Raw genomic sequence first — 144,179 nt, 5'->3', positions numbered from 1 at the left:
TACTTTAAAAAATATGTACATGTTAGGTGTGTTTCGGGGATTTATGACAGATAACGGTGTAACAATGTCACTATTGATACATTTAAAATATATATATATTGAAACAGCAATTTCCTACTTGTATTTATAGGCCTATAACTTGCAAAAAAAAGCAATAAAGCATGTAAACACTGGGTGTTTTTAAACTCGGGACAAAATTTTGAATCTATTTAGCAGTTTTTTTCATTAGCTTTTGTAGATAAGTAAAAGATTTTTCAAGTAAAAGTCCAAAAACATGTTTTTTTTTTATTTTTCACCATATTTTAATATTTTTTTTAAATACAATATATGACATAATATATATACTGGTATGTAAAGAAAGCCCTTCTTGTCGTGAAAAAAACAGTATATAACTTGTATGGGAACCGTAAATGAGAGAGCGGAAAATTACAGCTAAACACAAACACCACAAAAGTGTTAAAACTGCTCTGGTCCTTAACGTACAAACATCGCAAAAACAGGCCGGTCCTGAAGGGGTTAAAACGGGCGGCTTCATACAGCGTTTGCCCATTTCTTTATGATTATAGTTGCTCAGGAATATAACCTTTCCAGATATAAGTCTAGTACACACTGGGGCCTATGGAATTATCTAATACTGTTATCATCAATAAAAATCCAATAGGCATTCTTAAATCCAATTCCAAAAACCATGCTCAATTTGAGATTTTTTTTATTCCATTTTTTTTTTTATTTTGTTCTAAAGTTTGGAATTCTCTTTACATTCCAGAATTGAGTGAGTTTCCCTGGCAGTCACATTATTCCAGGACTCCCTGCTGGCAATGTAACACTGATAAACTAACTAGCCAAGGTGACTGGCTGGACATTGGACTCCACAGCAGCTACCAGACAACCATCACTACTGCCATAAACACACAGCTCAGCTGACAAAGCCAGTGTGTGCTCCCTCTACACCAGCAGCTGCCCATGCATGTGTCACTCAGCAAGAACGCAGCCAATAAAAAAGCATGTATTGACTGAGTAGGCGTGGTTTGTACATCGAGATCGAGGCTTGGAACGCACGTTTCCCCCCTTGCATGTTACGTCACTGAGCCGCAGCTTGTCCCTGTAGGAAGCATCATGGCCGCCCTGTCAGTGCTGAAGAGGCTGTGCAGTGTTGTTCTGTTTGTGTCCCAGCTGTACGTGTTCTCCGGCCGCGGTGAGTGCCAGGGCGCCTACCATGTCTCTCAGCAAGGGCTAGCCTTCATTATATTCACTGCCTGACCCTCTCCTGGCAAGCTGCACTGTATGGCAGGAGGACATGGGAGCTCCATCATAGCTGTGTAATGGTTCATATACCTGGGGGTATCCTACATAAAATCCCACCTCCCCTCTGTATCTCCTCTCATATATCTGGACTTCTAACTAGCTCTGTGTTAGGGCAGGGCCACTGCAGCTCACTAGGTTTTGGAGACTACAAATCCCATCATCCCCATAGATACCATTGAAAGTTTGGAAGTGTGTTGTTTACCCCTATGTTTTATTATTAATTTCAGTAATGTGTAAATTGTCTTCATTTTAAAGTGACTTTGCACAGTTTAGGTCAAAAGAGCTGAACTGGAAAAAAAAAATCTCCAAAGTGAGCTGTATTTTCAGTTCCCCACATTCTTGTCAGTACAATATTTAACAAAGGATACAAGCAAAACACATATGGGGTACGGCTGTCGAATCTTAAAAGAACATAGGCAAAACATAGTGTGATACAATTTTAACAATGTGCGCTGTACAAAAATGCACTCACAAGATGTAGACATATTGTGCGCTCAACGGGTGCCTCCCCCGATGTAATTGGTGGGCTATGGATCCCTCTCTGCTTTTCTTATTTCACACTACTCACACGTGATTGTGGTGATAGTATTGTTTTGTTCAATATTTAAATGAAGTGGTCTGGGTGCTAGGTCCCTCAGGTTTTAACCCTTCAGATGCAAACATGGCAGTTTCAGATAAACTGCTGTGTTTACATTGCAGGGTTAAGCCAGCCTTAACCCAGCCACTAGAGGCGCATCTGGAGGCATATTATGCTGGAGGCGCATCTGGAGGCATATTATGCGGATGCGCATTCGGCTCAGCTGACGTCGGAAGAGGGAGCTGAAGTCGGCCGAGGGAGCCCAGCGCTGGAATAAGGTAAGCTGCTGAAGTGGTTTTAACCACATCAGCGTCACGGGAGGGGGACCCTGAGGGTGGGGGCAGCTTCAGGGCACTATAGTGTCATGAAAACCACTTTGTTTTCCTGACTCTCTAGTAATCCTTTAACACAGACTGCATGTTTTTTTATTTTGTAAAAGTACATTCTTCTGTTTATTTAGTGGAATAATGGAGCTAAAAATAAATTGTTTACAGGTCTCTTCTTAAAATATTAATGACAATTGCACACTTTATATTCATGTCTACTAAGCTAACCAATACATAAATTTACTTAAAAGTGATGAAATACAAAACTGCTAAACATTGTAAAAACACAAATGATAAAGGACCACTATAGGCACCCAGACCACTTCAGCTTAATGGATTGGTCTGGGTGCCAGGTCCATCTAGGGTTAACCTGCCTACTGTAAACATAGCAGTTTCATTGACAGCCGCTAGCGGGTTAAGTCTCATTGACAGCCGCTAGCGGCGCTTCCACGCTTCTCACTGTGATTTTCACAGTGAGAAGACGCCAGCGTCCATAGGAAAGCATTGAGAATGCTTTCCTATGAGACTGGCTGAATGTGCGCGCGGCTCTTGCCGCGCATTCAGCCGATGACGGGGAAAGGAGGAGGAGAGTCTCCAGCACCGAGGGAGCCCGTCAAGTGTTTAACCCCTTCCTCTCCATCCAGCCTGGCAGGACTGGGACCCTCAGGGTGGGGGCACCCTCAGGGCACTATAGTGCCAGGAAAATGAGTATGTTTTCCTGGCTCTATAGTGGTCCTTTAATTGTATCTGTCTGGCTTTGCTGTCTTCCCCATGTGAAGATAGTAGAGTACTAGTCATGTTCATTACACAGGTATAATTATTATTATTATTTTTGCAATTTATATAGCGCCAACAGATTCCGTAGCGCTTTACAATATTATGAGAAGGGATTTAACTATAAATAGGACAATTACAAATAAACTTACAGGAACAATGGGTTGAAGAGGACCCTGCTCGATCGAGCTTACATTCTATAATGTAATGTACATACACCATTAGCATTTCACAACTCTCTCTCGTTCATCAAATTTGAGCAGAAGTCTGACTACTTTATTTAGGATATAGATAGAGCTATTTTTCTTTACAAAATTTGTTTCGTAAACATCCCCAGTAGGAAAAGAAATATAATATAGATAATGTTAGACTACCCTTGGTATTTATAATATTTAGAGGTATGTGTTCACTAAACTGGAAATGGGTCATCTGGACAAGATTTGCAAATTATTATATGTTTTAAATGTAAAAACAGCTGCATATGTTTTGTTTGTTTTAGTAATGACTCTATTTTAGCTTATAATCTGCAATTCTTTAGTCAGTTCTTCGCAATTTCTAGTATCTATTCACTTCCAGAGACCATTGTCTAACACCTAAAGTAGTACAGAAGTGCACCATGTTTAATGTAAAACATACATTTTTGGTGTATTTCTGTAGACGTATAAACAATTATTGTTTTGTTTCCTTAAAAACTAATTTGTGTCTTACTTGACTCATTTCTTTCCAGATGGGCAGGGCACATGCCCCATTGGGAGGGACTACATCTTATGTGTTGTAACTTAACTCTTATGTCAGCATCTTAGGATGGCATATTTAGAGTTTCTCCAATTAAAAACAATATTTTAGTAAAACACTGTTGAATGGAGTAACCCTTGCTGGCACTGTCTTGGCCTTAATAAAACAAAACCATAAACTTACCTATGGCTAAAATTGCATATCTGTATGTGCTTTGTTTTTTTACCGTAAAGATGCACACAGACTCCATATCACTGAATGAAATAGTCACGGACTCAAGGTTCTTGGAATAACCTTGAAAAAATTAAATGTACAAAATAGTAGCAGTAAACAGCATTTTGTTTCCTTTTCCAGGGTCCTTGAGTTTGGAGCATTCCCAGCCAGTAGCTCAATTGTTAAAGGACGAGCTCCCGTCTTCCACAGTTCCTCCAACCACCAAAGCAACAGGTAAATGTCAGTATACTTCAATGAAGTGGCCTGGGTCCAGTGCTACTGTCTTTTGAAGCATGCAGTGCTAAATATTCTTGTACTGTAGGAGGGCAATGTTTACATTGCATGGTTAACAAACCTCTGTCAGGAAGACAGCCACTAGAGGCGCTTCCTCTGCAATGATCGGGTAAATATCAGTTATAGATCAAATGCTGCTCCTAGCGCAATAAAAAAAATAAAACAAATTGCAGCATTGCGCTCTACTCAAACTTGATGATCTCACCTATAGAGGTAGAACAGTGTGGCAAGTGCTTAAAGGTTAGTAATACTTACCTTTCAAACCCTGACATAGGGATGGACACCTATATAGGTCTCAGGACTGTGTAGTGCCTGGAATATATGTTTGTATTCTTAACGCTATAGTGTTCCTTTTATTCTTTATGAATCCTTTACTACAAATTGAAGAATAAACACTGTCTCTCCCAAAATTCCAGTTTCTCTTTCACGTTATCTGCAGAAAGCGATTTAACCTTGGACTGATTGACAGCCGATCCTTGCCATTGAAGGCTGAACAGCTCTGGATGTATAATGTGGTCGGGAGATCTCTGCATTGTCTAACAGTAGCAGCAATGGGGCTGGGCTTTGCCGGTCATGATAGTCCTGATCCTTGTCAAACCAATTCAAAAACGCTTGACAGAAAACAAGGGGAGAGGGCACCCAAAGACTATTTGCACCACAACAATAATGCCTAGTGGTTATGGTGCTTAAAGTACCCCCTTTTTATCACCAAAGCGTAGTGGTTATGGTGTAAAGAGTATTTTGTGTTTCTTCCTCTGATATACTGTTCGCGCATTTAACGTGATAGCATATTAATCCTGTTAAAATGTGATTGCATAAAAATCCTACTAATTGCTTGGAAATTGTGTCTTTTGGAAAAATTTTAAATAAAGGAAATGTGATATTTGATCTAGATACAGTTGTAACTTTTTTGTTATTTTTGACCACTGTTATTTTTGAAGTTTCAGAGACACCGTCTTACATGTCAAAATGTCCCAGCAACGGGTTATGCAGTAATCTACCTTCCGCTTGTGTTATCTGCGCTACGAACAACTCTTGTATTTATGGCAAGCCTGTCACTTTTGACTGTGAAGCCAAAGACCAGGTTGTATGTGTTGTAAGTAATGTGTGTTTTTTTTATTACAAACTGCCTTATTACATAACAATTGTCTACATAGTGACATACAAACCTATATAAGCTTTTTAACCCATTTTAGCCTAGCTGTATTTGTTTCATAAACTCTTTGTAGCTCAAGATATCAGCTAACATTATACTCCAAGCACCATAACAACTTATACTGTTTGCAATGGTGATTGTGCAAGTAGGTCTTCTGTTGTCTGATTGTATACAATTGAATAGAACTGCAACTATTACAAAAATCTCTTCTTCCAAATGGTAAAGGAGAAATAAAAGTCCTCCTCCTGCCTTCAGAACACATAGAGATAGAGATAGATAGATATAGATAGATGGATGGATGGATAGATATAGATATCTCGTATACCAGGAGTGAATCTAGGAACCTCTGGGCCTCAATGTAAAAATAAAAGAAGGGTTGCCCTTGTTACTCACCCCTAAGGAATACATCTCAATGGGATTGTGTGTGAGGGGTGGCTGTCTGTGGTTGTGGGTGTAACCTCATTTAAGTATAGTTTTTTTTGGTGTTTTTTTTTTTTTTTTTTTAAACCCCCACCTCCTGTATACCTTTCTGTCTCCTCCTTACCTTCCTGGTGATCCCATCTGGTCCACTGGGACAGTATACATGTGTGGTGGGTGCAGGCAACACAAAGACTCTTCTGGCTCAGCACTCATGCAGTAAGTGTGAACATTGCCACAGTAACACAGCAGCAGTGCAGTGAACCACAATGAAGCACACGCTGCAGTATTTATTTAGTATAGTTCGGAATCTGATCTTATGAATGGAAATGGTATTCAAGATCCTTCATGGTCTGGGTGAAGCTCACTGCTGCCTGTGTGCATGTGCAGTATTTTTTTACTACTATTATAAGATAATGTGTGAAAATAAAGGTCACTTCCAACTTGGAATGTCCCTTTAAAAGGTAAGGTGGACACCAGTTATTATTGCCAACTTTATAGCAAAAAAAATATAGAAGAGATCAAGGTAAGGTAAGTATTATATATAATTTTTTTTTGTATTTTCTTAATAATAAATTAATACTATATAATTGGGGTAAAAAAAAAACAGTTTTACTTTAGCTATTTCAGGAAAGCCTTGTAATGAACAAAACTTTTATTTTTGGGGTCAAGTTTTCCTTTAAGGTAGGTCTAACTGAACAGACTTTGAGTTTGTCTGCTTTAACCCCTTAAGGACACATGACATGTGTGACATGTCATGATTCCCTTTTATTCCAGAAGTTTGGTCCTTAAGGGGTTAAAAAGGTCAATCAATAATATAAAAGTGAATAGTGCTAACAATCTAGGCAGTGGATTATACAGTAAGTTATTACATACATCATCTGACAGACACATACTTAGCAACTCCGAATTGACTCTAGTGCTAATTTAGCATTTCTTCTTATTGTCCTCCATATCGATTTCTGATTTTATTACAGTTTTTGTATACGTTTTTAAAGTTGGCAAAATATGGGTTCATCATCCCTCTATTTATGTTTTTTTTTTTTTTTTTTTTTATATATATATATATATATATATATATATATATATATATGTACAAACAGGATGACAACCATCAGAGGCAAAAAAAATTCACCATCACCATGACCTGCCAGTATTGTTGGCAGCTTCCGCCCTCTGAATACGTGTGCAGTAAATCAACCAACTGTATGACTGTTTCCTGCCCGAGACAGAGGTACAGTGCCAACTGCACGGTATTGGACCACGTGCACTGTCTAGGTTTGTTTTATTCTTTTTATATCTAAATTGTTAATGGTAGGGCATCTCTTGAACTCCTATTTTGTCTTAAACACTTGGGGCCTATGTTTGGGATATTAACATATTTATTTTAACTAGATAATCATAAAACGATTACATCTGCTTGCAGAACTGTGAAATTATGGAATTGCAAATACTGAATGGTAGACCATAACTTTGTTAGTAGCTTGCCATCTGCATTTTTAAAGCCATGTTTCCCTCTATGAAGATCTTAAAGGGGCACTCTGAGCAATATAAGCACTACAGCTTCTTTTAGTGGTGATGTTGTCTAGCGCTTCGTGCCTCCAGCATCTAGTTTAGTGTCAAAACAGACCGTGAGTCTGTCATGGTACTCTCTCCTATTCAGTTGCACAGATAATGTGGAATTTACTCTCCCACATACATTGTGTTAGTTTTGGCCAACCTGATCAGCTTTGATTGGCTGAGAGTACAGGAAGTTAGTCTAGCTTTCTTATCCAGTCACACATTCTAGTTGATGAGGATGACCTTGATAATGTGTAAGTGTCAAATTAGCATTATCGGTGTAGGTGAACAAATTTAGGACTATAGGTGCTGGGAAGACTCAACGTTTATGCTAATCTTCTGCTAAATGACTTCACATTGAACTTGGGATCGTGTGATTATGTTGCTTAGAGATACAAAGGGAACCCTGCTCATTTAAAGGAACCTCAAAACTAAGGGTGTATTTATAATGCTGTTTAACTCTGTTACATGTATGGCTTTTATGATTGGGTGTATTTGATAACTTCACTTTTAACTTGGCTGCCCTCTATTTCGAATGGCTAGGTAAAAACTCCCTGCAAGAAGTGTGCGAAAATGTTGCCCCTTCTTATGTGGTTTTCTCCCCTTTAAGATGACCGTTACGTCCCAGGATATTTAATATTATGTTTATTTATCCCCTTCATTGAACAAATGTGTATTTGTGAGGGAAATAAACTTGCATGTAGCAATCCATATATCTTTAACTTGTAACTGGTCTCCCTATCGCCATTGTTCTCAGCTTTGTACTTTACACCTGGGAACCTTGTAGTCTGCATTGAGAGAAAAGGGGAACTTAAACCATGTTCTATTTCTCCTACTTATCTGCATTTTATGCTTTGGCTGTGCCTAGACTGAACTGGATTATGATGTCGTTTTCTAAATCTTGCACATAAATTTGAAAAAAAATTGAGCATCACAGGTTTAACACAACTTATGTCATATTAAATATTTTATTTAATAATGTCAATTCTAGAGAAATTACAGTTCCTCTTTAAATGGGTGCGGCTCATTTTTGTGGAATTTCTTTATTAATCAACTGGTATAGCATTGAATTACTGAGGTCTAAAGCTGTGTAGGCTTAGCAAAGGCTTCCGAAACGATTAATAGCTATCAGTGTCTTACAAATACCTTAAACTTAAAATATTTGGATTGTATCCTAAAAATCTATTTTTTATTTTTTTTTAAACTTTTTATTTTTCCCAATTTAATTGTGGGGGGTTTCTTGTTTTGTTTTTTTTAACTTTAGGTATTCGTGTTTTTCCAAAGATGCTGTATTGTAACTGGACAGGTGGTTACAAATGGTCTACTGCCCTTATATTAAGGTATCTACGTGGTTCAAGAGTTTTCTAAGCAGAACTCATAGTGTTGTATAATTTTTTTGTGTCAATCAATTTTTATTTAGTTTTCCAAGGTAACAAAAGAGATACAGTAAGTACATTGCATGTTCTGTACAATGGTTAGAATGGCAAACAATTGAACATGAGATTGGCAAACAGTACACAGTAGTGGGGTAAGTCTAATGACGTTAAGGTTCACTTAGTAATTCGTATCTGAAGGTAGGTCGAGCTCTGACAGGCAAGTGCAAGGTACATTGAAGAGTAACCACCCAGACCTGGTTTCAACCCACTTTCCCATGCGTCAGGCTTTGTGTGTGAGCTCGGAGAATAAAAACCGGAGAGGTATATGTGTTCCTATGCAGATGTTTTAGTGAGTGTGTGTGGCGCAATTTTAAGGTAGGATTCTCCTAAAGTAGCTTTTGGTTTAGCTCTGGTAATGGTTTGCTCATACATGTGGACAAGCGCCTGAGATTAATATCCTGTGTTCTGCCCAGTCTCCGTCCCTTTGGTGATTAGTGTAATTTCCACCTCGGTCTGGGTAGTTTGTCTCTTGGTTTATCCGTGTCCGGCGTCTATGGGGGATAGCCTGACATCTATCAGGACCGAGTCTCGACCTCCCTCCCCCGTGGGGCCTTTCGAACCTATCTGTACATTAATTGTCAGGGCCAGTCCTGTCGGTGGGAGGTAGTAGCTTTGGTGTTTCCTGCTGTGGTCGTGTCCATCTCCCTGGTTGGATCCCAACCTGTCGGGGTTGTTCCGTCTCTTGTCTGGTGTGGAGGGGTGTCCAGTAGGAGGTGGTTGTAGAGGGGTAGGGGGTTGGGGGGGAAGGGCAGGTGTCGGTGTGGCCTTGGCCAGCTGCCCAGGTGAGGTCCCCACAGGCGTGCACTAGTCTCATGTTCGGACAGCGTACGGTTGTGGCCACACGTCTGTTCGTACTGGGCCCAGTCCCCCGAGCCCGGCATGCCCCTGTGCCCTTATGCTCTACCCGTAGAAATGTAAAGCCTCCACGGGTACCATTGTAGGGCGCACTTGTCCGAGCGCCCCTGCAGGGAAGCAGTCAGTATTTCCATATCATAAATTGATTCTACTTTATCAACCCATTGGCCCATTCCAGTGCAGGGGGATCAGCGCTTTTGCGGCATTCAGCATATGGATAGTCAGTGAGTGTTTATATTTCTGTGTGGGGACTGATGTGTGGTGTAGGAGCATCATCATAGGTAGTAGGGGAAGGTCGCTTCCAGTGATTTCCCTAATTTTCGAGTTGATCTGCAGCCAGTATGGCGCTATTCGGGGACATGACCACCATATGTGCAAGGTCGTTCCCATAGCCGAGTTGCATCTCCAGCATGAGCCCGTGTTGTTGTCGTCGAAGTGTCTCAGGATATCGGGCGTGCGGTACCAATGGGACAACAATTTATAGCCGGTCTCCTGGAACTTCGAACTAATGGATTATTTATGGGTGAGTAGTACTATCTTGTCCCATTCTTGTTCTGTGAGTTGCGTACCGGTTTCCCGTTCCCATTTGCCTCTGTGTCCTACGGGGCTGTTGTCTATGGTCCCCCGAAGAGTCCTGTATAGGAGTGATACCCCGTGGTCTATGTGCGCTCGGTTTGTGCATAACCGCTCGAAGCTTGTGAGTTGTCTGTGAAGATGGTTCTGACCCGCCAATCTAGCAACATACGTCCGCACCTGATGATAGCGGAACTCGTCTAGCTGTGTGGGTCGTGTTTCTCCCAGTAAGTCGGGCAGTGGTCTGAGTGTTCTCCCTGAGCACCACCGACCCACGTAAATCCAATCGGGTTGCTGGAAGCCCTGGAAAGCCGCTGGGGGTAAACCCCCTGCCAAGTCCGGGTTGTGCGTGATGGGGGTCAGTGGGTTCGGTGAGGTCGTTAATTGCTGAGTGTGGCGGGTTTTGCACCAGGTCTTAAGGGTCGCATCAATCATGGGGTTGTCTGTGCGTAGCTCCGGGAAGGAGGCTCGTCCCAACCACAGTCTAGAGGGAAACTGGCCTTGCGTTTGCTGGAGTTCCATGGCCACCCAGTGTTTTGGGCTGTCACTGACATGCCAGTCCACTATTCTGTGCAGACGTGTGGCTTGGTAGTATGTCTGAGCCGACGGTAGTCCCAGCCCGCCGGCCAACTTAGGACGTTCCATGACTTTCCTACGGATGCGTGAGGCTCTGTGATTCCATACGAACCCGCGAATGGTCGAGTCCGCTTCCTTGAAGAACGAATGTGGTATAGATATCGGCAGGGTGGCGAAGAGGTATAGCAGCCGTGGCATCACATTCATTTTGACCGCGTTAATACGGCCAAACCAAGTGATATAGCTTGTCGTCCATCGCTGAAGGTCTTGCTTTATGCACTTGAGGAGGGGAAGGAAGTTCAGTTGGTAGACCTGCGATAGGTTTTTCGGTAGCCAGGTACCTAGGTAGCGCAGTTTCACAGCGCACCAGGAAAAGGAGAATTGGGCACTAAGTCTGCGGACGTCTTCTTCGTTCCGCATTATTGGCATCGCTTCCGACTTATCCAGGTTGAGTTTCAGGTTGGACACCTGTCCAAACCTGCGGAATGCCTGTAGAAGATTGGGAACGGAGATCAAGGGTTGTTCCAGGAAGAACAGCATATCGTCGGCATATGCCGCCACTCTGTGTTCCACCTTACCTATACGAACCCCCGTTATGCCCCCATCCTGTCTGACCGCCTCCAGGAATGGCTCCAGGGAGAGGGCAAACAGGAGGGGGGACAGGGGACATCCCTGGCGGGTCCCGTTACGTATGGGGAACGGTTGTGACAGGCCTCCGTTCACACATATCCTGGCGGTCGGAGTCGAGTACAGGGCGGAGATCCAGGTGCGCATATGCGTCCCAAAGCCGAAATGTCGTAGTGTTTCATTTAAGTATATCCAGTCTACTCGGTCGAACGCCTTTTCGGCGTCCGTCGAGAGAAGGACAGTGTCCCGGTCTTTGGATCTCGCATAGTGGATAATGTTTAGTACGCGTATAGTATCATCTCTAGCTTCCCGTCCTAGAATGAAGCCGACCTGATCCGGGTGAATTAGGTCCGGCAGAATCCGGGACATCCTCAAGGAGAGAGCCTTTGTGAACAGCTTCAGGTCGGCATTAAGCAGTGAGATCGGCCTGTAGCTGGAGCAGAGTGAGGGGTCCTTCCCTTCCTTGGGGATCACCGTGATAGTCGCCGCCAGGGTGTCTGAGGGGAAGGCTCCGCCGTCTCGTATGGCATTGAGGCTCGTCAGAAGCCTGGGCAGAAGAACCTCCTGGAATGTCCGCAGGTACGTCAGAGGGAGGCCGTCTGGGCCCGGCGCTCGATGCGGTTTTGAGTGTTTCAGGGCTGCCGTAAGTTCTACCAGGGTCAGGGGTCCATCCAACTCCTCTGCGAGGTCCGGCGTGAGTTTACGTGTGACGGTTTGCGATAGGTAGTCCGATACCCTCCGGCGGTGTAGTCTTGCCGTGTCTCCTGTTTGAGCCTGGGACTGGTGGTAAAGGTCCTTGTAGTACTCCCTGAAGGCTTCCATAATTCCCTCCGGCATCCTTGTGGATTGTCCCCGTTGAATGTGGATTTTGTGTATGTGTTGGGATCTCCTCTTCTCCCGAAGCATTTTCGCTAAAAGTCTGCCGCTCTTGTTGGAATGCTCATAGAAAAATCTCGCAGATTTCCGCAGGGTGTGTAGCAGGCCCTGAGACAGGAGGTCCGCCAGTGCCCTGCGGGCTTCTGTGAGTTGTAGGTATACATTGTCATCTGCGGAATTTTTGTGAGTCCTCTAGGCTGGCTATCTTTTTGGTGAGATCAGAGATGTCCCAGTTCCTGTTTTTCCGACGCTGTGAGCCGAGGGCTATGAAATGTCCTCGGATGACACACTTATGTGCCTCCCACAGCGTTAGGGGGGACATGTCCTCCGTGGAGTTCGTGTCGAAGTAGTCGGTGAGTGTCCGGCAGGCTGATGTCCTGGCTTCCAGGTCATCCAGAAGGGTCTCGTTGAGTTTCCAGTGGCGCTCCGCAGGTCTAAACAGCGGGGACTTCATCCGGATCAGGAGAGGCGCATGGTCGGATTGATGCATTATTCCAATCTTTGCGTCTTGAAGGTGGGTCAGTCGTTCTTGAGGCAAAAATACATAATCGATTCTGCTATAGCGCTTGTGGACCGCGGAATATTACGAAAAGTCCTTGTCATCTGGGTGTGCGACTCTCCAGCAATCTTGAAGCCCTGATCTGGCTAAGGTGCGTCGCATTGAGCGCAGGCAGTGCTCTGGGATCGCGCTTGTGCCGGTTGAAGAGTCCAAGCTTGGATCGAGCGGAGCGTTAAGATCACCGGCCATGACCAACAGGCCTTCCCTGAATCTCTCAAGTTTGGCCAGGGTTTTAGCCAGGAAGACGTGCTGCTTACGGTTAGGGCTATATACGCATGCAAAAGTATAGGGGGTGTCAGCAATGGTACCCTTAAGGAAGATATAGCGACCACCTGGGTCCTTGCATGTTTCTTTGAGATTAAACGGTGTCGTGTGAGCGAATAAAATCGCCACCCCTGTCTTTCGTGCGTCTGGGTGATTTGCAAAGTAGCCCTGTGAAAAGCGTCTGTTTGTCAGGGTCGGCGCATCTCTCTCTCTGAAGTGCGTCTCCCGCAGAAACGCAATGGACACTCTCTCTGCCCAGAGCCTACGGAGGAGTTGCGCGCGCTTCTCGGGTATGTTGAGCCCACGAACATTGTGCGACCACAGTGTAAGCTACGCCGGTCGAAACTGTGCCATGCCCGCTTGATGCAGGGCCCTCACTCAGGTGTAGCGTAGGCCGGGGGGGGGGGGGGTTAGTCTGGGAAAGTGTAGACGTCCGGGGTTGGGTAGTCCGTGAACGTGGTAATAGCAATGTCGAACCTCGGTCAGGTGAGGTTGTTCGGGGGCCGTCTTTGGGTCGTCTCTCCGAAATCTGGACGGTATTTACAAAGTAGGTCAGTTGCGTGGGGTGTGTGGAAGACTCCCTACGGGGTATGTCGTCCCTCTGTGTAGGTTGTGTAGTCAGCAGCCTCCATCGGCTCCCTCCCCGCCGGTAGTATCAGCTGTATGGTAAAAAAATTTCTTTCCCGTGGGCCCCTCCGTCTCGGGTCGCCCAACCCAGACCCCTCTCGCGTAGTGCGCTAAAGTCAGTAGTCGTCTACTTTGTGGGGTTCTCCAACTCATCTGGCCTAGTTCTTTGTAGTCGTGTTATCTGTCTAGGCCTTCAGTCAGCTGATAGTGTGTCGGACCTCTCTCCAGCTCCCTCCCTTCCGGTGGCCCGTATAGAAGCATAGCTAACGAGGGTCATAACTTCCTCCGTTTCCCTCCGTGTGGTGTCCCATACATAGGGCACGTAATGTGCGTTGCTAGGTAAAATGATAGCATAACAAATAAACAGCTCCTATTCGGTACAACGTTAACAATACAGGAACATATTATACAGTGTCATTCCGTGAGCCCCCCAGAAATGCCGTCACCCCGCGCCTTGCCCAGCCAGGTTGCCGCAGACTGTTGGTAGGTGGCAGAGGCTGGGTTGGGCAACCGGGGCGGGGTGGGTGCATGTCCTTCCCCCATAAACCTCCTTCCCCGACTGCAGCCCTCCCCCTCCCTGTCCCCGTGCGATTTCCATGGTGGCCTTTTTTTCTCAGGTAGGACAATCAAGCCTCTATGCAAGCATGGGGAACCTGCCGTCCCCACTCCGGAAAGTCCCAGGGATTTGTGATAGACAGCAGTCCGCAAGCACTTAGTTCTTTCAAAGGACTGTCTCATAAACACCAATCCTCAGGGGTATTCCTTCCCAAGTCCCAGTCCCCCACTCAAACCTCTCTATCCTCCCGGGGGTAGAGATAAGACCCGAGGTGCGTGATGCCTGGGTGACCTGGCTTGTGCTGCTTATTCCCCTACTTTACCCCTCCCAATCCTTCTAACGATACCCTCGGGGCTTTGGGGAAGCAATGGCCTGGTGAGGTGGGGGGGGTGGTACATACCCTGGCGGGATTGTCTCTGCGTCCCTTGGCCGCCGTGTGTCCTTCGGGTTCATGGGGGGGGGGGTCGCCTGGGTCCTTCATACTGATCCTCCGGTAAGGCGTCAAAAATAGGTCAGCGCTGCGGGGTTCCTACGTCCCCGGGGGGGGTCTTGCTCCATTTACTCTTCCGGTGTCACCGTGCCGCCTCTGCGTTGGATCGGCCTCGAAGTTGCCCCTTCTCGGAGGATATCTGCTGGTGTAATCGGGCCTGTGGGTCTAGCTGGTGGGTAGTCCAGGATCCAGTTTGGCACGGGTATATCAGGCAGGTCCAGGGCCCGCAGGAAACGTGGGATCTCATTCGGCCACCTCAAGACATGTCAGCGGTTCCCCACCCTGGCCTGAAGACTGAACGGGAATCCCCATTTATATGGGATCCTCTTCTCTTGCAGTATGGAGGTGATTGGCTTCAGGGCTCACCTAGCATCTAAGGTGAGAGTGGATAGGTCGTGGTACAGTGCTATTTGTGAGTCCAAGTATCGGAGTGAGCGTTGTGTCCGAGCCACTCTCATGATAGTCTCCTTCAGTTGGAATGACCGGAGACAACAAATCAGGTCTCTGGGCTGGCCATCAGGGCGCGGAGCTCTGAGCGCCCGGTGGGCCCTTTCAATGCCAAAGTCAGGCGGTGCCTCGGCGCCAAGGATTTGGGCGAACAGGCCCTCCAGCAGTTCCTTAGGTGTCTCACCTTCCGACTCCGGAACTCCCCTGACCCGGATATTGCAGCGACGGCTTCTGTTCTCCAGGTCCTCAACCTGGCGCCTCAGGTCCAGTAATATGTTGCCCTGTCTTGTGGCTGCTAGTTCCGCTGTCCGCTGGTGTTGGCTGGCTTGTAATTGGTGCACCTCCAGGGTGTCCACTCTTTCTTCCAGCAGAGTGAGGTCTTGCCTGACCGCGGTGATTTCTTCTCGGATGGCGGTTCGGAGTTCTGCCACGAGTTCCGTTTTGTCCCTGCGTGTCAGCATGTTAGCAGCTATCGCGGGCAGATCAGCGGAGAGCTGTGTAAGAGCATCTTCGGGGGATCCACGGGTCGAGGATCCTCGTGCAGAGCCCGCGTAGCTGCTTGTGCCTGGGGAAGCGGGCGCCATCTTGCCTGGGCCGCGTGTTACTGCCAGCGGAATCGGTGTGGACAGATATTCATCCATTGGACCCGCGGGAGGTCCCGTAGAAGGGTTCGCCGGACCGGAGGTGGCCCCACGCTTAGTTTTCCCCATCTGTGTGGGGGGAGATAAGGCTTATTTTATGTCCTTCGGAGGGTCGGGGCCTAGGAGCTCAGTGTGTCTGCGTCCTACTTCATGCTCAGCCGAGCCACGCCCCCCTCAGTGTTGTATAATTTATCTATTTTTAGACAAATAATATTCACTAAATGCCAGATTTGCTATTGTAAATGTGGGCACTTTTGTTTGGCTCAGTTCTTCGAAATTCTACAGATAACATTTCTCAAGTTAATTTTAATTCCTATAAAATGAAATTGCAATGAGCTGCGTTGGCCAGTGCCGTTTGCAAATGGGTCTCATTGCACCATGGGATTTATTTTAAAATGGCTTAACTGAATTGTAACCTAATGCCAGCTGAATTTCCCTGGGAAAACAAATGCCAGAATAGAGTTATGGGGGGTTTAATGTTATGGGAATCATGGGGTTAAGATGGGTTAGGAATAGGCTTGGGATGATATAATGGGGGAGTTATGGGTGCAGTGCTCCTGGTCTGTGTCAGTAGAATTGGATCAAATCAGTTTAAAGGGACACTATAGTCACCTGAACAACTTTAGCTTAATTAAGCAGTTTTGGTGTATAGAACATGCCCCTGCAGCCTCACTGCTCAGTCCTCTGCCATTTAGGAGTTAAATCCCTTTGTTTATGAACCCTAGTCACACCTCCCTGCATGTGACTTGCACAGCCTTCCATAAACACTTCCTGTAAAGAGAGCCCTATTTAGGCTTTCTTTATTGCAAGTTCTGTTTAATTAAGATTTTCTTATCCCCTGCTATATTAATAGCTTGCTAGACCCTGCAAGAGCCTCCTGTATGTGATTAAAGTTCAATTTAGAGATTGAGATACAATTATTTAAAGGGAAACTCCAGTGCCAGGAAAACGATCCGTTTTCCTGGCACTGGAGGGTCCCTCTCCCTCCCACCCCCCAATCCCCGGTTACTGAAGGGGTGAAAACCCCTTCAGTCACTTACCAGGGGCAGCGACAGGTCCCACGTCGCTGCTTCCTCCTCCCCCGCCGCTCCTCCTTCTGGTTACGTCGGTTGGTGGGCGAGACTGATCTCGCCCGCCGGCCGAGGAGACCTAATGCGCATGCGCGGCAATGCCGCGCATGCGCATTAGCGCACCCCATAGGAAAGCATTGAAAATGAATTTCAATGCTTCCCTATGGGGAATAGAGCGACGCTGGAGGTCCTCACACAGCGTGAGGACGTCCAGCGACGCTCTAGCACAGAAAACCTGTGCTATGAAGCAGGAAGTGTCCTCTAGTGGCTGTCTAATAGACAGCCACTAGGGGAGGACTTAACCCTGCAAGGTAATTATTGCAGTTTAAAAAAAACTGCAATAATTACACTTGCAGGGTTAAGGGTAGTGGGAGTTGGCACCCAGACCACTCCAATGAGTCGAAGTGGTCTGGGTGCCTGGAGTGTCCCTTTAAGGTAAATTACATCTGTTTGAAAGTGAAACCAGTTTTTTTTTCATGCAGGCTCTGTCAATCATAGCCAGGGGAGGTGTGGCTAGGGCTGCATAAACAGAAACAAAGTGATTTAACTCCTAAATGTCAGTGAATTGAGCAGTGAAATTGCAGGGGAATGATCTATTCACTAAAACTTATTTAGCTAAAGTAATTTAGGTGACTATAGTGTTCCTTTAACTTATTAAACATACAGAGATTTGGCTGACTTGTAGTTACTGAATAGTTTCATACAACTTTTGCCATTTTTACAGGTATTTCCAACACTATAGTGCTGGAGTACCATTTTCATTGCCTAGTCCTCTCAGATTGCAGCTATAAGGTAGTATCTCCATTGCCACGCTGGTCTCGCCGTGGCTGGACCCGTGTTCATAGCTGAAAAACACATTGGAAGGCTATTGCGATCGCGCATCAAAACGCTGCACTGCTCCAATCAGCATTTCCTCATGGAGATGCATTGAATCAATGCATCTTTATAGGGAGCGTTCACATCTCTATGCAGAGCACGGAGACGCTGAATGCAGGTGCTGCACACAGTAGAGCACTGAAATAGGAAGCTTCTCTAGTGGTTACTAGTGTTACTAGGCAGCAATGTAAGCAGCAGTTTCATTGCTGAGCCAGTATGGACATATTATAGATTACATTAATCTGTAGTGGCCCTTTAAGATGTTCTAGACAGGTGTGCAGAAATTCTAGATAGTAAGAATGCTTTAAAAATTAGAAATATTAATAGTTTATTTTTATTAATGCAAAGTGAGTGTCTATTCGGGTGTGGTGTGTAGAACCCTTGGAACTTGGGAAAACCCTGAAAAAAGAGAAGGCCTGCCTGGACAATAGAAGGAAGGATTAATTGATGGTAGGAGTAGAGGGTGGAGCAACAGATACTCAGAGACAAACCTAAGAGGGGTAAGGGTATAGATTAAATAGCCAGACAGCTCGTCTTACAACGCCAGACTGCTGTTTTCTCATTTGTGGTCAGAGGCAAGGGCTGTAACCTTCAAGAGGACAGTCGGCTGTGGTGTGCTGAAACAGATGCTCAAATAAGATAAAAAAAAAAGTCAAAAAGGAATTAAGTGTACTAATTATTACAAAATACAAGGAAATTAGAAGGCTTTACATTTCTATTGTTGTTTGTGGTATATATCAGTAGTAAGCATATTTACTATGTATGTATGTATATATATGTATGTATGTATGTGTGTAAATAGTGTGTGTGTATATTATTTTTTTTACTTCTTATTGGTGAATTGTGTTAACGCTAACCTCTTTCTCTGCTATCTCTAGCATCACACTTGGTGGATTTGGTGCAGATCGGTTTTATTTAGGACAGTGGCGAGAAGGACTTGGAAAACTATTCAGCTTTGGAGGCCTGGGAATATGGACTTTGATTGATGTCTTCTTAATTAGCGTTGGATATGTTGGCCCTGCTGATGGCTCTTTGTATATCTAACTATACGACTCTAGAGAAGGCCTAATCTATTGGCTCTCTGTATACTTAACAACTCCAGAGAAGGACAATCAGCCCTAATCTATTGAAACATTACATTTAATTTGTTATGTTTATATATTTATTTTAATGTACAGTATCTGTACTGGATCTACCTTTTCATTGAGGGGAACTATGATCAATTTTCTTTAACATGTTTTCCTTTGTTGAATGTATTTCAATGTCTGTCATCCTTATTTTCTAGGAAAGTCATGATCTTATGGGTTTAGTTTATGGAACGTTGTGCATATGTTTTCCTATGACATTGTAAGACTTTAAAGGGTTACGCCAAACACCAAGATCACTTTAGTGATTGGAAGTGGTCATGGTGCTTTAAGTGTCTATACAGCATTGTTAAAGCACTTTGCATGCCAGAGGTGTAACTCAACCTCCAGCAGCATATATAGCCAGCCTGGCTAATGTGTGTATTTTTGCTGTTTGTCATCAGCACACATAGCACGCTGGCGACCTAAGACTAATGGTGGCACGCCACCCCTATGTGGCCAAAGTACTCCACTAAGCATGTCCTGTGTGAAGATCCCTTCCACTGCAGTAAGCCGGAGGATCAAACTGCAGAGAGAACTTGGCCTCAGCTGACAATTTTTATTAAGATTTTCCTTTTGTATATATATTTTTTTCTTTTAGTGGGGACCAGGCCAGCAAGGGTTATTCCATCCCAAAACAGTTTTATATTAAAATATTGTTTTTTGGTTGTAGTAAACCATCAGAAGAATACACAGCTTAACACTGTGGCAATAAAATGTGTTATTAGAAGACAGCTACCTGTTGACATCAGTGAGATTTTAGAATGTCAAAGGGAAACATTTAATGCTTTATGGAGCTAAAACATTACAAATATCTAAAAAAAAAAATATATATATATATATATAAATATATAGCTGCACAGCTTATCCGCCCCCCCCCCCTCCCCCCCTTTAAAAGAGTTGCTATCCCATTCTTCTGACAGATTCCCTAGTAAAAATATATACGCCTGTAAAAATTTGTACGCTCTCTGATGTTATAACCCAGATTTTTTTTTTTGGTGCCTATGCTGATGACTGTGAGTGTCTGTATGGAAAAAAAGACAAACTCCTCTTTTACCAAACACAGGAACCTCCAGTCACAAGCTTCTATTTTTGCTCATCTTGTCCAACAGGCGTTTGATGTATCCCCCTGCTGCAGAATTATTTATCAGAGAATGAATATGGCTGCATGATACACTAATAGCAGGTATACTTGTGCTATTAGTTTATATACAGCCCAGTTAACTGCTTTGAGCTAGTCTTTCCTAGCGGTGTGTGCGGTATGGCACACTTACTACATGCACAAGTATGGCAAAATTTACAAGGCACTTGAGGAAGTGGAAAGTCTTCCTTTGTTATGTCTGAGTCAGGGGGTGGGCTTATAGCTGCAGCAATATTTATAAATCACTGTAGTTAAAAATCTTTTCAGCCAGAAATATGGGTACAGAGTGTGCTCTGAAACATTAGCTTTCAACTTATGCAAATTATTATGGGGCTTAGAGTGACCTTTTTATACTATGCATACACAATCTAGAATACGCACAATGCAGAATATAGTTAACAAAGGCCACTAGTTAAACCCTTAATACGTTTATTGAAGAGCAGCAGATACAAACATTTCAGGACACATTCCTTTTCTTAATTTAAAATGCCCACTGAGAAAGGGGCTGGAGTCATGAAATATTTGTATCAAATTGTGCTTTTTCAATGTTTTGAATGATAATGTACATTGTTGAATGAACCACAGCTGCTTTGCAAATTTGCTGCACTAGTATGAATCTAATTTGCCTTTTGGCACTGCAGTGGCAGCATTCCGTGTTTTATTTGTATTTTTTACACCCTATGCATTCACTGTTCAAGGTGAAATTGTAGCACATATGGCAGTTCTTGAGAGCCACCTACGAAGTATATAGGTATTAAACAGCAGTTTATGTACTTCTCTTGATCAACAATGTTCCTATTGTTCTGAAATGCAATAAAACTGACGAAGCAGCCTTTAACAAAGGTCTAACTCTTACTGCAGTTATGTACATATTTACATACAGGACTATACTGTGTTTAGCAGTTCTAGAGCAGGGTATTGCATTATACAGCTGCCAACGTCTAGTATCAATAAAATAAATACTCTATAAATTCTGTAACATTTTACCTGCTATAATACTCCTACTGCTTTCTATGATGTTCCTAGAGTAGAATGTTATGTGCTCAAATGTCTTTTAATAGACAATTAAGTCTCCCTGACAATTTAGCATGAAGAAATGGAATAATGGAAGTTAGGAAAACTACTTTATTTTAGAGGTACCTAAAAGGTAGATCCCCAGATGTTTTAAAACTGCAGCTTCCATGATGCTTTGTCATTTTAAAGGCATGCAAAGCATCATGGGAGTTGTAGTTCTACAGTATCTGGGGATCTACCTTTTGGGCACCCATGCTTTAAATCATGAGATCCCCAGTGAGTGCCGTAAAGGAATTATTTTCACCCTGTTGTAATGTGAAAAAAGTGAAAGTAGTGGGGCGGAGCCAAGCTGAGCGGTCACAACACCCGCAAGCTCCGTACAGCCAAAGCAATAATTACTGTTTTAGGAGGCCGATATCCCGACCTGATTGTCCCGACCGGCACCCTAAGCAGTGAGGGAACGTGATGGGTCATCAGACCAAAAAACTGAAGCCAGACAAGCTGCGTTTATGTCTTCAGGCAAGCACATGATGCAACAGGATTCAATATGGCTGAGTACTCTGAGGCCTGTTCAGAATACTCTGATGCTTTATACACCGAGAAGATGAAGGAGACACCAGTGCCACCAACACACCAACCAGCCCCCTGTAACCCTGAACCCGAGCCAGTGACTAATGCCGTGCTAAAAGCACTCCTGGCTGACCTCCAGGCTAACTTACAGACAGACTTAGCTGTGACCCGCACAAACATCAGGGGTCTGACAGGCCGGATGGGGGTCCTGGAGATTACAACAGGAGCTCACTCCACGCAACTGGCCTCGCTGCAACCTATGGTGGAGCTGCAACAGCAGGCAAAGCTCCATACCGAACGATTCGCAGCTATGGAGGATTCCAGGCGCAGGAAGAACATGAAGGTCAGAGGCATTAGGGAGGATATCCCCGAAGCCGAACTACCACATGTCCTTAGGCAGTTACTGGCAGACATCCTACCCCAAAAGTAAGGGAAGGGGTTAGGACTTGGGCCCCCGCAGATGCACCCAGAGACATTGTGATCCAGTTCCAGAACATGAAAGACAGGGTTGCAGTGCTGGAGGCTAAAAGAATAAACCATCCTGCCTCTTCGAATCCATGACACTAACCTTTAATGCTGACCTATCTGGAGGTACGCCAGCATGGAGAAGATCGATGGCACCCTTTACATCCCTGCGCAGAAAGCACAATATCCAATACTGCTGGCGGCAGGCACGCACACACACCTAGTCTCCCAAGGGAAAGAACGACATGTGATCTGGGACATCACTGAAGCAAATGCCTTGCTGGTTGTCATATATCTCCCACAGAACTCTCTAGACTCTGTGGGGGCGCAATGCGGAAGACATGTAACCTCATAGGTTAAACCCAGCAACGACGCGTTTATCCCTAAGCGGTCTGCTCCGAACCTGTACGCTGCTGTCACGACTTGACTCACTATATCCAATTCTATATCTCAAACAGCCTTCACAAGTTTATATAAATTTTTTTTTTTTTATTTGTAGTTTTGGAGTGGTACACAGTACAACATATACATATTTGACATTCCATTATGTGTCTACATATATTATTTCGTACATTCAGTTACTTATCATGAGTAGTGCGTACATTCAGTTACTTATCATGGGTAAATACATACAGGTTCGTCAAACAAATCCAACATTGTAACTGACCTTGGTATCTGACTTAGTTTAGTCCTACAACGTGTAGGATGACAGTCGTTTATATCTGTGTACCTTTTGGATATATATAACATAAAACAAAAATAAGGGATAAGAGGGAGGGAAGTGGGGGGGGGGATTTCAAGGTATGCAGTACTCATAGCTTATACTTGGTCACCTCCTCTGTGCTTAGCGCTATTCGGGGTTGACTCCTGTTTGGCGCCGTTTGGAGATACATCGAATGTGTGTGCATCCCACATCTCCCAGGCTTCAACCCAGAATTTGTGTCCGGGCTTCGCCTTCCTGGCCATTGTCTCATATTTTTTAGATAATTCTATTGTTTGAATGCATGCTGACAATTGAGGGGTGTGCATCGATAACCAATTCCTACCTATCGTTTGCAGTGCCACTATTAGTATATGATACGTGAGATATTTAACAGATTTTTTTATATTTTGTGGGAATAGTTGTAGTAGGTATAGGTCGGGTTGAGGCGGCATGACCACATTTGTGGTGGTTTTTATTAATCGCGAGATTTGTGTCCAGAACAGTATAATTTTCAGACATGACCACCAGATGTGGTACGTGGTGCCCGGTTGGTCCCTGAATATCCAGCATTCACTTGTAGATCGGGGGTTGATATGCTTTAGTTTGGTTGGGACAAGCGATATAGCATCTTTCTGGACATTTCTACATGTGAGGCACACAATGTTACATTTTTATTTGCTGAGAATATGCGGAGCCACTGGGTTTCGGTTAGTTGCATATTTAGGTCACCGATACTCTCTTGCAAGATATGAGGCAAAGGAGACAAAGTAATTTGGCCGATAATTGGCGTAGGGAGAGATCCGGATTCGGAGGCCAGGCGAGGAGGAAGGACAAAACAGTGGAAACATCCCAAGTGGAGGAGTAGCGGGGCCTGGATGGTCGGGAAAGTCTGGAGCCCCTTAGGAGTCTGCACACTAGTGGGTGTTGACCGGCTGGGTTTCCGTCCAAGCCTTGATGTGTCGAGGAAATAGCCGATCTGTATAAATTGATAGTTCGGTATGCCTTCCCTTCCTCGAAGAGGGATGTGAGGAAATCCAGAATGAGTGTCACAGAGGCTGAAACGGGATCCACGTTCCTAGCCATGCACCAGCTAGCCCAATTTCTCCAGGCTGACCCATATGCTCGTCGAGTGCCCGGAGCCCATGCATCCGCCAAGAGTCGTCGAGTAGAGTCTGAAACACCTCGGATTTCCCAGGGTCCCCTGAAATGCACCAGGCCAGTAGGCTGAGAGAGGCATTCACCAGGAGGGGGTGACAATCCCCTGACGGGTTCCTGAGAAGGTCCTGGAAGGTTGGCAGCAATCTGGGGAGATTAGCTGTGGGAACCATGATTCCCAGAAAGGGGTGACGAGGACTAGTTCGACCCGCTGGCAGCGGGTCTGGATGAGGGTGCGGGGGATCATCGAGAATGGGGGAAACGCATATAGTGGTGTTTCTTGCCATTTCTGCAGGAAGGCGTCCACGGCTTCTGCCGATCGGTCTAGTCTCCAGCTGAAGGAACGCGGGAGCTGGGCGTTGAGTCGGGATGCGAAAAGGTCTATAGCAAAAGGACCCACAGAGATGATATAGTGGAGAACACCTCCACATCCAATTTCCAGTCGCTGGCGTTCGAGAGATAGCGAGAACTCCAGTCCGCCTGGACATTGTGTAACCCTGGCAAATATTCTGCTTGAACCATCAGGTTCCGTTCCAGACACAACTCCCAGAAGTCTTTCGCTAATCCGGCTAGGAGCACCGAATGGGTGATGTACCGCACTGCTGAGACATTGTCCATGCGGAGGCTTATACATCCATGTGCCTGATCTTTCACGAAGCTGCGGACCGCAAAGGAGCCCGCCAGGAGTTCCAAGGCATTGATGGGTAACCGGACTTCGGTTTCCGACCAGCAGCCTCCTGTAGACACGCCTGCGTAGTGAATCCACCAGCGGATTTCGTCTCTTGTCTCTCTGTCCAGAGTCACCAGGTCCGCGTAGGACGCGCCTTCCCGTAGGTGCGCAATCTTGAGTCGTTGTAGGGCTCTGTAATGTAGAGGGGCGGGAAATACCGCCTGAATGGAGGATGTTAAGAGGCCGATCAAGCAAGCTAATTGTCGCAACGTGAGTTGCGGTCGGAGGAGTGCCCTGCGCAGCTCCTTGCGGATCGCACAAACCTTGCTCGTGGGTAGGCTCATGGATTCTTGAAGTGAGTCCACCATAAATCCTAGGAATTCTATCCGTGTAGTAGGGGTCAGACAGGATTTCTCCCAGTTGATGATGAACCCTAGACGGGAAAGGAGATCTATTGCCAGTTTGATGTGTCGTAAGAGGACCTGGTGAGCTTGAGCCATGAGTAGGATGTCGTCTAGCGTAGCCAGGCCATCGCCGGGCGGAGGAGCTTGGTGAAGCACCAAGGGGCCGATGAGAGGCCAAAGGGGAGGCAGGTAAAACGCCAGGTCTTGTTGCGCCAATGGAAGCGTAAGAGGTCCCGAGATGTTTCTGCCACCGGGACTGTAAGGTAGGCATCCTTGAGGTCTAGTTTCGCCAACAAATCTCCGTGCTGGAGTAGGTCTCTCAGGAGGTGTATACCCTCCATCTTGAAATGACGATACTTTACCAAGTTGTTGAGGGGGCGCAGGTTTATAACTGGGCGCATAAGGCCACCTTTTTTCTCCATGAGAAATACATTGCTCAGGACAAATACATTGCGTTGCCTATGGGTGCCTGTTCTATCGCCCTCTTGTCTAGGAGGTCGAGCAGTTCCTCGTTGATCAACATGCGATCGTGCCGAGAGAGGCAAAGTGGTCTGGGGGAGGGGATACTTACCGGATCCCCCACTAGCTCTATATGAAACCCCCGTATTGTGTTGAGCACCCAGGTGTCGGACGTCAGGCCCGAGCATGCTGGGAAAAAATGTTGGAGTCTGCCCCCTACACAAACATGAGAAAAACATAGATGTGTGCACAGAGTGTGATAATTGTAAAGACTCACCGTAAGGTCGTCTTGAGCCGGTGTATCCACGGAAACCTCTTGAGCGCCATTGCCGGCCACGGGACGGGAAGAATGGAGATCGGCCCCTTGTGTCGTGATAGGTGGGGCGTTGAGTAACGGAGCCTCGTCCTGCACTTCAGGACTGGAAATAATTCTGGCCGGCCAGACGGCTCCTAGATCTGCCGTCCCTGGTAGAGACCCGTCCCTGGAAAACCTTTCTCATAGAGGTTTGTGCTTTATCAAGGGCAGTGAACGTGCCCACGTAACGCCCCAAATCTTTGATAAATGAGTCTCCAAACAGAAGGCCCTGGGCATCTTTGCCGGCTTCCGTGAGGGCCAAGTTGGCTAATTTGGGGTCAATTTTAAAAAGTATGGTTTTATGCCGTTCATTTGATAGGGAGGTATTCACACTCCTGGCAATGCATATTGCTCTTTGGACCCAGCCACGAAGGTCATCGGGGTCAACCATGCGGTGTTCCCCTTTGGCGCCTTCCGCCAGGTCAAACAGTTTGGCCAAGGGGCCAAATATGTCTACGTGCTTGTCTTGGCAGGCACGCAGGGCTGAGTCTAAACCCTTGCGTGGGTTTCAGCCCAGTTTGGTTAGGTACTGGGTCATTTTTGGGTTCACTTCTGGGGTGTCACACACTTTATTGGGGACTATTGGTCTGGGGCATTCTGCCCTAAGCTTGTTTCTTGCAGCCTTACTGAGTGGGCGCCGTACCCAGGCTTCTAGGTAGCCTGCAACGTGGTCCGCTGGGAGCCATTCCGCGGACCTTGGGTGGTGAAGCTCGTCCGGGTCTCTCTGTATCTGAGTCGGTCTCTGACTTGATCTTGGCCTCCTCCTCTGACCCGATTTCCTAGTCGGAGTCGCTCTCAATTTGTGCTCTCGCACATTTCCAAAGCCGCGCCCATTCTACCTGGCGCGGAAAGGCTAGTTTGCGTGCTTGGGTCACGCTTTCAGGGGCGACCAATGGTGCGCCAGTCTTGGTGTTTCTGGAGGCAGGGAGAGAAATATGTTTGGCTTTGTGCGTAGCCTTTCTATGTGCCTGGTCACCAGGCTGTCCCATAGGGTGCGTAAGGGGTTGCGCCTAAATCACTGGGATCTGCGTCCATAGGCCGTGCCAAAAGGGCTTGGGCAATGGACTGAGAGAGGGCTGATGACATAGATCCCATTGCTGCCATAATGGCGTCGAACATAGAGTGCTGAAGCGCCGTGAATTGGGGTCCCTCTGAAACAGTGGCGTCTCTAGGATTCATTTTTAGGGGGGGCACATGGTGGGCCAGGGACAAAAGTAGGGGGGCACATTTAACCCCGCCCTCGCTGCAGTTTGACCCCGCCCCCGACACAATGTGTTTTTTTTTTTTTTTATAATCCCTGGTGGAGGATTCATTATTTTCCACTAGGGATTATTAAAAAAACTAACATTTCCCTTGATATAGTGCCATAGTTGCCAACATTTGAGAAATTGGGACATTCAACGCTCCCTGTACAGTGCTGCTCTCTGTATAATACATGGCTGTGTGTATAATATCCTGGGACAGTCAGTGCTCCCTGTATAGTGTTGCTCTCTGTATAATACATGGCTGTGTGTATAATATCCAGGGACAGTCAGTGCTCCCTGTATAGTGCTGCTCTCTGTAAATACAGATCTGTTTGTGTATAATATCCCAAGACAGAGAGCAGCACTATACAGGGAACAATGATTGTCCCAGGATATTATACAGACACAGACCTGTATTCTACAGAGAACAGCACTATAGTATTATACAGATAGCTGAGCATATACCCCATGTCCCAATCTCTAGACTACAAGTACCTGTCAACAGCAGCTCCCAGATGCGTGTAACAGGGCTAAAGTGTGCGGCAGCTCACACAGATGATTCAGCCGTAAAGCGCACTTGCTGGCAGAGCCAAACAGGAAAGCAGCTCTGGAAAAAAAATGTATGCCATTCCTACAGGTCAATATATATATAGATATATATATAGATAGATATATAGATATAGTACAGTGAGCACACAAGCTCACTGACATGCGCAAATAGGCTCACTGACAGACAAAAAACTCTCTGACTCGCACACAGGCTTACTACAGACAAACTCACTTGTATAAACACAAGGCTCACTACAAAGAAGTTCAGAGACACACACATGCTCAATAAATAGAAGCTCACTGACACACACAAGCAGTACCATCTTAACAGTGTTAAGGGCCCCCGGGCAAAGCAGTGCACTGGGGCCCTTCCTACACAACAACTCACAGGAATAAAAATTGTAATTATTGATAGACTGCTGAGTACATACACACAGTACACAAATACGAACACCGAGAAACTTCTAAATACACACACACAGACGTTGCTGAATGCACACAGGCTGATTATTACACTTACACACAGACTGCTGAATCCAACACACACACAGCTGAGTCCATACACACACACAGACATACATACAGACTGCTGAGTCCATATACATACAGACTGCTGAGTCCATATACACACAGACAGACACACAGACTTCTGAGTCCATACACACACACACACACACACAGAGTGCTGAGTCCATACACACATACAGATTGCTGAGTCCATACACACACACACACACACACACACACACACTGCTGAGTCCATACACACACACACACAAACACAGACTGCTGAATCCATACACACACACACAAACACAAACTGCTGAATCCATACACACACACAGACTGCTGAGTCCATACACACATACAGACTGCTGAGTCAATACACACACAAACACACAGACTGCTGAGTCCATACACACACACACACACACACAGACAGACTGCTGAGTCCATACACACACATATACACACAGACTGCCGAGTCCATACACACACACAAACACACAGACTGCCGAGTCCATACACACACAGAGACTGCTGAGTCCATACACACACACAGACACAAAGACATACACACAGACACACAGACTTCTGAGTCCATACACACACACACACACAGAGTGCTGAGTCCATACACACATACAGATTGCTGAGTCCATACACACACACACACTGCTGAGTCCATACACACACAAACACACACACTGCTGAGTCCATACACACACACACAAACACAGACTGCTGAATCCATACACACACACACAAACACAGACTGCTGAATCCATACACACACAGACTGCTGAATCCATACACACACACACAGACTGCTGAGTCCATACACACATACAGACTGCTGAGTCCATACACACACACACACACAAACACACAGACTGCTGAGTCCATACACACACACACACAAACACACACAGACAGACTGCTGAGTCCATACACACACATGCACACAGACTGCCGAGTCCATACACACACACACAGAGTGCTGAGTCCATACACACACACACACACACACTGCTGAGTCCATACACACACACACACACACACACAAACACAGACTGCTGAATCCATACACACACACACAAACACAAACTGCTGAATCCATACACACAAACAGACTGCTGAGTCCATACACACATACAGACTGCTGAGTCCATACACACACACAAACACACAGACTGCTGAGTCCATACACACACACACAAACACACAGACTGCTGAGTCCATACACACACACACACACACACACACAGACTGCTGAGTCCATACACACACATATACACACAGACTGCCGAGTCCATACACACACACAAACACACAGACTGCCCGAGTCCATACACACACAGAGACTGCTGAGTCCATATACACACACAGACACAAAGACATACACACAGACACACAGACTTCTGAGTCCATACACACACACACACACACAGTGCTGAGTCCATACACACATACAGATTGCTGAGTCCATACACACACACACACACACACACACACACTGCTGAGTCCATACACACACACAAACACACACACTGCTGAGTCCATACACACACACAAACACACACACTGCTGAGTCCATACACACACACAAACACAGACTGCTGAATCCATACACACACACACAAACACAGACTGCTGAATCCATACACACACACAGACTGCTGAATCCATACACACACACAGACTGCTGAGTCCATACACACACACAGACTGCTGAGTCCATACACACACACAGACTGCTGAGTCCATACACACACACAGACTGCTGAGTCCATACACACACACAGACTGCTGAGTCCATACACACACACAGAGTGCTGAGTCCATACACACACACACAAACACACAGACTGCTGAGTCCATACACACACACACACACACACACAGACAGACTGCTGAGTCCATACACACACATACACACAGACTGCCGAGTCCATACACACACACACACACAGAGTGCTGAGTCCATACACACACACACAAACACAGACTGCTGAATCCATACCCACACACACACAGACTGCTGAGTCCATACACACATACAGACTGCTAAGTCCATACACACACACAAACACACAGACTGCTGAGTCCATATACACACACACAAACACAGACTGCTGAGTCCATACACACACACACAAACACAGACTGCTGAATCCATACACACACACACACACACACAGACTGCTGAGTCCATACACACATACAGACTGCTGAGTCCATACACACACAGACACAAAGACATACACACAGACACAGACTGCTGAGTCCATACACACACACAGACTGCTGAGTCCATACACACACAGAGACTGCTGAGTCCATACACACACACAGACACAAAGACATACACACAGACACACAGACTGCTGAGTCCATACACACACACACAGACTGCTGAGCAGGGCTGCCATCAGAAATTTTAGGGCCCCTGACACAGCTCAAGATCTGGGCCTCCAGGGCCAGCCCTGAGCTGCCCACACGGATGAAGGGTGTGTGTGTATAGTGGATGTAGAATGTGTGTCATGGATGCAGTGTGTATAGTGGATGTAGAATGTGTGTAGTGGATGCGGTATGTGTGTCATGGATGCAGTGTGTATAGTGGATGCAGATTGTACGTTTTGTGTAATGTATGTATGCATGCATTAGATGCAAAGTGTGTGTAGTGAATGTAGGTGTGTATAGTGAATGCAGAGTTTGTGTTTTTGTAGTGGGTGTAGTGTGCATAGTAAATGTAGTGTGTATAGAGCATGTAGTGTGTTTGTAGTGAGTGCAACGTGTGTAAAGTGAATGCAGTGTGTGTGTGTGTGGTGCAAAGTGTGTTTAGTGAATGTAGTGTGTGTGTGTGTGTGTGTGTGTGTAGTGCAGTGTGTGTTTAGTAAATGTAGTGTGTAGTGAGTGCAACATGTGTATAGTGAATGTAGTGTGTGTGTGTAGTGCAAAGTGTGTTTAGTGAATGTAGTGTGTGTGTGTAGTGCAGAGTGTGTTTAGTGAATGTAGTGTGTGTGTGTGTGTAGTGCAGAGTGTGTTTAGTGAATGTAGTGTGTGTGTGTTTGTGTATGTGTAGTGCAAAGTGTGTATAGCAGCGGTTCCCAAAGTGTGGGTTCGCGACCCACTGGTGGGTCGCAGGGCGATTCCCAGTGGGTCGCGCTGACCCACACATCCAGGGCCGCCGGGCAGTCAGGCAGACTGACACCAGGAGGGAGCCCGGCGGCTTGCCCTGTATGCCACCGGGCTCCCTCCAATCAGTCTGCCCAGCAGCTCCGGTCTGCAGTTCCGCTGGGTGCAGAGCTGCAGACCGTGTGATAGAAGTCTCGCGAGCTCCCAGAGCGTTACCATGGCAACACTCAGGGAGCTCGCGAGACTTTTATTACATGGTCTGCAGCTCTGCACCCGGCGGAGCTGCAGACCGGAGAGTTACCCCACCGGACCACCAGGGAGACACTGGACCACCAGGGAATTCAAGGAAGGTAGGACACAGCCCCCAGACGTCACCCTCCCCCATGTAACCACTTCACCTCCTGCTCTCCCCCCATGTAACCCCTTCACCCCCTGCCCTCCCCATGTAACCCCTTCACCCTCTGCCCTCCCCCAATGTAACCCCTATACTCCCTGCCCCCCAATGTAACCCCTTCACTCCCTGCTCTCCCCCATGTAACCCCTTCACCCCCTGCCCTCCCCCATGTAACCCCTTCACCCACTAGCCCCCCCATGCAACCCCTTCACCCCCTGTCCCCCCATGTAACCCCTTCACCCCCTGCAACCCCTTCACCCCCTGCCCTTCCCATGTAACCCCTTCACCCCATGCTCTCCCCATGTAACCCCTTCACTCCCTGCCCTCCCCAATGTAACCCCTTCACTCCCTGCTCTCCCCCATGTAACCCCTTCACCCCCTGCCCTCCCCATGTAACCCCTTCACTCCCTGCTCTCCCCCATGTAACCCCTTCACCCCCTGCCCTCCCCATGTAACCCCTTCACTCCCTACCCTCCCCCCAATGTAACCCCTTCACTCCCTGCCCTCCCCCAATATAACCCCTTCACTCCTGCCCTCCACTCATGTAACCCCTTCACTCCCTGCCCTCCCCACACTGTAACCCCTTCACTCCCTGCCCTCCCCAATGTAACCCCTTCACTCCCTGCCCTCCCCCAATGTAACCTCTTCACTCCCTGCCCTCCCCCAATGTAACCCCTTCACTCCCTGCCCTCCCCAATGTAACCCCTTCACTCCCTGCCCTCCCCAATGTAACCCCTTCACTCCCTGCCCTCCCCACACTAACCCCTTCACTCCCTGCCCTCCCCACACTAACCCCTTCACTCCCTGCCCTCCCCCATGTAACCCCTTTACTCCCTGCCCTCCCCCATGTAACCCCTTCACTCCCTGCCCTCCCCCATGTAACCCCTTCACTCCCTGCCCTCCCCAATGTAACCCCTTCACTCCCTGCCCTCCCCCCATGTAACCCCCTTCACTCCCAGCCCTCCCCATGTAACCCCCTTCACTCCCAGCCCTCCCCATGTAACCCCTTCACTCCCTGCCCTCCCCATGTAACCCCTTCACTCCCTGCCCCCGGGCCCCTCCCCACACTGTAATCCCTTCACTCCCTGCCCTCCCCAATGTAACCTCTTTACTCCCTGCCCTCTCCAATGTAACCCCTTTACTCCCTGCCCTCCCACATGTAATCCCTTTACTCCCTGCCCTCCCCACATTAACCCCTTCACTCCCGGCCCTCCCCACATTAACCCCTTCACTCCCTGCTCTCCCCCCATGTAACCCCTTCAGTCCCTGCCCTCCCCCCACACTGTAACCCCTTCACTCCCTGCCCCCCTCCCCACACTGTAACCCCTTCACTCCCGGCCCCCCTCCCCACACTGTAACCCATTCACTCCCGCCCCCCCCCCCCACTGTAGCCTTTTCTCCCCCTGCCCCCCCACTGTAGCCTTTCCTTTCCCTGCCCCCCACACTGTAACCCTTTGCCCCCCTGCCTGCCCACCCCTTCTCCCCCTGCCTGCCCACCCCTTCTCCCCCTGCCGCCCACTGTAACCCTTTCTCACTTTGCCCTCACACTGCCCCCCACACTGTTACCAGCACACACACTCCCTTCCACACTGTCCCCATTACCTCTCCCACTCACTGTCACCCTCACATTCCTGTCTCTGCGTGTATGTGTATCTGTGTGTCCTTTTGTGTCAGTGTGTGTGTGTGTATTTGTATGTCTGTGTGTTTTGTGTGTCAGTATGTATCTGTGTACGAGTGTCTGTTTATCTATGTGTGGGAAACTAGGTGTCATTGTGTGTCATGGTGTGTATTTGTGTGTCTGTGTGTGTCTCTGTATGTGTGTGTAAATGTGTATACACTTCACACATGCTCCATACAAGAAAACATGCTTAAAATTCAAACACATATTGTGTATATGTATATTTTATAAATACAATACACACCCTGCATCCACTACACACACACGATACACACTGCATCCACTACACACGTACTGCAAACGCAAACATTACATACAAACACACCCCGGCATTAAAACACTAAAATTATCTACAAACACCCCTTCATTCAAACGCCAACAAATTGCACACCTGCATTTCAAGTCCGACACTACATACAAACACCCATGCTTTCAGACACAAACATTACAAACAAGTACACCACTACATTCCAATGGCAACAGTACATACAAATACACCCATACATGCACACATATACTTAATACAAAAACATGCTTACATTCAAACGCTCAAACACGGCTCACAAATATAACCCTGCAATGATAAGAAAATGGTAGATCCCCATCTGGTATAGCATTGTTGAAGTTTTCCGACAGATGGAGATCTACCTTTTGGCCACACTTGCACTATAGGGGGGCCCAGAAAACATATTTGCACCAGGGCACTCTCTACATTAGTTCCACCACTGGGATAATCAATGTAAGGTGCATGGATGAAAGAGCAGGACACAGCACTTCTGATTCTGAGTCTGTGAGTTAGCAGTTCTATGTCTCTAAAACTGATTGTCATGATGTGCAAAGTTTCTGCCTCTAAAACTGCCATGATATCCCAGAATTATGCCTCTAAAACTGCCATGTTATGCCAATTTTATGCATTTAAAACTGATTGCCATGGTGTGCCAATTTTATGCTTTTAAAACTGATTGCCATGGTGTGCCAATTTTATGCATCTGACTGTTTGCCATGGTATGCCAATTGTATGCCTCTGAAGCTGATTGCCATGATGTGCCAAGTTTATGCATCTAAAGCTTATTGCCAAGCTGTGCCACGTTTATGTATTTAAAGCTGCCATGATGTTCCAATTTTATGCCTCTAAAACTGATTGCCACGATTTTCTGAATTTATGCCTCTAAAGCTGGTTGCCATGGTGTGCCAATTGTAAGCCTCTAAAACTGATTGCTATGGTGTGCCAATTGTATGCACCTAAAGTTGCCATGATGTGCCAAGTTTATACATCTACAACTGATTGCCATGATGTACCAATTTTATGCATCTAAAGCTGATTGCCATGGTATACCAATTGTATGCATCTAAAGCGGATTGCTATAGTGTGCCAATTTTATGCATCTAAAGCTGACATAATGTTCCAATTGTATGCATCTAAAGCGGATAGTGTTCCAATTGTATGCATCTAAAGTGGATAGTGTGCCAATTGTATGCCTCTAAAGCGGTTTGCCATGGTGTGCCAGTTTTATGCCTCTAAAAGTAATGGTCATGGTGTGACAATTGTGTGCATCTAAAGCGGATTGATATGGTGTGCCAATTGTATGCATCTAAAGCTGATTGCCATGGTGTTCACTTTTTAAAATATGCATTAAAAGCAAGTGGGTCTCGAAAAATTACCGTTTTGAAAAGTGGGTCTCGGCCCATAAAAGTTTGGGAAGCCCTGGTGTATAGTGAATGTAGTGTGTGTGTGTGTGTGTGTAGAGCAAAGTGTGTTTAGTGAATGTAGTGTGTGCGTGTGTGTAGTGCAGAGTGTGTTTAGTGAATGTAGTGTGTGTGTGTGTGTGTGTAGTGCAGTGTGTTTAGTGAATGTAGTGTGTGTAGTGCAGAGTGTGTACTTCTTAAGGATGCAGTGTGTGTGTAAAATAGGGGGGAGGGGAGTATTTTTATTTATTTATTTGTGTATATTTCAATTCCCCCCCCCTCTCCCTGGTTCTTACTGTGCCAGGGAGGGGGGAGATCGCATTCCCTGGTGGTCCGGTGTCATGGTGGAGCGAGCCAGCCGCGTTACATTGAAGAGGGGGCCCAGCAGCACACACTGTCTTCCTTTCCAGCTCCTCTCTGACTAAGTTAGACAGAGAGAAGCTGGAAAGGAGGACAGAGTGTGCTGCTGGGCCCCCACTTCAATGTACAGGTAGCAGGGGTCCCTCTGTGCACATATATATAGCAAAAATTATATATAAGTGCACATAAGGAATGTGGGGCTCGGACTGCCAGAGTAGTTCGGGCCCCCCAGGACCGCCGGGCCCATGACAACCGTTATGGTTGTTATGCCCTGATGGCGGTCCTGCTGCTGAGTCCATACACTCACACATAGACTGCTGAGTCCATACACACACACAGACACACAGACTGCTGAGTCCATACACACACACAGACACACAGACTGCTGAGTCCATACACACACAGACACACAGACTGCTGAGTCCATACACACACAGACACACAGACTGCTGAGTCCATACACACACAGACACACAGACTGCTGAGTCCATACACACACAGACACGCAGGCTGCTGAGTCCATACACACACAGACACGCAGGCTGCTGAGTCCATACACACACAGACACACAGGCTGCTGAGTCCATACACACACAGACACACAGACTGCTGAGTCCATACACACAGACACAGACACAGACTGCTGAGTCCATACACACAGACACAGACACAGACTGCTGAGTCCATACACACACATACACACAGACGCAGACTGCTGAGTCCATACACACACACAGACACAGACGCAGACTGCTGAGTCCATACACACACAGACACACAGACTGCTGAGTCCATACACACACAGACTGCTGAGTCCATACACACACAGACTGCTGAGTCCATACACACACAGACTGCTGAGTCCATACACACACAGACTGCTGAGTCCATACACACACAGACTGCTGAGTCCATACACACACAGACTGCTGAGTCCATACACACACAGACTGCTGAGTCCATACACACACAGACTGCTGAGTCCATACACACACACAGACTGCTGAGTCCATACACACACACAGACACAAAGACATACACACAGACACAGACTGCTGAGTCCATACACACAGACACAGACTGCTGAGTCCATACACACACACAGACTGCTGAGTCCATACACACACACAGACTGCTGAGTCCATACACACACACAGACTGCTGAGTCCATACACACACACAGACTGCTGAGTCCATACACACACAGACTGCTGAGTCCATACACAGACACAGACACAGACTGCTGAGTCCATACACACACAGACTGCTGAGCAGAGGCGGCTCTAGACTTTATGAGGCCTTAGGCGTAACTCTAACATGAGGCCCCACTAACAAAAAAGTGTCACATATACACATTGATGCACAGTTTACCTGTGTATGTGCCTGAGAGTGTGTCTGACAGAGAGTATCCTTGTGTGTGAGAATGTATGTCTCTGTGAGCATGTTTGCGTTTTTGTCTGAGACTGAAGTGTGTTGTGTGTATGGCGGGTGATGGTGTGAGGGGGGTGATGGTGAGAGGGAAAGGGGGGTGATGGTGAGAGCGGGGTGATGTGAGAAGGAGGGGGGGTGATGTGAGAAGGAGGGGGGGTGATGTGAGAAGGAGGGGGGGGTGATGTGAGAAGGAGGGGGGGTGATGTGAGAAGGAGGGGGGGTGATGTGAGAAGGAGGGGGGGGTGATGTGAGAAGGAGGGGGGGGTGATGTGAGAAGGAGGGGGGGGGTGATGTGAGAAGGAGGGGGGGGGTGATGTGAGAAGGAGGGGGGGGTGATGTGAGAAGGAGGGGGGGGTGATGTGAGAAGGAGGGGGGGGTGATGTGAGAAGGAGGGGGGGGTGATGTGAGAAGGAGGGGGGGGTGATGTGAGAAGGAGGGGGGGGTGATGTGAGAAGGAGGGGGGGTGATGTGAGAAGGAGGGGGGGGTGATGTGAGAAGGAGGGGGGGTGATGTGAGAAGGAGGGGGGGGTGATGTGAGAAGGAGGGGGGGTGATGTGAGAAGGAGGGGGGGTGATGTGAGAAGGAGGGGGGGGTGATGTGAGAAGGAGGGGGGGGTGATGTGAGAAGGAGGGGGGGTGATGTGAGAAGGAGGGGGGGTGATGTGAGAAGGAGGGGGGGTGATGTGAGAAGGAGGGGGGGGTGATGTGAGAAGGAGGGGGGGTGATGTGAGAAGGAGGGGGGGTGATGTGAGAAGGAGGGGGGGTGATGTGAGAAGGAGGGGGGTGATGTGAGAAGGAGGGGGGGTGATGTGAGAAGGAGGGGGGGTGATGTGAGATGGAGGGGGGGTGATGTGAGATGGAGGGGGGGTGATGTGAGAAGGAGGGGGGGTGATATGAGAAGGAGGGGGGGTTGATATGAGAAGGAGGGGGGGTTGATATGAGAAGGAGGGGGGGTTGATGTGAGAGTGAGGGGGGGTTGATGTGAGAGTGAGGGGGGTGATGTGAGAGTGAGGGGGGTGATGTGATGTGAGAAGGAGGGGTGGTGAGGGGGTGAGGCTGAGGGGGGTGAGGCTGAGGGGGGTGAGGCTGAGGGGGGTGAGGCTGAGGATGGTGAGGGGGTGATGCTGCGGGTGGTTGGGGTGATGCTGAGGGGGGTTATGCTGAGGATGGTGAGGGAGGGCAATGCTGATGATGGTGAGGGAGGGTGATGCTGAGGGTGCTGAGGCTTAGGGTGGTGGGGGGTGCTGAGTCTGAGGGTGGTGGGGGTGCTGAGTCTGAGGGTGGTGGGGGTGCTGAGGCTGGTGGGGTGGTGAGGCTGAGGGTGGTGAGGGGGTGAGGCTGAGGGTATTGGGGAGGGTGGGGAGGCTGAGGTTATTGGGGAGGGTGGGGAGGCTGAGGGTGGTGCTGAGGCTGGTGGGGTGGTGAGGCTGAGGGTATTGGGGAGGGTGGGGAGGCTGAGGTTATTGGGGAGGGTGCTGAGGCTGAGGGTGGTGGGGGGTGCTGAGGCTGAGGGTTGTGGGGTGGTGGGGGTGGTGAGGCTGAGGGTGGTGGGGAAGGTGGGGAGGCTGAAGTTGGTAGGGCGGCTGAGGGTGGTGAGGCTGAGGGTGGTAGGGAGGGTGGCAGGGAGGCTGAGTCCATACATACAGACACACAAACTCCCTCACTAGCAGACAGACACACACACACACACACACGCACATTAAGCCTACCTGTCCCTGGAGGCTGTTGCTGGGGGTCAGGCAGCCATCTTCCATGCTTTTCAGCAGCAGCAGCATGGGCTGCTGCTTAACGGCGGGGTCGGGGCTTGTGTGCGGGAGGCGGGGCTTCATTTGGGGGCGGGGCCTGTGCCGGGGAGCCTGTCAGTGCTCCCTCCAGCCCCAGACAGCCCCCAGCACAGTTCCAGCTCCTCTCTCCTGCATTCCCTCGGGCTGTAACAGGCTGTTACAGCCCAAGGAAATATAATTTAAACACATAGCCAGTAGGTTGCTGGCATTTGGGGGGGGCACAGCATGATGTAGGGGGGGCCATGGCCCCCTCTGGCCCCCCCCAGCGACGCCACTGCTCTGAAATATGGGGGTTATCGACCTGAAGAGAGCGGGTTTGACATGGTGGCCGAGGTCTCCCCTAATGGGGTGGTGTTGTCCCCATCCGTATGGGCGGGGGAGACAGGCATATTGGGTTTAGGCATAGTAATAACAATGCTAGGGATAAAGTCAGTGAGAGTAATTCAACCAAAGTGACTGTTAAAGTAATAGTAGAATTGCAATATTCAAAACCAGATAGGAGAAAGGTATTTAAAAAATGCTGACAGACAGAAGACAGAGACTCTCATCAGGGCCCAGACCGTTGGTATGAGGAAGGCAGGTCCCAAAAGGGGGGAGGAGAAACAGGAGGGTCACTGAGCTGACCAGAAAAGAGCGAGAAAAGAAAAAAACGAATTCATGTACTGAATAGATAGAAGGGTTTAAGTAAAGTGAATAAAAAGGTTAACAGTCGTTCGTCTAAAAAATTAGAATGAAAAATTCATCTAAAATGAGAAGTACCCAGGGAGAAAATGGCGCTAAAGCGCTGAACAGAGACCAGAAAACAGGTATAAAGTCTAGTGAGAGAAGGAGGTCAGGATTTCTCACAAGGAATAAAGGTGGGGGGCCCCTAGTGAGTATGAGGGCACCCCACACGGTCTGGGAACCTGGGAGTACAACGAAGAACTAATATTCAGTCACATAAAATACATAAAGCAGGATGTAAGGAAAAGATTAATAAAATTATAAACGTATAGTAATGAGAAAATTAAGTATTATCAGAGTATAATAAAAAGGTACTTATCTGACGTGGTAGCAGCAAAGAAAGCGGGAAATGGGAAGGCGGACTAGGGTATTATACTTGACATAAGGGGGCGTGGCCTGTGTTCTTTTCAATTCTGTTAATGTTCTTTGCTGCTATTGTGGACAGTAAAGAAAGGGATATGCAAATACAAGCCTCCGTGTCTTGTAATAAAATCCATTTAACCTCCCATGTCTGAAGCATTTGCTTGAGCAGCAGTGATAAACTGAGAGCGTTGATTGACACTTTCAGCCTATTGCGCATTGCCTACAGTGAGTAATTATGCACAATAGTACATCGTTTCCCATACTTACAAGAAAGCAAAGGAGAGGAGGCAGGAAAGACACCCGAGGGACTCCTCTTAATTGTTAAACCATTCAAAAACAAAAAGGGTTTTCGGTGCCCAAAATGGCTCTTAAGGGGGACGGCGCCTGACCTGCAAACTGAACGGCCGCATGGTGGAGGAGCTCCCGCCATGAAGGCTGTTTATAGGGAGACACTCGCAGATCTAATGCCTCAAACGGTACCGGGGTATGATTCCCATGATGGGGGTACCCAGGTGAATCGCCAGATACCAGACCCGAGCGTATCCCACACTCGTGAACCCAAGGTAGCAGGCCGAGGCCTGTGGTGGACGGAGCTGGGGGGAGACGGCCGCTCTCCTCGCCCCTACGCCGGAGGTACTGAGCCACTGCTTACCCGCTCCCCCCCCTCAGGACCGGCGGGGGTGATCCCGGTCCAACTTATTAAGGCAACAGGGCCACGACAAGCACTGGCAGCGGAGCATCACAGGCAACCCCTTGCGACACAGGCCTTCACAAAGGCGGACGCCACGCGTGGCCACAGCTACCAGACTCTGACGAAACTGGACGCCATATTCAATGCCTTCTGGGCGAAATTGGCCAGCAGAGAACGGCAGCCCGAAGCACAGGTACACTCATCCAGCAAAAAGTCCACACGTACCTGCTACAGCCGCGATGACTCCCACCCGACAGGGGCTAAAAGATGACGGCGGAGACCTCTCCCGCGTGCGCATAAACATACAAGACTGCGCCGCACAGCGATTCCTGACCGAGGAGACCTACAGGCTCCCCCCAGACCCTGCATGACACAGAGAACCGCAACGCAACCAAAAGCAGGCAAGCTCCCCTCACAGCACCGAGCCCAGACAATGACATGGAGAGCCCCAAAGTCACAATCATGGACACCATCTACCTGCAACGTCAACGCAGGCCCCCACAGTGACTGGTGGAAGAGACAGCCACTGGGACCAGCAAAGCAGCGTCTTGCTATGCCTCAGCAGGACCTTAACACACCCCTGACACCCTTCCCTACGCTGGGTATAGGATGAAAGGGATCCCATGTGCTGAGAAACACAGAGGTCCAGGCCTGGAGCCTCTGATACAATGGACACTATCTATGACCATACTGTAGCCTCCTAAACCGGGACTTAATAACATAGCACTCTAACGTAAAATTCACTGCTTTACCGTTTTTCTTTGTTTATGTTCTTTATCCATGCTCTATACTGAGGTTCTGTTTAGTACTCTTATAATAACCTTATAATAACTGTACAAGGCCTTAACAAACGGATCAGTTAAGCTCCTAGATTGCCTGTCACCTGCCAATTTAAAAACGACAAGCCTGCCTGCCTGGCACTATGTATGCTTATTTCACCTGTTGTATACTCGAGACACATAGACACAGAGGCGTAGCGTGGGGGGGTGCAGGGGGGGCGCGCTCGCGCCCTCCCCCCCCATCCTCAAATGAGACCTGGCAGCTTCACCTCCTCTCTGCCTCTGCGTGATGGGAGAGGTGGGACAGGAAGTGACATCACTTCCTGTTAGAGCCCGATCAGCAGGGGAAGGAGCAGCAGCCTGGGAGAGAAGAGGAAGGTAGGCACTAATCACCCCCCCTCCCACTGTGTCCCTAATAACCCTCCCCCCTGTCACTACTCACCCCCCCCTGTCACTAGTCACCCCCCTGTGTCACTAGTCACCCCTCCCTGTCACTAGTCACCCCTCCCTGTCACTAGTCACCCCCCCTGTCACTAGTCACCCCCACTGTGTCACTAGTCACCCCCACTGTGTCACTAGTCACCCCCACTGTGTCACTAGTCACCCCCCCGTGTCACTAGTCACCCCCCTGTCACTAGTCACCCCCCCTGTCACTAGTCACCCCCCGTGTCACTAGTCACCCCCCTGTGTCTCTACTCAACCCCCTTTTTCACTAGTCACCCCCCCTGTGTCACTAGTCACCCCCCCTGTGTTACTAGTCACCCTCCGTGTCACTAGTCACCCCCCTGTCACTAGTCACCCCCCATCACTAGTCACCCCCCATCACTAGTCACCCCCCATCACTAGTCACCCCCCATCACTAGTCACCCCCCATCACTAGTCACCCCCCATCACTAGTCACCCCCCTGTGTCACTAGTCACCCCCCTGTGTCACTAGTCACCCCCCTGTGTCACTAGTCACCCCTCCCTGTCACTTGTCACCCCCCTGTCACTTGTCACCCCCCTGTCACTTGTCACCCCCCTGTGTCACTACTCACCCCCCTGTGTCACTACTCACCCCCTGTGTCACTACTCACCCCCTGTGTCACTACTCACCCCCTGTCACTAGTCACCCCCCCTGTGTCACTAGTCACCCCACCTGTCACTACTCAGCCCCCGTGTCACTAGTCAACCCCCGTGTCACTAGTCACCCCCCCTTTTCACTAGTCCCCCCCTGTTTCACTAGTCACCCCCCCTACTAGTCACCCCCCTGTGTCATCCCTCCCTGTCACTAGTCAACCCCCCTGTCACTAGTCACCCCCCCGTGTCACTAGTCACCCCCCCGTGTCACTAGTCACCCCCCCGTGTCACTAGTCACCCCCCCCGTGTCACTAGTCACCCCCCCGTGTCACTAGTCACCCCCCGTGTCACTAGTCACCTCCTGTCACTAGTCACCCCCCTGTGTCACTACTCACCCCCCTGTGTCACTACTCACCCCCCTGTCACTAGTCACCCCCCCTGTGTCACCACCCCTGTGTCACTAGTCACCCCCCCGTGTCACTAGTCACCCCCGTCACTACTCACCCAACGTGTCACTAGTCAACCCCCCTGTGTCACTACTCACCCCCCTCTGTCACTAGTCACCCCCCCTACTAGTCACCCCCCTGTGTCACTAATCACCCCCGTCACTACTCACCCAACGTGTCACTAGTCAACCCCCCTGTGTCACTACTCACCCCCCCTCTGTCACTAGTCACCCCCCTCTGTCACTAGTCACCCCCCGTCACTACTCACTCCCCCTGTGTCACTAGACACCCCCTGTGTCACTACTCACCCCCCTGTGTCACTACTCACCCCCCTGTCACTAGTCACCCCCCCTGTGTCACTAGTCACCCCCCCTACTAGTCACCCCCGTCACTACTCACCCAACGTGTCACTAGTCAACCCCCCTGTGTCACTACTCACCCCCCCCGTCACTAGTCACCCCCCTCTGTCACTAGTCACCCCCCGTCACTACTCACTCCCCCTGTGTCACTAGACACCCCCCTGTGTCACTACTCACCCCCGTGTCACTACTCACCCCCTGTCACTAGTCACCCCCCTGTGTCACCACCCCTGTGTCACTAGTCACCCCCCCTACTAGTCACCCCCCTGTGTCACTAGTCACCCCCGTCACTACTCACCCAACGTGTCACTAGTCAACCCCCCTGTGTCACTAGTCACCCCCCTCTGTCACTAGTCACCCCCCTGTGTCACTAGTCACCCCCGTCACTACTCACCCAACGTGTCACTAGTCAACCCCCCTGTGTCACTACTCTCCCCCTGTGTCACTAGTCACCCCCCCGTGTCACTAGTCATCCCTCCCTGTCACTAGTCACCCCCCCGTGTCACTAGTCACCCCCCCGTGTCACTAGTCACCCCCCCTGTCACTAGTCACCCCCTCATTGTGTCACTAGTCACCCCCTCACTGTGTCACTAGTCACCCCCTTCACTTTCACTAGTCACCCCCCACTGTGTCACTAGTCACCCCCTCACTCTGTGTCACTTGTCACCTCAGTCACTAGTCACCCTCCCTCTGTCACTAGTCACCCCCTCCCTCACTCTGTCACTAGTCACCCCTCCCTCTGTCACTAGTTACTCCCTCCCTAACTGTCACCCCCCTCCCTCTGTCACTGTCACCCCCACCCGCCCTCTGTCACTAGTCACCCCTTCCTCCCTCTGTCACTGTGTCACCCCCACCCTCTGTCACTAGTCACGTCCTCCCTCTGTCACCATGTCACCCCCTCCCTCACTCTGTCACTGTGTCACCCCCTCCCTCACTCTGTCACTGTGTCACCCCCTCCCTCACTCTGTCACTGTGTCACCCCCTCCCTCACTCTGTCACTGTGTCACCCCCTCCCTCACTCTGTCACTGTGTCACCCCCTCCCTCACTCTGTCACTGTGTCACCCCCTCCCTCACTCTGTCACTGTGTCACCCCCTCCCTCACTGTCACTAGTCACCCACTCCCTCCCTTACTCTGTCACTAGTCATCCCCTCCCTCACTCTGTCACTAGTCACCCCCTCCCTCACTCTGTCACTAGTCACCCCCTCCCTCACTCTGTCACTAGTCATCCCCTCCCTCACTCTGTCACTAGTCACCCACTCACTCTAGTGACAGAGTGAGGGAGGGGATGACTAGTGACAGAGTTAAGGAGGGAGTGACTAGTGACAGGGAGGGAGGGGGTGACTATTGACAGAGTAAGGGAGGGAAGGGGTGACTAGCGTGAGGGACACAGAGTGAGGGAGGGAATGGGTGACACAGTGGCAGAGAGAGGGGGTGACTAGTGACAGAGTGAGGGGGTGACTAGTGACATAGGGAGGGATGGGGTGACTAGTGACAGTCACCACCTCCCTCACTCTGTCACTAGTCACCATCTCCCTCACTCTGTCACTGTGTCACCCCCTCCCTCTGTCACTAGTTACCCACTGCCGCACTCTGTCACTAGTCACCCCCTCCCTCTGTAACTGTGTCACCCATTCCCTCCCTCACTCTGTCACTAATCACCCCCTCACTCCACGGGTTAGGGGGCGCAAATTACTTGCCTTGCCCCGGGTGCTGACAACCCGCGCTACGCCACTGCATAGACATGTATTATATCTAAGCTCGCATATAACTGCACATATCGACCACTTGCCAGTGTAATTAAACATATGAGATATGCATGATTAACCTGAGCCCAAGCTACCTTAATCATAATGTGTGTGGCTGCCTCAAATGTATATTAATCTTACTATAAAAATGTGCTGACTCAGCTAAATGAAACACGGCAATTGCTTTAAATGTTCAAACTTTCATGTAACATGTTTCATTGTGGATTATGCAAGTTCCTGCTTCTGTTATTGTGACAAGGCAGGACGATCTGTTAAATTGTGATAAATTGCAATAAAAATAAAGAATTAAAGGACCACTCTAGTGCCAGGAAAGCATACTCTTTTTCCTGGCACTAGAGTGCCCTGAGGGTGCCCCCACCCTCAGGGACCCCCTCCCGCCCGGCTCTGGAAAGGGGAAAGGGGTAAAAACTTACCTTTTTCCAGCGCTGGGCGGAGAGATCTCCTCCTCCGATCCTCCTCTTCTCCTCCCCGTCGGCTGAATGCGCACGCGCGGCAAGAGCTGCGCGCGCAATCAGCCGGTCACATAGGAAAGCATTCACAATGCTTTCCTATGGACGCTGGCGTGCTCTCACTGTGAAAATCACAGTGAGAAGCACGCAAGCGCCTCTAGCGGCTGTCAATGAGACAGCCACTAGAGGACATAGGGGGAAGGCTTAACCCATTCATAAACATAACAGTTTCTCTGAAACTGCTATGTTTCTGAAAAAATGGGTTAACCCTAGAAGGACCTGGCACCCAGACCACTTCATTAAGCTGAAGTGGTCTGGGTGCCTAGAGTGGTCCTTTAAAGAAAAAAAAAGGCTCTTAAATGCATCAAAGCAAATTACAGCCCATAGACAAAGGACTATTTTGGCATCGCTGGTCTAGTGTGTATGGTATCAATTTCAGGGTTGTTTATTAAAGTGAGAAATGATGGGCATTAAAAATGAATTTCAAATTTAAAGTACAAACTTATATTTCCAGTTCAACTATTCTGGTCTAAAATGTGAAATTTTGTCAAATTATTTGTATTGGAAATTTGAACAATTTTGCAAATAACAATGATAATAATAGAAATTTGTCTTCCCACATAGCTCATTTGTGTCTCAGTATATCAACCATCACCAATGGTGGTCTGAATTCCAACTCATATGTTTTATAATTGAATAACATGTATAACATTTATTTTATTGATGGTATTTCAGGATCTTTCGAGTAACGAGGAATACTAGAGGAAGCTCCTATTAGAAAACGACCTAGAACTATTTTGGTAGGATTATCTAAAGTTATTAGGGAATTTTTTAAACAGGCATAGTTCAGATGACAATGTAGTTATGGACCCATCCATCGTTTTATCTAAATTATGACTAGCATCCCAAAATGTTCTAATCTTTGGACATGACCAGAAAATATGGTACAGAGAACCAGTTTGGCCACAACCTTTCAAACATGTAGTAGGTTCTTCTTAAATAATCAAGGTGGGGTTAGGTACCTTCTGTAGAAGATTGTATTATGGTTTTGCAGGTGCAGGAGTGACGCATGAAAATTTTAAATTCACTATGACTTTTTTTTTTAATTCCCAAAAATTCTTACTTTGGTAAATAACCCTGTAAGTCTCTTTCACCCATTATTGAAGAAATATAGAAATAAACTCTAAAATACAGTGTGCGTGGAGTCAGCATCATTCCAAACAAAAACATGAACTAAAAGTAACCTCACTTTAGTCACTACGAGTTTTGGCTTTTTAATTAGCAACATTAGTTCAGTTTGGATTAGATATAGTGTTATTAGAATGATAGACATTATCGCCAGCTCACATAATTACTTTTGAGTTCAAACCAATTATCAACGTTTCTTGCACTGGTTGATGTAAATCTTATGGGGTACAAAAGTAATATAGTTTTTAAAATTAGTACTGATCTCTATGAAGGATTTTTAAAATTAAATAATGTTATTGTTGTGTATAAGGATGGTACAACTGTACATATCAGTGTGTTTGTCACATCTAATAACATCACCATGTAAAACAAACTGTTTATATATATATATATATATATTTATTTTTTCTTATTAATATTTTTTTTAGATTAGACTAATTACAACATAAAGATAACTTTATAAAAAGTGAATAAGGAGATCATTGGAATCTAATTCTAAATACCTTGGATATCAGAGACATTATAACTCTTATCTGTACCATGAACACCTAATTCTTAGTTAAAGGACCACTCTAGGCACCCAGACCACTTCAGCTTAATGAGGTGGTCTGGGTGCCAGGTCCCTCTAGGATTAACCCTTTTTTTTTTTTATAAACATAGCAGTTTCAGAGAAACTGATACCGGAGAAACTGACGGAAGCCAAGCACAGAGAGATGGACACAGGTTTCTTCAGGAAGGAAGAGATTCTTTATTGGATCACCGATCGGGACTCAGAGGGACTAGTGTCACCAAAATACAGCAAGTTCTGAGCCCCGGACAATAGTGCAGGCTCCTTATATAGGCACATAACTCCTCCCATATTAAGCTCCACCCGCACATTCTCTTGACCAATCAATACAAATAAGAATTAACTTCCTGCTTGACCGCATGGCTTGTCCAGCACAATGGAGGAGGGGAATACTATATCCTGTATTCTTGCACATGCTCCGTACACTACTGATCGTATCTTGCCTCGTGCAACCAACTGATCGATACGTCAGCATATGCACGTACACATGCCACGTGGTAATCTCGGCCTACTAAATTTATTTTTACCGAGATTCCACCACATTCCCCCCTTTGATGCCTCTTGATATTTCACAATTACTTGAGGCATCACTTAACCTTGGTTTGCATACACCGCAAGTTACCTTGAACCAGACCAGACTTATCTTATGATGTGAATCTTCAACACTCATCTTCCTGCATTGGTTCTCCCTGATCTAGAGCCTTATATTTATATATGGCCATTATCTGTGCAGCAGCCTTTCTCTCTGCTATATTTTCTATCAGGCTTTGCACAGACCTAACTACTAAGGGTATAAGACACGGCAGGAGTAGACACATTAAAATCAGTAGGACTCCACCTACACCTGCCTTAAGCCCTCCAAACCACTCGTACCAGCTACCAAACCAACTACTTGGATTGTACCCTTTCCATACCTGAGTAGGCACATGCGCTAGTTTAACCATATGGCTAGTAAGCTCAGCTATTGCTTGCCCTTCGTCATCTATTTGAAGACAGCAATTGCTCAGGTTAAACTTCCCACATACACCTCCCTCTACTGCCAAAAGGTAATCCAAGGCTAATCTATTTTGGTATACTGCTGTCCTCATCCTGGTATTATGCTTCGCTAGAAGATTAAGCGCTTGTGATGTCTCGTTAGTAATGATCTCAACCACTGCCTGTAATCTTATAATACGGTTGAGCATATAAATTGGGGTTCTATAACCAAAGGTACCATCCTCTGCCCATGTGGCTGGCCCATAGTAATCTATAATACGCTGGGGAGGCCATTCATTATCTTCCCAGGTGCCTATCTCTATGGGTCCCCTTTTCTTCCTATGATTCACATCATACACTTTAACACCTAAAGTCTCACCTGTTTCAATGGGTAACAAGAAGAAGGATGGTTTGAGCATACCCAACACACATGCCCCTTCCCAGTCCTGTGGCAACTCCGAATAGGCTTTCTTACCACAGATCCAGTACAAATTTGCTGGGGCTCTCCAGTTAGATGTGATGGATAAATCAAACCACACATCCTTTAAATTGGCGTATCTAGCAAACGGGTTAGATGGTTCTGAGACATTTGAAGCCGACCACCAAGTTGTATTCTTTGTATCATCATCATAAGCTTTTTGCCCTAGACAAGTTAATTCTCCTACAGAAGTATTATACATCATTCCTTTCCTCGCTATGCAAACATAACCTATGATGGAGGTCTTTAATCTCCACTCAGATTTACCTCTAATACTCATATGATAATCGGCTTATGTAGATATTAATTGGTCAACTGCCTCAGAACCGGACATTACCTCCTTTGCTTCCCAAGGCCATTGGTCTCCCATGTTAGTACCTCCACACACATAGCAGTTGGTAACATTAAGACTACCGGCAATACTTTCGGCTAAATCAATAAACAGGTTTTTAGCATTATGGGGGATCTTATTATCTATGCTCACCTCTTCATAAAAGGAATGGTATACTTGATGAGTTTGGGAGGATACCGTATCAGTCTCTATCCCTATAAACAATACTGTCCCAGGGTCTAGACCCGTCCCGTATATTTGAAACCCAAATAAATTACCATATTTATCTAAGAACTTGTCGGGGTTATTTATAAGTATATGGACTGGATTGCATTCCATAGACTTACAATATGGACTGGTAGGCAACTTAGTCACAATCATGTCCTTGTCTACTGTCTGTCCCCAAGTTGCCCACCCCACACAAGACCAATATGGGCAAAAGTTATAATCTCTATTTGGGCATCTAGGACTCACATACTTATTTTTACTACTGGGACAAATATATTTATCGTTAGACCCATACGTCCTCTCCCATCTAAGATCCCCACATACATTCCACGGCTTTCTACCACTTGATATCGCTTTACACGCATCAAATAGCAGAACACCAGAAGAATATACAGATTCTAATACTGTTTTATTAATTAGGGTCCCCTGAGGATCTCCATTCCTGAGAGTCAACCAAATTGTACGGGGTTGATACTCTGGACTGAAGCACTTAGGTTCTCCTACTCCTAAATGGCACACACTATATTCTATATTTAAGTATCTACATCTTGATACATCTCCTTTACACTCGTATTGCGAATGCCAAATTAGGGTCTGGGAAATATGGTTACCTGTTCTTGTAGTCTTAATGCATACCTCACAGCTAGGAGTGTCGGTACCTCTACCTTCCTGAATATAAAAATACACATATAAAAACATTATCAGAAACACATCTTTCGTCGTCATCCTCAGTCTTCGTTTGTGCGAAGGCACCTCAGCTTCCAGGATGTAAGGGCTGCAGGGAATGGAGTTCTGCTCGTCTTCACAGGGGTCCCTTCGAGACTTTTCCTGACTTATACACTCGTTGGTGAGCGGACAGGCTTTATTATGGCCTTCTCACTCACCAAATCTCTGAAACAATAAAATTTGTAATCCACAAGGTTCCTCGTCACTCCGACTGAGTCGTGCGCTTTAACCGGATCTTGCAGGGATTCTCTGGATCTGCTGTAGCTTGCCAAGAATCGACTGCTGCTGGTTTAACCCTGGAGTGATGTATTCACGGAGTCACTTCGGCTACTTTTATCGCTGTAGGGGTAGACAAAAGAACAACATAAGGACCTCTCCACTTGGGCCCTAACGGTACATTATTCCACTCTTTAATCCACACTTGGTCTCCTGGGTGGTAACTATGAACTGGGGGATAAATATTCACAGGTAATCTATCTTGTACCCATTTCTGTACCTCCTCCATAGTCTTACCCAACTCTACAACCTGCTGCCGGGTAATTCCTTCTCCCAACTGACTCAAATCCCCCCTTAAGTTACCAAGTACGGGAGGTGGTCGCCCATACATGATTTCAAAAGGAGAGAGGCCCATCCTTCTGGTAGGTGTACTGCGGATTCGCAATAGAGCTATGGGCAAGAGATCGTTCCACTTAAGTTGGGTTTCCTGACACATTTTAGCCAACTGATTCTTAATAGTTCTATTCATTCTCTCTACCTTACCAGAACTCTGGGGTCTATATGCCGTATGAAGCCTCCACTTTATACCAAGCATATGAGTCAGTTGTTGTAGGCACTGATGAACAAAAGCTGGACCATTGTCCGATCCTATAGAGCAGGGTAGTCCATATCGGGGTATTATTTCTCGTAGCAGGAATCTCACAACTTCTCCTGCTTTCTCTGTACGAGTAGGACATGCTTCTACCCAGCCTAAATAGGTGCACACAACTACCAGTAGGTAGCGATGTCCACCAGATTTAGGCATTACTGTATAGTCAATTTGTAAATCGGACATGGGGAGTCCCCCCATAAACTGGACTCCTGGTGGCTTTACTGGTCCTTGCCTTGCATTATTTTTAGCACACGTTACACATCTTCGTACAATGGCCTGAGTCAAGTTGGACAACCTTGGTATATAGAAATGTTTTCTGAGAGATTCTTCTGTACTATCTCTCCCAGAATGTGTCCCGTTGTGATGGTTTTGGACAATTTCTACCGCTAGTGATGCTGGAATGACTATTCTTCCATCTTCTAACTGATACCATTTGTTCTCCAAATACTTTCCAGGTTCAGTCTTTAACCACTCCTCTTCTTGAGCTGTATAAACTGGAGTCCATTGAGACAGTGGAGTTGGTATAAGAGCAGCTATATGCCCCACATACTCCTGTCTTCCCGATTCAGCGGCACGCTTAGCTGCACTATCTGCCATCCGATTTCCTTTGGTTACATCACCATCTCTTCTCAGATGCGCTCGACAATGTATAATACCGACTTCTTTCGGCTCCCACACTGCTTCCAATAGTTGTAGGATTTCAGCTGCGTACTTGATTTCTTTGCCTTCTGAATTCAATAGTCCTCTTTCTTTATACAAAGCTCCGTGGGCATGAGTGGTTAAAAACGCATACTTGGAGTCCGTGTAGATGTTCACTCTTAAACCTTCAGCCAATTGTAACGCTCGTGTCAGTGCTATCAATTCTGCCTTTTGTGCTGATGTTCCTTTTGCCAGTGGCCGAGCTTCTATCACCTTGTCTATCGTTGTTACTGCATATCCTGCATAGCGAATCCCTTCTTTCACATAACTACTGCCGTCGGTGTAATATTGAACATCGGGGTTCTGGATGGGAAAATCACGAAGATCTGGTCTACTTGAAAATACTTCATCCATCACTTCCAAACAATCATGTTGACTTTCAGTAGGTTGTGGCAAAAGGGTAGCTGGATTTAAGGTATTTACAGTCTCTAAATGCACTCTTGGGTTTTCACACAACATTGCTTGATACTTGGTCATACGGCTGTTACTAAACCAATGATTTCCTTTGTAATCCAACAACGTCTGTAGTGCATGTGGGACTCGTACATAAAGTTCTTGACCCAGAGTGAGTTTATCGGCTTCAGCTACTAGCAGGGCGGCTGCAGCTACGGCTCTTAGACAAGGTGGAAGTCCGCTGGTCACTGCATCCAGTTGCTTAGACATGTAGGCAACAGGTCTTTGCCACGATCCCAAGTACTGTGTCAATACTCCCACAGCCATTCTTCTTTGCTCATGTACATACAGGTAGAATGGTCGTGTGTGATCAGGTAGACCTACTGCTGGGGCACTCATCAAAGCCTTCTTCACATCTTCAAATGCCGTTTGCTGTTCTTGAGTCCATAAGAAGGGGTCGTGCTCTGTACCTTTGATAGCTGCATACAGAGGTTTTGCCAGTATCGCGTAGCTGGGAATCCATATCCTACAGAAGCCTGCTGCCCCCAAGAATTCTCGCACTTGTCTTCTATTCTTAGGTATCAGTATTTGACATACAGCTTCTTTTCTCTCTGGCCCCATAATTCTTTGACCTTCAGAGATATGGAATCCCAGATATTTGACAGTTGGCAAACACAACTGAGCCTTCTTTCTAGACACCTTGTATCCTGCCTTCCAGAGAATGTGTAGTAGATCGTGCGTCGCTTGCTGACATATTTCCTTTGTAACTGCTGCTATCAACAAGTCATCTACATATTGTAACAATACACACTCTCCTGGGATGGACTCGAAATCCAGTAGATCTTGACTTAGAGCTGAACCAAATAGGGTAGGTGAATTTTTAAACCCTTGGGGCAGTCTTGTCCAAGTCATTTGGCGTTTTGAGCCCGTCACAGCGTTTTCCCATTGGAAAGCAAAGATACATTGGCTTTCTGCGGCAATTCGGAGGCAAAAGAAGGCATCTTTGAGGTCTAAAACTGTAACATAAGTAGCCCCGCCAGGAATTAAAGCAAGCAGGTTATATGGATTGGGCACAACTGGATGTATACTAACAACCGCATCATTGACTGCTCTCAAGTCCTGCACAGGTCGATACTCATCTGTACCGGGCTTTTGAACAGGCAGCAATGGGGTGTTCCAGGGGGAAGTACAGAATTTTAGGATACCATACCGTATGAACTTATCCAGATAAGATTGGATGTTCTTCTTAGCCTTCTGCGGGATGTGATATTGTCTTAGGCTCACTGGATAAACCCCAAGTTTTAGTTCGATTTTAATAGGTGGAATATTGCGGGCCAGTCCTGGTGGGTTGTTCTCTGCCCAAACTCCTGGTATGTTGAATAAGGATTCATCACTCCTAGGGTTTTGGCTAGTCAACGCTGTATAAAGTCGCCACTCTTCTTCCTTTGGTATGGATAATGTCATAATACCTGAAGGTCCATTAAACTTTAAGGATAATCTGCGCTTGTAATTTGGATAGCATATCACGTCCCAGCAATTGGACTGGACATTCAGGCATGTAAAGGAATTGATGTTTTACTACGTGGCCTCCCAATGTACAGAGTCGACTTTTAAGAACCGGTTTTGCAGCACTTCTTCCAGTTGCTCCTATTACAGTAATAGTTCTTCCAGATGGAGGAGCAACTAGACTAGTCACCACCGAATGTTCAGCACCAGTGTCGATCATGAACACACTCCTTTTTCCCCCTATTGATACATCGACCATAGGCTCCGCTCGACCAAGGGGGATGGAGCCCGGTCGGTATCAATAGTCCTCCATGACCGTGTCAGCCAATCCTACAAAGTCCCTGCCTTCTCTATCGCGGGACCTTTGCGCTGCTGGATAGTACCTGTCTTCCCTTACACTTCCTCTGTTCCCATTACTTCCTCTATTACCATTGCTCCCTCCGGGGGCCTCCTCTACCTCTCGCTCTGCCTCTAAAATTTCCATAACCTGCCCTGGGTAGGTCTCTCTCGTACTGCTCTCTTTGCGGACACTCGTTTCTCCAATGCCCTTCTTCCTTGCAATATGCGCACTGATTCCTACTCAAAGGCTCCCTATTCCATCTACTATCGCCTCTATCTGGGCTCCGTCTATCTACGCCTGCGATTGCTACCGCTAGCATATCAGCCTTTTTACGCATCTTGCGCTCTTCCTCTTTCTTACTTTCTGTTTCCCTGTTCATGTACACCTTATTTGCTACCTCCATTAGTTGGGTGATAGACATTCCTGCAAACCCTTCTAACTTCTGTAGCTTGCGCTTAATATCTCCGTAAGCTTGGCTGACAAAGGCGGAGTTTACCATTCGGGAATTATCAGCGTCCTCCGGATTAAAGGGGGTATACAAGCGGTATGCCTCCAATAATCGGTCATAAAAGACACTGGGCGCTTCATCACTTTTCTGAATCACCTCAACTGTCTTCGACATATTAATAGCTTTCTTCCCTCCGGCTTTCATGCTAGCAATTATAGCGTCTCTATAGGCTTTTAGTTGAACCATATCTGCGCCATTAACATTCCAGTCGGGATCGGTGTTAGGGTAATGTGTTGCAGCCCATGCTGCCGGATTGGCTTGATTTAAAGCACGGGCTTTATCCTCTAGCGCTTTAATGGCCGCTTGGTTAATCCTTGTCCTTTCCTCATTATTAAATAATGTCATGAATAACTGCTGGCAATCAGCCCATGTCGGATTATGTGTCTGAACTATCGAGGTGAACAGATCGGTCATAGCTTGTGGTTTCTCAGTGTACGAGGAGTTGTGGGTCTTCCAATTCAAGAGATCGGTAGTCGTGAACGGGACATATACGAAGACTGGGTCAGCATATGCCATTTGACCTGCGGCATCGAGATAGGCTGACCCAGGATTCAGACGAAGAGGCATCTGGTAATGTTTGAGTTGTTGGGTACCGGTCAGTTGTCTGGTTAGTATAGGGCTACGTGGAGGGGCGTCAGTTATAGGTTCCAGTCGGGGGGTAATAAGACATGAGGATGTGGGAGCTTGATTTTGGGAAAAGTCGGTAAATAGAACACTCCGAGCCGAGCTAGAAGAAGCTTGACCGGAAGTTTGAAGTGGCGCCAAATCAGGATATTCAGATCTAACGGGGGTTGGTTCTGGTTCCGGAAGGGGAGGTTTAATACGAGGGGGGGTGGATTCTGCACTGGAGGAGGAAGCGGAAGTGGATGGGGGCAATGAGGGAAGGGGTATAGAACTTCCTGCACTCGCGTCACCTCTTCCTATAGGGAAGTAAGGGGGCGGCAAAGGGATCTCGGACTCAGGGGGCGTGTCCAAAATGGGCCTAACCATAGTCCTAGTGGACAAACAAGTCCTGGCCACCATGAGGCGACATTGCTCCTCGTGGCATATCTGAATCCATCTTGGCGAGTCGTTTACGGCCTGTCTCCAACAATCAATATATGGAAACTGTCCGTAAAGTTCAGGCCTACCTGCTACAGCCACGTGTACACGCTGTACCAGAGTTGGATCCAAACTACCACGCGGCGGCCATGCCGCAACCAAAGTAGGCCACTCCCTAGTGCACAAAGTGACCAAATGTATAGGAGACATTTTAACCCCAAAATCACATGTTTTAAATCCCTTTTTAAAATTCTTTACCATACAACCTAAGGGATCCAAAATCGTTGACTCCGACGCGCCCATACTTAGCAATGGAACGTCGTTGACAACGAATACTATGCACGCGTTCTATTCAACAGTCACACCCGTTTCCTCTGGCAACAGCACCACGTGGTACGGTTACCAAGTGAAACGTACACAATAACACAATAAACACTCAAGGAATTCCCGTACACACACAGCTGTTACACCAGTCACTAAATAATCAATATTATGCCCTTTGGCGAAACTATACAGTCACCCACGCTATAATTCTCTATATATGAATTACCCGTCTATAACACACCCCAGTAACATTGTCTTTTACAAATAGCGGTTACAGTACGGTTAGCATAGGTCAAAGCACAATTTAAGGTCACAATACAATTATTAGTGGTTATGGTGTTAAACATGCAATAGACGACAATGATTAGTACTTATATACAGTGTCAGTAAATATACAGGGTTATGGTACCGTGCACTATGATACAGCAACACACTATTAACACTCTCGCTAGACGGCTGAGCTCGCGCTATCTAACAAGATATACACTTTACTAACAATCTTTAACACATATACAATCCCAACTAAACTATTGGCCAGTACCTTGAATGGACTACCTAAAACTATCTACACCCGTTTTGGTTAGCCACACTGCCCAAGCACCACATATAGCGAACTAGAGGGCGGAATTTACAACAGAACCCTCTTAGTCTATTTACTCTATCAAAAATCTAGTGGGTTCCAAATTTACACGCCTTCCCACTTAGCCAAGATAGGTTGAGATCTAGCAAACCGAATTTACACAGGCGCCGCTTAGTCTCCCGGTCCCTCCGACCTAGCGAACAAAATATACACCCTAGAACGCTAGTCTAGACAAGACACCGGTGTCCGGCTAGGGCTATTTACACAGGACCCCGCCTGACTCCAAACCAAATCAAACGGTCTTACTAAAGAGCGTTCGATTGAGCGGTGCGCCTTCGCTCCTTCCCTCCGACAGAGGGGGCAGATTCCATACACAGATTTAAACCCCTTTTGGGCCTACCGCACAATCGGTATACCCCTAGTGGGTCTGCCGTCTAAAACAGCAGTTGTCTTACCTCCTCGTTCCTGAACCTGAGTTCACACTCATCGACGGGGACACCCCAGCACTTCTTACGTAGAGGCCGATGATCTCCTGGACAACAGATCAGTGGCGCCGAGACGAAGGGAGGTCCACGCAGAAGTTCAGGGGTGCAGCCGTAGAGAACGTGGGCAAAGATAGACCGTCTCACGCCTCTGCCTCTCAGCTACCGTTGAACGATGAGCTTCCCGGCCAATGCACCAAATGATACTGGAGAAACTGACGGAAGCCAAGCACAGAGAGATGGACACAGGTTTCTTCAGGAAGGAAGAGATTCTTTATTGGATCACCGATCGGGACTCAGAGGGACTAGTGTCACCAAAATACAGCAAGTTCTGAGCCCCGGACAATAGTGCAGGCTCCTTATATAGGCACATAACTTCTCCCATATTAAGCTCCACCCGCACATTCTCTTGACCAATCAATACAAATAAGAATTAACTTCCTGCTTGACCGCATGGCTTGTCCAGCACAATGGAGGAGGGGAATACTATATCCTGTATTCTTGCACATGCTCCGTACACTACTGATCGTATCTTGCCTCGTGCAACCAACTGATCGATACGTCAGCATATGCACGTACACATGCCATCTCGGCCTACTAAATTTATTTTTACCGAGATTCCACCACAAAACTGCTATGTTTATAAATGGGTTAATCCAGCCTCCAAATCCTCTAGTGGCTGTCTCACAGCCGCTAGAGGCGCTTGCGTGATTCTCACTGTGAAAATCACAGTGAGAGCACGCAAGCGTCCATAGGAAAGCATTGTAAATGCTTTCCTATGAGACCGGCTGAATGCGCGCGCAGCTCTTGCCGTGCATGCGCATTCAGCCGAAAGGGAGGATCGGAGGCGGAGAGGAGGAGGAGAGCTCCCCGCCCGGCGCTGGAATAAAGGTAAGATTTAACCCTTTCCTCTCCCCAGAGCCCGGCGGGAGGGGGTCCCTGAGGGTGGGGGCACCCTCAGGGCACTATAGTGCGAGGAAAACAAGTATGTTTTCCTGGCACTATAGTGGTCCTTTAATGAGCGAGATCCGTTTCACATTACGAGAATTAGCCCAGGATGCGCCATATTCATGGCATTTATTTCATTGAAGATCTTGATGTCCCTGCATTAATGAGTCAAGCTTATCTAGGTGTAACAGACTGCTATATTTTACTGTTTTTACTTTAAGTTTTGTGATATTGAACTTTGCCCTTTGCCCTGTCTTGTGAGGAGGAAGGGCTAGGATGGCAGGAAGAAGAGGACAGGGGAGAAGCTATGTTCTCTGAGTCTGCTATAAAGAAAGTGTGTTCCTACCTGTTTATATGGTCTATTACTACTGGGACAGTGAGATAATAACAGGGGAAGGCTAATGCACTGCAACTACAAGAAGTTGGAGACTGTCTACTGCTCTGCTAGGAGAATTAGAAGACTGTAATTTTATGTTCAACTCCCTGCAGATTATGGAACTTTCTGCAGGAGTGTGAATGAGCTCTTGCATCCTGCCAGCAGAAGGAAGAGAAAGGATTGCCATTGCTGTTCTGCTGTTGTCCTACATTCTGCTGGATCTCTCTGGAAATATCTGCAGTTACAGAAGTCACTCCAAGGTACTGTCTCCAGAGATTGCTTCAGGATTCTCCCTTATAACTGTACCTGGGTAGCGCCACCTACACCTAAGGACCCCTACATTGTGCACATAATTTACCTGCAGGTACCTAGGAGTTTAACTGTTCAGATGTAGTTATTGATGTTATTAAGAGAAGTTTGATGTCTGCATTCCTGCTGCTAAAGACTCTTGTGACTGTATCATTCCTTCATCAGGGACTTAATCATCACTCAGCATTAGCCAGGAACTGCATTGTTATTTCTGCTGTTATATGTGTATCTCATTAACCACAATACAGTGTTTATTTCCATGTCTGTATTTATTTCATGTCTCTGAGTTAAGTGGAGGGTACTCATCTACTCAGTGGGGTGGGTTCCCCATAAATAGAAGTTGCACTGAGTGGAGGCACTGCGTCAGAACAAGATGTCCCGATCTCCCAACTATAGCGGAGGCTCAGGATCCCTGTCAGCCACAGAAGAAGGTGTAACTGCTGCTAGCTACGGCTTGTTGCCAGGAGCAGGGCAAAAAAGGGTTACACAGGCTATGACAGACACAGGAGATACAGTCCATAGCCAAATGACTATTTTGGTATCGCTAAATAGTACTAAGAACTATTTTGGTATCACTGGAATAGTAGGCATGGTATCACTGTCAAGGTTATTTATTAACGTGAGAAATTATTCAAATTAAAAATGAATTTCAAATTTAAGGGCACTTATAGCAGAATTGGCAAGACTCTGCAGCTCAGCTATGCTTCCAGAGCAACTATTCTGGTCTTAAATTTAAAATTCTGTCAAATGATTTGTATTGGAAATTTTAATAAAGGGGATAAAAAAAAAGAAAGAAATATATAAAAAATTAGGGGGGCGAAGCCTGACCGCCAAGCTGTGCGGACACACATAGCACGAGCTCCTGCCTGGCAGGCAGAAACCGGGGTAAAAGCGACGGCTATTTCGCCCAAGGACCACCGAGGGTGCACCACCCATGTCGGGGGTGTGCCACGGACCCAATCGAGACCATGTCGGAACCCTTAAGAGATCTCGCATCACCCAACCACCCCCCCGGACCGGTGGGGGACATCCCGGTCCATACTGGACAATCTGACTGGCACAGATGGCAGCTGAACTGACCACACAGCAGGCAAGGGCACCAAACTGCCAAGACACAGCTAAAATGGCCGCCCAGCGCGGACCTAACGAGCGGAGTACCTGCGCCCAGCCACCCACATACCTCCTGGGGGCCTTAGACCGGTTCTGCGCAAGCTTCTGGGCCACGCTGCACAGCCGCGGAGTGACTCTCCAACTGGCGGTGAAAACTGTAGCATCATGGGTCCGACCTACAACGAGACGCCGCTACTACAGACACCTGTCTCAAGCTCCCAGGACAGCCATCCGACGACGTAGATATCTACGATCCCCACGACGGGAAAAGGCACCACGATACTCCACCTCCCAAATACACATAAGCGGGATAACCTACCAAGCACATCACGCAAGCACCCCACCTCACCTGAAACTCTGCATCAAGCGCTGCACGACCCAGCTCATCATAACCAGCGCTGCACTCCAAGCAATCAAGCGGCTGCACATTCTACAGGTCACTACAAGAGCAGACTCCCAACACAGAAGCACCAAAGACAGGACATATGAAGACGACAAGAGAGACTTCCCTGCTATGGGCATAGGCTGAAGCACTCACAACCATGCCTCACGGCGGGCACACCACTCCAGCATCCTGGGAGCCCCTTCTCAACTACCGCTGTGTAGACAATAAGCACCAAGTATTTACTGATAACACAGATACTAAGCCCTTATGATCCTCAATTACCTGTATAAGCCTGAAGCAGACTAGCTAAGCTGAATGACTGTGTCATGGCCGTTACCTGTAATTCCTGTCTCTTCCGGGTTGACGGACTGTAGCCACACCCCCTCTCTGACGCGGTCTCATTGTGCTACATAATGCGACCGCGCCAGGCAACAGACGCTGGATTAATGAACAGCGTACCGCGGAATTAAACCGGCTGCAACTCTTCTCTACAAACTTACCTGTGTACCGAACCGGACTCGTAATCGACTAACCTCCTTCTCCTTCCTCGACCACGGCTAGCACTTGACTCCTCTCGACCTCTCTCCACGGAACCTCCCCGGAGGGAACTCTGGGACCAACTTCAATTCCTCTGGAAGCTAAGTTAACTCACTGCATTATACGAACTTTCCCCTGACTACTGAGCTCTCAAGCTTCAGCCTGCTCACACATTCTCCTATCGTTATAGGAGTAATTCCTATTCATTAACCTTTCTACCTCCATATGAGATGTTTTCTATCAATTAAGCTAAATCAAATCTCTGCAAGTTAATCTGCATTGCCTTCCTTCATTTTATTGCTGCAATTCAATTGTATAGTAAATCTAAGAATCCACTCAACAATCCTGAACCATTTAAAGATACAGTACCTATGTTTCTTCAATCAATTATATTAAAGACACAGTATCAGTTAACTCCCTGGTGAACTGTCATCTCTTTATTTCATCAACTTCTCACATTCACATCTAATTAATCAGAAATCTGCAGTTGAGCTCCATCAAACTCTATGTGAACGTGACAGACTGACAGGGAGATCCAGCATCAATTTATTTACCTGACCTAGATGTATTCTTGTTAATATGCATAGCTGTCTCGCACTCTTTACACAAGTTCCCCACTGTCAGTTAGATAAGCCTAATTAAGCTCAGGAGCCATGCTGCCGGCACACTGACAACAGCCTAGGCCTGCCTACACTACCGTGCTCCTAGCTTGAGCCACTAAATGACACAAAGCTTTGCCTCAACACTAGACGCACTTGCCCAGCAGAATACAAGCAGGGTAAGTCGGCAGCCAGTGAAACACGAGTCAGGAGCCTAACGCTGCTATTGTAACACCAGGCAGTAGTACCAGTATTCATGTAATGCTATTGAACTAGCAACGTTACACGTATAAAACTTACACATCAGCAACTTGAAACAAGAACGATTTCTTATGTTAAGATAAAATAGTGCAAGTATTACCATGTACCCTACTGTTATAATTGTTATTGAATTGCATGTGGATTGCCGTTGGGGTACCACACTCATGTTGTGACTTATCTATGCTCTGCAAAAATAAAGAATAAAAAAAAAAAAAATTAAAGCAATTATCCAATGACATATGCATGTATGGTACAATTACAAAATAGCATATATAACATAAGTAAAGGTTTCAATAAACAAAAAAAACTTGCATGTTTTGTGCACAGTGAGTAAGCATTGACGTTTTACACATTATGTACAGTCAAGGGGAGGCTATATTTATAAATGATAACTCTCACAGGTACCACAGCTTACTCAAAACACAACTATTTACATTAACGTCAAGACTGTCTAGTGATACCACCTTAAACAGTTGACAAACCTTATCATATTTACTTGGTTTTTCCCTGCAGCATAGCCTATACAAGTTATACCCCGTATAGACAACACCCACAACCCAGTTACTGCTACATAGCAAATCACTTCACAACACCACATCCGCACTAACAAAACTACCCTAGCAATGTTAAACGAGAACAATCTCACTATATGCGAACAATGTTACTGTTTAGCTAAACCTGTTATAATTATATAAAAATGTGCAAACTCTCATGCCACTGTCAAACCTAAACACATCTTCAAACACGCTGTTGTGGCGTATGACGATAACATGTAACCAACTACACAACAAAAATAAAGAATTTTAAAAAAAAAATGAATTTCAAATTGAAGGCACTTATAGCAGAATTGGCAAGACTCTGCAGCTCAGCTATGCTTCCAGATCAACTATTCTGGTCTTAAATTTGAAATTCTGTCAAATTACCGTATATACTCGAGTATAAGCCGACCCGAATATAAGCCGAGGCCCCTAATTTTACCCCAAAAAACTGGGAAAACATATTGACTCGAGTATAAGACTAGGGTGGGAAATGCAGCAGCTACTGGTAAATTTCTAAATAAAATTAGATCCTAAAAAAATTATATTAATTGAATATGTGTTCACAGTGTGTGTATATAATGAATGCAGTGTGTGTGTATGAGTGCAGTGTGTGTGTATGAGTGCAGTGTGTTTGAGTGCAGTGTGTGTATGAGTGCAGTGTGTGTGTATGAATGCAGTGTGTGTGTGTGATGCAGAGCCTTGGTGGGGGGTGGGCATTTTTATTATTTTTTAATTATTATTTCAATATTAATTGTTTTTTTGTTTTATTTTTTTTTTTATTATTATTATTTTTTTAAATATTATTTTTTTAAATATTATTTTATTATTATTTATATTTATTTTCGTCCCCCCTCCCTGCTTGATACATGGCAGGGAGGGGGGCTCTCACTCCCTGGTGGTCCAGTGTCATTGGCTGTTCAGTGGAGGGGGGCTGGCAGAGAGCTGTAACTTACCTCTCCTGCAGCTCCTGTCAGCTCCCTTCTCCTCCGCGCCGGTCCGGTCAGCTCCCTCTGCAAGTCTCAGTGTAAGTCAATGTAAGTTGCCATAATACAGACATTGACTTGAGTATAAGTCGAGTTGGGGTTTTTCAGCACAAAAAAATGTGCCGAAAAACCCGACTTATACTCGAGTATATACGGTATTTGTATTGGAAATTTGAATAATTTTAAAAATTACAATGATAATAATAGAAAGAAAGTGGATAAAACAAACAAAAAAATATATATAAAAATTAAAGCAATCATCCAATGATATATGCATGTATGGTACAATTACAAAATAATATATATAACATAAGTAAAGGTTTCAATAAAAAAAACTTACATGTTTTGTGCACAGTGAGTAAGCATTGAAGCTTTACACATTATGTACAGTCAAGTGGAGACTATATTTATCAATGATAGTCTTATTTTGTCTTCCCACATAGCCCATTGATGCCTCAGTATATCAACCATCACCACTGGTGGTCCGAATGCCAACTCACATCTTTTATTTTTGAATAACAAGTATAAATCTTCTTTTATTAATGGTATTTCAGGGTCTTTCCAGTAACGGAGAATACTAGCGGAAGCTGCTATTAGAAGACGACCTAGAACTATTTTGGTAGGTTTATCTAATGTTATTACGGCATTTTTTAAATAGACATGGTTCAGATGACAATGTAATTATAGACTCATTAATAGTTTTACCTAAATCGTTTTACCTAAATGTTCTAATCTTTGTACATGACCAAAAAATATGTTACGGAGAACCAGTTTGGCCACAACCTTTTCAACATGCACTAGAGCAGGGATTGGCAACCTTCGGCACTTCATGTTGTGGACTACATATCTCATAATGTTCTTACACCCATACTGCTGGCAAAGCATCATGGGAGGTGTAGTCCAAAACATCTGGAGTACCAAAGGTTGCCTATGTCTGCACTAGAGGCTAGTTGGTTCTTCTTAAATAATCTAGATGGGGATAGGCACCATTTACAGAAAATGTAATAATGTTTTTTTTTTCAGGTTGTTTTACATGGTGATTGTATGTAATGTAACAAACACACTGTTAAGTAGAGATGTTTCATCCTTATATATAACAATACAATTATTTATTTAAAAAATCCTTAATAGAGATCAATACTAATTTTAAAAATATATTACTTTTGTACTCCATAAGATTCACATCAACCAGCTCAAAAATACTTTATCTAATCCAAACTGAACTAATGTTGCTAATAAAAAAGCCAAAACTTGTAGTGACTAGTATGAGGTTACTTTTAATTCCTGTTTTTGTATGGAATGATGCTGACTTCATACACACTGGATCTCGGAGTTCATTTCTATCTTTCAATAGTTGGTGAAAGTGACTTACTAAATTAAGTATTTGTTGGGAATTCAAAGCAAAATCATATTGAGTTTTATTTTTAAATGCATCACTCACGTGAAAAAACCCCATTACATTTTCTGTAACTCAAACGTGTTTGGAGGAGGAGGAATGCTTCATATGACCCCAAGAACAGCATCCTCACCATCAAACATGGAGGTGGAAACATTATGTTTTGGGGGTGTTTTTCTGCTAATGGGACAGGACAACTGCACCGCATCAAAGGCATGATGGACAGGGCCCTGTACCGTCAAATGTTGGTTGAGAACCTCCTTCCCTCAGCCAGGGCATTGAAAATGGGTCGTGGATGGGTATTCCATCATGACAATGAACCAAAACACACAGCCATGGCAACAAAGGAATGGCTCAAGAAGAAGCACATTAAGGTCCTGGAGTGGCCTAACCAGTCTCCAGACCTTAATCCCATAGAATATCTGTGGGGGGAGCTGAAGGTTCGAGTTGCCAAATGTCAGCTTCGAAACCTTAATGACTTGGACAGGATCTGCAAAGAGGAGTGAGATTGCTCCTGAGATGTGTACAAACCTGATGGCCAACTACAAGAAACATCTGACCTCTGTGATTGCCAACAAGGGTTTTGCCACCAAGTACCGTATATACTCGAGTATAAGCCGAGTTTTTCAGCACATTTTTTGTGCTGAAAAACCCCAACTCGGCTTATACTCGAGTCAATTGTCTGTATTATGGCAATTTGCATTGCCATAATACAGACTGGGGGCTGTGGGGGCTGCAGAGAGATGTTACTTACCTTTCCTGCAGCTCCTGTCAGCTCTCTCCTCCTCCGCCGGTCCGTTCAGCTCTTCTGTCAGCTCACAGTGTAAATCTCGCGAGAGCCGCGGCTCTCGCGAGATTTACACTGGGAGCTGACCGAGGTGCTGAACGGACCGGCGGAGGAGGAGAGAGCTGACAGGAGCTGCAGGAAAGGTAAGTAACATCTCTCTGCAGCCCCCACAGCCCCCTCCTACACAGTGCCCATCCACTGGACCACCAGGGAAGGAGAGCCCCAGCTAGCAAGCAGGGAGGGGGGACGAAAAAATGTATATATATTAATAATAATAAAAAAAATAAAAATAAAAAAATAATAAAATAAAAATAATAATAAAATAAAAAATAATAATAAAATAACAAAATAATAATAATAAAAAAATGTAATGAAACAAAAAAAAAATTAAAATAAGAATTCAAAAATAAAAATGCCCACCCCCCACCAAGGCTCTGCATCACACTCTGCATTACACACACACATACACACACTGCATTCATACACACACACACTGCACTCATACACACACACACACTGCATTAATGCACACACACTGCATTAATGCACACACACTGCATTCATACACACACACTGCATTCATACACACACACTGCATTCATACACACACACAGCACTTATACACACAGCATTCATACACACACACTGCACTCATACACACACACTGCATTCATACACACACACAGCACTCATACACACAGCATTCTCATACACACACTGCACTCATACACACAGCATTCATACACACACACTGCACTCATACACACACACACACACTGCATTCATACACACACACTGCACTCATACACACAGCATTCTCATACACACACTGCACTCATACACACAGCATTCATACACACACAGCATTCATACACACACACTGCATTCATACACACACACTGCACTCATACACACACTGCACTCATACACACACTGCACTCATAAACAGCATTCTCATACACACACACTGCACTCATACACACAGCATTCTCATGCACACTCACTGCACTCATACACACAGCATTCTCATACACACACACTGCACTCATACACACAGCATTCTCATACACACACACTGCACTCATACACACAGCATTCTCATACACACACACTGCATTCATATACACACACTGCATTCATATACACACTGCACTCATACACACACTGCATTCTCATACACACACTGCACTCATACACACAGCATTCTCATACACACACACTGCACTCATACACACAGCATTCTCATACACACACACTGCATTCATATACACACACTGCATTCATATACACACTGCACTCATATACACACTGCACTCATACACACACTGCATTCTCATACACACACACTGCATTCTCATAGACACACACTGCATTCTCATACACACACTGCATTCATTATATACACACACTGTAAATAAATATTCAATTAATATAATTTTTTAAGGATCTAATTTTATTTAGAAATTTACCAGCAGCTGCTGCATTTCCCACCCTAGTCTTATACTCGAGTCAATAAGTTTTCCCAGTTTTTGGGGGGTAAAATTAGGGGCCTCGGCTTATATTCGGGTCGGCTTATACTCGAGTATATACGGTACTAAGTTGAAATGGTCAAATACTTATTTCACTCATCGATATGCAAATCAATTTATAACTTTTTTGACATACATTTTCTGGATTTTTTATTTTTTCTTTGGTTATTCTTTCTCACTTTTAAAATACAGCTACCATTAAAATTATAGACTAATAATTTCTTTGTCCGTGGGCAAATGTTCAAAATCAGCAGGGTATCAAATACTTTTTTTCCCTTACTGTATATATAAATATATACATATATACTGTATATATATATATATTATACAGCAAAATAATCTAGAAAGAAGGTACGAAAAGCAGAATATTATTTTATTCATTATTTAAGGAGTTACGTGAAAAGTAAATTGTAGGTTGACACTTTAACCAGATTTTTAACCAGATACATATTTAAAGAATAAAAGGAGAAAGAAAATGTCAATGGGGAAATTGTCATATTCTGACAAGGGGGGGGGGGAGTAATCATCTTATAAAAATGCTAAGGAAGCCGGAAAAACATATATAATTCTTAACTGTACCATGAACGCCTAGTACGTAGTTAATAAGCGAGACCTGTTTCACATTACGAGAATTACTCCAATCTGCGCCATTGGCATTTATTTCATTAAATCTCTTGATCACTAACCTAGTTAACATGGCATAGACACACCTAATACATGCCACAGGCACATCTAATCTATGGAATACTTACATAATAATGTTCATAACTTTCTGTGATTGGGAGACACAAGCTTTTTTTTTTATCTTTCTCTAACCATAAGTTCATTATATTTTGTTTAAAACAGGTTTTACAGCAAACAAAAAGATTGAAGGTGATGGCTTTGTGGTAGCTCCTACTGAAAACAAGCGCCGCAAGAATGCAAAATCACTCATCCAAAATGCAAAGAGGATAATTTGAAATTTTTTTAAAAATGTTGTGAAAAAGCTTGAAATTTATGGAACAAAAAGTTTATCTGTTTAGATGAAGACAAGCAAACGGCACAGCAGGTGCCAGAAGAAAACAAGCGATCCCCCGAAAGAATAACCTGCGTCTGGTATAACAACACAGGACTCATGTAGTGCTTTAAAAAAATCAAGGGGCCAGTATTTCCAATACCTTGGAATCAGACACAACAAATCATCTCAGGAGATGTTCTATCCACGCTAAGATACAGAAAGTAAAGAAATCTACGAGCCTCAGAAATCTAAAAAAGGAAATATTACATCAGATTGCTGATAACTACAAAAAATAATAATAAAAAATAATGCATCGACGGCAAGAATCATATCAGCCAATTGTGCCAGAAGAAGTGGGTGAACCAACTGTGCCACAAAAAGTAGATGAGCCAATTGTGCCATCACAAGCAGGTGAACCACCTGTGTTACAAGACCTGCTTGAAGGACAAAGAAAAACAGACATGTGCGTTGTCTTGATAAGAAGCAAGATGGGCAATGGCTGTCATGTCTCAATATCACCCAAGAGCACAAGAATATTATAATTAACGATAAGTGGTTGGATGACACCAAAATTTACGCTGCCCAGAAGCTTCTAAAAATGCAGTTCGATACCGATGGATTGCAGAGTTGTGTGTTGGCACAATTTGGCATGATGCCTGTGACCAGGGAGGCTGTTCAAATTCACTATGATGTGAACCGTCACCACTGGCTCACAACAGCCTTCCAAAAAGGGATTGTTGAGGTTGCAGACAGTTTAGGAACATTACACCTGTCTCCTTCAGCCAGAAGAGAGATTAGCCAATGCTATGCTAATGTCATCAAGAACACACTAAAACTAATTCACATGGTAAAAGTGGACCACCAACCAAACTATAATGATTGTGGTGTATTTGCAATTGCAAATGCTTTTGAGCTGTTGAGTGGTAGGAATGCCACATGCAAATACCAACATCAACAAACGAGAAAACATCTGATCTCTTGCTCGGAAAACGGAAAAATCACTGCGTTCCTAAAAAGATCTTAGGATTTTGAAAATGAATGATACAGGCAGAAACCTCAATATAAGTATCTATAGTTTAAATAATAAATACTGATATTCCTGATTGACCATTACTCTTACACCTCACCCATTTGCCATTCATTACACTGACTTTCTATACTCTTCAGCATCTAATTACAACTGCTAAAACTAACCTACAAAGCGCTCACAAACTCCACTCCAAACTACATTTCCTCTTCTCTCAACAAATGTACCTCTTATAACTCTCATTCCATTGCCCTCATCACTACCCTCACCTCAATAGCCCAGCTCACTCTCTCCCCTGACACTGTTCTTCCAGACACCACTTTTACTAGCTTATTTCTACACAAGCATCTTATCCATCAATCCATACCCCCTCTGACATGCTACTTTTTCTCCTATGTATCTTTACCCTCTCCTTACATATTGTAAGCTTGTTTGAGCAGGGCCTTATTCACTTCTTTGTTATAGTCTGTATGTAAATTACTTGTTGTCAAACATCTATATTTTATAATTGTATATTATTAATAAATATAAAAAACAAAAAATATAAATTTCTGTATAATAAATGTATGGTTCACGTTATTAAACAACAATCTGTTTAATTAGTTTGTTTAGATTAGTGAATTCATAACTTATAATATTTGTATTTATATATTCATTTCCAAGTCCTTAACAAACATCTACCAGTCAGTCTCAACTCCAAGTAATGATCATATCTAGAGTTATATGTACACTGGCATTGAACATGCCTCACTTCATGTCCCTGGTATTTTCCATTACCTAACTACTGACAAAAATCTGGATCTAGTGTATAAACTCACTGCGCAATTGGTGCACTCACAGACTTTCCAAGTGATCCATATTTATATAAAATGGTGAAAGATTTCCATAAACGACAATCAATGTTTAAGCCCCACCTTACCAATTTGCTAGACATATATCTACAATTGTAGTGAGAGGCACAAGTACTAAGTATCTCCATTAATCTCCCTCTCTGGTTTAGCTCAGACGCCTGGTGGTCCTGAGTATACAGAAACCAACCGTTGCAATAGAGTTGCTGTTATGCTTTTTTCTACCATGGAAGAACTAATTTGAGTAGAAAATAAAATACCATTATACACTTTATAGTGTGTTAACATTTTTGAGCTGTTTTCATAATTTAAATCTGAGGGTGGAACTTTAGCTCAAACTTTATTCAAAGAAGAATAAACAAAATAAAATGTACTGCTACACTAATGGCAGTATTACCCAACTATACTACCGGTGGAGGTGTTTACAGTATCTGATAGAAACGGTTTTATCTGCAATTAGACCCTATGTATTTACAGCAGTTAGATAGACAGTATTGATTGACTTACTTGACTGCTAATTTCTTCGATCATCAAATCCAGTTACCCTTCCCAATAAGTAACACAACATCACAGCTTTATTTAAACCAGCACAACCAAATACTGCCAGCTGCTGCTTTTATCCAGCAGACAGCTACACTTTTTTTTTTTCCAGAGCCTCATTCTGAGACTCCCCAAGCCCGTCCAGGCATTATTCATTTACCAAACCTGCTGGCGCAGGAAACCCGCCACTGCAAATCCCACCCCTACTAGAGTGACCTTTTATTGAGGCCAGCCTTAGGCACACCTGTTCAATAATCATGCTGTCTAATCAGCATCTTGATATGCCACACCTGTGAGATGGATGGTTTATCTCGGCAAAAGAGAAGTGCTCACTAACACAGATTTGTGAACAATATTTGAGAGAAATAGGCCTTTTGTGTACATAGAAAAAGTCTTAGATCTTTGAGTTCAGCTCATGAAAAATGGGGGCAAAAACAAAAGTGTTGCGTTTATAATTTTGTTCAGTGTTTATATTTGTATCAAAATACTCTTAGAATGAGTAAGAGATGGACGTAGATTATTAAGAGTTCCGACCCTACAGGCAACATTTCAGCTACTAAGAGCCTCAATTGCCGTTCAATTACCCTTTGAAACTGCCTTACCTACCTCCCGCGACCCCTGCAGCCCTATCCCATGGGCGGTGGCAGAAAAGCAAAGATCAACAGTGGCCCCGATATTCCGCAGCCGCACATAGAAGGGCCCACCTCGTGCTGACGAGCAGCCAGAGTCGGACACAGACTCTGACAGCGAGACAAACCAAGCCAAGACTCGTCCCCAGTCACTAGGAGGGAAATGAAGGGGTTCATAAGTAACATAAAAACGAACATGGCTGAATAACTGGCTAAACACGTTGCCCCCATCAGGGAAGGCCTAGAGGACCTTACCAAGTGCACAAGGGTGGTGGAGGACAAAATGGAGGATATCTGCACAACTACCTCAGCTCATGCCAATGCAATCCTTAAACTACAAGATTAAATGCGAACATTGGAAGACGCACAAGAAGATCTAAACAACAGATCCCGCCGAAACAACATTAGGATTCGAGGCCTTCCTGAATTAGTTACAGCAGAAGCGCTTAACTCGGCACTCCGTGAAACATTTTGCAGCCTACTACCAGAAGCACAAGCGGAGGGAACTTAACATAACATAAGCACTTAGCATAAGCTAAGATATGCTTGGGGACACCCCTTGAAGCTTATGGTTCGCAAAGCCGACCAAACCTATACTTTGCATGATGTTGCAGAAGCACAGGGATTTACCACACATCTGGGGCTTTACCACACATCTGAGGCTCTCCAGCTCTCAAGTGCTTAGGACAGAAGCAGGAGGACTTTGTGGCAGACCGTCACTCCCTGGACCTCACAGTTTGTTCTAATCCCCTCCAACAAGGGCTCTAAAGCCAGAACGTATAACAATGGGGAAAGCGGGCATCCCTGCCTTGTCCCATTTGTAATGTGGAATGGGGAGGAGAGGAACCCCGATTGGAGCACCTGTGCTGTGGGACTAGCATATAGTGCAAATATTTGTTGGCTAACTCGGGGTGGGACTCCGTACCCCTTTAAGGAAGGGCCAGCCAAGGCGGTCGAATGCCTTTTTGGCATCTAGTGCGAGTAGTAGACCTCCTTGTCTGGCCCCCCAAAGCTGCTGGAGGATCACTGATAGTTTGCGGGTGTTATCCAGGCCTTACCTGCCCTTTACAAAGCCAGTTTGGTCATCTTTAATAAGTGAGGGCAGTAGAGGGGCAAATCTGTTTGCTAAAATCTTTGCATACAGTTTAGCATCAGTATTAAGTAGGGAGATGGGGCAGAAGTTTTTACAATTGTCAGTCGGCTTATAGGGCTTTGGTAGGGTCACTATAGTGGCCAGTAGCATTTCCGTCGGCAGTGCTCCCCCCTCTATCGCTTGGTGAAAGGTCTCCAGCAAGTGTGGAGCTAATGTCGAGGCATATTTTTTATAGTATAGATTAAAGAGCCCATCTGCTCCAGGGGATTTGCCGCCAGGTAAGTCCTTGATAGTGTCCTTCACTTCAGTCAGCGTGAGGGGGCGCGTCAGGTCCTCAATTTGGTTTTGCGAAAGCTTTGGCAGTTTAATGCGGTCAAGAAATGTTTTCACTTCTACGTCAGTGGGAGTGTGTGTGTTGGGGTCATCTTTCAGGTTGTATAATTTGGAGTAAAAGTGGGCGAACGTGTCGCTAATCTCTTGTGGCCCCAATTTCTTTGTCCCGTCCTCCCCTAGAATGTATGCTATCCTATTAGTAGAGAGTTTGTCTCGTAACCTTGCCCCCAGTATTTGTTAGCTTTCCCACTGGAATGATAAGTATTAGCTTTTAGTCTAGTCAATAAGTACGCGGTTTTCACCGCATTCAGTGTATGTAATTTGCGGTAAGCTTGCTGGATTTCCGCAGCAAGTTCCTTAGGTGGAGTGGTTTTATTTCTGTCTGACAGTTCAGCAATCTGCTCATGGCACCGGAGAAGCTCTCCCTGTCTTTGCCTTTTTAGGTATGTGGATCGCTTAATGAATAAGCCTCGGACAACCGTCTTATGGGCCAGCCAAACCGAAGATTCTGATACATCTCCCCCGTCATTGAGGCGGAAGTAGTGGTCTAATTCGTCTTTTACAAGGCCGGCAAAGGAATCGTCAGAGAGCAGTGACTCATTAAGTTTCCAATTCCCTTTCCCCCTGAATTGGAAAGTGTCATGCAATGTGATGTAGACTGGGCAATGTTCCGACCAAGCAAATGATCCTATTTTGCAGTCTGCCATTTGGGCTAGGGACATGCTATCGAGCAGGAACGTGTCTATGCAGGAGTAGGTATTGTGCACTGCGAAGTGGAACGTGTAGTTCCTCTCCGTAGGGTGTGTGGTCCTCCAGCCATCGTGGAGACCATGTTTAGAGATGAGGGTAGTGAGATGTTTGCAGGTGTTGGATAGTCGTCTACCCCTATTGCGGGATGGCTTAGCCGATGTGTCTAACTGCGGTGACTGGATAAAGTTAAAATCCCCACACAGTATAAGGCCTCCCTGGCGGTGGTCCTCCACTATCTGGAGAAGTTTGGTTAGGAAATTTGCAGAGTCAGAGTTAGGGAAGTAGACTGTAACCAGTGTGTATTGCGTTGCATTAAAAATGCCCACTAATATAATAAATCTCCCTTGCGGGTCAATGTATTGTCTCTGGACAGTCAGGGCCACGTCTCTGCTAATGAGGATCGATACCCCTTTTGTTTTGTTAGCGGATTTAGCGTGAAATTGGGTGGGATAATGCTTTTTAAATAACCTTGGTTCCGTTGATGACTTAAAATGGGTCTCTTGGATACATGCTATATCGGTATGTTGGTGTTGCAGAGTCTGAAACAGTAGGTTTCTTTTATTTGGGGAATTAAGCCCCTTTACATTGTAAGAGACTACTTTCATGAAAGTGTGGTTAGGTACCGGATAAGTACTGACTCAAGTCTCCCAGTGGTATAGAGTGTATGCTGTTGCGGGGTGCACGATATTGCTCAATCTTCTAAGAGCTGCTGTGTTGGGAGTCACAGCGGTGTGATTGATTAAAATCAAACTTGGCAGAGGGGAGGGGGGTAGGGGAGAAGTAAGGATAATATAGAAAAACATTTAGAAACAAGTTACAAGGAGCCCAAACCTCTTGAGCTATAACGTGCCTAGGTGTGCTAGGCACAGGTGGTGGGTGACATGGCCCTCGTTCAGTCTGATGTGGTGCCGACCGTATCGAGGGGATTAAGGGAGCCACGTATGGGAGATAATAGGTTAGGTAATAACAAGTTTGTGCGGGAATTGAAAAAACCTCACTACATGAAGCCCAACCAATATGCACTAGTTCCCTGCCCTGTCTGGGCCCGGTATGTGGTAAAGGGGTGGTGTGTCATTAATTGTGGTTGCTAGTGGGCAGCGTCAATTCTAGCCGTCAACTAATAAGTTTTTGCGGTTACCGTACAGGTTAGCTATGTCACATAATGAAAATACACTTAAACGTACATTCCCCTTACTAATGTCCGTAGGACCAGGCTAGGCAATTGACAAAGGCACAACAAATGAACATTTTTGGAACAGTTAGTGAGAGATTGGTCTAGCAATCATGCAGTATATACTCAGCCTCCTTTTTAAGCCGTGGACCAGTCCTCGGACAGTCTGGGTATCTTTGCCGCAGATTGCAGCTGTGTTTCTTCACACTCTCCTCCACGGATGCGATGGGGTGGTTGGAGTTGTCATGGTGGACGATGAGTTTGGCCGGGAAGCCCCATCGGTACGGAACTTCGTGCACTCTCAGCGTGGTGGTGATAGGGGCTTATGACTTGCGGAATTGAAGTGTATGCGCTGACAGGTCTGCGAAAATCTTTAGGCCTCCATATTGAGAGGGTAAGTTGCTGTTTCTAATTGCTTTGACAATCGTCTCCTTTACATGGAAAAAGTGCACTCTAGTGATGACATCTCTGGCCGTCGAAGCTGGGAGGTGTTGAGGCCTCCTGAGTCTATGCGTCCTATCCAGGACCACTTGATTCGGATGTACTTCAGGTATTAGCTCCAGGAAAAAGGCCTGGAGGTAATTGTGTAAAGCCTCATTCGTGATGGATTCAGGAATACCCCTAATGCGCAAGTTATTTCTCCTGGATCTATCCTCCAGATCAGCAATTTTCAGGTTCTGTTCTCTAAGAACCTGTTGCACATGGTGAAGCTGGTCCGCCATGCTGTTATGCGCTGAGGCATGTTTACTGACTGTGTTCTCTATGTAGGACGTGCGTAGGCCTAAGTCCTGTATGTCCCTTCTGAGTTCACCTGCCAGTGACTTCATCTGGCCTGTGATGGTGACCTGGAGCTGCAACGTGAAGTCCGCCATGAAGGACTTCATAGTCGCTATTGTGAGGGAGCTATCCTCCAGTATTGAGGTAGGCGAGGAGGGGGGGACGGAGAGCCCTCCCTGGATCCCTGGCCGCCGCCATCTTGGATTGCCTCGCGGCCGTCGCGTGGTCTGGTACTTACGGCTTTAGCCATAAAGAAGGAAGCTTTGTCCGCTTTTGTCGGCTTCTTGGCACTACGGTGAGACATTGCACCAGTCTCTGCAGGTATTCTGTCCATGCGGCTCGGGTGTTAGGCCTCGCCCCCCATTTTTGCCATATTTGAATGTACCTGAGCCTGCGGCCCCATCCCCCACTGAGCCCCTTCCCCTTTTCTCCTGCCACCCTTCCTGCCAATTTCCACTTATATTTCTCTTGTTTTTGCTCTACATGGAGGGGAGCGGGAGCACTGTTAATGGGTATGTGCTTCTTCCCAGGTTTCCCCGCATGGTGCACTAATCACCGCGAGAGCAATGGGCCTATGGAGCTCAGAGAGTCAATGCCCCCATATTGAACCCCCTCACGAACCACCAGCACCAAACAGCGCAGATCCCCATCCCCGAGAGGGGCTGCTCAAACCCACAGCTGGAGCCCCATTAAAATCACACACACACGCTATCTATAAATGGCCTGGGGCACATAGATAATATAGCACACAACGCAATATACCACTGAGTAACCCCTCCCCCTAATACTACAATGTTGGCCCACCTAAGAGCTCGCAGAGGCAGCAGCCAAACAGCCCACTCTATGGAGCGTACAGCGAACAATTGTACTTCCACTGGCACCGCCACAAACCATAACTCTAGCCCCTTAGAGGTGTGCTCCAGATTGTGGGGGGGAGGGAGGAGGGTTTGCAGGAGATGGTTACTTCTGTTCCCTTGGGAGTGGGGGACAATGCACAGTGATTTTAAGTTTTTTTCCAGGGCCTCCCCAACTTCTTACATTACTTGTATGCAGCACACCTAGCACAGATCCAACACTGGCATCTACCACCTCATAAAAAAAAACGATGAATAGACATCGAACACTCCATTTTTGATTGGGATCATTCCTCACTCTACATGTGGCTACCACGTGGGGATCCTGTTGTGTTACTCAACCGAATGCAGGAATAATCTCACCTAGAGGATTACTTTACTTTAATCTCACCTAGGGGGACCTTTACTGTGTAAATTGCTCTATTGGGCATTGTAGAGAAGGTCCCATCTTTCTGCAAATAATAGCAAAACCTGCAAATAAGAGCATTTTACTCTTTTGGAATCCAGCGCCAGGTGATGTGCCAGGAGCTGATATAACGTCACTAGGGCCTGAAGTTGTCCAATCACAGGCATAGGGAAGTCTATGGTTGTTCTGCATCGCCGCCTCAGAGTGCATGAGCCCACACCAAACCGGCAACCGGAGGGAGGGAATGTTTTTTAAAACAAATTCAAATTCAAAATGAGCGCAACAGAGGGAGCACACAAGCGTGGGAGGGAAAGGGAGATAATCTTCCCCTTGCAGGCGCTCTGTCTATAAAGGAAAATATTTCTATGCCTGCGGTGCGTGACGACAGGTGCAAAATCTGCACATAGTTGACATTGACAGTTCTGTGCTACCGGTGTCACGTGTGCAGGGGGTGCAACTAGATACAAACATCTCAGTATGTGCAGTGTGTCAGGCACAAACACTGCACATACACTGCACATACACGGACCACCATGGTCACTTCAAATAGCTGAAGTTGTCATGGTTTTTGGAGTAACCCTTTAATCAGAATCTCAGAGCCTGCTTTTAAGGAATACCCACACTAATTATTATGTTTTGTTGAATTCAATACCTCAATTCTTTTTTTTTTTTTTTATTTAAACTTATCATACTTTTTAGTATGTCCCTTTAAAAATATATATATTTTTTGAATTTACAGCAATCAGAAACACAGCATTTTTATTTTCAGTAGCTGCGTTCAGAGGAGATGTGAAAACATTTAACCATTGTACAGCGCTGCGGAATTTGTTGGCGCTTTATCAATAATAATAATTATATACACCTACAAAATACCTGTCATTTTCTTTACTACTCACCCCACCTACTGTGTACATGTTACATTTCATTTTTGTATCTATATTAGTTTAGATTAAGAAATATAAAGCATATTATAGGTGTAGCAACCTAGCCCCCCCACCCCCACAATCCCTGCTAGATTCAGGCAGCAGTAATGACTCTGCACACCCACTCTCTAGGAGGAGCACAGGGGATGTATACAGGTTAAATCTACTAATCCTGTGGGATTTACACTGCCAGGACTGAAGCACATTGCCCATTATCAGAGTGAATGCTGTGTGCAGCCTCTAAGAAGGAAGTGTATCAGCAGCCAATCAGCAGTGAGTGACGTCACGCAGCAAGATCCCTTTAAGGAAGATATCTAGTTGTGTATATGTGTAGTTGCTCAGCAGTGGGGACTGGAGCACCATGGCAGAAGGACAGCACGAGCAGCTGCAGGAGCAGTTTTACATAGATCTTCCCAAAGTGGTGAGACACTTGCTTTTATGGGCTTAGCAATTGGCATAGTCTTAAAGCAGCCAGGGCTCAGATTTAGTACTGCTGCTGTGGATCACAAGTCCCATGACTCTCAGGCAGAATGCAGGCTGGCTCAGCCTCATGGGAAACGTGGTCCATGACAACTCAAAAGTAAAATGTTTAGCTAGCACTGCCTTGAAGTGCTGCAGTATGTTTTGTTTTTTATTTAAAAGAGCTCCAATGGCTAGATATCAGCTTACGGGCAGGGCTCTCTTACCTCTTGTATTTGTCTGTGTATATTGTACGTTTCTCCACTAATTGTACAGCGCTGCGGAATCTGTTGGCGCTTTATAAATAGCAATAATAAATAAATAAATAAATAAAAAATTCTGTGCATGTTGTCAGCTGTGGTTTGCAGAGACTGTACAGTAAATGAGAATTAAATAAACCTAGATTTGGTTGTTATGGTTAATGGTAGATAGGTGTAGTTTAATCTGTATATATGCACCTGTGCTTTTACAATTCTCTTTATTCTCAATATGGAAGTCATGTTGAGAGATTGAGGTGATGGTTCAGTTATATGGGCTAGATTTACAGTTATTGCCTGGTAATACAAAATGTATATTAATGATTTGCATTGATAACATGTCCAGTGATTGGTTGATACACTGGCATTTGATGTGATAACCATGGCCTGTTAAAGTTTACTTGAAGAGGTATATTCATATTTCTGTCTCTCAATATTCTTTGAACAGAAATATGAATGAACATATAATTGCTGAAAATGGTAGATATAATTGTAATGTGATTATAATTCTGTTAGAATGAAATTGCGCTTATATTTTCTTTATGTGAAAAAGAAGGTTGGGTTTACATTGGCGATATTAACTCCACATAATGCTCTTTATAAATGTATGTATATATCTTTTTTTTAAAAAAAATCTTCTAATTCACGATTACCATAACAGCACACTGTAGTTGTTATGGTGCCAACATACCCCTTGAGCCCACACTGTTTCATTTAAAAAGTTTTCACAATTACTTAGGTTTACTGGGGCACCTACATCCTGGCCCCTCTTCACAGATATCTCTAGTGATATCAATTCTGTCTGGGCTGGGAAGCGTCAACTAAGATTCATTGGCTGGGAAGTGTCAACTAAGATTCTCCCCCAATTAATTCCATCCAAATATCGACTAATCTGACATATCAAGTACAGAAGGGGAACTTCTACATTATTATTATTTATATAGCGCCATCAGATTCCATAGCGCTGTACAATGGGTGGACTAACAGACATGTATGTAATTGTAACCAGACAACTGGACGTACAGTAACAGAGAAGTGGAGGGCCTTGCTCAATGAGCTTACATTCTAGAGGATCAGTATCTGTGAATAAAGGTTTTTACTTTTTAAAACAGGCTTGTGGCGGCAGGGGTCTTCTAGCACCATTGTAGGGATTATGATGAATTAGAATACTACAGCAACGGCTGCTATTTGCAGCTTTCTCAATGAATTCAGACAGTCTGAATGCTGTGGAGAAACGGGCAGTGGTGTTTATTCCCTAAAAACTGAATTACAGTGAACTTTTTTACCCCCACTTTCTCACTCAATGATTCAAGACCGCCTTAGATGGATCCCCGAAATAAAAACCTGTTTTTTTATACTGATTAAAACCAAATAGAATTCTAAAATATTCTTGTCTACCTTAATAAAAGAAATTAAAAAATGATGGCTGGGCATCTGAAAAGGCTAGGTAACTTTTGTTCCAGGGACAAGAATATGTGCCGAAAAGTGGCTTATCATTGATTGGCATGATCTGGAGAGATATTAATAAAAATAATTGTATATAATGATGGTCCAATCACTGCTTACATAAGTTCTACTTTATGGATCTTGAAAGTTGAGATCCTGATATAGAATTGGGCAAGAAAATGTAAAATTTAGGGAGAAAACATGTTTTTTTGGGTTGCATTGCGTGACAAGTTAACAGAGCAGTCCCATTGGCTAGGAAGATACCCACGCAATACACCATAAGGTCTGTGAGTGACAGCTGATATGATATGTTATCTTGTTATCTGTAAACACACAGAACGTGCTTTACAACAAACAAGGTCATGATCTAGAAAAGCGTCAGAACAGCATGCATTTAGGTTAAAAGAGGCAAGCCAGGTCATATATTCATCAGTTACTTTTTCTTTTGATGCATTCTATAAATAAATGCATTTTTCAAAAGGTATTTCTGCTGCAGGGATGTCTACAGCCACCACCAGATGAGATCAGTCCCCCAATCCATGGCTTCTTTTTCATTTCTGTTGAGGGATTACAGAGCATACACTGATATACACAGCATTATTTTTCTTTAATAACTGCTTGTACTCCATTATTGCTCATAAAATGTCATGTCGGAAACAGGGCACATGTACACCGCAGTTGTATCTCTGTTGAAACAAATTTAATAATTTCTGCTTGCACCACTACGTAGACGCCACCAAGTGCTTCATATTTCCCGGATCCCTTTGACAACCATATTTCGTGGAATCCTACCAAAATCCTCAGGTTCCTGGAGTGATTTATTCACATACACCATTGTCTTTTTTTAAAATGGGGACCATCTCGGGTTCTAGCTCTGCATGGCAATTGGAGAATATACTTCTGAGATATATCTGCGTGACTTGATTCAGTGGGAACCACCTCACTTTGGTTTTATCTTGGACACTCCTTGAGAGTGTCCCAACTCTCTGTAAACAGTTCTGCTGGCAGACAGGGGCACCCTTCTCGGCTTTGCCGATGTTTGCAAAGCTAGTCAGGCTTCTCGAGAACTTTTTTTATGAAGCTGTAAATTTCTACACCAATTTCACCAGCCCAGAAGAAGAAGCCAAGTCTGGATTCTGGTGAAAGGGTACAAAATACTCTGACTACCTTTTTAAAAAGACACCGTGTAGATCACTATCCAGATATGCAACCGTTTAATCAATTAATCACAATAAATTAGCATTCCTTTGGAAAACAGAATATTTAGCTGTGGCACCTTGGATCTTTTTGGGATTCTTTACTCTTCAACAAAGGTAGACCTAATAGGCTCAATACTACACCACCTACCTAAATTCACGGAGCACGCTAGGATGGGATGGAGACTGATTACTGGTTTCCTTCTACTTAACAGAAGTTGATAAATGTGGACGTTGTATTCACCTTGGGGCTACGCACCTGGAACTGGAGACAAGCCGTAACCATGAACATCTTTTGCCAGGATTTTAAAAATTCTATAAATGTTTCCCCTATATTTAACAAATATTTGTTTGTGAGAGCTTCTACAAATTAAATATAGAAATCCACATTCTTTAACTTGGAATTGCTTTTAAACCATTAAATGGTTTTTAATACACTTTTAAAATATTTTTTTTTCAAAATATTTACGTTAAAAGTTTTTCCAAACCATATTACGGTAAATCATTATCCAAATACATAAAATTGAGACCACAATAATACATTTTTATATGCAGAAATGAATCGAACTGACAGTGGCTTACAGGGAACATACGGTAGTCGTGATCTATTTTTAAATTTTTAAATTTTTGTTTTTTTGCTTAGTGAAGTAAAACATTTGACTCCAGGCGTCTGTTATGTAAAATGTAGAATTAGATTTTACTCCGCGTATTGTCTTGCTTTCTTTCTGAATGATATCCAATACATGTCTCTTATCAACTCAGTTTCATAGAATTTGTCTCTTGACCATGTTTTATTTATTGCAAATGTGCATGTTTGAAGAAAATGCTAAATATTTTAGTTTCGGGGGAAAAAAACGTTACCAAAGTAAAAGTGGTAACCAGAATGCAGATCTTTATGTAAACGCCTCATTAAAGGAATTGTCTGGTTGAAACTTGATGTTTTTAGTGACATACTGATCGTGTAAAAAAACAAACCATTACTTCTTTCTCAGGGGCACCCCTCTCAGTTTTACCAATGTTTGATAAACTAGACATACTACTGGAACATTTGTACAAAGCTGTAAAATCCTGCATCTATTTCATAATCCCAGAAGAGGAAACAAAGTCTGGATTTTGGTGAAAATCTGGAGAAATAATCCAGCCTTTTTGAAAAATGGGCATGTTTTCTCTCACGGTTCAGAGTGCAGCTCACTATCCAGATCCGCAAGCTTTTAATTCTAGAAATGTTAGGATTCATTTGGAAAACTGAATATTTACGTCTGGCACTTTGTTTTTATGATTCTTTTCTTTTTTTGGGGTGCATTTCTCATCCGTGCTTTGAAGTGGTCATGGTGCTTGGAGTCGGAATGTGCAGCATTTTTCCTTTGAAACGCTGCACATACAGACTTTAACCTCTTTGCTGCCGGAGGTCTAACTCCACCTTTGGTTGCGTCATAGGGGTGAAGTTCTTTTGCCAGCCTGGGGCAAGTGTTCGAGGCTCTGCAATGTTATTTCTGAGCATATTGGTGTCAGCATGTTGGTGACAGACATCCAATAGCTGCCTCTGTCTACGTCTTTCCCCATGCTGCCCACATACTCCCCAACATCTCTCACCTAGCAGCCTGGGGGAGTGACGTCAGTCCGGGGGACAAACTTGGCCTTGGTGCTGGAATAGAGATTGGTTTAGGAGCAGGATAAGAAAGGGTTATTTTAACCAAAACCAGTTTTTTGTTGTTGGTTTTTCTTAAACACTGTTTTTTGGTTGAAGTAACCATTTAAATGCCATTTCTTTACTTGAAATACAAGCAGTTTTATTGCTTGTTCCTGTGGCAGTGATAAGAATATATGCCTTATAAAGGCATCCATAGCTTTCCAGGATTTTTTTTTATTATTTTTTTACTATATCACAAATATATGAAATTCACATCACTGTATTTAGGTCTATACTGGAGCTGAGTAACCTCCATTTTGGCTCCCTGTCAGTAACCAGTATAAGCTTTTCACCTTCCTGTCTCTGGACAAAGTGTGGGGAAATTGAAAACCAGAAATATTAAGGTTTGTGCCGGATTTAATTTTCCCGGTTCTCATGACATTTTGTGACTATTTCTATTTGTCTTGTTTTTTTTTTTTTGCACCATATTCCTTTCTGTAATATAGATATTATTATTTTATTTTTTCTTTACAAGTTTGTTGCATTCACTGTAAAAATAGAGAGTCAATAAGGAAATGGCTCATGTGTTTACTTTTCCTTAAATGCATATTTGCCAACATTGGGCCCCGGTTGGTGTTACCCATAATAGAAACATAGAATGTGACGGCAGATAAGAACCATTCGGCCCATCTAGTCTGCCCAATTTTCTAAATACTTTCATTAGTCTCTGGCCTTCTCTTATAGTTAGGATAGCCTTATGCCTATCCCATGCATGCTTAAACTCCTTTACTGTGTTAACCTCTACCACTTCAGCTGGAAGGCTATTCCATGCATCCACTACCCTCTCAGTAAAGTAATACTTCCGGATATTTTTTTTTTAAAAACCTTTGCCCCTCTAATTTAAGACTATGTCCTCTTGTTGTGGTAGTTTTTTTTTTTCTTTTAAATATAGTCTCCTCCTTTGCTGTGTTGATTCCCTTTATGTATTTAAATGTTTCTATCATATCCCCCCTGACTCGTCTTTCCTCTAAGCTATACATGTTAAGATCCTAGAAACCTTTCCTGGTAAGTTTTATCCTGCAATCCATGAACCAGTTTAGTAGCCCTTCTCTGAACTCTCTCTAAGGTATTAATATCCTTCTGAAGATACGGTCTCCAGTACTGTGTACAGTACTCCAAGTGAGGTCTCACCAGTGTTCTGTACAATGGCATGAGCACTTCCCTCTTTCTACTGCTAATACCTCTCCATATACAACCAAGCATTCTGCTAGCATTTCCTGCTGCTCTATTACATTGTCTGCCTACCTTTAAGTCATCAGAAATAATCACCCCTAAATCCCTTTCCTCAGATGTTGAGGTTAGGACTCTATCAAATATTCTGTACTCTGCCATTGGGTTTTCACGCATAAGATGCATTATCTTGCACTTATCCACATTAAATGTCAGTTGCCACAACTCTGACCATTTTTCTAGTTTACTTAAATCATTTGCCATTTGGCTTATCCCTCCTGGAACATCAACCCTGTTACATATCTTAGAATCATCAGCAAAAAGACACACCTTACCATCAAGACCTTCTGCAATATCACTAATAAAAATATTAAAGAGAATGGGTCCAAGTACAGATCCCTGAGGTACCCCACTGGTGACAAGCCCAAGCTTCGAATATACTCCATTGACTACAACCCTCTGTTGCCTGTCACTCAGCCACTGCCTTACCCATTCAACAATATTGGAATCCAAACTCAAAGATTGTAGTTTATTGATAAGCCTTCTATGTGCAACAGTGTCAAAAGCCTTACTGAAATCTAGGTAAGCAATGTCTACTGCACCACCCTGATCTATAATTTTAGTTACCCAATCAAAAAAATCAATAAGATTAGTTTGGCATGATCTTCCTGAAGTAAATCCATGTTGTCTCTGATCTTGAAATCCATGTGTTTTTAGATGTTCAACAAGCCTATCCTTTAACATGGTTTCCATCACTTTCCCCACTACTGAAGTAAGACTTACTGGCCTATAGTTGCCCGACTCCTCCCTATTACCTTTCTTGTGAATGGGCACAGCATTCGCCAACTTCCAATCTTCTGGGACTGCTCCTGTTATCAATGATTGGTTAAATAAATCTGTTAATGGTTTTGCTAGTACACCACTAAGCTATTTTAATAGCTTTGGGTGTATTCCATCAGGTCCCATTGACTTATTTGTCTTTACTTTTGACAGTTGAAATAGAACCTCTTCCTCTGTAAACTCACGTGTAATAAATGACTAATTTATCCTTTTTCTTAAAGGGACACTATAGTCACCTGAACAACTTCAGCTTAATGAGGTTGTTCAGGTGAGTGCTACAGCTACCCGGAGCCTTTTTCTTGTAAGCACTGTATTTTCTGAGAAAATGCAGTGTTTACATTTGAAGCTTCGAACACCTCTTGTTGCAGTCAATCAGACGGCCACCAGAGGGACTTCCGAGTTCAGAGGCCCTAAAAAGGCCTCACGTCTGACGTATTTACGCATGGGTGAATACTGCAGACTGTGCACGAGCTTTGTATCCTGTGTCAGCACTGCGTGGGAGTGGCTTCAGCTGACAGGTCTGAAAAGGCTGAAGACGGAGGAGGAGAGGATTCAAACAGTAAGTAAATTTATTTAGTGAGGGTGAGTGGGTGAGGATGGAGGATAGGAGTGGATGGAGGATATGGATGATGGGAGTGGATGGAGGATATGGATGATGGGAGTGGATGGATTTGGATGATGGGATTGGATTGATTTGGGGATTAATTTGGATGATGGGAGTGGATGGATGATATGGGTGATGGGAGTGGATGGATTTGGATGATGGGAGGGGATGGATTTGGATGATGGGAGTGGATGCATGATGGGGATGGATATGGATGATGGGAGTGGATGGATGATGGGGATGGATATGGATGATGTGGATGGATATGGATGATGGGGATAATATGGATGGATGATGGGGATGGATATGGATGATGGGGATGGATATGGATGATGGGGATGGATATGGATGATGTGGATGGATATGGATGATGGGGAGGATATGGATGATGGGGATGGGGATGGATATGGATGATGGGAAAGGATGATGGGGATAATATGGATGGATGATGGGGATGGATATGGATGATGGGGATGGGAATGGATGATGGATATGGATGATGTGGATGGATATGGATGATGTGGATGGATATGGATGATGTGGAGGATATGGATGATGGGGATGGATATGGATGATGGGGATGGATATGGATGATGGGGATGGATTGATATGGATGATGGGGATGGATATGGATGATGGGGATGGATGGAGAAAGAGTGTGTATGTCTAATTTTTTACTACTTGTGTGTTTGCATAGAAACACTATATATAGAGATCTCTACAGTGTTTCTATGCAAACACAGTTTGGCTGAGGAGGGGGGCGGGTATAGAAAGTGAGCTGTCAGTCAGACAGCTCAGCTCGCGAACGCGGATTCAGCGCACATGCGCGGTTGAGCGCTGAGTTTCTTCATAGGGCAGCATTCAATGCTGCTCTATGAAGAATGCGATTGGTGCAGCGCGAAACCGCGCATGCGCACCACATCGCGATGACGTCCTATTGGGCCCTGCGATTACGCCATTTTGACAAAAAAAAAGGGGGCGTGGCCTAGCGGGGAGCTCGGCGCTGGAACGGAGGTAAGTTTTATTATTAAAACTTACTCGGATTTTTTTATTTTTTTAATGACAAGTTCATATAAAAGCAAGAAAGAAGGCTGGGGGACCTGTCTTTCTTGCTTTTATATGTTGACTATAGAGTCCCTTTAACTGAGGTCCCTCTCCTTCATTTTCATCTGTAAATACCAAACACAAATATTAATTGAGGCAGTCAGCTAGACCTTTATCCTCTTCTACATACCTTCCTTCTTTTGTTTTTAATCTACCGTATATACTCGAGTATAAGCCGAGTTTTTTAGCACATTTTCTGTGCTAAAAAAAACCCAACTCGGCTTATACTCGAGTCAATGTCTGTATTATGGCAATTTACATTGCCATAATACAGACAATGGGGCTGTGGGGGCTGCAGAGATCTTACTTACCTTTCCTGCAGCTCCTGTCAGCTCTCTCCTCCTACGCGCCGTCCGTTCAGCACCTCGGTCAGCTCCCAGTGTAAATCTCGCGAGAGCCGCGGCTCTCGCGAGACTTACACTGGGAGCTGACAGAGGGAGCTGAACGGACGGCGCGGAGGAGGAGAGAGCTGACAGGAGCTGCAGGAAAGGTAAGTAACGCTCTCTGCAGCCCCCTCTCCCCCCCCCCACTGAACTACCAATGCCACTGGACCACCAGGGAAGGAGAGCCCCCCTCCCTGCTATGTATCAAGCAGGGAGGGGGGACGAAAAAAAAAAGATAGTAATAATAAAAAAAAAAATAATAATAAAAAATAAATAATAATTAAATTAAATAAATAAAAATAATAAATAATAATAATAAAAAAAATTAAAATAAAAAAAAGAAAATTGCCCACCCCCCACCAAGGCTCTGCAACACACACTGCATTCATACACACACACACACACACTGCATTCATACACACACACACACACACTGCACTCATACACACACTGCACTCATATACACACACACACACACCACTCATACACACGCTGCACTCATACACACATGCTGCACTCATACACACACGCTGCACTCATACACACACACTGCATTCATTATACACACACTGTAAATATTCAATTAATATATTTTTTTTAGGATCTAATTTTATTTAGAAATTTACCAGTAGCTGCTGCATTTCTCACCCTAGTCTTATACTCGAGTCAATAAGTTTTCCCATTTTTTGGGGGGTAAAATTAGGGGCCTCGGCTTATATTCGGGTCGGCTTATACTCGAGTATATACGGTAACTAATCCTTGTTTTACTTTTCTTTTCTCATTTATGTATTTAAACAAAGTTTTGTCCCCCTTTTTTTACTGACTGTGCTATTTTCTCTTCTGTGTGTGATTTGGAAGCTCTTATAACTTGCTTAGCCTCTTTCTGCCTAATCTTATAGGTCATTCTGTCTTCCTCACTCTCTGGTTTTTTTTATAATTACTAAATGCTAACTTTTTTATTTTTACTATTTTGGCCACATCTGCGGAGTACCACAGTGGTTTCTTGAATTTTTTGCTTTTACTGACAAGACTAATGCAATTTTCTGTTGCCTTCAGTAGTGCAATTATTAAATAATCCCATTTCTCTTGGACGCCATTTAAATTGCTCCAGTCTGATAATGACATCCCTTTTGGATGGGCCTACCCAGAAAGGGGACTAGATCGTCCACTTAATGGGCATATCAGTCTGGCATCAATACCCCAAAATTACTGACAGGCTCCAGGCCAGCCCCACTCACAGCATGCACAGATCACACAGTCCCATTTAAGACCAAAATAGCTGAGCAGAAAACAGTTGACTAGGAGATTTCTTTCCAATTCAGCTATTTTGGTCTAAAATTTAAATTCACTTTGCATTCCCAAAAATTCTCATTCTAAAGAATAACCCTATATATATTATATTAGCTCTGCGATCCCCTCCATATACAGCTCTCATAATAACTGTCAGCAGAATCCGGCTCTGCGATCCCCTCTATATACAGCTCTCATAATAACTGTCAGCAGAATCCGGGTCTGCAATCCCCTCCATATACAGCTCTCATAATAACTGTCAGCAGAAACCGGCTCTGCGATCCCCTCTATATACAGCTCTCAAAATAACTGTCAGCAGAATCCGGGTCTGCAATCCCCTCCATATACAGCTCTCATAATAACTGTCAGCAGAAACCGGCTCTGCGATCCCCTCCATATACAGCTCTCATAATAACTGTCAGCAGAATCCGGCTCTGCGATCCCCTCTATATACAGCTCTCATAATAACTGTCAGCAGAATCCGGCTCTGCGATCCCCTCCATATACAGCTCTCATAATAACTGTCAGCAGAATCCGGCTCTGCGATCCCCTCCATATACAGCTCTCATAATAACTGTCAGCAGAATCCGGCTCTGCGATCCCCTCCATATACAGCTCTCATAATAACTGTCGGCTCTGCGATCCCCTCTATATACAGCTCTCATAATAACTGTCAGCAGAAACCGGCTCTGCGATCCCCTCCATATACAGCTCTCATAAATGTCAGTAGAAACTAGCTCTGCGATCTCACTCCAAATACAGCTCTCATGACAACTGTTGCACTTGAGGTGTTAATTAGACATTAGGGAACAGGGGTGTTGAAATAAAAAAAAAACTAAATAAAGAAATAAAATGTGTCCAGGGACTTAAGCGTTTGCCCAATCTTGTGACAATCTTTTATTTTTTTTTATCAAAATCGTGTTTAAATAAGGTCTTTATTGATGGTAATTTAGGGGACAGACCGAGCAATGCAATTAAAGGACCATTATAGAGCCAGGAAAACAAACTCGTTTTGCTGGCACTATATTGTTAAGGTGTGTCCCCCCCCCCCCCCCCCCCCTCATGACCCCCCTCTCATGGCCCCCCTCCCTCTGGGCTGAAGTGGGAGGAAGGGGTTAAAATCTTACCTTTCTCCCGCGTCGGGCTCCCTCGGCGTTGGGGACTCTCCTCCTCTTTCCGACATCATCGGCTGAATGCGCATGCGCTGCAAGAGCCGCACGCGCAATTCAGTCAGTCCATAGGAAAGCATTTCTCACTGCTTTCCTATGGACGCTGGCGTCTTCTCATTGTGAAAATCACAGTGAGAAGCGCGGAAGCGCCTCTAGCGGCTGTCAATGAGACAGCCATTAGAGGCTGGATTAACCCATATGTAAACATAGCAGTTTCTCTCAAACTGTTTACAGCAGGCAGGGTTAATCCTAGATCGACCTGGCACCCAGACCACTTTATTAAGCTGAAGTGGTCTGGGTGCCTATAGTGGTCCTTTAACAAATGCAAGTAGGTGGTGAACTTAAACAGAATCATTTCCAAATGAGAATTGTAGCTTACTTTATAAAAAAAAAATAGAACTATAATTAACTGAGGCAACCTCATTTATATCCATTGACATGCTTGGTTAAAGAAAAGGCAGTGCTTACAATGCTGAACCTACAGGGTCAATCTCTTTGTTTCAGAACCACTACATTAAACTGTAGTGGATCTGGTGCCTAGAGCGCCTCTTTATAAAGAGCTTTAATAAATAGCTATGTGGTTTGTAGGTTATGCAGTGTGTGTGTGTGTGTGTAAGGAACATTGGGTGAGGTAGGATAAGAATGTAGTGTGTAGGTTATGTAGTGTGTGAATGGAATATAGTGAGGTGTGGGAAAGGGATGTAGTGTGTGTAGGGAACATGGTGTGGTGCAGTATAGAGATGTAGTGTGTGTGTGTGTGTGTGTGTAGGGAACACGATGTGGTGCAGTATAGAGATGTAGTGTGTGTGTGTGTGTGTGTGTGTAGGGAACATGGTGTGGTGCAGTATAAAGATGTAGTGTGTGTCTGTGTAGGGAACATGGTGTGGTGCAGTATAGAGATGTAGTGTGTGTAGGGAACATGCTGTGGGCAGTGGCGTACACACAATCCATGGGGCCCCGGTACGAAACTGATCCATGGCTCCCCCCCGACAGATACATACAAAGACACATTATAGACAGACAGGCTCATAGACACACACAAACACCTACACACATATATACAAAATGTAAAAATGTTTAAGTCACCCTCCTGTTTCCTACCTTTTAGGTGTAGGAGGGTGACTTTTTCCCTGGGGTCCAGTGGTTGCTCAGGCTGGTGGGAGTCAGAGTTCCCACTCTGACTCCCTCTCCTTGCTCCCGCTGATAGCTGGGAGGAAGTGATGGGCAGTCAATTCCTCCCAGCTGTGATGTCATCAGAGGGGGCCCGGTCGCGCTGTTAAAGCACCGCAGCGCTGACTTGGGCCCCCCTGGAAATTCATCTCTATCGGGTGGCCCTAACAGCATGGGCCACAACACATGGCGGCGGTCACCCTGTCGCAGGGGTCCGCAGAGCGGTCGGGCTCCCTGGAGTGACGGGCTCGGTCGCAGCTGCGACCCCTGTGACCGCGGTATGTATGCCACTGGGTGTGGGATAGGGATATAGGCTATGTAGTGTGTGTGTGTGTATGGAACATGGTGTCGTGTTGAATATGGATGTAGGGAACACACTATAGCGTGAGATAGGCATGTAGTTTTGTATTTTTGTAGGTTATGTAGAGTGTGTTAGGCACATAGTGTAGGGTGGGATAGGGATGTAGTGTGTGTGTGTGGCACATAGTGTGGGGTGGGATAGGGGTGTAGGGCACAAACTGTGGGGTGATACGGTTGTAGTATGGGTAGGACACATAGTGTGGGGTGGGATAGGGATGGCAGAGTGAGGGGGTGACCGGTGAGTGAGGGGTGGCATAGTAAGGAAGGGAGGGGTGTCTGGTGCCAGAGTGTGTGAGGGAGGGGGCGACGGGTGCAGAGTGAGGGGGTGTCACAGTGAGTGATGGGGTGACTGGTAACAGTGACTGAGGGAGGGGGTGACTGGTGACAGTGACAGAGTGAAGGTTGTTAGAAATACACTTTATTTTTTGTAATTATTTTTTTTTTTTGTGGTCCGGTGGGCTTCTCTTCAGTCTGCAGCTCCGTCCGGTGTGAGGTGCAGACTGTGCTGTAACTCGCGATATCCTGAAGTCAGAGCGATGCCATGGTAAGCCACGACAACACTCTGATTGGCCAGAGATCACGAGATACAGCACAGCCTGCAGTTCACACCCAGCAGAGTTGCAGTCTGTGCTGGCTCTCTCCCTGGGCATAATGGACTGAGGACCTAACTAGTCACTCTGCTGCTAGCCCGAAGCAGGGCTTAAAGAAAAAAAGAACTACCTGTTATGCAGTTCCGGGCGATAGGAATTGTGCATCCCTGGTGAAATTGTTACTGTAATTTATTGTTAAATGCTATTTTTTTAAGACTTTGTGTTGGTTGGTATCAGTTTTTAAAGGTTTAGAAAATGTAAAAAAAATTCTACATTTATTAAACTGGAGCATCCGATTAAAGTTTTTTTTTTTTTAAAGTTAGGGCAGGTTATAGGTGATTTTGCAATTATTTACCCAGTGGTGTAATTTCCAGACAAGTAACAAATTCTGTTTCAATAATCTCTCCAAACCGCATAACCACTAAAGCCTTCTGTAGTGATTATGGTGTCAGGTGCACTACCAGTAGAATTTGCCAGCTGCTGGGCGCCCCAGCATATGTTTTCTCTTCTCTAGGATAAGTTGGATTTGTCTATTCTCCTATGCTTGACCAACACACATCCATGCTCAGTTGACGCTCTCCACAAATAATTGTGACTCTGCACTGCCCTCATTAGCGAAGTAACGCTAACTGGATTGTCCTGCAGGGCAATCCATGAAGCAGATAGGCACGTGTGGGTTCCTGGCAGGCGCCAGGTAAGATGTCCGACAGTTCTAAAATAGTCTGACTTCATAACCACTACAGCAAAAAACAAACCACAAACTCTTCAAACAAATATTAGAAAGGTACATTTCTCAGTATGTACCATTGGGTAATAAATAAAAAAGAAACAAATTGAAACCAATGTAGCTTCGTAGAGAAATAAAACGAGAGATTAAAAATAAGAAAAGAGTGTTTAAATCGGACAAATCAGAGGCAATAATGCTTGCAAAAAGGCAATTAATGTGGCTAAACTAGAAAATGAGAAATTGATAGCCAAAGAATGCAAAACCAACCCCCACATTTTTTTCAAGTACATCAATTCTAAAAAAAAATAAAAGTCTAGGTACACTGGAAACAGAGATAGGTCTGTGTAACGGAGCTCCCTGTCCCCCGGCTGGGTACCTCCGCCAAGGATTGCGTCCTAGTTGGAACAGAGGAAAAAACACAGCACTTCTGCCCACAGTCGCCATGGCTTGACTGGGGCAATGGAACAGTTCTCTCTTGGACCCAAATGGGGAATTTGCTCTAGACACCCCCAGGCACTGGACGACACTCAGTCGTACAAGGACTTTCCCTGTTGAACTCTCCACACTGAAACAGTGATTAAAGAGTCGCCCTTTCCCCTCCCAGTAACCAGACGGCACATAGTTCTTGGAGTACAATCTGGAATCCTTTAATGGCAGCCATATCTGGCCTTGTATGCATGTCACCATGCAAGGGGCACAACCCCCTGGACCTGAGGGTAAACCACAGCAAAAACAAATACACAATTACATTGGCTCTCAGATCCAGGACACTCCCATACATAATCAGATTATCCCTCCTCTGTGACTGGGAGATAATTGGATCAGTAACTGTACTAATCTAATCCAATTATCTCCAAGCACAGAAAAAACATACTTTTCTCAAAAGTATCCTAAAAATACACAAAAAAAACAACAAAAGTTACATCCCTTGATGGCCCTGATCTGGGTGACCAACTTATCCAAAAATCACTCAGATCAGTTCAGGAATTTCCTTGAAGTCATTTGTTTGACAGACTGCACGCATGGTCCCATGCCCAAAACTGTTCCAGAGAATCGTGGATTGTGGTCGGTCTAGTTCGGTAGTTTAAAAACGAACAAACTACTGAACATAGTCAATAGTCCTACTCTGGAGCTTGTTCCCCTTGTTCGTGGGAACGTTTCCACCGAACAGTGTCTAAGTGTTGTCGAACCGAACGCAGGCGATCATGGAAGTCCAGCAGTGTTCGGGAGTTTCAGTATCCGAAAAAAGTTCCATGAACTCGACGACCAAACACCGCTGCCTGCGTTTATGCAAACAAGATGGTTGCCACCTCATGGTCGTCCATAGGAATTGCGGCCTCCCAGACGAACACTTAGAACACTGAGGTGGAAATAGTTACAAAGTAGCAATTGGGCTTAACAAGCTCCAGGGTGGTCTTCGGTTCGTGCGGCTGTTCGGTTCCTGAACCATATAGTCCAAATACGACACGAGGTCATACATTTAGGCTGGAAGAAAGGAGATTTCACCTAAGGCAAAGAAAAGTTGTTGTTGTTGTTTTTTTTTTTTTTTTTTTTTTACAGTAATAAGGATATGGAATTCTCTGCCCGAAGAGGTGGTTTTATCAGAGTCCATACAGATGTTTAAACTGCAATTGGATAAATACTTGCAAAAACACAACATACAGGGATATAATTTCTAATTAGTGGGGTAATAGCTGCTTGATCCAAGGAGACATCTGACTGCTATTTTGGGGTCAAGAAGGAATTTTTTCCTAGTTTGTTGCAAAATTGGAAGGGCTTTAGGCTGCGTTTTTTGCCTTCTTTTGGATCAACAGCAAAAACAATTGTGAGGAAGGCTGAACTTGATGGACACAAGTCTCTTTTCAGCTATGTAAGCATGTAACTATGTAGCATGCTTGGAGTGTTCCTTTAAATACAGCCTTGAATTGATCAAGAATGTATTTGATTTAATTTCACCAGAACCACTACAGCTAAATGTAGTGGGTATGGTGTCTATAGCCCGTCCCTGAAAGCTTTTCAATGGACACACCGTGTTTTCAGAGAGCAAGCAAGTGTATACATAGCTGCCTTTGAACACCTCTAGTGGCAGTAACTCAGTCGGCCACTAGCGGTTCTTCCTATTCCGGTGCTGCATTGTGCCGCTCTTCATGTAGACGCTGAACGCTTCCCATAGAGAAGCATTGATTCAAGATGCTGATTGGCGCAACCCTGTCTAGCTCACATGCACAATAGACTTCAAATGCTTTCCTATGGGAAAGCGTTGGATCGTCTGAGCTCATCAAAATTGCAGGTGGGGCCAGTTGTAGCGAGGGTGGGAGGGGGAAAGGTGAGTAAAATCACCTTTTCATAGCGACCTGAAGGGGCTGGTGAGCTAAACAGTTTGTGTAACACTATAGTGTTAGGATACATGCTTTTGTGTAAAAGCTCATTGTAAGAAAAAAAAAAAAATCAGAATAGATCGTGGTAAATAGGCTATCCATGCATAGTATTGATTCAGTACAAAAAATACAAATCTTACAGACCAGATTTTGAATTTCACGTGCGTTTGTTTAACCTTAACTTCACCCCATGCTAAATTTCAACTTTTGGATGCATGAAGGCTTCAATGTGGATTATCGCTTTCAAGTTGATCACAAGCTAAATGATTCCTCTTTGTGACATTTATTCGTAAAAAAAATGCCTACAGAGCAGGTTTTTCGGATATATCCGACATATCACATTTGTTGTTTGTTGGTAACTGTTCGGTAGCTGAGTGATTTTTATTTTACTTTTACTTTTTTTTTTTTTTCTTTGATTGGGAATGGGAAGAGAAAATGAAAGGGGGAGTTCGGAGCCATAAGTCAGGTTTTTAGGATACTTCATCAAAATTATAAAGAGAGTGTGATAATAGTTGATTATGATAGTAATATAATTGCATGTTCTTACATTATGATTTGTTGTAGGAACTCCACGCTCATCTTAATGGATCCATAAGTTCTACAACCATGAAAAAGCTGGTGTCCAAAAAACCACACCTGCAGATCCAGAATGGGATGACTATGATTGACAAAGGCCAGAAACGGACTCTAGAAGAGTGAGTGCATTACTGAATGTCAATTTATTGGTTAGGTGTTTCACGGTCCTAGTTCAGTATTTTAATTGTCTTGGAGAAGTATCCATAAAGTACAATACCCTAAAGATAATAATAAATCTGCAAAACAAATATAGAGGTATTGGTGAGGAGGATGGCTCTTTTTATAGGATACTTCAGTATACCTTTTAAAAGTGGAGGTATAAAGGAGGAACACTGGGTGGCATTGCATCAAGAAAGCGTGCCAGGGTCACCATTTGTGTCACAGATTACATCATTTACAGCTGATCATGCACTGAGCCTTTCTGAAGTACTCTCATATGGATCCAATGCCAAGATCTTATTTTTGGCATGGCTGGCAAATCTGATGATCCACTCTCATTGCTTTTTTTGGTTTTTTTTGAGAACTTGTTTCTGATGTCCCCATTGAGATGTATGCTTCAAACTGCTATGTATTTTTTTCTGTTCATACTAATACAGATGTGGATTTTGCACCATAAAGTACGCAAAATAAAAGGAAAAGCACATCTAGTTTTGTGTTCTGGTGCTTTGTGTGTCCCTTCTGTTTGATCTTTTATTTATTTATTTATTAATTTTAATGTTGCTATGATTAAGAGGAAACTGTGATTTTTTTTTTTTGAGAATTAAAGGGACACTATAGTCACCTGAACAACTTTAGCTTAATGAAGCGGTTTTGGTGTATAGAACATGCCCCTGCAGCCTCACTGCTCAATCCTCTGCCATTTAGGAGTTAAATCCCTTTGTTTATGAACCCTAGTCACACCTCCCTGGATGTGACTTGCACAGCCTTCCATAAACACTTCCTGTAAAGAGAGCCCTATTTAGGCTTTCTTTATTGCAAGTTCAGTTTAATTAAGATTTTCTTATCCCCTGCTATGTTAATAGCTTGCTAGACCCTGCAAGAGCCTCCTGTATGTGATTAAAGTTCAATTTAGAGATTGAGATACAATTATTTAAGGTAAATTACATCTGTTTGAAAGTGAAACCAGTTTTTTTTTTCATGCAGGCTCTGTCAATCATAGACATGGGAGGTGTGGCTAGGGCTGCATAAACAGAAACAAAGTGATTTAACTCCTAAATGACAGTGAATTGAGCAGTGAACTTGCAGGGGAATGATCTATACTAAAACTGCTTTATTTAGCTAAAAGTAATTTAGGTGACTATAGTGTTCCTTTAAGCCACTGCAGATTTAAGCCTCCTTTAACTTGTTCAGACTTGGCCTTAAAGGAACACTATAGCATTAGGAATACAAACCTGTATTCCTAACTCTATAGTCCCTAGTTCTATAGTGTCCCCTCATGTGTAATAAAAATGAATCAAATAATTTTAGTTTTTCAGCACCGTGGGCTCCTTGGCACGGCTCACCTCTCCGCCTCCCGCATTATCATTATCTCTTTCGACGATGGTCCAATCCAATGCTCCTCCTAGAGTAGCATTCAGGACCTGATGCACGTAGGAGGCGAGTGCCGCACGCACATCCAAGCTTCCCTATAGGAAAGAATTGTGTTCAATGCTTCCCTATGAGTTTCCCCGTCATGTGAACGAATTTTACTCTGTGCAGCAGAAGAGCCTCTAGTGGCTGTCAGGAAGAACACTAGAATCCTTTTAACCCTGCAACGGGTTGTTGTTTTACATTGCAAGGTTAAAAGGACAGAGCCACTGCACTCAAACACACTCCATTCATTATAGTGTTCCTTTATTTGAAAGGGAAAAGCATTTGACACAGCAATGTCGGCACAATAGAGTAGGTTTTAATTTAAGCTTTTAATTACAACGTTATTAAAATAACAGAGGCTCTAATTAGTCTGCTCTCATTCTTTATTTCCCCTCAGCAGTAAATACAAAACACTTCTAATTATAATTGTACAGTCATATATTCCGGGGTTTATACACTGTTCCAAGCTCCCTCACCTGGATTATACATGTATTGGGACTGAGCATTTTCTACATATATATTCAATTCCTTCTGCATATGAAGAATAACATTTATGCCCATATGAAAAGCAAGCTTGGTTATTGCTATTTGTTTTTCGAGCTACATTGTCCGTGTCAGTATTAGATTTGGGAAGACGTGCCACACAATTGGAGAATATGTTTTGCATGGCAGAAAATGCACCACTTACTGGTTAGTTCTGTAACATTATCCTTGACTAGTCACAATTTTTTCAATGAATTCACAGAATTCTGTTTCCATATTTTACTCTTTGCATTTACTTTGCAGATGTTTTGAAATGTTTCGGATAATTCACCAAGTTACGGACACGGCAGAGGACATGTTATTGGTAAGCCTATTACAGGAATAGTACAGGCAACAAAACAACTTTAGCTTAAAGGGACACTATAGTTGAATCCAAAGTAGAAGAAAAAGGTCCAGTCATTCTAAAGCTCAGCAACGCACGTTTATTATAAGACTAGTTTGGCAAAAGCCTAATGTAGGGTCGAAACGTTGCTGGAAAAATTTGTTCTAATATATGTGCCTTGCTGAGCTTTGGAATGCTTGGACCTTTTTCTTCTACTTTGAATTCATGTGTGTGCTAGTCCCTGGCCTGAGTGCACCCAATTACTACTCAAATGAAATGAATACAGCTCCTTTAAATCTTAAAGACACACTACAGTCACCAGAACAACGGCCGGTTAATGTAGGTGTTATGGTGTTTATAGCTTGTCCCTGCAGCCCTTTTCATGTAAACACTGCCTTTCTACTACTGCCTAATAACCCGAATAGTGGCAGTCACTCAGACGGGGTTAGTGTGCCGCGCCTACTTGCAGCATCTCCATGCTCTGCATGAAGTCGCTGAACGCTCCCAATAGAGATGCATTGATTCAAAGCATCTCAATGTGGAGATGCTGATGGGTACAGCACTGCATTTTGTCTTGCATGCGCCATAGCCTTCCAATGCTTCCTGACGGGATGGGGACAGCTGCTGTGAGACCAGTGCTGCCTTGGGAAAAAAGGTCAGTTTAAACATCTTTTTAAAGTAGAGAGGAGGGCCGGGGAACTAAACTGTTATTTTACCACTATAGTGTCAGGAATACATGTTTGTGTTCTTGACACTATAGTGTTCCTTTAATGAAGCAGTTTAGGTGTATCGATCATGTCCCTGCAGTCTCACCACTCCATTCTCTGCCATATAGGAGTTAAATCATGTTGTTTCTGTTTATGCAGCTCTAGCCACATCCTCTCTGGCTGAGACTGGTACAGCCAGCATGGCAAAATAGTTTCATTTCCAAACTTTAGTTTGTGTTCCCTGCTCTGTAAATTGAAATTGAATCACACACTGGAGGCTTCTGCAGACTCTAGCAAGTTATTAACAGTGCAGGAGATAAGAGTCTAAATTGAACAGATTGTGCAATAAAGGAAGTAAACATTGGATCTCTCTTTACAGCAAATGTTTATGGAGACTGTGTAGGGATGCATAAACAACGTAGGGGCAGATACTTGAACAGTTAGACTGCAGGGGCACGATCTATACACCAAAACCCACTCCATTAAGCTAAAGATGTTTTGGTGACTATATCCCTTTAGTGATTCTCAAAGCAAAACTATACATTGATCTGCTGAAATCATCAGTATATTTATAGGTTAAAATATATAATTACACAAAAATTGCATGTTTCTCCACTAAGATGGAAGCAGGAAATGAATGTGTTCACCTGCATGTACAATGACCTGCCTCAAAATAATGCTCACAGTAATCTACATTGTTCCTTCCATGTGTGAGCTTATACTGTGATTGCATGGATTTCTGGCTTTTGCTGTGTCCCAAGGACATGTGTGAAGGATACTACATTACGGTATCAAATAAAGTGTCTTCTGTTGTAATAGTCTTCAAAACCTACTCCCTGAAGTACAGTCAACTTTGTATTTTTGGGGTATATATCATTTTTTCTTTTAAAGTTCTAACGACTTTCTTACAAGTTTCTTGCCAATATGTTTTAAAAGGGCACTCTAAGGATCATGACCATACGGAGCACTGTTGGAAGCCACGGGCACCATCCCACAGTAAATGGTCCCCTACCTGGATTCTTGCAGCCCTTCTAGTCTTCTGTGATGTTGCCAGCATGGAGGTTCCTCTCCAGCTTTATAGATAAAAAAATATATATATATATTATTTTTTAAATGTTTCGTGCAATTTTAGATATCACTCATAGGCTGGGAGTGTCAGCTGATATCACTGAAGTATAGATCCACAGGCACCTGATAAACCCAGGGCAGTGTGGGAGGGGTCTCCTGACACCACAATCACTACAGCCTACTGGAGTTGTTGTGCTGCCTAGAATGCAATTTTAAGATGCAGATATTTATAGAAATATTCTTTTGAGAACTTTGCTGTGTATATTAATATTGTCTTTTATTTAGGTAACAAAAGATGTTATCAGAGAGTTTGCAGCTGATGGTGTCAAATATTTAGAATTAAGAAGCACACCTAGAGAGTCTCCTTCAGGTACAACAGATAATGTTTACTTGTACACATGCACTGCACATACGGTTGTTCCTCTATTTAACAGTATGTTATTATAGTCAATCAAACAGATTTGCTTGCCTACATCAGGATAGACTTTGGGCACAATGCATTGCATTGTCACAGTACGGCCCATTCTTGTGTCTCTTGTGGTTCTGGACGCTGTATCAAAGTGCCCAAGTATAATATTTGTGTGCAGTAATTACTCAAATGGTATAAATGTCAAATAACTTATTCTGGTACAAGCCAGCGGTCTCTCTTGTACCCGGTACAGTGTTCCTTGATGGTTGTGATATTTTTATTTTATTTTTGTAAATATGTTTTTATTATCATTTTACAGTCACAGTGAGACTCGCAGGTCTCTTCAAGCATAAATGGTTGTGATATTTTGACTCGTCTTGACTATCCTGTTGTATCATGTGACTTGGTTCTGTCTCAATGTCTGCTTGTACTTTGACTATTTTCTTGTCTGTTTTTGCATCAAGCCCAGCCACACCAAGGAGCAGTAATGTGTCTCCTATTCTGTACATCTGTTATTACTGGCTAAGTTGGTTCAAATACTGCGTGCTGGGCTACCTCTGAATCATGACACACAAACTGCTTGTAGAGTAACATAGCAGCTGCGAGTTATCTACCTCTGATCAACCTCCATATTTTTATAACTCACATCGATTTGGATAGGAAACGAGAGTAATCTAAATCTAAATAAATGTTTATGTAAGAAGCCTTAATATGTGGTTGTTTTGTAAACGTGTGTTGCTTTTTACAGGCATGAACAAAAGAACATATGTGGAAACTGTACTTGAAGGGATCAGACAATGCAAAGAAGAGGAGTTGGATATTGATGTCCGGTACTTATACTTCTTCTTTTTTTTATTTTTTATTTTTTTATTTTAGGAACTATTTTAGGCATCAAAACAACTTTAGCTTAATGAAGCGGTTTTGGTGCACACCTTTACTGACAGTGACTCACAGCCTGCATGAACAAATTGGTTTAATTTTCAGTCAAATCTCTATTACTTTAGAGGTTTTTACCTCCTGCTCTCCAACTTGAAGTATAATTACACACATATGGCTCCTGCAGGCTCAAACAGGCTATTAACAGAGCAGAATATAAAACATCTAAATTAAATTAAACCGATTGTACAATAAAGGACATTTATATTCTTTATTTTATCGTGCTCATGTAAAACATGGCGGTAGGCAACGCCACAACAGCTTCGCCAGCGATAAATATAACATTTTAAAAACAGTGATGGGCGTATATGAACATTGCACATTTTTGAATAAGGTTGCATTATTATAAACATACTTGCCGTTTTGCGCTAATGCTTTTTTGAAAGGGCTCGTCTAGGTATCGGGTGGGAGGGGGGGTTGGTGCGGTGACTCGAGTGTGGCTGGGCTATAGCGATAAGAGCCCGGCTTTGGTCACTTCAATATGGGCTACTGCATGTGGGGGCTCATCGTCTGTCTGTCTGTTTGGTTGTCCGCCTATGTGTCACGAGTCCCATTATCTGTACTTGGGTGTTGCAAAAAGCGAGACGGAGCAATTTTATGTCAGTGTAGGGAAGGATTTGCTGGGGCAATATTAAAGCTAACATCAGGTAAGTGTCAGGAGCGATCTGCAAAAACATCTTAATAAAACACAACAGAAGTTTGCGGACGTCTTAAACTGTGTAAAACATGGTTATTGTTGGTGGTGGGTTAGAGGTGTCCCCTCGGAGTATATAGTCCCGAGTGTCTCAAGTCGGCGGGCTGGCCGGTGTTGGTCCCAGAGGTTCCCTCGGGATGAACTCCCGTATGGTAGCTGGGTTGATTCTGGACAGTCCCGATCTTTTTGTGAGTGCAGCTTGGAATATACCCGCAGATGTCAGAAGTGATTCCAATTCTTGGTAGCTCTGTGCTTTATGTAAGGTCCCGTTAAAAGTGAATAATACTGCTCGCGGTGTCCCCCATAGGTAGGGAAGCTCTCTGGCGCGGAGGTGTTGTAGTAGCGGCTGCAGTGATTTCCGCCAGGTAAGCGTACTCTTAGTGATATCCTGGAATAATGTTAGTTTGCTGCCCTCAAACGACAAGGGGGTTTTGCCCCTCAGTGTAGTTAGGAGTGCCGCTTTGTCCGATATGCTCTGGAATCGTAGGATGAGGTCCGCGGATGCGGTTGCTGGAGCTCGGGTCGGCTTCGGTAGTCGGAACATCCCGTCAAGCCTCAGGGACTTCCCCTGTTTTGGCGGGAGCAGGGCACCCAGGAGGCGCCTGATGTAGTGGGGTAGCTCAGTGAGGCTCACAGAGTCAGGTATCCCTCTGATTTTCAGGTTGTGGCGCCTCCTTTGGTCCTCCAGTGCATCCAGGCGATCTGCTGTGGCATGTTGCTGCTTTGTTAGATCTGCTACTGTTTTTTCTACCGTTGTTAATCTGGAGTCCTGGGTGCTCGTACAGGCTTCCAGCTGGGTGATTTTCGACTTGGCCCCTTCTATGGCTGCTTTATAGTAGGCCATGTCTGCAGATAGGTCTTTGCGTAATTCAGCCAGCATTTATTTAAGTTGGCTTGCAGTGACCGGGTCTCCGGGTGTGTTGCGTTTTGGTGTCGGCCCAAAGGACGCTCCCTCCATCAGGTCTGTGTCAAAGTCCTCTGAGGAGTACGAGGTGATATCGTCCTCAAGCGCCATCTTGGACCATGCGGCCTGTTGCGTGTTCCGCAGCATTTCGCCGATATCCCGTCCGGGAGGGCTTTTGTCAGCCTTTGTTTTCTTGGACTTTCTGCAAGAGAGATTTAAACATTAGATCTCTCTTTACATGAAGTGTTTAGGAAGGCTTTGAGAGCCGCAGGCAGGTGTGATTATGGTTGAATAAACACAGTGATTTTACTCCAAAATGGCAGAAAATTAAACCGTGAGACTGTAGGAGCATGATCTATACACCAAACTACTTCTTAAAGCTAAAGTTGTTTTGGTGCCTATAGTATCCCTTTAAGTAACATGTACATATAGTATTTTGGACTGGTGAGATTGTTTAAAAATAACAGTAGCCAAATCATAGTAAAGAGAGCACATTCATTGCAAAAGGAAAAGGACAAAAACTAAATTCTTCCTCCCTAGTACCTGTTGTAAAAATAAACTTGCAACTACCATAGTTTGTTGTGGGCACTGTCATGGGTTACGACTTCTCTGAAATTTTGAGGGCACATTAATGGTATTTACAAAAATATGTACAAAAAGTCCATGGATGGAAAATACAGTTTATTTTTTTTTCTTCCGAAAATAGCAAATTTAGAGTTTCTTTTGAAGCTTTGACTTTGTGTTGCTGCTTTTGGCCACACATACATGCTTCATCTTCCACTTCGTTTTTTTTTTTTTTTTAAATGCAGCTTTCTACAACATAACCCTTACTTCTTCTTCACCAACGGCCAATCACTGCCCTCTTATTATCTGCCCAGGCCTGGCCGTGGCATAAAAGGGCCACTTTAGACTCTATAACCATTTAATCTTATTAATTAATTACATGATTTTGCTATTACATGACGAAAAGTCATGATTTTATTAAAGACACGGAGGCGAGTATTGCATATCCCTTTCTTTACTGTTCACAAATAGCAGCAAAGGAAATAAACAGAATGAAAAAAGAATGAACATGTGATAACATAGGCCCCTCCCCGCTCAGGTCCCAGTATAACAGGCAGCACTTCCCTTCCATTTCCCTCTTTCTGCAGATGCGACCAAAGAACAATGTCCATAACGAGAGTAGTGTGAGAATAAAGTCCCAAGGTAAGAGCATAAAACCGAAGAAGGTAGAACATCAAAAACTGGGAAGCTTGACCATAGAATCCATAGGACCAATGGAGAACAGCGGGAAGAGACCAATAAACCGGACCATTGCTAGCTGTCTTGCCGGATTAAGCTGTGAAGATATAAAGGAACAGGAGCCAATAGGTTAAAGTCGATACTTGCAACTAGTTTCAAGGTTACACCAGCGAGGACAAAAGACCCCCGTATGTACAGTCCCAAAAAACAATTGATATATCCAGTATTATTGAAACAACAATATCTAAGGATGGCCCCACTTACCGTATTGAACCATACTATGCGGTGTGTCGTGGTATGAGTAATTCTGGGGGGGGAAATATATTATTACCAGTGTGTAAGAACAACAAAAAAGGGTGGGACAATACTCGCCTCCGTGTCTTTAATAAAATCATGACTTTTCGTCATGTAATAGCAAAATCATGTAATTTTATAACAAGACACGGAGGCTCATATTGCAAGTTTAAAGCTGATCCATTACCGCAGCGAATGTATGTGGGGCCGGCCGAAAGTAGAATTCTCGGAAGGTAGACTCCCTAGACCAGTCAGCTGTCCTCATAATGTCTTCTAGGCGTGCGCCTGCCGACATCATAGAAGAGGCTGATGCCCCCCGTACTGAATGGGCGCCAAATACCGCAGTATCAATGCCTGCTTGGGCCAGCAGCCATTTCACCCAGCGTGACAAGGTAGTGCTAGAAACTGGATGAAAAGGAGGACGGAAAGATAAAAACAACTGAGGGGAGACGGTAGAGCGGTGTGGTTCAGTGCGAGTTTCATATTCGCGAAGGCAGGTCACTGGGCATAGTGAAGGAGAGGCAGGGAAACTAGGGTATGATACCGCTTTGATGGAAGTCTTAGTCCGCCTGCTGATGTTAAAAGTTACCCCGTCCGGGGTATATGACTTGGCATCGAAGTCCAGTGCACTGACATCCGAGACTCTCTTGCATGAGATGAGGCAGAGCAGGTAAACCAATTTGGCGGACAGTTGTTTGAGGGAGAGTCCTGCGTTAGCGGGCCAGGATGAGAGGAAAGCCAATACAACTGAGACATCCCAGGTCGTGGAGTAGCGGGGCCTGGGTGGTCTAGAAAATCTAGAACCCTTGATGAGTCGGCACACTAGGGGGTGTTGTCCCGCGGGGCGGCCCTCGAAACCTTGGTGAATCGCTGAGATAGCGGAACGGTAAAGGTTAATAGTCCTGTAAGCCTTACCGGCTTCGAAGAGGGACGTCAGGAACTGCAGGATCATTGTTACAGAGGCCGAAACGGGATCCTCGTTCCGAGCCATGCACCAGCCAGCCCAAGCTCGCCAAGCTGACCCATATGCCCGTCTAGTGCCGGGAGCCCATGCTGCTGCCAATAAGTGTCTAGTTGTGTCCGAAACTCCTTGGATTTCCCAGGGTCCCCGGAGATCCGCCATGCCAGAAGTGGGAGAGAGCCCTCTAGCCGGAGGGGATGATAGCGTCCCGTCGGGTCTTGCAGCAGGTCGTGGTGTCCCGGCAGGAGTCGAGGGTAGTCCAACGTCATCTCGAGCATTTGGGGAAACCATGACTGCGTTTCCCAGAATGGGGTGACCATGACCAGTTCCGCCCGGTGTTTGCGGGCCTGCAGGAGTGAGCGAGGGATCATGGAAAACGGGGGGAAGGCATAAAGGAGGCCTCCCTTCCAATCTTGTAGGAAGGCATCCACTGCCTCCGCCATTGGGTCCGGCCTCCAGCTGAAGAAGCGTGGGAGTTTGGCATTGAGCCGGGAGGCGAAAAGGTCTATGGTAAATGGTCCCCAGAGATATGATATATTGGAGAACACCTTCCTGGCCAATCTCCAGTCGCTGGTGTCTGAGAGATAACGTGAACCCCAGTCCGCCTGGACGTTGTGCAGACCAGGTAGGTACTCCGCGTAGACCATCAGGTTCCGTTCCAGGCAGAATTCCCAAAAGTCTTTCGCCAATCTGGCCAGGACCGCCGACTGTGTACCGCCCAGGTGGTTGACATATCTCACCGCCGAAACATTGTCCATGCGGAGCCGAATACATGATAGGGCACGGTCCTTGGCGAAGCTGCGGATGGCGAAGGAGCCTGCCAGAAGTTCCAGGGCATTGATGTGTAGTCGGGATTCGGACTCCGACCAACGGCCCCCAGTTGAGATTCCCTCGCAGTGGGCTCCCCAGCCGTGTAGACTCGCATCCGAGTCGATCGTGAATTCTGGCATTGAGCCGAAGATGGCTTTGCCATTCCATGCGGACAGGTTGAGAATCCTGAAATGGAGTGGGCCTGGGAACACGGCCTGGATTGAGGAGGCCAGTTGGCGTAAGGTGAGCTGGGGCCGGATAAGGGCCCTGCGTAACTCTTTGCGGATGGATCGAATTTTGGACATCGGGAGGCTCAGTGTTGCCCCCGAATCCACTTGGAATCCTAGGAATTCCAAGCGGGTGGCGGGGGTCAGGCATGACTTCTCCCAGTTGATTATGAAACCTAAGCGTGACAGGAGGTTTATGGCTAGCCGTAGATGTGTGAGGAGGGTGGAGCGCTCCTGAGCCATGAGGAGAATATCGTCTAGGTAGACGATTAGTCGAACTCCTCGACTGCGTAGCCAGGCCATAACAGGTCGTAGAAGCTTCGTGAAACACCACGGGGCTGAGGATAGGCCAAAGGGTAGGCAGGTGAACCGCCATGTTTCGTGCCGCCAGTAAAAGCGTAGGAGGTCCCGAGATGCCTCCGCTATTGGCACTGTCAGGTACGCGTCTTTTAGGTCTAGTTTTGCTAGCCAGTCTCCGTGGAGGAGGAGATCCCTTAGCAGGTGAATACCCTCCATCTTGAAATGGCGGTACCTGACTACGGCATTGAGGGGGCGCAAATTTATGACTGGCCTCAATTGGCCGCCTTTCTTTTCCACTAGGAAGATATTGCTTATTACGCCTGCAGGGTTGGGGGGTGCTAGTTCTATAGCCCCTTTGAACCGGAGGGTTGAAAGTTCCTCGTCGATCCGTCCGCGATCCTGGAGGGAAAAGCGGATCGGTCGAGGAGGGGGAATGTGTATGGGGTGGCTGGTGAGTTCCACATTGAAACCCCGAATAGTGTTCAGTACCCAGGGATCTTAAGTGATTTGTGACCAGGCTGGGAAAAAATGTTGGAGTCTGCCCCCTACGTAACCCGGAGAAGAAATGTGTGGTATGAGGTAACTCACCGTATGGTCGTCTTGAGCTTGGGTTACCCCGAAGGCCTCTGGATCGCCATGGACGTCCGCGGGATGGAAAAAACATGGGGCGGGAGGCCTCTTGGTATTGGTTATGGTGTTGAAAGGAGCCTCTTCCCGTGCCACGGGATTGGGGGTAGCTGCGGCGGGACAGACGGCTCCTGAGTCTGCCGCCCCTGGTAGAGACCCGCCCCTGGAATACTCGCCTCATGGAGGCTTGGGCCTTGTCTAAAGCCGTGAATGCTCCCACAAAGCGCCCTAAATCTTTAATGAAGGAATCTCCGAAGAGGAGTCCTTGGGCGTCTTTGCCCGCTTCTGTAAGGGCGAGGTTGGCCAGTTTGGGCTCAATTTTGAATAATATGGCTTTACGCCTTTCTATAGATAGGGAGGTATTTACACTCCCAGCAATACAAATTGCTCTCTGGACCCAACCTCTAAGGTCTTCAGGGTCGACCATGCGGTTTTCCGCTCTGGCGTCTTCCGCCAAGTGAAATAATTTGGCCAAAGGTCCGAATATGTCCAGGTGCTTGTCCTGGCAGGACTTCAAAGCGGACTCCAGTCCTTTACGGGGATTCCAGACCATTTTAGTGAGGAACTGGGTCATTTTGGGGTCAACCTCTGGGGTATCACAAACCTTGTTGGGCACCACAGGCCTAGGACACTCCGCCCTCAATTTGTTGCGGGCCGCCTTGCTTAAGGGTTTTCTGACCCAATTTTCCAGGTATGTGGCAATGTGGTCGGCCGGGAGCCACTCCGCCGACCTCGGATGGTGTAGGTCATCCGGGTCGAAGAGTGGGACCCCCTGCAGCCGCGGGGTTCCTGGTCCCTGTCTCGCCTCCGGGCATCTCTGCCTGAGCAGAGGAAAGGAGGTCAAGAGTGCCATCGGCGGCATCCGCATCAGAGTCGGTATCCGACTTGTTCATAGCCTCCTCATTTGACCCGATTTCTGAGTCGGTGTCGCTCTCAATCTGTGCTCTGGCACATTTCCATAGCCGCGCCCGTTCTGCCTGGCGCAGAAAGGCTCTTTTGCGTGGATGGGACACGCTTTCTGGGGCCACCGAAGGTGCGCCAGTCATGGTGTTTCTGGAGGCAGAGGAATGTTTGGACTTACGGGTAGCCTTTTTGAACCCCTCTTTAGACACCTCTCCCTGGGGTGTCAATAGGCCCGAGAGTTGCTCGTCTGAAGGACATGGCAAGAGGCCCTTTGAAATGGTGTGGGAGAGGGTGGAGGACATAGACCCCATAGCTGCCATAATGGCATCTGTTACTGAGCGCTGTAGCGCTAGAAACTGTGCCCCACCGGGGTGGGTATTTCCATCAGCCATAGAAGGCGAGATATCTGAGGTGACAGGAGCCTCAGTTCTAATGAGTGGGGTATCCGACTCCCCAGAGTGAGTGGACCCAGCGGATAGTCTGGGTTTAGGCATGTTGAGAAACTAGCAGGAGTAATAGGAAATAAAGAACGTATGGGTTAGTCACCCAAACAGCTAAGCAAGAAATAAGGGAAATCGCTCTCACCAGGGCCCAGACCAGTGACACACTAAGATGTAGGGACAGGATGTCAGAAAATGGCCGCCGGAAATCTCGCGGGATTCGCGGCACCCGCGAGATACGTGGTAAAACTACCAAACATGAGGGAGAGAACGCAAAATGCGCAGAAAGGCGCCCGGGCAGAAGAAACAGACAGGAGACAAGACTACATAGGCAGGGGAGGTCTGGGCCCTGAGACTAGGGTACAATGAGACAAATTACTAAACTTTGATACTAAAGAAATAAATAAATAACCGAATAAATAAGTGGATAAATAAATACAAGTAAATTAGAGAAAATATCAATTAACAAAATCAGTATACTAAGAGAATATGAGGAGAAAATATGGCATGTACTTATCTTTGTGTCAGAGCAGCAAAGAAAGAGGGAAATGGAAGGGAAGTGCTGCCTGTTATACTGGGACCTGAGCGGGGAGGGGCCTATGTTATCACATGTTCATTCTTTTTTCATTATGTTTATTTCCTTTGCTGCTATTTGTGAACAGTAAAGAAAGGGATATGCAATATGAGCCTCCGTGTCTTGTTATAAAATTGAGTCTCCAACAATACAGTTGGCGGGAAGGTACAGTGATCACCTAGTTGCTACATGTTTCGTAGGACTGCTACTACCTCATATACTGGCGATAACTGTTTTCAGCCGCATACTCTGATCAGCCACAACTTTAAAACCACTGACCGGTGAAGTGCTATGCGATTGTTATTGTCCGCTACTCTTCCTCACAAAATAATATTATGTCGGTTTCTGCGGGGCAAGATTCCTTTTCTTTGAGGAGTACTTTCTACTAAGACCTCACTTGGTCCTCACTTCAATGCCGCCAGTCTCTTAATTATATCACACAACAGCTGCAGACAGAGTGGAATACAGATGAGGAGCACCTAGGTCCCTCGTTGCAACTTCTAATCGGACTTTTCATAAATTCTCTACCTTCATAAAGGCTCTGGAACTCTGTATCTAGTACAGTAGCAGCCACTCAATCTACTGCCCATACCTTGGCTACCATTTAGATCAGGATTCCCCAAACTCCGGCCCGTCAGATGGTACTGAACTACAACTCCCATGATTCTCAGCCTATGTATTTCATTCATAGAATCATGGGAGTTGTAGTTCAGCAACATCTGGAGGGCCAGAGTTTGGGGAATCCTGATTTAGATTATAGAAGGGTTATAATATCTGCTATTGTAAAATAACTTTTATCATCACAGACCTCCATTCTCTTGTCATACCTTGGCCACTGGCTAGAATCATTTTGCCATTCTTATTATATTAAAATAAAACAGGGGATAGAACTCATGGCGTATGTACATCCTTTGGCATATTGTGTAATACTCCTTTTGATTTTATTGAAACATGGATAAACTTTTAAAATTATAAATACAATTACTTTGAAAAGCTTCTCCAACAATACTTACAATCTAATACAAAATTAAGCCATGCGCTCAAACTCCCGCTGCTCCTGGGCAGCAACAATGACAATAGTACACATCAGCCCCAATACATTTAATAAAAACAAAAAAAAATGCACTTGCGCACTATCCCAAATCCTGTATACACATTTAAATAACTGGAGTATTTTTAGAATCACCCCAATGGCCTTTCAAGTCTAAGCTCACCTGCCACGTCAAGGCAAAACCTCTTAGGTGAGTCCTACCCTAACAATTCACCTTGCTTCTTTCAGTTAAATTGTAAAATCTCTATTGACACAAATAGGGGCATTTTTCTAAACCCCTGCACATTTATTTGCCTTGATGTAGCAAAGTTGCATTTGCCTTTTCCTTGACAAAGACCTCATTTGAGACCTAATGTTGCTCTTCATTTTCTGATTTCTTAATAAATCCGCTATCCTATTTGCTTTGAGTGCCTGGATCACATTGCTTTTCCTACTTATAAAAGGTTAAGTGAACATCATGGTATGCTATGTCACATTCTGGTCAGGACAGAGCTCACTGTAAAAAAACGCAAAGACTTTTATTGACTTGTTCTACGCTAAACCATTGCCAACTGAGTGGTCCAAAAATTTCACTTGTGTTTTTTTTTTTTTAGTTGCTAATCGTTTATTTTACCATTATAACAATTGTGGATTATGTGAGATTTTCTCACGGGACATACAATGAAAACCGTTTATAGCAGTGTTGGTAAAGGATAATTACAGGGTATACTTGCAGACTTGTGCGATCTATTCGTATTATGTGTAATTTCTTTTTTTTTTTCTCCAGATTTTTATTGGCAATCGATAGAAGGGGAGGCTCTACAGTAGCCAAGCAAACGGTCAAACTTGCTGAAGATTTTTTCAATTCATCTAATGGATTGGTTCTGGGTTTGGATCTCAGTGGTGACCCAACTGTGAGTTTTACATCTCTGTTCTTTCATTGCTTAGATGACTTACTTGTATGCATTATGCATGTGCTATTGTTTGTTCAACCTCAGTAGACAATAGCAGTTCCTTCACATACAAAGAGATTAAGAAAATCAAACAGACCTAGATTTTCAATGTTAAGTGGAACTGCTGCTAATTTAAATTTTATGGGACACGCTCTTGTATATTGAGGGAATACCTTCCCAAAGCATTTTTAACAATTCAAAATCAAATATTTTTTGTTTTAAAAGTATTCTCAAAAATCTTTTTTTTTTTTTTTTTTTTTTCAATCTTTCTTTTATTATGGCATATAAGCAGGATACAGAATGGAAAAAGGGAAGTGCATGAGTTGTCTACAGTATAGGGTTGGTACATCGAAGACATTAATTACATTTCCCGATTATCGATGCCTAATTATTATATTTCGAAAGTCACTTAACGAAAACATTTATTTATTTATTTTTTTGTAGTTGTAGCTAATACTTATGTTCGTTGCTAATAGGTCATTTGTGTTATCTATGAAATGCATTGTTAACGGGTATTTGAGTACAGAGTGTGAGCTTTGCTCTTAAACTAATACCATGCTTACTAGCATAGGCTATAAGCTTTAAGTAACATAATAAACAACTACCCAGATTTATGGTTAAACAAGATAAACTTTGCTGCTAAGCTGACTATATAGTTGTTGTTTAATGAGGTTTGCTTTGTCGAGACGCTCTACATATATGCATGGTTATGCTAGTCATTATTCTGAACGTTAAAGGGACACTCCAGGCACCCGGACCACTTCTGCTCATTGGAGTGGTCTGGGTGCCAACTCCCACTACCCTTAACCCTGCAAGTGTAATTATTGCAGTTTTTTTTTAAACTGCAATAATTACCTTGCAGGGTTAACTCCTCCCCTAGTGGCTGTCTATTAGACAGCCACTAGAGGGAACTTCCTGCTCTATAGCACAGGTTTTCTGTGCTAGAGCGTCGCTGGACGTCCTCACGCTGTGTGAGGACCTCCAGCGTCGCTCTATTCCCCATAGGGAAGCATTGAAATTCATTTTCAATGCTTTCCTATGGGGTGCGCTAATGCGCATGCGCGGCATTGCCGCGCATGCGCATTAGGTCTCCTCGGCCGGCGGGCGAGATCAGTCTCGCCCACCGGCCGACGTAAGCAGAAGGAGGAGCGGCGGGGGAGGAGGAGGAAGCAGCGACGTGGGACATGTCGCTGCCTCTGGTAAGTCACTGCAGGGGTTTTCACCCCTTCAGTAACCGGGGATTGGGGGGTGGGAGGGAGAGGGACCCTCCAGTGCCAGGAAAACGGATCGTTTTCCTGGCACTGGAGTTTCCCTTTAAGTAGGTCCTATGCAGTGAATTACAGGACCTAATCATGGCATCATTTTGATTTAGAGTCTCCTAATCTTAGCAACTATGAGAGTTCAGTTATTATATTTGAACATACCTGCTGAACAGTACAGGCTAATGCTGACCTGTGAGAACTAACTAAGATCAAGGTAAACAGTAGTAAGCATGTCTAACAGTAAGGTGCACAGTATTAGCAGTGAAGGTATGGCAATTATGCAATGATGTGTTAGGGCATTTGGATACACTGTGCTCACATAATACAAGAGAGGCATAAGTAAACTGGTTAAGCTAGCTGTTGATTTATACAGTGATATAGCTTATTACTTGTGTATCAGGAAACCACATGGGATCGTACTAAGCTATGCAACTGAGGTAATGGTGTGCATTGGTCCGGGTGCAGGAACCCATGGAGCTACCAATGGGCATTAGTAAGCGTTTTCAGCCCAAGTCCTAGCTAGGTGCCCATTAGGTCGCCAGGCAAGAGCTGGCACTTCCAGTAGTGTCTATTGATAAACTCAGCCCACTCCGCAGAGTATGAATGTTGCTCGGTTGCCGGAGGTTTGTCTGTTATGTCTCGGGATGGTAGTCTCGAGGATCTCTGCCATGTCGGAGGTCCATTCCAGTCTGCTGACGTGTCTTCTCCGACGGTGAAGTCGGCTTATTTGCTCCCATGCTGTGGTGTCACTCGCCTGTCTTCGGAACCGCCTGTCTTCGGCCCGAGGCCTTAATAGGTGCTCATGCCCGTGTGCCATTGATCCCATCAGCAGGATCGTGGGTCCAGGGTTCTGTTGTATCCAAAACTTCTCCCTGGGTGTATGGCAGGCTATGGAGGTGTTCCTCCTCGTGAGCGCCCAGCCCAGATGAAGGGTGAGCGATCGTAGCGGCAGCAGTTTCCACGTGTGTGTGATGGGTCTTGTAGGGACACCAGTGCCTTGCGCTCGGTTTGTCTCCGGACTTGTCTGCTGATGCGTGATCACTGGATTCCACGGTGGCTGCGTCTGTGCTGCACGGGATTCAATCCGGCACCAGAACGCAGCGCAGATTCTGACGAAGGTAGCATTGAATTGTGCCTCCCATGCAGACAACTGTGTGGTCTCCTCCGCATACGCCATTTTGGTTTCAGCTTGTCGGGTAGGAGTAACCTGGGGGGCCGGTGAGTTATGCGTGCTTCGTAGTTGCTGCGCCCCCAGGTGGGACCGGGATAACCCCCTCCGGTCCTGGGGGGGGGAAGGGGGATCGGGTCGGTTACGGTACACTGGCGGTGGGTGGCTGGGAGATCGGCCTTGTCTCCCATCCATGTAGTTTGCCTTTAAGGTAGGCCGCAGTGGGTATTTTTGGTCGCGGATCGTGGATGAAGCTCCCCAGTCGCTTGGGGGATTTCTCCTTCGGTATGCGGTTTAGGTTTGAACCCTTTCGCCCAAGTTTGGTGGTCGCTGAGCTGTCTTTTTATTGATTTCGCTATGATTGTGTGAGGAGCTCCCCTCAGACACGTCCGTCGGCCATGTTAGCTAGGCCCCGCCCCTTCTCAAAAATCTTTTAAGATGCTCAACTTGTACTTAAACAGAGGGTAAAACAGCATTTTTTTTGTTTATTTTGTTTAGATAAATGAAAATAAATTTGTATAACAATGATGTACAATAAATTGAATGTGTCATTACCAGATCCATCCTTAAAGAAATATTGAAGAGACGTGGCATGTTTATAAAACCATGTATCTAAAAATGCAACAAATAGCAATAATATCTAATTTGTTGATATTTATCGAGATGTAAACTGCAAATAGTGCTATCTCAGTGCTTATCATCACTTACTGTTGTTGTGTGACTGAAGGACAAAACTGGCTTTATCTACTGTGTCCCATCTGTTGTTGGATATATGCATTAGTGAGATAATGTAGAGAAAACCTATACTACTTGATGTTTGAGTAGCAAGCAGTATTTGTAAACACACAGTGTGCTAGCTGAACTTTGGGTATAGATATATTCTTAGTAATTCGAAAAGCCCTCTGAAAGAAAGAAAGAATTAATATACTTTGAATGTGATAGAAATAGACTCTAACATTTATTATGTTTTATTTTACTCTGTTGTTCTTTGGCAGATATGCCATCTGTAAGGTTTTTCAGAGGCTATTTGCACTTAAGAAAAAGCTGTCACATGCAAAGAAATGAGAGTACTTCATTTACCCACCCCAGTAAATGCTACTGCAGCATATACCAGGGTTAATAAAGCAGTGGAGGTAAGTAACAAAAACGTACCCTCTGTGCATTTCTGCATTGAGGGCTTCTGTGCTGGACCATGATGCTTTGGGTGCACCCATGTGCACTTTGACATCAATGAAAATAATTGTGTACAAGCACATGCACACTTGGCAATGCGTACGGCACTGCAAGATTTAACTAATTTAAATGCTTAGCTTGGTTGTTGCCCGGCACGGTATGTAAATTACAATAATTTGTAAATCATTAAAATAAATAAAACTTTCAGGTATTTGTTTGGTTGTGCTAAAATCTGTGAAGTGGCAGGTTCTTTTCAACAGCACATAATGAGTAGCTAATCAATATAAAGAATAAAAATAACATTGATGGCCATGTTTGTTTTTTGTCTGCTTGAACTTAGAGCTGTTTAGATGTGAACTAAGGGGGAAAAAAAATCACAAATAGAAATTTTACAAACTAAAAACAAGCATAGAAACCATACATGTCTGTTAGACCACCCATTGTACAGCGCTACCCACCTCCTATAGAATGTAAGCTCGATCGAGCAGGGTCCTCTTCAACCTATTGTTCCTGTAAGTTTATTTGTAATTGTCCTATTTATAGTTAAATCCCTTCTCATAATATTGTAAAGCGCTACGGAATCTGTTGGCGCTATATAAATTGCTATAATAATAATAATAATAATAATCTGATGGCGCTATATAAATAATAATATTAATTGGATTACAAACAGGGGTCAAAAGGATCAGAGAACCTGCAGTCGTGACCATTGATTCTAATAATGTCCAGAGGGACATCCTGTGCTCTCAGTCTAACACACTTGGCTTGTGGAAGAGATGAGAATTTGATGACCGTCCCAAAGATACCAAGCTATGTCATGGCGTTGTGCACTGTTAGTGGATACAGGTTGCATCTTCTTGTAGACTGGGTCTATATATTTTCCAACAATGGCCGTGTGATTGTCTGCTTTTAATGCCTTAGGTAGCAGTAAAACTGAACTGCTGTCTTCTAGCTCATGAAATAAGGCAATATAAAAAAAAAAGCACTTTTTTTTTTCCATTGACGGTATTTTTTTTTTTTTTTTTTTTTTCATTCTTTATTTTTATTGTGCAGGTAGGTACAAGCATTTTCAATACGCCACAACAGCGTTCACTTGCATATGCATTCAGTTTAGGCAGTGGCATGAGTTCTTTGCACATTTTTAATATATATAACCAAGCTTAACATTACGCGTAAATGAGTTATCTATTTAAGACTTATGTCCAGGCTTAACTGAACGTTGCGAAAGAGAAAACGGTTTGTGAAGCTAGCTTTAAGGTGTAGGTAGCTTGACAACAAAGAGCAAGACATAAAAGCGGTGTCAACATTAGGGGTGTGCTTTGCTGTGTAGAGTGTCCACCCCATGTTGGGCCAGTGCAGCTAGTCAAGCGTCCTTGTCGGGATGCCGGGCGATCCGTCTGTTTGCAGTGCGGTCTGCCATAGTGGGATGAGCGGATTGATGACTTTGGTGGTAAATGCAGTCCCATTAGGTGTCCGTGCAGGGAAACAATTTTCCACCCAGGGGCATTTGCTGTCCAGCCTGATGCCTGCCTTGTACAGGGGGAGAGTCCCAGTATGGTGACTTTAGGTTGTCAGGCAGTTTGTTTCTGCCCCTCTGCGGTGAGTTAATCTCAGTAGGGTAATTCAGGGCCTTAAAGCATTGTCCCATGGTGCGATTCGTACACTCTGATGTTGTGGGTAGTAGTGCTGCACCTCCCTGGCTTGTGGTACCTTGGTACTTATTCGCCGGTTCCTGCTCGTTCAGGGTCTGCAGTCCGCCTGTGTTGTATCCGGAGAGGGGGATGCGTCCGGCAGAGTCGCCTGCCACGCGGTCTCCGCCATTTTGGAAGCGGACCCTCGACAAGTTCGTGGCACTCCGGTGGGGACCTGGATCACCCCCGCCGGCCCACAGGGCCGGACCTGCCTAGCTTCTCGTTTCTGCCGTACCTCTGGTGGGCAGGATAGCTGGGCAGCGGCCGTCCACCCCGCTCACCGCCCGAGCGGTCTCCATCTTGGCTGACAGGGATCGCCCCACCGAGGGACTAAATCCTCACGGCAAGCCTCTCCCCGGTACCAGGGTCGCCTCTTGTGCTGTGGCACAGCTGCCAGTTTCTGGGTAAGAATTTTGCCGGTTTTTAAGGGCTAAAACTGGGTAGCTTGTCGGGAGCTATTCCTCTGTGCGTCCGCTCGGCATGGCGGTCCGGCTCCGCCCCCCGACTGTATTTTTTTTAATCGGTTTTGTTAAATAGTACTGGGGCCTAAAATGATAATTTACTATATGGTATATTTCATAAGCCATCCGTATAGTATGGATTAAATTGTGCTGACAGTCAGATATATTTTGTTTTAGAAAATCAAAATTAGAAACCGCTTCTGATAAAGTTCCACCATTGTAAATGCCGATGTTTAGATGCAATTATAGGTTTAAATTAACAGGATAGATAGAATAAAACCTAGTAGAGATGTCCCGAACTGTTCGCCGGTGAGCATAGCTTGTTCGCAGTCGCCGCGGCGGGCGAACATATGCGATGTTCGGTCCGCCCCCTATTCGTCATGGAGGTGGGAGGGTCTGCTGCTGATTGACTGGAATGTGTCTGCTGACTGTGAGATACAGGGTCAAAGTTTACTCAATGATGACGAATAGGGGGCGGACCGAACATCACATATGTTCGCCCGCCGCGGCGACCGCGAACAAGCTATGTTCGCCGGCGAATAGTTCCCGGCGAACTGTTCAGGACATCTCTAAACCTAAGTAACCTGTAGAAATAAGCTGATGTATATTCCCAATTAAGTGCCGTTATAGACGATCGCTCTGCTGCTTGTCCCCCAGCTAATCTTACCGTAGACTGTTTGTTTTGTGGTTTTCTCTAGCATGCAGTGTCTCTTATGGCCGTGCCTTTCTGACACTTGGATAGGGGTCATAGGGTGCATTTCAGGAAGCTTGTTTGCTGGTGACATCAGGGATTATTTCCACTAACTCTATTTAAACTGATGCCACCATGAACCGCCCTGTAATGACACGGTGCTTTAAAGGACCACTATAGTGCCAGGAAAACATACTCGTTTTCCTGGCACTATAGTGCCCTGAGGGTGCCCCCACCCTCAGGGTCCCCCTATCGCCCGGCTCTGGAAAGGGGAAAAGGGGTAAAACTTAACTTTTTCCAGCGCTGGGCGGGGAGCTCTCTGCCTCCGATCCTCCTCCGTTCCGCCCCGTCGGCTGAATGCGCACGCGCGGCAAGAGCTGCGCGCGCATCCAGCTGGTCGCATAGGAAAGCATTTACAATGCTTTCCTATGGACGCTTGCATGCTCTCACTGTGATTTTCACAGTGAGAATCACGCAAGGGCCTCTAGCGGCTGTCAATGAGACAGCCACTAGAGGATTAGGGGGAAGGCTTAACCAATTTATAAACATAGCAGTTTCTCTGATAAAACCACTTCTTCAGGCAGAGAATTCCACATCCTTCAGGCAGAGAATTCCACATCCTTAAATATTCCCCAAAATAACCCTAGCTGGACCTGGCACCCAGACCACTTAATTAAGCTGAAGTGGTCTGGGTGCCTAGAATGGTCCTTTAATGAACACTGCTATAATATTCATACATTGCCCAATGCGTCACACATGATAGTTACATGGGCTGAAAAGAGACATCAAGTTCAGATTTCCTTACATCTGTTTTTTGCTGTTGATCCAAAAGAAGGCAAATACATACATGTTTTTAATGCATGCTACCAAGGATGCACTACTTCATTTAGACCCATGTTTCCAATGAGACATTGACACCCATTATTTTACATCAGTAGATATTTCTGTGCAGTGTAGTCAATCAAGTCCTCCCGATACATTTTGCTGCTTTGCCTAAGAGGTTTTCTGCTTCCGTGGTGGTCAATTGGTCCGTGCCCAGCAGGTAAATGTATTCCCAAACTATGAGTTTCTTCTCATCTGGTTATTTCTGATCTTTGAATATGAAAAAAAAACATACAACATCACATTGTTTTATAGTGTGAAAAGAAAACCACTTTTTTAACAGCTTGTTAGGGCACCCCTTTATTTTTCTGACACTCCATTGGTGGATATATATGGCAGTCACCAAGTATGACCTAGCATAGGTCCCTTGTTTCTTACCACTTTTTTGCACACTTACTGAACACCAGGATATAAAAACTACACTTACTGCCACTCACCTTTTTTAAGTGTATGTTACATAGTTACATAGCTGAAAAGAGACTTGCGTCCATCAAGTTCAGCCTTCCTCACATATGCTTTTGCTGTTGATCCAAAAGAAGGCAAAAAACCCAGTATGAAGAGCTTCCAATTTTGCAACAAACTAGGAAAAAATTCCTTCTTGACCCCAAAATAGCAGTCAGATGTCTCCTTGGATCAAGCAGCTATTACCCCACTAAATAGAAATGATATCCCTGTATGTTATGTTTTTGGAAGTATTTATCCAATTGCAGTTTAAACATCTGTATAGACTCTGACAAAACCGCCTCTTCAGGCAGAGAATTCCATATCCTTATTGCTCTTACTGTAAAAAACAAACAAACCTTTTCTTTGCCTTAGATGATCCATTCCTTTTATCAATTTTGTAGCTTGTCTCTGCACTTTTTCTAGTGCCGTGATATCTTTCTTTAGAACAGGTGCCCAAAATTGCACAACATATTCAAGGTGTGGTCTTACCAGCGATTTATAAAGAGGCAAAATTGTATTTTCATCCCGAGAATTTATGCCCCTATTTATACATTACAAAACCTTACTGGCCTTAGCAACTGCAGATTGACATTGCATATTGCTGCCTAATTTGTGGTCTATAACAATTCCCAAATCCTTCTTGTGTGTGGTTATCCCTAATTCACTACCATTTAGTGTGTAAGCTGCTCGTGCATTCTTAACCCCGACGTGCATAACTGCATTTCTCTACATTAAATTTAATCTGCCATTTTAGTGCCCAGTCCCCCAATGTATCTAAATCCCTCTGCAGCAAAGCAATAACCTGTTCACATTTTATTACTTTACAAAGTTATGTGTCATCTGCAAACACTAAAACATGGCTTTTAGTGCCTATTGCAAGATCATTTATAAATATGTTACACAGAAGCGGTCCCAAAACAGAACCCTGAGGGACACCACTTACCACTTTTGTCCAGCTTGAAAACGTACCATTAATGACAAGTCGTTGTACACTATCCTTAAGCCAATGTTTTACCCGAGAACAAGAATATTCATCTCATTCTACCAAACCGCCACTAGAGGGACTTCCGGGTCGCCTAACTGACGCTGGACATCCTTACACTATGCATGAGGATATCCAGCGTCGCCTGAAACCCTATAGGAAAGCATTGTATAAATATTGTACACGTGTTTTTTTTAAGTGTTCCTGTTCATCTAAATAAAGATTTTTTTATTTTTTTTATTTAGTGCATAAACATTACCAAGTAGTACTTTTGATAAGTAAACACTGTACATTAAATATCATGAGAACGGACACTTCCCCTTTGAGTTTGTTTTGCTATGTGGCCATAAAATACCAACTTAAACTGCATGATGTACCCTTCCTGCACCAGCAGAGGGCAGCTAAGCCCCAATGCAGAATGCTTGGAATACTTTTAGATTTTTTTTTACCAATCTGTGATAGGAACATTCAGTAACTTTCATGGAAAAATAAATAAATAAACTTGTTTCAATTTTACAATCAAGGAAGAGGACATAATGAATATGAAGAGATTACTAATAGGAAAAAAGATCGATATTTTTCTTTCTGGATCGCCATTTTAAATAACACACAAGCTTTATTAACCTAACCTCATCTCTTGAGTATATCTTTCGCTAAATTGAAGTCCTCTTTAAAGAGAGCATGCAAGTGCTTTTGGTAATATTGTTAAACCTAAGCCCCATCTCTGGCCCACAGCATGGTCCTCCTTAAATTCTCAGCCTGTCTATTTCAATAGTTTTAATCCTATTTTTCTTACAAATCTCAATGGAAAAAAATGCTTTTCTGTTACATTGGAGACACTTTTCCCTTCATACATCTCTTATCCAGACAAAACGTCATTCGTAAATCCTAATGATAACCTGGTTGGATGGAAACCTCCGCCATTTTCTTTTTTTTTTTCCTGAAAACCATTTACAAATGTTGTAGAATTATAGAATTTATGAAATCAGCATAAGAGAATACTTTATCAGGGAGAAATGTGCGTCAGCGGAACAATGTGTTCATCAAGAATGAAACACTGTGGCCGTTGAGCGACATGTTGATCTCAATAAAGTATGTGTCAGCTGAATAATAAAATGTGTATCTACTAAAAAACCTTGAAAATTAAGCTTTGAAACTAATAATGCCAACTACTCAAAATTGCTGCCAAAGCACCCCTCCCATCGAGTGGACACCTCGTGCTAACAAGATGGCACCTACATCCTGTGTCCACTCCCGTGTCAAGAATGTCACCACCTCTTGATGGGAGGACATTTGACTAACCACTTAACACCTAAACCAATTAATAATGTTTACTTGTTGTTATCTTGAATTCTTCAGTGATGTAATAATGCCTTTAAAAGGGTCTGCGCACTCATTTTTGAATTAAACCATTCCGAAGTTCTTTCATTAACCTGAACCCTGTGTCTCAGTGTGAATTTACTTCCGCGTGCACGCAACTTTATTATTTTTAATTTGGACAGGAACAGATAGTCATTCAAACTTATTGGTTTGCAGAAAAGAATCCACATCAATTTGGCCCCAGCAAACCAATACGTTTGAATGACTATCTGTTCCTGTCCAAATTAAAAATAATAAAGTTGCGTGCACGCGGAAGTAAATTCACACTGAGACACAGGGTTCAGGTTAATGAAAGAACTTCGGAATGGTTTAATTCAAAAATGAGTGCGCAGACCCTTTTAAAGGCATTATTACATCACTGAAGAATTCAAGATAACAGCAAGTAAACATTATTAATTGGTTTAGGTGTTAAGTGGTTCGTCAAATGCCCTCCCATCAAGAGGTGGTGACATTCTTGACACGGGAGTGGACACAGGATGTAGGTGCCATCTTGTTAGCACGAGGTGTCCACTCGATGGGAGGGTTGCTTTGGCAGCAATTTTGAGTAGTTGGCATTATTAGTTTCAAAGCTTAATTTTCAAGGTTTTTTAGTAGATACACATTTTATTATTCAGCTGACACATACTTTATTGAGATCAACATGTCGCTCAACGGCCACAATGTTTCATTCTTGATGAACACATTGTTCCGCTGACGCACATTTCTCCCTGATAAAGTATTCTCTTATGCTGATTTCATAAATTCTATAATTCTACAACACAAAGACTGTTGTGCACTTACCACGATAGAAACAAATTGTAGATGTAGCCTTTACATGTAGTTTCATGTCTGTTCTAGATACAAGACAGAGATTTTTGTGGGTGAAACTATGTAATTATGTAATTATGTATTTATTTATTTATTTATATCTGTAAACTATTCTGTTTTACTTTATTTTGAGCAAATTGCACAAACACAAAGGAACATTTGTGACATTTTACACATACAGGGACACTGACACATATCCCTGCTGCACACACAAACACTAACATGCACATATATTCATACTGCACACACAAACACTTACACGCACAGATATTCATACTGCACACACAAACACTTACACGCACAGATATTCATACTGCACACACAAACACTTACACGCACAGATATTCATACTGCACACACAAACACTTACACGCACAGATATTCATACTGCACACACAAACACTTACACGCACAGATATTCATACTGCACACACAAACACTTACACGCACAGATATTCATACTGCACACACAAACACTTACATGCACAGATATTCATACTGCACACACAAACACTTACATGCACATATATTCATACTGCACACACAAACACTTACACGCACAGATATTCATACTGCACACACAAACACTTACACGCACAGATATTCATACTGCACACACAAACACTTACACGCACAGATATTCATACTGCACACACAAACACTTACACGCACAGATATTCATACTGCACACACAAACACTTACACGCACAGATATTCATACTGCACACACAAACACTTACACGCACAGATATTCATACTGCACCCACAAACACTTACACGCACAGATATTAATACTGCACACACAAACACTTACACGCACAGATATTCATACTGCACACACAAACACTTACATGCACATATATTCATACTGCACACACAAACACTTACACGCACAGATATTCATACTGCACACATAAACACTTACACGCACAGATATTCATACTGCACATACAAACCCTAACATGCACATATATTAATACTGCACACACAAACACTTACACGCACAGATATTCATACTGCACACATAAACACTTACACGCACAGATATTCATACTGCACACACAAACACTTACACGCACAGATATTCATACTGCACATACAAACCCTAACATGCACATATATTAATACTGCACACACAAACACTTACACGCACAGATATTCATACTGCACATACAAACCCTAACATGCACAGATATTCATACTGCACACACAAACACTTACACGCACAGATATTCATACTGCACACACAAACACTTACACGCACAGGTATTCATACTGCACACACAAACACTTACACGCACAGATATTCATACTGCACACACAAACACTTACACGCACAGATATTCATACTGCACACACAAACACTTACACGCACAGATATTCATACTGCACACACAAACACTTACACGCACAGATATTCATACTGCACACACAAACACTTACACGCACAGATATTCATACTGCACACACAAACACTTACACGCACAGATATTCATACTGCACACACAAACACTTACACGCACAGATATTCATACTGCACACACAAACACTTACACGCACAGATATTCATACTGCACACACAAACACTTACATGCACATATATTCATACTGCACACACAAACACTTACACGCACAGATATTCATACTGCACATACAAACCCTAACATGCACATATATTAATACTGCACACACAAACACTTACACGCACAGATATTCATACTGCACACATAAACACTTACACGCACAGATATTCATACTGCACACACAAACACTTACACGCACAGATATTCATACTGCACATACAAACCCTAACATGCACATATATTAATACTGCACACACAAACACTTACACGCACAGATATTCATACTGCACATACAAACCCTAACATGCACAGATATTCATACTGCACACACAAACACTTACACGCACAGATATTCATACTGCACACACAAACACTTACACGCACAGGTATTCATACTGCACACACAAACACTTACACGCACAGATATTCATACTGCACACACAAACACTTACATGCACATATATTCATACTGCACACACAAACACTTACACGCACAGATATTCATACTGCACACACAAACACTTACACGCACAGATATTCATACTGCACACACAAACACTTACACGCACAGATATTCATACTGCACATACAAACCCTAACATGCACATATATTAATACTGCACACACAAACACTTACACGCACAGATATTCATACTACAAACACTTACACGCACAGATATTCATACTGCACACACAAACACTTACACGCACAGATATTCATACTGCACACACAAACACTTACACGCACAGATATTCATACTGCACACACAAACACTTACACGCACAGATATTCATACTGCACACACAAACACTTACACGCACAGATATTAATACTGCACACACAAACACTTACACGCACAGATATTCATACTGCACACACAAACACTTACACGCACAGATATTCATACTGCACACACAAACACTTACACGCACAGATATTCATACTGCACACACAAACACTTACACGCACAGATATTCATACTGCACACACAAACACTTACACGCACAGATATTCATACTGCACACACAAACACTTACACGCACAGATATTCATACTGCACACACAAACACTTACACGCACAGATATTCATACTGCACACACAAACACTTACACGCACAGATATTCATACTGCACACACAAACACTTACATGCACAGATATTCATACTGCACACACAAACACTTACACGCACAGATATTCATACTGCACACACAAACACTTACACGCACAGATATTCATACTGCACACACAAACACTTACACGCACAGATATTCATACTGCACACACAAACACTTACACGCACAGATATTCATACTGCACACACAAACACTTACACGCACAGATATTCATACTGCACACACAAACACTTACACGCACAGATATTCATACTGCACACACAAACACTTACACGCACAGATATTCATACTGCACACATAAACACTTACACGCACAGATATTCATACTGCACACACAAACACTTACACGCACAGATATTCATACTGCACACATAAACACTTACACGCACAGATATTCATACTGCACACACAAACACTTACACGCACAGATATTCATACTGCACATACAAACCCTAACATGCACATATATTAATACTGCACACACAAACACTTACACGCACAGATATTCATACTGCACATACAAACCCTAACATGCACAGATATTCATACTGCACACACAAACACTTACACGCACAGATATTCATACTGCACACACAAACACTTACACGCACAGGTATTCATACTGCACACACAAACACTTACACGCACAGATATTCATACTGCACACACAAACACTTACACGCACAGATATTCATACTGCACACACAAACACTTACACGCACAGATATTCATACTGCACACACAAACACTTACACGCACAGATATTCATACTGCACACACAAACACTTACACGCACAGATATTAATACTGCACACACAAACACTTACACGCACAGATATTCATACTGCACACACACACTTACATGCACATATATTCATACTGCACACACAAACACTTACACGCACAGATATTCATACTGCACATACAAACCCTAACATGCACATATATTAATACTGCACACACAAACACTTACACGCACAGATATTCATACTGCACACATAAACACTTACACGCACAGATATTCATACTGCACACACAAACACTTACACGCACAGATATTCATACTGCACATACAAACCCTAACATGCACATATATTAATACTGCACACACAAACACTTACACGCACAGATATTCATACTGCACATACAAACCCTAACATGCACAGATATTCATACTGCACACACAAACACTTACACGCACAGATATTCATACTGCACACACAAACACTTACACGCACAGGTATTCATACTGCACACACAAACACTTACACGCACAGGTATTCATACTGCACACACAAACACTTACACGCACAGATATTCATACTGCACACACAAACACTTACACGCACATATATTCATACTGCACACACAAACACTTACACGCACAGATATTCATACTGCACACACAAACACTTACACGCACAGATATTCATACTGCACATACAAACCCTAACATGCACAGGTATTCATACTGCACACACAAACACTTACACGCACATATATTCATACTGCACACACAAACACTTACACGCACATATATTCATACTGCACACACAAACACTTACACGCACAGATATTCATACTGCACATACAAACCCTAACATGCACAGATATTCATACTGCACACACAAACACTTACACGCACAGATATTCATACTGCACACACAAACACTTACACGCACATATATTCATACTGCACACACAAACACTTACACGCACAGATATTCATACTGCACATACAAACCCTAACATGCACAGATATTCATACTGCACACACAAACACTTACACGCACAGATATTCATACTGCACACACAAACACTTACACGCACAGGTATTCATACTGCACACACAAACACTTACACGCACAGGTATTCATACTGCACACACAAACACTTACACGCACAGATATTCATACTGCACACACAAACACTTACACGCACATATATTCATACTGCACACACAAACACTTACACGCACAGATATTCATACTGCACACACAAACACTTACACGCACAGATATTCATACTGCACATACAAACCCTAACATGCACAGGTATTCATACTGCACACACAAACACTTACACGCACATATATTCATACTGCACACACAAACACTTACACGCACATATATTCATACTGCACACACAAACACTTACACGCACAGATATTCATACTGCACATACAAACCCTAACATGCACAGATATTCATACTGCACACACAAACACTTACACGCACAGATATTCATACTGCACACACAAACACTTACACGCACATATATTCATACTGCACACACAAACACTTACACGCACAGATATTCATACTGCACACACAAACACTTACACGCACAGATATTCATACTGCACACACAAACACTTACACGCACAGGTATTCATACTGCACACACAAACACTTACACGCACATATATTCATACTGCACATACAAACCCTAACATGCACAGATATTCATACTGCACATACAAACCCTAACATGCACAGATATTCATACTGCACACACAAACACTTACACGCACAGATATTCATACTGCACACACAAACACTTACACGCACATATATTCATACTGCACACACAAACACTTACACGCACATATATTCATACTGCACACACAAACACTTACACGCACAGATATTCATACTGCACATACAAACCCTAACATGCACAGATATTCATACTGCACACACAAACACTTACACGCACAGATATTCATACTGCACATACAAACCCTAACATGCACAGGTATTCATACTGCACACACAAACACTTACACGCACATATATTCATACTGCACACACAAACACTTACACGCACATATATTCATACTGCACACACAAACACTTACACGCACAGGTATTCATACTGCACACACAAACACTTACACGCACAGATATTCATACTGCACACACAAACACTTACACGCACAGATATTCATACTGCACACACAAACACTTACACGCACAGATATTCATACTGCACACACAAACACTTACACGCACAGATATTCATACTGCACACACAAACACTTACACGCACAGATATTAATACTGCACACACAAACACTTACACGCACAGATATTCATACTGCACACACAAACACTTACACGCACAGATATTCATACTGCACACACAAACACTTACACGCACAGATATTCATACTGCACACACAAACACTTACACGCACAGATATTCATACTGCACACACAAACACTTACACGCACAGATATTCATACTGCACACACAAACACTTACACGCACAGATATTCATACTGCACATACAAACCCTAACATGCACATATATTAATACTGCACACACAAACACTTACACGCACAGATATTCATACTGCACACACAAACACTTACACGCACAGATATTCATACTGCACACACAAACACTTACACGCACAGATATTCATACTGCACACACACACTTGCACGCACAGATATTCATACTGCACACACAAACACTTACACGCACAGATATTCATACTGCACATACAAACCCTAACATGCACAGATATTCATACTGCACACACAAACACTTACACGCACAGATATTCATACTGCACATACAAACCCTAACATGCACATATATTAATACTGCACACACAAACACTTACACGCACAGATATTCATACTGCACACACAAACACTTACACGCACAGATATTCATACTGCACACACAAACACTTACACGCACAGATATTCATACTGCACACACAAACACTTACACGCACAGATATTCATACTGCACATACAAACCCTAACATGCACATATATTAATACTGCACACACAAACACTTACACGCACAGATATTCATACTGCACACACAAACACTTACACGCACAGATATTCATACTGCACACACAAACACTTACACGCACAGATATTCATACTGCACACACAAACACTTACACGCACAGATATTCATACTGCACACACAAACACTTACACGCACAGATATTCATACTGCACACACAAACACTTACACGCACAGATATTCATACTGCACATACAAACCCTAACATGCACATATATTAATACTGCACACACAAACACTTGCACGCACAGATATTCATACTGCACACACAAACACTTACACGCACAGATATTCATACTGCACATACAAACCCTAACATGCACATATATTAATACTGCACACACAAACACTTACACGCACAGATATTCATACTGCACATACAAACACTTACACGCACAGATATTCATACTGCACACACAAACACTTACACGCACAGATATTCATACTGCACACACAAACACTTACACGCACAGATATTAATACTGCACACACAAACACTTACACGCACAGATATTCATACTGCACACACAAACACTTACACGCACAGATATTCATACTGCACACACAAACACTTACACGCACAGATATTCATACTGCACATACAAACCCTAACATGCACATATATTCATACTGCACACACAAACACTTACACGCACAGATATTCATACTGCACATACAAACCCTAACATGCACATATATTAATACTGCACACACAAACACTTACACGCACAGATATTCATACTGCACATACAAACCCTAACATGCACAGATATTCATACTGCACACACAAACACTTACACGCACAGGTATTCATACTGCACACATAATAATGTAAAAAAATACAGACATGTTAACACATCCACAAGCACGCTAACATACAGACACTGATCACACGTATACTCTGACATTCTGCATTATGGGATGCATTTACATAGGAAGTGTATTTTTGTATTTAATCTCCCACAATGCTTCTCCCATCTGTGGCAACAAGGAATTAACCAACCACTTCTCCGTCATACACACCTACCAAAGTAGCAATGAGCATGTGTCTACAATGCTTGTGATATTCTTGTTGATCTAACAAAATCCAGGCCTCTATACTAAAGAAGTTGGACTGCACTGGTCTACATTACTATTTCATTAATAAACAAAAGGATTTGTTTTCTTTTAACTGGGATAGTTTACCAAAACATGTGTTGTTTATTTATTATTATTATTATTGTTTGTGCAGACATTGAACATGGAATTTGCACTGCCACAACAGCTGGTGCAAACCGATTTGCATTTACATGTATTCACATGGCATCAAAAACATTGCAGTTTTTTTATATAGAGAAACAGCATGGTATTGTAAGCTTCATAATAACATAAGGGAAACATTAGCTTGGCTCACAGATTGGCATCACACTTTTAGTTAAAGTAGGGATAAAGGTCATGCAAGAACATCACATTTTAACACTAAACCGAGCATACTTGGCTTAACACCTAATTGTACATACTTTTGTGATTTAATATAGTAGGACAAGAAAAACAAAACACCACTCAGACTCATCCTGCATGTTTAAAACTAAATAGGAGATAGTTGTAGTGGAGATAATGAAATATGCAGGGATACATTAAGGATATTCCAGTGAGAGTCTTAACCGGCTGTACTGACATGTCTAAACATATGACATCAGGTAAGCTTGCACTGTGATATGTCTGGTTAAACATGTGGATAGCGACTCATTAATAGTGCTAAACAGGCTATGGTTTTAAAATGAAGTTGCCACTAGGCCTAGGCTATCTGATATGCTACTGCATGGTAAAACGTAGCAGTTACAGCTAGTTCATCAGCCTCCATCTCCACGACAATGGGGCATAGCACTGGTGATCAGCCCGGCTCTCGGCTCAGCCTATCCCCTTGAGTGGTTTGAGCCAGGTGCAGTCCAGATGGCATTTGCGGGCAGTCGCCCTGGAGCATCAGGATAGGGGTCTCCTCCGCCCCCAGGCCTGGGCGAGGGCCAGCGTCTTATGTCCACAGACTCTAGTACGGTGAGATGCCAAGTCTTTGCCCCTACTGGGGTAGGCGGAATATCCAGACGGTGACTGCTTGCTTTGGCGGAGGGTCTTTGGCCGCCGTGGTCAACGCTTGAGGGCTGTGCCTCAGGTGGCTCTCGGCCCAGGATGGCATTTCTTCTCTGGTGTCTGAGTAGTTGCTGGTTTGCCTGCGGGAGACACCCCCTCCTTGGCACCATAGTGCTTCTTTCAGCTGTAGTACGCACCTGTGGCGTCTGCTACATGCGGTCCTGAAGTATTGCCAAAAAGGCATTGAAGATTTCTTCCAAGCAGTGTAGGCCCTGTTCGACAAAGCTGCATACTGGTTGCTGCCTTAGGCCCAGGACTAGTTTGTTCAGGGGAGCGTCTGTCGCCATCTTGGGCGGTATGGGTTGCTTCATTGTGCCTCAAGATTGGTGCCAGGGCAGTGTGCTGCTGACGATGTGTGCTCAGCTTTTTCGTCCTGTTAACGCACATGAAAGCTCCGTTTGGTGTCCGGTGACTTCTCTGCACCCCCAGCGGTTGATATACCTCAATTTAATTAGCTGTGTTTAGTTTATTAGGAGAGCTCAGCTGTCATGCGTCCGTTCACTAAGGCGGCCAAGCCCAGCCCCCCGTTTATTATTTTTTTTTAGATGGAACCCTATATGTAATAATTTTTACTGCTGTAATTTTGTTTTTATGTATTTGTCTATAAACTATACAAACTAATGTAATTACTGTAATTTGACACCTTATTATATGTCCAACATCTTATCTATCCTTATTAAATACCATCACCTATTACGTGCTAGAACAAGGTAGATTTTTGCCATCATTTTAAGAATAATATTCCAATATGGAATGGCACTCCTGTATTGTAAACTGTGTCGTCACCGTATTACACCATTTGAAAAAAAAAAATTTAAATTCCCCATTATTTGTATTAAAGGGACACTATAGTCACCTGAACAACTTTAGCTTAATGAAGCAGTTTTGGTGGATAGAACATGCCCCTGCAGCCTCACTGCTCAATCCTCTGCCATTTAGGAGTTAAATCCCTTTGTTTATGAACCCTAGTCACACCTCCCTGTATGTGACTTGCACAGCCTTCCATAAACACTTCCTGTAAAGAGAGCCCTATTTAGGCTTTCTTTATTGCAAGTTCTGTTTAATTAAGATTTTCTTATCCCCTGCCATGTTAATAGCTTGCTAGACCCTGCAAGAGCCTCCTGTATGTGATTAAAGTTCAATTTAGAGATTGAGATACAATTATTTAAGGTAAATTACATCTGTTTGAAAGTGAAACCAGTTTTTTTTTTTTCCATGCAGGCTCTGTCAATCATAGCCAGGGGAGGCGTGGCTAGGGCTGCATAAACAGAAACAAAGTGATTTAACTCCTATATGACAGTGAATTGAGCAGTGGAATTGCAGGGGAATGATCTATACACTAAAACTGCTTTATTGAGCTAAAGTAATTTAGGTGACTATAGTGTTCCTTTAAACCTTTTTTCACATTGCTCCATGTTCTTTCACAATTATTTTAAAATGTAGCAAATGACCTCATAATTCAGTCCATACACCACAAGGGCAAAAAATAGAAACGTTTTTATGTATCATCTTCTCTGTGTGCCTTTTCAATGCTGACTACCAGGTGCCACGGACCGGTCTTTTAACAGTAAATGTTAAGGAGCTAATATGGTGGGCAACCAGTTACAGTTTAAAGAGGTTTACATTTCTGCATTTCATTTTATTATTTTAACACCTAATACATACATATTTGTTAAATACGGGGGATAAGTAAATATAATATTAAAATAAAGGATGTCCACCTTTAACAGTGCAGTATAGAGCTGCTGATACTAATTAAGATAACCCTTGCTGGCGTTAAGTTTTTACTGACCAGATTATGATGACTGCAAAGAATGCCTTTGATCCTTCACGGTTTAAAGCCTACTGGACAAGACCACCTTTACCAGGGAGCACATTCATAATTAGCCATAATTGTCTGTCCATCCCTCACCCACCCCATTATAAATCATATATGTCAAAGGGACTCTCCAGTGCCAGGAAAAATATCCCATGTTGCTGAAGGGGTTAAAACCCCTTCAGTGACTTACTTGAATCCAGCGCCGATGTCCCTTGGCGCTGGGTCAGGCTCTGCCCATGCTCCTCCCCCGCTGATGTCTGCCGGAGGGAGAGACCTAATGTGCATGCGCGGCAATGGCCGCGCGCGTGCATTAGATCTCCCCATAGGAAAGCATTATTCAGTGCTTTCCTATGGGGATTCTGGCGACTCTGGAGGTCCTCATGCATAGCCTGAGGACGCCCAGCATAGTTTAAAGCACTTTCCGTGTTCTAAGAACACGGAAGTCCCTCTAGTAAGGAAAAATAAAAGACTCAATTGAAAGATGAAGGGGAGAGGAAAGGAATCAGCTCATACGTCAGCCTGTGAAATTATTGGAATTAAGAAAGCAGAAAAAGAAAACAGTTTCTAGACAGCCACTAGAGGAGGACTTAACCCTACATGGTAATTATTGCAGTTAATAAAAACTGCAATAATTACACTTGCAGGGTTAAGGGTGGTGGGAAGTTGTCTGGGTGCCTACAGTGTCCCTTTAAATGAATTATTTTAAAGCGGCACTGTCATGCCGAATCCCGTTTTTTTTTTTTTTAACCCCCCTCCCGCCTCCACTACATCCAATCGACCCCCTAATCACCCCCAAATGCCCCTAAGCCCCCCACATTACCTATTTTTAATTCTTTATTTTCTGCCCGATCTATATTCAGGGCGCCGCCATTTTTGTGTGGGTAGGTGAAGTCCCTGTGGGACACGTCATCTACCCACACTACACAGACTGTGAGATTCCCGCACATGCCCAGTGAAACACCTGGACATGCGAACGGGAATTTCATCTATTCATTCATTCATTCATCAGACAGACGAATGAATGAATAGAAACATCAGACGAACAAACTAACCCTGAGTATCAGTGTTAGTTTGTTCGTTCAGTTTATTACAAGGAGGGAGCTACCGGCGTGCAGCTCCCTCCTTGTAATATGTAAAGACAGAAGCGGCAGGGAGCTGTGCTCCCCACCACTTCATACGCCCCCCAGGTCCCCCCTCACTCTATGGGGGTCAATATGACCCCCATAATAGCACAAGGGAGATTAAAATCTCCCCAATGCCCCTACTCGCTATACCGCGAGTAGGGGCATGTCCACTAAACAGTGAGCAGCCTGTGGCTGCTCACTGTAAAAAAAATGGTAATAAGGGGGGGGGGACCTACTGTCCTCCCCCCGGCCCCCACCCCTGTCCTCCCCCCTGGCTCCCACCCCTGCGCGGTGGGTGGGGGCCCTAAATACCCCCCCCTCCCCCCCATCAAGGTGACTAGGGGTCCCAAGCCCCTAGTCACCCCCCCCCACCCAAAACATTCTATCCCTTACCTACCCCCCTCACCCTAAAAATAGTGAGGGGGGAATAAAATAACTAACCTGTAAAAAAATAAATTAAACTTACCATTTGACGTCTTCTTTTTTCTAAATTCTTTTTTCTTCAGCCCCCCAAAAGGCCAAATAAAAATCATACCCGTCGCACTTTAAAAAAAAAAAAAAAAAGAGTGCAAACAAAAATTAATCCATGTTCACCCATGGAGGGCACGCCGCGTACTGAGCTCCGCAGGGCGGGTCAAGGCTCATAAAGCCTTGCCCCGCCCTGCAATTAGGCTTAGAACACACTGATTGGTTGGTTTAAGCCAATCAGAGTGCTCTGTGTCATTTTACACAGCGTGGGAAAATTCAAAAGAACTTTCCCACGCTGTGTAAAATGACAGATCACTGTGATTGGATGGTTTTCAAGTCATTTAGGGCCCCCACCCACCGCGCAGGGGTGGGGGCCGGGGGGGAGGATAATAGGTCCCCCCCCCATATTGTTTTATTAGGGCCCCCACCCACCGCGCAGGGGTGGGGGCCGGGGGGGAGGACGACAATAGGTCCCCCCCTTATTGTTTTATTAGGGCCCCCACCCACCGCTCAGGGGTGGGGGCCAGGGGGGGAGAACAGTAGGTCCCTCCCCCTTATTGTTTTATTAGGGCCCCCACCCACCGCGCAGGGTGGGGGCCAAGGGGGGGGAGGACAATAGGTCCCCCCCCTTATTTTTTTTTTCAGGGCCCCCACCCACCGCTCAGGGGTGGGGGCCAGGGGGGGAGGACAGTAGGTCCCCCCCCTTATTGTTTTATTAGGGCCCCCACCCACTGCGCAGGGGTGGGGGCCGGGGGGGCGGACAATAGGTCCCCCCCTTATTATTTTATTAGGGCCCCTACCCACCGCGCAGGGTGGGGGCCAAGGGGGGGGAGGACAATAGGTCACCCCCCTTATTGTTTTATTAGGGCCCCCACCCACCGGTCAGTGGTGGGGGCCGGGGGGAGGACAGTAGGTCCCCCCTAAGTAATCTTTACTTAGCATTAGTAAATGTGGCTGAAAGACCAATTTAGGTCTTTCAGCCTTTTAGTAGATAGCTCCCTGATACCGTGGGAATTAGGGAGTTATCTACTAAGCGGCTGCAAGAAGCAGCCGCGGCAATGAATAGGATCGGAGTTTCATTCATTAGAATGAAATTCCGATACGATCAAAGTACCGAATTGCATCCTAACACCAATGGAGAAACAGTGCTCATTCTGTTAGGATGCAATTCGGCAGTTTTGCCGGCGTTCTGTCTAAGTGACAGGACGTTCGGCAATACTGACAGGAAGCATTGTGGGAACAGGGAGGAAAGCTAGGGATCATGGGAAAATTGCTCTGACCAGCGGAAATGAAGCACACTTTGCTCCTCCGCTGGTCTGAGCTGGTCAAGCGGAGGAATCCTCCATAAGACAAAGAGTCCCTACTTTGTCTTATGATTTTAAAGAAAACTAAAGAAGACAGGAAGAAAAGAAGAACAGATCCTGAGAGAGGGGGAGAAGAGGAAGAGATTGAGGAAAGGTAAGTTCGGCATGACAGTGCCGCTTTAAATTGCATGATGAGTCATATATTTTAGAAGGTCCTAGAACAGGGACAGGCAACCTGTGGCATTCCACACGTTGTGGACTAACCCCCCCTGATGCTTTACCAGCATTATGGTTTTAAGAGCATTATGGGAGATATAGTCCACAACATCTGGAGTACCATGGGTTGCCTACCGGTGTCTGGCAACATGGAATGTGTTAATAATGTATACACTGTTCTGCTATTAATACGATTATATATTTTTTTCAAACTATAGGTGGGGCATGGGAAGGACTTCATGGATCCTCTCAATGAAGCAAAGCGATCTGGCCTCAAACTAGCTCTTCATCTATCTGAGGTATATTTGATAAGAATGTTACAGCCACTCTTCCTAAAGTATTTACTCGTTTCGGGTCTGCATGAGCATTTTTCTGTTTAGCCAAAGCAGAACCTTTTTCCTGATCACAGATACATTGCGTTCCCACTTTAACGCAAGGCAGGCAATCTAAATCTTTTCAACTCATTTTGGCTGTACTGCAGGTGGGAATTGTTCTCATTCTAGGGTCCTCTATTGTTCCTGTAAGTTCATTTGTAATTGTCCTATTTATAGTTAAATCACCCCTCTCATAATATTGTAATGCGCTACGGAATCTGTTGGCGCTATATGAATGGCAATAATAATAATAATAGAAGCGAATTGTATGGAATTATTAATGAAAACAGGGACTCTGGAGAATTGACCAGGAAATTGCAGGTGTAAACCAAAATAATGTCAAAAAAATTGCTTAATCCCTTAAGGACCAAACTTCTGGAATAAAAGGGAATCATGACATGTCACACACGTCATGTGTCCTTAAGGGGTTAAAGTGCTCTGTCAGTCAGGGGTCCTGGAATGACACTTTCTGCAGGAGTGTGTATATCAGTGCTAATGTGAGAGTGTCAAAAGTGTATCTGAATAAGATGATTGATGCTGCCCGTGGCTCCTGACCTGAAGACCAAGACAGATTATACTTGCTACTGCTTGTTCCCAGGGTGCCTGCAAGTCTGTCAGGTCAGCATACTATGCATGCTAAGAGTGGGTACGTGTGATTGCCAGCTCCCTGATTGACAGGATTTCTATGTGGATCTATGAGCTCTGTTTGAAAGGAACGCTATAGCGTTAGGAATACAAATGTGTATTCCTAACGTTCTAGTATCCTAGTCACCAGGTGACAAACCCCCATCCTTATGTTGAGCCACGTTGAGCCAATCAAGTGGTCTCTCTAATGTCAGTATAATAATGACAAGAGCCATTTAAACACTGCAATGCACTCATTGGCGTTCCTGCGGATAGGAAATGTTTTATAGGGTTCGAACAAGAGGGACGTGGCATCCAGACATTGAGCTGAAGTGGTCTGGGTATCTACAGTGTCCCTTTAAAGCCCTATTTTGTTAATTATTTAATAGAAACAAAAGCAAGGATTGTATCCCATAGCCACATAACAAACTAAGATGAAGTGGCCATGGTGCTTACTTTTCCCTTACAATCCAACTTTCTCCAAAGTTTTTTGTAATTCCATGATCAATTTTCAACAATTTCTGGTTTGTTTGAATCGCTTAGTTTAAAAAAAAAAAAAAAAAATGTTTTTAATTAAGCTGGAAAATGCTTGTATGAGAAAAAGCAACAGTGTCCTAATTCCTGAAGTATTCTTGCTAAGAAGCCAATAGTTGACAAATTCATCTTACTGTTCTTTGTTTTATCCAACTATTTGTCGACCAAAGAGGCCTGAATTCTATGCATAATTTAAGAATATTGTGCACAGCTTCCTCATTTACTTGGACTTGTTATTTCTTACAGATACCCAGTCAACAAGAGGAAACCGCACTTCTGCTTAATCTCCCCCCCGATAGAATCGGACATGGGACTTTTCTGTGTAACTCACCTGATCTAGTAGAGATGGTGAAACAGAAACAAATTCCTCTTGGTGAGAAAGTAAAGGGTTTACATTATTACTCTTATCCTAAGGGGGCATTGTAACGTCAGAGCTTTTCAGAAGGATAACATCTTTATTATATATATATTTGAAATTTTGCTGCAAGTTGCTATGGCAAAACATGATAAAAGAGTGGGACTTTATAACAGGCCAATAAGAATGTGTTTTTTTTGGGGGGGGCTGCGGAGACTGGGCGAGTTGGATGTGTAACAAGAGTGCATTCCATAAGGAGGGGGCAGGGCTGGGGTATATCGTGTAATGAGTGAGGAGATGTAAGCAGGGACTGAGAGCTTTGTAAATAATCAGGAGCACTTTGAACTAAGTCCTAAATAAAACGGAACGCCAGTGTAGAGACTGACAGAGGTAGGTAAGGTAGGTATGTATGTATGTATATGTGTGTGTGTGTGTGTGTGTGTGTTTGTGTGTGTATATATATATATATATATATATATGTGTGTGTATATAAATATACCTTTTTTTTTTTTTTTTAACTTTTTTTACATATCCTTGAACATCCAATGTTGTGTATACCTTTAAGGAAAAAGAAAAAACTGAAATAGCGCAGTACCCTTATGTACACAAGTGTGATATACACATAAATTGGAACACTCACATATTCCAGAGCTATAACCTAGCTCTGGGAGTTATTTGCCTGTAGGTCTGTTTAGGTGACCTGTCCCTTTTCTTTTTCATGAAAATATTTGTTACAAACGGTATCACACTATATATAAATCTCTTTCCTTGAGATCCTGCATATTACTGCTGAATACACAAGAAAACTCCTAAACTAATCTCCATAAAGAAACATTGGATGTTCAAGGATATGTAAAAAAATACCGTGTGTGTATGTATGTATGTGTGTGTGTGTGTATATGTGTATATTCCTTGTTTGCATTAGGTGTACTATTAAGTTTTATGCACATATTTACCGTATATACTCGAGTACAAGTGCTGAAAAACCCCCACTCGTCTTATACTCGAGTGTGTGTCTGTATTATGGCAACTTACATTGGCATAATACAGACAAGGGGCTGTTGGGGGCTGGCAGCGAGCGTTTACTTAACTTTCATGCAGCTCCTGTCAGCTCCCTTCTCTCTCCTGCATTCCGGTCAGCTCCCTTTGCAAATCTTGCAAGAGCCGCGGGGTCAGAGCTCCGCACGGCACTCACACCGCGAGACTTGCAGAGGGAGCTGACCGGAACGCAGGAGAGAGAAGGGAGCTGACAGGAGCTGCAGGAAAGGTAAGTAACAGCTCTCTGCCATCCCCCTCCACTGAACTGCCAATGCCACTGGACCACCAGGGAGTGAGAGCTCCCCTCCATGCCATGTATCAAGCAGGGAGGGGGGACGAAAATAAATATAAATAATAATAAAATAATATATAAAAAAAAAAATAATAATAATTAAATAAAAAATAATAATAAAAATGCCCACCCCCCCCACCAAGGCTCTGCATCACATACTCATACTCACACACACACACTGCACTCACACACACACACTGCACTCAAACACACACACTGCATTCACAACACACACTGCACTCATACACACACTGCACGCATTACACACACACACTGAATTCATTACATACACACACTGCATTCATTACATACACACTTTAACCCCTTAAGGACACATGACATGTGTGACATGTCATGATTCCCTTTTATTACAGAAGTTTGGTCCTTAAGGGGTTAAATAAATATTCAATTAATATAATTTTTGGGGGATCTAATTTTATTTAGAAATTTACCAGTAGCTGCTGCATTTCCCACCCTAGTCTTATACTCCAGTCAATACGTTTTCCATTTTTTGGAGGTAAAATTAGGGGCCTCGGCTTATATTCGGGTCAACTTATACTCGAGTATATACGGTAAGCGCTCCACTGAATCTGGTACAAAAAATATCCTAGAAGCCTCCATCGTCTAATCCAATGTGTGCCTTGGCTGTGCCAGGATTGAACTGGATTGTGATATCATTTACTAAATCTTTAATATGCATTAAAAAACGGATCATCACATGAACACAAGTTATCTCTAATTATTAATGCTTTATTTAGTGGTGTAATTTCTAGAAAAGTGACAGTTCTATTTTAGATTATACATCAACCCTACACACGCAGGCAAGTAGCTATGCATAAAGCAGCTCTGAAGTGGTAAGAAGGTAATATTAATATACGCCTCTTTTGATGTTTAGAGTTTCTAGCGAACTTCAGTAATACTCAGAAATGGTGAAGGGGTTCGCCTGCTTTGCGATGCTCATGATGATCCGTGACTGTAAAGTAGAATGTCATTTTTAAAATATACAGAGGGAATGAATAATGTATAATCCATACTAAGCACAGCTAGCTTTATGTATCAAAGTAAAGACTAGTGGCATGTCCTATCTTCAGTGTCTAGTATTGGATTGATCTTTATAGCACGTGACTGTGTTCAAAATCAGACACTGACCAATATTGGCATTACAGTACATCCTGTCCACACACCTTCGCATCTGTCTTGTGTGACTTTTCCCTTTGCCACCCAAGGCCATGTCCCACAAAGAAGTCTATTCTCTTAATGCCCAATGTTAGGAAGGGTAGGGAGACGCAAGCAGGCTTTGCTTGCAAGGGGAGAATCAGAGAAGTCTTGTCACCAGTGTACTGAGCGTGCTGACGACCGGCGTATAATATGCACAGAACTGACATTTGGCAGTGCGGAACAGAGTTATTTGCACTTTTGTGCATGGTGTACTCTGTTTGTGCAGTGTTTCAAGTCGAAGTGGTCATGGACAATTCCATTCTCTGTGACCACTGCAAAAAGCAGAAGTGGTCATGGACGTTCGAGTAACTGTTTAAGTAAGTCTTATGATTTATAAAGCACCGGCATATTCCAAAGAGCAGTAAAATTCTCTCCTAATTGGTCCCCCATAAACGTTACTGCCTATCTATAGTCCAAAATGAGTGCTACTGCCAGGCTAATTTCTCTCTCCTGTCTCTCCTCCATTACCTTGCTGCCCCTCCCTCCCCCCTCTGTCAATCCTTACATTGGCTTCCTGTATCCTATAGGAGTCATTTCTATGTACTAACCCTTACATAGTTACATAGTTACATAGCTGAAAAGAGACTTGCGTCCATCAAGTTCAGCCTTCCTCACATATGCTTTTGCTGTTGATGCAAAAGAAGGCAAAAAACCCAGTCTGAAGCGCTTCCAATTTTGCAACAAACTAGGAAAAAATTCCTTCTTGACCGCAAAATAGCAGTCAGATGTCTCCTTGGACCAAGCAGCTATTACCCCACTAATTAGAAATTATATCCCTGTATGTTGTGTTTTTGCAAGTATTTATCCAATTGCAGTTTAAACATCTGTATGGACTCTGACAAAACCACCTCTTCAGGCAATGAATTCCATATCCTTATTGCTCTTACTGTAAAAACACCTTTTCTTTGCCTTAGATGAAATCTCCTTTCTTCAAGCCTAAATGTGTGACCTCATGTCCCCTTACTTACAAAGCTCTAAACAACTCTAGTCCCCGTTTCTTCATTAATTTGTAGGTATGCCCCTTCTCGACCTCTCCTCTCTGCCGGTGACGTTTTCCTGTCCTGTTCATACCCTTACTGCTAACTCGCACTTGCAGGCGGCTGCGTTTCTTTTGAAAAATCTGCCTACCCACATCAGACTCTCTACTAGCTTTCAATACTATTTAAAAACCCATCTCTTCACAAAAGATTATGGTCTCCCAGTGTAACTTCTGTCTCACAAACCTGTCTCTTAAAGGGCCCCACTCCACTCTCTCTCTGCTACTTTCTCACTTTGTCACTTGGTTGCTACCCCCCTCTCTGCCCATCCTGTTATGTTTATTTTATACCCCACCTCCTCTAGACTGTAAGATCGTCTGAGTAGGATCCTTATTAACTTATTGTTGCTGAAACAGTTTGTAATTGTCTCATTTATCGTTAAATTTTCCTCCTTTACAATATTGCAAAGTGCTGCAGAATAAGTTGGCTCTATATAAAAATGCCAATAATAATGGTTGGACACACATGAGCAAAAACAAAAATAGGTCCCGGCACCAACAAGCTACCTTGCCTTGATGTAAACTTTTGTTGATTACAATAAACTTCACATTCTTACTTATGACCATTTTCTGAGATTTGTCTTGCTATACACCAGAGCATCCCTTATTGACTACTGGGTAAACTAACTTAATATCTTTACCCTATGTCTGTACTGATATGACATTCAGTGCTCTGGTATTGGGTGAGTTAGAGGACTTTCACAGATTACCGGATTGGCATTGCCAACATATTGCTACAGAAAATGTTTCGGAATTCACTGTATCAATCAAACAAGTTGTTCTGTTAGTACCTCTATCTTGAATTATGCAAACTGTAATATTGCAGAATGTATGAGCTGTCAAGGACTGATGGGCAAATTATTTGGTAGGTTCTGTAAAAACAATCTGTGGCCTTTGTATCCATTTTACTACTCACTGTATTAAATCGAATTAAGCTTGTCGTGACTCACTGATGTAGGTATGCACAGAATAGCAAGACGTGCATTTGATGACACAGTTAACCTCCCATCTCTAATCGGCAAAGCTTGACACACCACAGTAATCCAATAAGTGGTTCTAATTGGGTGCAGCAGATTTCAAAAGATGTTACTGGAAATGTGATAAATGACACGAAAAACAAAACAGAATTCATTTCTACACATTTATTTACAGATCTCGTAGCCATGTTGATTGTAGTTGGTTCTGTATCCAGAGTCTTCAGTATATACAATATCGACCAAGAGTGTGTAACCTTGGTACCTCATATCTTCTTTATGGTTTATAGTTGACTTTGCTTGGCATCAGGAGAAATGTTCTATTATCTACAGTATGGACTTCCAACCTCTGGTATGGACTAACCCAGAGGTTCTGTATGCCATAACCCAACCTGACAACTAGCAGAGCTTGATCCAGTTGGATTTTATGTGAAAGATAGCCATTTAGTTATAGATGTTCATTGTTTATCTTTATTAATGCAGTTTGGTGTCAAATATTTATGGTTTTAAAAAGATACTCTACCTGTTGGTTGTAATGGTTTGTTTGCTATTTACCACTGAAACGGATAGCTAGAACTAAGATAGCCAGATTATTCACTAAAGTGTGAATTGCCCAGGATTTAAAATAAATCCAAAGCGTGTCAAACTTTGGACCAAAATAGCCCAACTGGAATCGTAGCTAACTTGGAGAAGTTTACAAATTTGGCTGGTGTGGCTTCAAATTTAAAATTCTTGTGAAACAATAAAGACCTGGGACACGCTTTCTTAAATAGGCACTTTTTTCCCCTAAAATGATTAATATGTTCAATGCACTTTCAGTATAGATCTGTTTTAGGCTAAATAAAACCAGTTACTCAATGGGCAGCCACACAATGGTGCAACGGTACATTTTTCATAAAGGGGTACTGAGCATAATCTGGTCCAAATCTTACCTATATTTAGCTGCAAAGAGCATGTATTCTTATTTATTTCTTTTTCTCTGACCATGCACTGTTCTTTATATAACTTATTGTATCTCTCTCTTTTTGTGTAGAGCTCTGTTTGACTTCAAACATTAAAGGACAGACTGTGCCATCATTCGACAAACATCATTTTGGGTTCTGGTATAACTTGGGTCATCCATCTGTCCTGTGTGTAAGGAACCTTCTTGTTAATAAAACACATGTATTATTGGCTAGATCATTATAGTAGCATTATGCATGATATGTAATGAAAACTGTAATGTATTGAATGTTACCGTGTAAATACAAATACAGCTAGTATAAAATCCACAAAGCAACGTCACCAAAAGATTTAAAGGCCAACCCCATACAAGATCTTTCCTGGGTTATAGTACAAACCATTGTTAAGGGACAGATTGTATGAATGTTGCATACTATAGTATTTGTTTGTACTGTTCTGGCAGACAGTTTGAGAATTCCAAACATACGAAATTTAACCCTATGCTCAAACTCCCACTACTCCTGGGCGGCCGCAATGACTATAGTACAAATCAGCCCTAATACATACAGTAAAAATCCAAGACAAAAGTTGCTTGCAAACTATCCCAAATCCCTATTCACATTTAAGTCACTGGAGGTTTTTAGTATCACTCCAGTGGCCATTAAAGTGTAAGCTCACACTGAAAGGTTCTTACTTAAAGACATGGATTATACGTACACCATACATCTATACTTTACTGACCCGTATTTCCCTGGACATTCATGGGTACTCGGGACTGGCTATACAAAGGGGGTGAGGATTTACTCTCCACAATCAACTTCTTGGCAACGCATACCCCTCAATAATTATGCCATGTTTTGTTATGTTTGTTTACTCATTAATTTATGCTTAATGCGCAAGATAGGCATATACTTTAATACACTAGATTGAAATGCATCGTACAAAGCTACCCAAACTAGCCTATCAACCGATTACTCTCACCGCCATGCCCAAGAGGCGAGTATGGCACATTAAGCACAAAATACATATGTAAAAACATGAGCAGCACTAATACGATAAGCGACCCTATTCCAGCAGGTCTTAAAATTTAAGCGAACCGCTTCACATTGCATAGGGACCTGGGTATAAGCTAAAGGATACCCCCAGTGTCGCACTGTAATACCATGCACTACACATACTGATTCCACCACGGTAAACGCATGAACCAAACCTGTCTGCATAACATAAATATTTTCATGTGAACCGAAGCTTTAATGCTATGTTGTGTAAACTTGATATAATATAAAAATTGTGCTAGTTAAACGTATACCCCGCATGTTAAGCGTGGGACAAGCCGGAGGACTGCTTTCGGGGCACCTCAGGCCTGCCTGTAATATACACGTGCACTACAAAAATAAAGAATTTTTAAAAATAAAAATAAAAAAAAAAGTGTAAGCTCACCTGCCATGTCAAGGCAAAACCTCTTATCTTAGGCAAGTCATACACTAAAACTCCACATGAGATGGGGTAAACTGACGAGCAAATTGGAAAATTCCGACCTAAATAGTGTATCTGGAATAATCACTGATTTGGAAATGTCTCCATTTGTACTATTTTGGCCTATTTTTTCCTGTTCATTGTAAATTCAGACTACATCATGTAAGGAAACAACCGTTATATCGTTTGGGAATTGATTTTTATTTTTTTTTATACCACATTTTAATGCATATATAGTTTGCTGCCTTGTAAAATCGTTCCGAATGTATTTTTTTTTTTTTTTTGCAGACTGATGACAAAGGCGTTTTTGCCACCGATCTTTCGCTGGAATATCAACTCGCTGCTAATACATTCAACTTGACCTCACAACAAGTGTGGGACCTGTCATATCAGGCCATAGATTATATCTTTGCATCAGAAAGTGATAAATCACACTTGAAGGAGAAGTGGAACATGCTAAAATCAGACGTATTTAACCACATCCTGTGAATTCCGGACTAAACTGGAGGAAATATAGAGCTTGAATTGTAACAAGAGACTGCAAGAAAAGATTAACATTCTAGACCTCATATAGAGTAAATGTTGCAGGATACGTCATTAGTCTGTGAGTCGCACAAATAGTTTTTATTATGACTTTTTTATAAGATAATGCAAGTTTTAAATGGATTTTAAATTATTTCTTCCATTGAAAATAATACAAATCTTAAGTTACGTTGTGTTTTTTTTGTCAAGTGTAATATACAGTATTTTAAAGTTAATTGATATGCATACAAAACGGATTCGCTGTCATTATTCATTTAGTATTTATATTACATAACCACGTCTGACAAGCAAAATACAGAGTACATGGGGAAAGATTATGTTTATCAATTTGATCTTTTTATTTTATTTTATTTTTTAGAAACATATTTTTATTTCTCGTTAAATTAAGAAAATTTTATTTTGGGTTACAGGGTTAAACTGTGCAAAATAAAGCAAAACATGGGGTGGTGGTGGGAAGTAAAATACATTTATTTGAATTTGAAAATAGCCAAACCGATGAGGCCAGCTAGTCCGTCAGCTCCAAGAGCCATCCCGCCGCCAATAGCCATACCAACGAGTCCATATTTCTGCATGTTTTTTTCGATTATTTTCTCAAATTCCCTGGCCTGCGAGTTCTTTGGTTCTTTCTTAAGAAGAATTTGGACGTATTTCAGAGCTTCTT

General features: G+C 44.2%; 2 protein-coding genes across 3 annotated transcripts; both read left to right on the top strand.

Moving 5' to 3' along the window:
* The first annotated feature begins 1,055 nt into the window (after nt 1-1,055).
* Nucleotides 1,056-19,739, top strand: TM2D3 (TM2 domain containing 3). The gene is made up of 6 exons (XM_063449126.1): nt 1,056-1,195; nt 4,072-4,164; nt 5,166-5,320; nt 6,901-7,075; nt 8,622-8,697; nt 18,709-19,739. Exons 1-6 carry the CDS (start codon nt 1,117-1,119, stop codon nt 18,872-18,874), a joined length of 744 nt encoding a protein of 247 aa, XP_063305196.1. The 5' UTR covers nt 1,056-1,116; the 3' UTR covers nt 18,875-19,739.
* Nucleotides 19,740-76,940: 57,201 nt separating this feature from the next.
* ADAL (adenosine deaminase like) lies at nt 76,941-143,715 on the top strand. 2 transcript variants are annotated; one of them, XM_063449123.1, is made up of 10 exons: nt 76,941-77,054; nt 94,031-94,161; nt 96,401-96,461; nt 98,540-98,624; nt 99,412-99,493; nt 109,393-109,519; nt 134,331-134,411; nt 135,891-136,017; nt 141,591-141,691; nt 143,264-143,715. In XM_063449123.1, exons 1-10 carry the CDS (start codon nt 76,995-76,997, stop codon nt 143,462-143,464), a joined length of 1,056 nt encoding a protein of 351 aa, XP_063305193.1. In that variant the 5' UTR covers nt 76,941-76,994; the 3' UTR covers nt 143,465-143,715. The 2 variants fall into 2 exon arrangements, with proteins under 2 accessions (XP_063305193.1, XP_063305194.1); XM_063449124.1 differs by lacking the exon at nt 94,031-94,161 and having other exon boundaries at nt 76,988-77,054.
* Nucleotides 143,716-144,179: the final 464 nt, after the last annotated feature.

The sequence above is a fragment of the Pelobates fuscus genome, chromosome 3 (genome assembly GCF_036172605.1).
Source record: "Pelobates fuscus isolate aPelFus1 chromosome 3, aPelFus1.pri, whole genome shotgun sequence".
Lineage (NCBI taxonomy): Eukaryota > Metazoa > Chordata > Amphibia > Anura > Pelobatidae > Pelobates > Pelobates fuscus.
The sequence above is the reverse complement of the archived record's forward strand: the minus strand, read 5'-3'. Positions and strand labels throughout refer to the sequence as shown.

What these genes read in the sequence shown, in the direction of transcription:
- ADAL (XM_063449123.1), top strand. Translation starts at nt 76,995, where the DNA reads ATGGCAGAAGGACAGCACGAGCAGCTGCAGGAGCAGTTTTACATAGAT. An exon ending in ACATAGATCTTCCCAAAGTG is followed by an intron (nt 77,055 to 94,030) that starts GTGAGACACTTG and finishes GATTTGTTGTAG; the next exon opens with GAACTCCACGCTCATCTTAA. An exon ending in ATCTCAGTGGTGACCCAACT is followed by an intron (nt 109,520 to 134,330) that starts GTGAGTTTTACA and finishes TTCAAACTATAG; the next exon opens with GTGGGGCATGGGAAGGACTT.
- TM2D3 (XM_063449126.1), top strand. Translation starts at nt 1,117, where the DNA reads ATGGCCGCCCTGTCAGTGCTGAAGAGGCTGTGCAGTGTTGTTCTGTTT. An exon ending in TCCAACCACCAAAGCAACAG is followed by an intron (nt 4,165 to 5,165) that starts GTAAATGTCAGT and finishes TTATTTTTGAAG; the next exon opens with TTTCAGAGACACCGTCTTAC. An exon ending in GGACCACGTGCACTGTCTAG is followed by an intron (nt 7,076 to 8,621) that starts GTTTGTTTTATT and finishes TTTTAACTTTAG; the next exon opens with GTATTCGTGTTTTTCCAAAG.